Source organism: Podarcis muralis, chromosome 1 (assembly GCF_964188315.1).
Source record: "Podarcis muralis chromosome 1, rPodMur119.hap1.1, whole genome shotgun sequence".
Classification (NCBI taxonomy): Eukaryota; Metazoa; Chordata; class Lepidosauria; order Squamata; family Lacertidae; genus Podarcis; species Podarcis muralis.
The window spans coordinates 60,658,275-60,772,391 of NC_135655.1; the positions used below are offsets into that span (position 1 = coordinate 60,658,275).

At 41.0% G+C, this 114,117-nt stretch overlaps 2 protein-coding genes across 7 annotated transcripts; both read left to right on the forward strand.

The window, feature by feature from the left end:
• Nucleotides 1–14,433: 14,433 nt before the first annotated feature.
• ANO5 (anoctamin 5) lies at nucleotides 14,434–80,312 on the forward strand. Of its 6 annotated transcripts, none has more exons than XM_028729094.2 (22): nucleotides 14,434–14,827; nucleotides 32,725–32,795; nucleotides 35,522–35,569; nucleotides 44,009–44,053; nucleotides 46,559–46,672; nucleotides 51,386–51,454; nucleotides 53,018–53,302; nucleotides 53,577–53,690; nucleotides 55,132–55,247; nucleotides 56,762–56,896; nucleotides 57,281–57,386; nucleotides 57,478–57,538; nucleotides 58,680–58,831; nucleotides 61,470–61,547; nucleotides 65,761–65,983; nucleotides 66,949–67,118; nucleotides 68,509–68,606; nucleotides 69,252–69,382; nucleotides 71,628–71,833; nucleotides 74,887–75,068; nucleotides 76,984–77,089; nucleotides 77,787–80,312. In XM_028729094.2, exons 1-22 carry the CDS (start codon nucleotides 14,770–14,772, stop codon nucleotides 78,009–78,011), a joined length of 2,793 nt encoding a protein of 930 aa, XP_028584927.2. In that variant the 5' UTR covers nucleotides 14,434–14,769; the 3' UTR covers nucleotides 78,012–80,312. The 6 variants fall into 6 exon arrangements, with proteins under 6 accessions (XP_028584927.2, XP_028584947.2, XP_028584955.2 ...); XM_028729105.2 differs by lacking the exon at nucleotides 61,470–61,547 and adding an exon at nucleotides 62,045–62,119 and having other exon boundaries at nucleotides 14,438–14,827; XM_028729114.2 differs by lacking the exon at nucleotides 44,009–44,053 and having other exon boundaries at nucleotides 14,435–14,827.
• An 11,906-nt stretch (nucleotides 80,313–92,218) lies between these two features.
• Nucleotides 92,219–103,203, forward strand: LOC114597067 (P2Y purinoceptor 1-like). The gene is made up of 2 exons (XM_028729161.2): nucleotides 92,219–93,084; nucleotides 100,119–103,203. Exons 1-2 carry the CDS (start codon nucleotides 93,064–93,066, stop codon nucleotides 101,097–101,099), a joined length of 1,002 nt encoding a protein of 333 aa, XP_028584994.2. The 5' UTR covers nucleotides 92,219–93,063; the 3' UTR covers nucleotides 101,100–103,203.
• Nucleotides 103,204–114,117: the final 10,914 nt, after the last annotated feature.

The window sequence follows — 114,117 nt, forward strand, 5'->3', positions numbered from 1 at the left end:
CTGTCTCTCTTCCAGAAAAGGTCCTCCATTAGGGCAACCATAGCCAGTTTTGTCCCAAAACCAGGTACGAACCCAGACTGGATCAAGATTTTGTCAGCCTGTCCTTGTATGTTATACTTTGCAAATCATTCACCATCTTGGCTTCTCTCTTTTAAAACTTTCCCAACATTTACTGTGGTCTAATTTGCATGCTGAACGCATTTCCCTTCCAGAGAAATGAAATACTATGATTTTCTGGAAATGTCAAAATATAAGATGAGTAAATTGAGTTCTTGCATGGAAAATGATTGTCTTTGGGGAATAAGGCTCAGGTGCATGCTGCAAGATCAATGAATGGAGACAAATTGAAGGAAGATGCCTTTCACAGCAGATTGGATCTCGTGTTACAGGTTATTGCATTGAATATCTTCCTTTCCTCATCTCTTGCAATAGCCTGCTCAAAGCACTTATGGTCATTGAGGCCATATATGTTAATGCATATTCGGCAACCCCACAACAATATGACCTGCAAGCCACACTCCCTTCTCTGCTCACATTCAGATATGTTCTCTTAATCTCCACTCCATGGCACAGCATGTATAACTGTTCTATTTCTTATGTTGTATGTTATCATTAATGCTTTTTATGCCCTTATTAAGCCCAAATTACAGCAGTGCAGTGCAGTTTTAGTGTTTGTGCATTGTGGGTTCCTCCTCTACTTTTTAGTACTATTATAAAAACCCACTCTGGAGCCCACTAGATAATTTCCAACCAATCTCAAATGTTTCATTTGGGCAAGATGCTGAAGCACACCAACTCTACTTGGGGGAGTGGGTCATGAATGAAATGGATTAACTAGACCCATTCCAGGCCTGTTTTGGAAACTGGGACGTTTTCTTTGGTCATTATGGTGAATGGCCTACACTAGCAATTGGATAAGGAGAATGTCCATATTAATTCTGCTGAGCATCTCAGCAGCATTCATCCTCCTGGGTTGGTTGGGTGCACCATTTTTTATTATTCTGTTTTTTTCTGGGATGCCATTGTTAGGTCTGAGCCAAAGGCAGCTGAGATGAACAAGGAGTCAGGATCCTCCTGAGCCCAGTGGTAAACAGAATTTCCCTCTCTCCCAAACTTACCTCTAAGTTTGGACATACTAGACAGCTCCCTGAACCCTAAACCAGAATGATCACTGTCCTTGTGCATTAGCTGATGTGAAGGTGGAGTGATCCTACTTAGTGCTGTGTCCCCACTTTGTGCCCCTAGTTGAAGGTCACTCTGGGAGATGCACAAAACAGCTTCAGTCAAGCCCAGCTATTCGGTCAATCCCTACCATGATCTGTATGACATCAGGTGTAGGTCAGGTGGGCATAGCTTGCCCAAAACAACCTCACAGGACAACTAAGAAAGCCTGTCAGGCCAAGTTTGGCCAGAAGTTCCCCAGCCCTGCTTTAGAGCCCTAAGTAGCTTGAGTCAAAGATCTCTAAGGAACCATTTCTTCCCATACCTTCCTTATTTGTTGTTACACCCAGATTTGGGGGTATTTTTGTAACCTTCCTCTCTTATTAGTTTTCACTGCCTGCCACAAGAGGACAGTGGCCATTTTGGGTGCTGCGGTCTCGTGTGATTTCACACTGTAGTGCCCGCCAGGCACTGTGCCCAAAAACATGCATTTTGGGGCACTGTGCAATAATGCGCAATAATGTTTTTTCAGGGGGAGCTCAGTGCACAAAAGTGCATGACATCACACCACCCAAAACGGCCACTGTCCTCTCACAAGAAAAAAATGAGATGTCCTGTTTTTTCCATGACACTTGCTGGTTATGAAACCTTATTCCAGTAGGCATTTAATCAGCTGGACTGAGTATTTTTATGTGATGAACCATCAGTCCTAATATTATTATCTGTTCCACCTGCCACTGTTTTATTGGGTTTATATTACTATTGTTATTTGATTTTGATTTTTTATTTTTTGTTTGTTTGTTTAAGATGTCATCTTTGATACAAATACACTGGAAGAGAGAGTGCCCATTAAAAATATATATATTAGTAATACATAGACCATGCTACACCTGCTGTCTTTGAAAGCAAGTTAAGAATTAACACCTAGTCAAGTCTGCTGGCTTACAACAGGAAGGGTTTGTTTTGGTGTACAGAAAATATTGATTATTAAAATCTTTCTCTGGAGTTATTTCAGCCCAATTATGAATGTTATAACCCGGTCCCTTTGGAGTCTGTTCTTATCCAGGCTGAAAAAATGGTATGGCAGACTGTATGAATGCACAAAAGTATAAATATTTTAGGCCAGAAATAATACATCTCTTGTAAATATAGAGTAATCATCACCACAACCAAATATAGAGTAATCACCACCAACAACAACAAAAGAAAATTTAGAAAATCCTGCATTGTACTGAATAGTAAAGTAGTCTTAAGTGTAGGATATTTGTGTTTCAGAATAGGAGGGGGTCAATTTCCTGTAACTAGCATTTCACAACATCTTTTAGCTAAGGAATAAAAGCGCAAGTAAGAGAGCTGTTTGCAGTAAGAGCTGCACCATGTAATTTCTAGCCGCTCTGCAAGCGATCAATCATTCTTTCAATAAACTTGAACTTAGGCACTAGCTCCTTGATTTCAGAATGCTTCATGCTTTTTGATACCCATGTAATGAGTAAAGGTTTCTTTAATACAGCTGCCCAATTGAAAAGGCTCAGTCATCTGCAGGTAGGTCTCTGAACGTGCTGGTTCGATTTGTTTTGTATCATAAAGGGTGCCCTTCTCTCCCGCTTGTTTGCAAGATGCCTTTCGTGAAAGATTTGCTGCCTATCTCTTTCATTCACCAACATTACAGTGTTTAATGAATGAATGGATGAAATTCCGTAGCATCGCACGGCGGAGCACTTGGTGACAACTTGCTCTTCTGCCTGCTCAATGGTCTCAGACGTGAGTTCTCATAGGAAGTGAATGTTCCATTATTTGTGGAATGGGAAAGTACGCTTCCTGCCTGGTTCAATTTTTGGTTTGGGAACCACAGAAATGCCAACTGCAAAATAACTGGCCGAAATGTATTCTGATTATTATTTATTGAATTTATATACCACCCTATACCTGAATGTCTCAAGGTGGTTCACAGAATCTCACTAGAGCAGAAACAGTCAAAAACATGGCTACATTTTACACACAAACATAGAAGATAGCAGTATAGGTACATTAGGGGGGAGGAGAATCCAAAGCCCACATACTGTATTGGCCCAAATATGAGCCACACCCAAATATAAGCTGCACCTTTAAAATTCAGGGGGGGGGGGGAGACAATACCTAAATATAAGCTGCTCCCTTAAAATTCCGCAGGCACTCACACCCGCACTGGCGGATGAACGGGGTGCAGGACGGGGGAGCGTACCGCCCTTGGCACCATCTGGGAGGGGGTACCATTGTGGCCACACACACCCCCGGTCACGTACCGTGCAACCCCCCACCGTGCTGGGCGCCACACCCCCACGGGCAACATGTTATGCCCCTGGGAAGCATGCCACGGCCCCACCTGCTCTCTGCCCCCGGTGCCAGAGCATGCAGCTTTGCCACTGCACACCCGTTCCATTTTACCATATGTCTGTTACAGCAGCGATATCATACAAGCCCATTTTTGTAAGGTCGCAAATTAAAGCTGCACTTTAACTTTTCACATTCAGAATTTGGAAGAAAAGTGAGGCTTATATTCAGGCCAATGCGGTAGTTTCCTACTTTCTCTTCCCCTCTCCTTTAGCCATCTGTTTTGTTCAATATCCTGCTTGATGAATATTTCTGGAGAACTCAAAAGTTTGCTCACAACTTTGTGGCACTTGGGTTGATTCTAATAAAGGTATTACAAGGTGATGGCTTGAGAACAAAAGCACATAAGCAGAATTTTGCTGGATTGGGCCAAAAGCCTATCTAGTGTTGATCACAAGATTAGTTTTGTGTCATGATTCAATGCTCTGAGAAACGGCCTGCCACAGTCTATGGTGCTCTTTGGGCTGTCTGATTTGGCTCAGGGTCTTTGCTTTTCTTTCTCTCCTCCCTCCATTTCACTATTGGGAAATTTTACAAATTACTATAACTTTTCTTTCTTTGACAGAAATGGGTGATATTTACAGGCATACTAGCCCCTCCAGGGTGGATAAAGCACACCAGATTACAGGCAAATAGGACTTTTGTGCTGGACACCTTTAGAGTACTTTTTGTGGGGTTCTTTTTTAAAAGGAAACATCTACAACTATTTTCCTCTCATTGCCACTCCTTTTCACTATTGGGTGATCAAAAAACAGCTACAACACTTTTATTTTAGCAGAAGTGGATTAAATTTGCAGGCATACTAGACTGAATATACTAGACATACTAGACTGTCAATCAAGAAAGAGCTCCCTCTCATCCCTCTTGATCTTGCTCCATTATTTATGATAGGCACTTAAGTTTCATTTTTGTAAAGCTTCTCTCCGTCCCCCGACTTGGCACCTTCTTTTCACAATAAGTTTACAGGCTTAGTTTTTTTCTTTCTTTTCTTTTCTTTTTTCTCTGGATCACTAAGGAATCAGGATGCAATTCATGAGTCTCTGATTACACCCATGCAGCCTTGTACAGATCCTCCTTCACTTTGGACATGTCCCAATCACATCTCAGCTTGGGATCTGGAATCTGTTCAAACATAATGCACACCCCAAGTGTCTACTCTAGTATCCTGCTACCCACAGTGGCCAACCAGGCTAACACTTCTCTGCTGTTGTTCCCCAACAACTGGTATTCAGATGTGTGCACTTCTGATCATGGAGGTTGTATATAGCCATTGTTACTCATAACTATGAAAGCTTTATCCTCTTATCCCCTTCTGAATGTGTATGTTAACCTTTTAAAGCAGTTCAAGCTAGTGGCTGGCAAACTATGTGCTGTGTGAAGCAATAGCTCCTTTCATCTGTCCCAAATCTCCCAAGATTCAGCTTTTGTTGGATGATTCTGGGTTCTAGAATTATGAGACAGTGAGTTCTGTCTATCCACTTTTCCCACATCATGGATAATTCCATAAAAATCTGCCATGTCCTTTCTTGGATTCTGGCTATATTTGTTGTTTGGGTTACAAGAAAAGCAGAAGGATTGTACAACTAACAGTCCAAAATTAACATTCAGTGCATCCAGCTGGCTAGTTGTCTTCAACCTTCCCACCCAAATGAATTAGAAAAGAACATATCAAGGTCATTAACTGAGTTAACAAATGCATAACATTGAGCTGTTAACTCAGTTTTAATCCATACAATTAGCGAGGCTGTTAATTAATATGCAGCTCTCTAAATTCATATGTGCTGTTTTTAAATTAATCTGAAACTTAATGAATGGTGAACAAGAAAAAATCATTTATTTCAGTTGTGACTGAGATGTCAATACATTTATTTAGTCTGCACTGCTATTCATTTACAGCATCTCAGTCTGAGCTATTTGGACTTCCTTGTAAACTAAATAATTAGAGGTCATATGTCACCCTGCTGTCTGTTTTGTGACATGCACTATTTTATGTGACCCAACCACTTTTCCCCCCTTCCAAATTATTCCAGCAATTTAGGAGGAGATCACGGCTTTTACTGTATGGGCTGTCAGAAAATAAGTGTTGGCAACATTGCCCCTTAGTTTTAGTTCTTAGTGTAAAAGAACTTGCTGTCATACTACTACTCCAGTCTTTAACTATCATAAATTGGAGAGGCATATTGCTCAAAGTAAGCAGTCAGATACAGGGACAATATGGGGTCATGTTCACATAAAGCAAGATGAAATGAAGGGCATGTAAACACTGATAATATGCATTTAGTGTTGGAAATAAGTGCCTTTTGGGGGTGCAGTACACATTATTGCAGTGGCTGGATGCGTAAAAACTGACTCCCTTTGGAAATGAAGCATTGTCCAGACCCATTAGATATTATTCAAAACTTTACTTGCAATATTTTCTTTAAAACAGAACATGAACATCAGCTGATACATCCAAACAGTAGCATAAGATATATAGCAGTCCAAGGCATAGGCTCAACATCTTACAAAATCTGAAATAATTCCAACAGACCTCAAAGCAGAAGTCTGTCTCTCCCCAGGGCCTGTATTCCAGCCTACATCCTGCCTTAGGCAGTTTACCTAGAGAGTTTCATGTACATCCTAGCCCTCACAGTCTGAGAACAAAGAACTCCAGCCACCTTGCTTCCAAGATGGTGAATTTGCAATTCAATACTTCTCAGGTGATCTAAGCATAAACACTCATGTGTTAGCTAGCAGAAAACAACAATAATTAATAGAAATCAGCTCAGTAAAGGCTTGGAGAGCCCTTTTTGCTTTTAATTTAGTTTCAGTAGAGTCTTCCAGTTAAAGCCTTTCATCAATACACAGGCATTCCCATTTCATTGTCAGTTAAACAAATTAGACTTAACACACACGACTTCATCCCTGCCCCCATGCTATTTGTCAGTTTAAAGCACTTTCTGCTGGAATGGTTATAATCCACTTTTTTCTTTTCACACACTTGCTGCCTACATGGATACACAGAGAGGGGATTTTCAGGTCACCTCTTTTTGGGGCAGAAATACTATTTCTACACTTTAAAGGCGTGTTTATGAAACAAACACAATGTTGATGCAGTCAATAGTCACTTTTGCTTCATCTTCAGAACAATAATTAAACAACTAAGGTTTGATTTGGTTGACAATTGATAGCAGAGACCACTCAATAAATCCACAGAAAACCTTGTGTTAAAATTCCAGCTCCAGCATAGTCTTAGCTGTAGAGTCTTCCTTGGCACTGAACAAATTGCTCCCCAGCATCAATTTTTCATGTGAAAATGGGTTTTGTGACCAAATTCTGTGAAGCTGAATAAAAAACAGTGGTTATCAGCCCTGAGCTCTACAGGGTGACCTCAGGGTGTAAAGCCTGCAGGGGTATAAATCTAAATAAAAGCCTTAACTTCCATCTGATCTATCCATGAATTTATTGCAAATCAGCGCACGGCAACAAACTGAAGTAAAATATAAATGCTTAAAGTATCCATTTTGCCCAGGAGAGGGCACCATGCATCAAAAAACCCCTGTAAATTCTAATCAGAGAAGATTTGGAGAGCATGTAACTCTTTTTACTGACTCTAAGCCTTGGCTGTCTCCCTGGAGAAGCTAGACTGGCTCTCTCCGCCTACCAGCAGGTGAAGACGTTGTTCTAACATGCTTTTGGGAATTGACTGCTTTTAATGAAAGTTCAGGTGCCATGCTGTTTTTATTGTAATTAGTGGTATGTTTTAAACAGATTTATGTATATGATTTTAATTCAATTAATGTTTCATTTTTTTAATGATTGTTTCTTCTATGCTTTTAGAAATTCTTGTTTTTATCTGTAAGCCAAAAGGCAAGTTAATTATCATCATCATCATCGTCATCACTATCATTATCATCATTATTCTGTTCACTGACAAAGTCAATAAAGATAAAGGAAAAAATAATAATTGTGGCAGCATTTGACTACATTCCTTTGCATTTTGGATATATCTAGCTTGTTGGAAGCAGATCTGCACACCTTTTTCAGAAAATACTTTAGGGGAAAACACTGGAATTGTACATGTCTGAGATCTACCTTACCTGTCCTGCCCTACCCAGGAGCAGCAGCTGCAGGTTTTAACGAGTGAATGCAGGGAAACTATTATTACAGAGTTTGTTGCAATACATACAGACACCACCCACTTTCCCCCCTCCCAATTCCCCAATTCAAAAAATAAATGCAAAATGCTGAACAAAAAATAGATATTTATTATAGAAGGAGACTCACTGTTGCTCTCTGCTTAGTTGGCCTTAACTGAATGGGTGGGGGCAACCCTTTGAAATACATTGCTGTGCATACATGGGTAGGTGCATAGGAGCAACGAAGTAAAATATTTGAGGGGACCAGGCCCTCATTCAAATGGTGTGTGCGCACTGCATCATGTGATCGGTTACCTGGGCCCCACAATATTTTATTCAAGTTGGCACCCCCGGGTGGGTGGGTGCACACACACACACACACACACACCTGTAGTTCTCTTCAGCTTCCTTGAGGTTGTATCCTGAGCCACTCTGAAATTAGGACAGTCTAATCATATATGTCAGTAAACCACAAACGTCTCAGTAACCCACTTGGCTAGAAAATATACCAGACATTCTTTGGATTCTAGATTTCTGCAGAGTAACTGTTCAGCTTCCTTGCACAACATATTGGGTGGAGTCACGAGTGGTCTGTAATTAGTAAATAAGATACAGCCATTGGCATTCTTGTCTTGCTTTTTGTGAAGTCCTAACTTTCTAATTAGACCCTCTATCAACAAAACACACACAAACATACTGTATATTTAATACCCAGAATAGATTCAAAATCACAGGCATCATTTGGTGTCGGACCCCCTTTTTTGGTGTCATTCAGTATAATCCAGGATAATATTTCAACTACTGGAAGCTTTTAGCCATTCCTAATTTGCCTCTAGCCAAGGCGTGAGCACCTTTGCATATGGTAGACATCATCCCTCCAGCAATGCCTCTTTGTTGTCTATGCAAACAAGAAACAAATCTGACCCTATTGAAGCTATGCTGATGTGAACAGCCAGGAGGGAAACAGCTGCGATATGCACCCCAAAAACAAAAACAAACAAAAAACTAAAAATTCACTGTGAACACACCCTAAGAGATAAGGAGATCCTTGCCATTTTTCTTGCTGTTGCTGTTTGGGGAATAATAAATTATTGACAATCACACATGAAAACAAAGATCACCACAGCCAATCACAAACAAACAACCACACCCTAGGTCAACCCCAACCTCTCTCACCACCAAAGGAACACAAGTGAACAGCACAAGCAACGTTGATACCAAACCCTACATACATTAAGCATAATAGAAACATCGCCACCCGAACCCAATTATTGACAATCTATTACAGGGGTCGACAATGTGCGGCCCATGGGCCAGATGTGGCCCACAAAGACCGCTTTACTGGCCCCCGAGCCGCACTCAAACTGAGCTGTCCACTTGGTGAGTCCCCCATGCGCTGCGCTAGACCGGCGCAGCGTGGCGCGGGGACTTATCAAGCAGTGCTGGAAATTATGTCTGCACACATGCAGCTATCGGAAATCGCGTCTGCGTGTGTCCAGACGCTGAAAATTGCTTCTGCGCAGGCACGATTTTTGGCGTCTGGGCATGCACAGAAGCAAATTCCGGCACTGCAGACATGCGTGATTTCCAGTGTCGCACTGCGCTGGTCCGGCCCACGGATGATCTCTATGGGAGTGATCCAGCCCATGGCTGGTAAACCTTCCTGACCCCTGATCTATTATAATTCACCTAGAGGTCTACCAGCAAGTCCAACTACTTTCCACCCCCATGGCATACAGAACCTTCAAAATTAGATTCACATACCTTACATTGGTTGTAAGTGGATAGCTGCATGTTAAAGATGCATGGGAAATAACCGGAACACTCAATACAATCAAAATTAACTTGTTGCAACTCTGACTGGGCTGTAGGACTTGGATATCTACTTATCACTTACCTTTGCAGTGCAGAGGGACTTCAGCCAATGCTAGTCCCTGCCTATCCTCGTTGGCACTGCTAATGGAGATGTGCAACATTCTTAGCACGTCTCAGCTGGCAACCCAGCAAAAACAGTACCTGCCTTTTCAAGGTCATTCATTTCAAGTTATATACTAGATAATGAGGAAAGTAAGAGCCTGTATTTTTCAGAGACTCGCATAATGCCACACCAGTGTTAAGCTTAGTGATACATTTTACCAGTTCTTCATATGTATCCATTGTTTCCCTTCCGCATCACTGTCACAATCGGTAATAAAAATGCTCAATCAGCAGCTCAGGCAGCTGGAAAAGATGCATCTGGGGGTGGGGCATGGATATTCCAGAGCATTTTGTTTTATATGAAGGTAAAATTGAGTTGGTACCCTTTATCCTGCCTTTATGCCAAGTTTTAAATCCAAATGGAGTTGCTTGGTTGCTTTCCTGATACGAGGCATCATTTGTGTTATATGTTCTTATGAATTTTCATACAAACTTATGACTTTTGGTGTGACGATCATACCTTATAAGAAGGAATTAAATGGAGGGAAGGCTAGCCATAATGAGTTTAATGGTGTGTGTGTGTGTGTGTGTGTGTTCAGTAACTCTAGACTAGAGCACTGGAAGAGGGGCACAAAAGGATAACAGACATTGCTACTGTATGCTGCTTGTGAGGTTGATAGATGCATCTGGTTGGATTCTACTAGAAGCACAGTGATGGTCGCTAGGCAGACCTCGGTTTGATCTGGGAAGGCATGTAAAGTAAAGGTAAAGGGACCCCTGATCATTAGGTCCGGTCGTGGCCAACTGTGGGGCTGCAGAGCTCATCACGCTTTATTGGCTGAGGGAGCCGGCGTACAGCTTCCGGGTCATGTGGCCAGCATGACTAAGCTGCTTCTAGCGAACCAGAGCAGTGCATAGAAACACCGTTTACCTTTCCGCCGGAGCGGTACCTATTTATTTACTTACAGTTTGACATGCTTTCGAACTGCTAGGTTGGCAGGAGCAGGGACCGAGCAACGGGAGCTCACCCCGTTGCAGGGATTGTATATATTGCACACTACTATATATTACACACTAATCATGAACAAAGTTCACAAGCAATAGGCTGTTAAAAAATTCCTACTGACACTAATTAAACTGAAATGCCTTGGCTGTAGACATTCAACATTTTATTCTAAGAAAGAATCAGCCACAATGTGGGGAAATTTTTGTCTCAGAAGATCAGCCAAGTGACTTGATCTTTATCTTCTCTAAGCTTTTCCTGAAGTTGTCATGTGCTCTTATGTGCTCGTTGGAACCAGTACTGAGAAAAAGGCTACACAATTTTCTCATAACTCTAACAGACGGTTCCAGAGTTATAAATGATCTTTCACACTTGTACAGCACATATAATGGTCCACAGTGTTTTATTACTTCACTTGATAATGGGTAACATTTTGAGAGTCCAGACGTATTTCAGCCTCTTTTGAACTGAAGCTGACAAGCAACCTTGTGTGCCTGCCTGTTGACTCACTTTTCTTTTTGTTTCAGGTAACTATATTTGATACCTATCTAGGAAACATAAACAAGACCTGCCACAACAAGGCCTATTCACTTATAAATCATATCAGCTGATCCTCAGACCTTTAAACCCTTTGCTTGCCAAGGGAATACCAAGTGCACTAGTATACAGGCAACTTTCAACTTATGCAAGGGTTACATTCCAGGGGTGGTGCATAAAACCAAAAACATATATAGTCAAAACACACATGGTTCAATGGCAAGTGGGATGGCCAAAGTCTTTTTTCTTGAATGCCCACCCCCTTTCCACCCCCACTTTTTTTTTGCCAAGCACATAAAGCTGAATGTGCTTTATGCACACCAGTTGCAAGTTACATATAAAAATATATACTAGTAATATATTCTAGTAATAATTAATTTGATGATGATGATGATGATGAACCTCACCCATCTGGCTGAGTTTCTCCAGCCACTCTGGGTGGCTTATAATACTAATAACTCAAAAATATAGATTGTTGTTGTTTAGTCGTTTAGTCGTGTCTGACTCTTCGTGACCCCATGGACCAGAGCACGCCAGGCACTCCTGTCTTCCACTGCCTCCCGCAGTTTGGCCAAACTCATGTTAGTAGCTTCGAGAACACTAGTAATTAATGAAAACATAAAGATATCTGATTGGTAGCAGGAGAGTTTTGCTTGCTTTAATCCTTATTATCTGAAGAGCAGTCAGAAATTATATAGGCTGAATCTTAAAAGATGTGGCATCTGCTTAACATGGTTTCCAAGGCCACAATTATTTCAAAGCCCAGGACATATCATACTATGCTTCCGAGATATATATTTTTTATGACTGGGTCAATGAAAGAATTCATGAGTGCTTAACTAGACTAATTCAGATCTATTAACTGGACCCTTCACAAAAATATTTTTAAATTGTTGTTGTTGTTGTTTAGTCATTTAGTCGTGTCTGACTCTTCGAACCCCATGGACCAGAGCACACCAGGCACTCCTGTCTTACACTGCCTCCCGCAGTTTGGTCAAACTCATGTTCGTAGATTCGAGAACACTGTGAAACCATCTCGTCGTCTGTCATCCCCTTCTCCTTGTGCCCTCCATCTTTCCCAACATCAGGGTCTTTTCCAGGGAGTCTTCTCTTCTCGTGAGGTGGCCAAAGTATTGGAGCCTCAGCTTCAGGATCTGTCCTTCCAGTGAGCACTCAGGGCTGATTTCCTTAAGAATGGATAGGTTTGATCTTCTTGCAGTCCATGGGACTCTCAAGAGTCTCCTCCAGCACCATAATTCAAAAGCATCAATTCTTCAGCGGTCAGCCTTCTTTATGGTCCAACTCTCACTTCCATACATCACTACTGGGAAAACCATCGCTTTAACTATACGGACCTTTGTCGGCAAGGTGATGTCTCTGCTTTTTAAGATGCTGTCTAGGTTTGTCATTGCTTTTCTCCCAAGAAGCAGGTATCTTAATTTCGTGACTGCTGTCACCATCTGCACTGATCATGGAGCCCAAGAAAGTTGTTGTTGTTGTTGTTGTTGTTGTTGTTAATTACCGTATGTTTTGCTCTATAAGACTCACTTTTTCCCTCCTAAAAAGTAAGGGGAAATGTGTGTGCGTCTTATGGAGCCAATGCAGGCTGCGCAGCTATCCCAGAAGCCAGAACAGCAAGAGGGATTACTGCTTTCACTACGCAGCGATCTCTCTTACTGTTCTGGCTTCTGAGATTCAGAATATATTTTTTTCTTGTTTTTCTCTTCCAAAAACTAAGTGCATCTTGTGGTCTGGTGCGTCTTATAGAGCAAAAAATATGGTAAATTAATATACTGCTCTTCATCCATAGATCTCAGGATGGTTCACAACATAAAAGCACAATATAAAAAACCACACACACAATACATAATGAAAATATAGACAAAAATAAACCAATAATTCACCCTCCCACAACACATTTGAAAGGGCATTGGATGTCAATCAGCCCAAGGCCTGGGTGAAGAGGAATATTTTTGCCTGGCACCTAAAGATGTATAATGAAGGCATCAGATGAACTTCCCTAGGGAGAGAATTCTACAAATGGGGAGACACAGCAGAAAAGGCCCATTCTCAAGTTGCCAGCCTCCAAACCTCTAATGGAGGAGATACACAAAGAAGGGCCTCAGAGGATGATTTCAGGGTCCAGATAGGTTCATATGGAGAGAGGTGGTCCTATAAAATGGAACAGGTATGTGAACAAGTGAGTAATTTTATAGGTGATTTAATACATTATAAATCATTTTGTAGACTACTTGTGACAATCCAACATACACATGTGTTGCTGCTACATACATGTGCTGATAGTACCAAGGCCCATCATACATACATAACAATTGTTGGCATCTGTCTGTCTTGGGATACACTGGAGGAGTGTACATTTGGGGGGTGAGGTCAAACTGTTGGACGGTTGCAGTGTCTGCTGTAGAGACCAATGTGGGGAAGACATTAATAGAAATTTACTATATGTCAAGTGGACTTCACTGGAATTTATTTGACTTAAGAAATTACTGTGATAGTACTTCCTCTCCCCTTCTTATTCATGATTAGATCATTTTATTGTTTGAAACCATGCACAAATTATTCTGGCTCTCTTGTTAAACGCATCCAAAACTTTTATTACTGAACTAGCTTGCTATATAATTGTATCCCCATAAAACTTATAAAAGTGTTGAACCAGTGATGGAAATGCAGCTTCAGGGTGGAGGCAAATTCTGAGGGGAGGGGGAATGTAAAGAGGGGGGAAAGGAGATATTACTACTACTATTATTAAATTATTATGGTCCTCCAACCTCTGCCTAAAACCCTCCAGGGAAGAAGACTCCAGCACCTCTCCTGGGAGTCCCTTCCACTGCCAACCTGCTCCTACTGTCAGAAAGTTATTCCTGGTGTTTAGTCGGAATCTCCTTTCTTGTAACTTGCATCCATTGGTTTGGGTCCTACCCCCCGGAGCAGGAGAAAACAAGCTTGCTCCATCTGGCCTTTGAGATATTTGATGATGGCCGTAAAAATAAAAATATAATAACACTCAAGTGGAAGTGAAAAATATTCGCCTTTGTGAGAGAGGAGGGGGTGGAGGACGGGTGACTATACTCTTGAGAATGCCTCTTTCCTAATGCAGCACGTGGGTGTGAGCTTGCTCAGAGAGAGAGAAGAGAACAGCCAGAAGCATCAGCACCGAAAGACTCAACAGGAAAAGGGTGTGGAGCTCGAGAGAGTGAGAGAGCGCAAGGAGCAAAGCCTCGGCGCCTGCCACCCCCCTCCCCCGTGACGCAATCCGCAGGAGTAACCCGAGTCCGAACCTCGGCAGCGCGCGCAGACCCCGACTCGCGCATTCTCGCCCCCTCCCTTTCCTCCCCTGCTCAGCTTCCAGGGCCGCACGAGGCGCCTCCCCTTGAAGCAATTTAACCTCCCTCCCACCCGCTCCTTGAGCTCTGCTGGCGAACACTAATTAGGTCGTCCGCTGCCCCTCTGGGATTCCAGGGCGAAGAGATAAGCGGTGGGCGGGCGAGGGTGGAGAGAGCGCGCGAGAGAGGAAAGGCGGGGGGCGGCGCGCTCGCGCTCTGCCCGCCCGCCTTCCCCACCCCCCCTTCTTCCCACACACTGGCTCTCTCTAGCGGGCAAGGCTGCTTGGCTAGCCTGCGCGCCCGCCTCTCCCGAGCAGCCATGAACCGAGTGGGCAAGAAGGATGAGACCCTCATCGAGATGGGTCTGGCCAATGACGGTGAGTAAAGCCACCGGGAGGGAAGCGGGGCGCGCGCGCGCGGGGCGGGGGGGGGTCTTGATCGCTCGCCAGTTTGCCGGGGGAAAACTTCCCTTTCTCCACTCCGGCTCCTGAGGCGGCGCTTGGGCCAGTGCCTGGGAATCCCGGGGCTTCCCTTGCCCCGCTCGCGCTCCCTGTCCGGTGCTGAAGGCGCAGCTTCTCCCCAAGAGACCGACAAAACCGGGCCGGGTGCCGCTGGGAGGTGGAGGATCCCGGCCTGGTTCTTGGCGGGCGGGCGGGCGGGGCTGGCCGCGGCTGTTCATTCCGCCGCCCGATGTTTGGCTGAAATGCGTCGCCTCAGGCTCACTTTTTCCATGTGGGCACCTGCGGTGTGGGGAGGAAGGGTGAGCCCGGAGAAAAAGGCGCGCCTCGGGTGGGCGAGAAGGAGCCAGGCTAGCGGAATTCCCAGGCGGCCGTGCAAGGAGGGAGGGCGGCTCCCTCCTTTCCTCAAAGGGAAGCGGCTCCACAGTCCACTCCGGCTCCAGAGGCCTCTTCAAGCCGTTCCCAGGGGTTGAAGCAAACCGAAAGGCTCTGTCGCCAGTAGATTTCTACGGGAGGGTCCTTCCTTCAGCAGATCGTAGGACGGCCACATTATACGCCTATGTCATCCAAAGCTTTGACCAGAAACATGGGAAGGTGCGGTGTTTTGCATCTGGCACCGTTGGGGAAAGGTGAGAGAGTGAGGCCTTGTTGAGATCATGGGGCTCCCAAGACTGTTCCAACTGCCAATTCACCAGACTGCATCAGAGATAATGAAGCTAAGGCTGATGGCCATTATTGAACTTTCCCCTTCTTTAAAAAAAAAAAGGTGGAACGTCCAACCAGCCCATGCCAAGGCCGTCATATCATTTTCTGAAAGCTGTTATTATTTCACCAGAAGCTGCTAACCTTTTTGGACCAGCAGACACAATTCAAAGTTCTGTGGGTGCCATTCGTTTCCGTGCGCTGCTCTGGTTCGCCAGAAGCGGCTTAGTCATGCTGGCCACATGACCCGGAAGCTGTATGCCGGCTCCCTCGGCCAATAAAGCGAGATGAGTGCCACAACCCTAGAGTTGGCCACGACTGGACCTAATGGTCAGGGGTCCCTTTACCTTTACCTTTATGGGTGCCATTCTCAAAGTGGCTGCCATAGGGAGTATGGCATAACACAAAATAATAGCTGCTCCCTTCCCTCCATTCTTGCTGTGGGCAGTCATATATGTCCTGTTGGCCCTGATTGTGCAGATCACACCCACCCACTGAACACACTCGTGCTAAGAACAGGGAGCATGCCCCTGTACCAGGAAAAATATACAAGCTGGCCACACCACAGCACACACGTACACTCACTACACACATATAGACCACAGACACACACGCATAACTCTCTCTATCTCTCTCACACCCATTTCCCCCTCTGTCTGCCCAAGTGTATGTCTCTCAGTCACACAGAGAGCATAGTTGAAAACCCTCACACACACATTCAGAAAAGGCCCTTCATGAGTGAAGGAAGTGCCTACCATTGCAAAAATAAAATACCACCACCTCACAAAAATACCATAGGGCCACCAACTAGTTTGGTGATTCCTGTTCTAAACAATAAATAAATAAATAAATAAAGGTGGCCCATAAGGAAAAAATAACATTCTATCTTAAGGCAATACTTTGATTAAGGAAGCCAAAATATCCCAAAATAGTGTGCAAGCTTTGGAGTTGAAAGCTTGCACACTGGTTTTGGCATTTGGGTTAGCCTAACACTGGTATTGCCCTAATGTGGATTATACTGTTTGTTAGCTTTCTAAATTAACTTCTTTTCCTGCAGCATTTTGAGCATTGCATTGTAATTCAAAAGAAACGGCTCTGCTCTGTGAAATTGAGAGCCTCATCAAAACATAATTTGGTTCTCACAAGGCCACCTTTGTTAAACATAACAACTAACCTGTGAAAAGTAGACCTGTAAAGGAGAAGAAATAGAGGCAAAGAACATTTTCATACATGACCCTAAAAGCCCCTTTGACATGGTTGACCCAGCATGAGAAAGAAACCTGCTTCATTACGAAGCCATAGACGAAGTCAGGAGTTGGCTTCCCAATGGTGCAACAACAGAGGATGTATGAGCAAATTTTCTTTCACCGATACTAAACTTTGGGCCTTATTATTACAAAAGTTTTAAACACAAGTTAGAGTCTGGATGTTTCTCCCCTTCTACATGCTGTAAAACTACTCCCAGTAGTGACTGGTGTGGTGTAGCTTGGAGGCACCCCCCTGACACCAGTGCTTGGATGGACAGGGCAGGGTAGTGATGAGGCTGGGTGTTTGTGGCTGCTGATGGAGGCTGTAAAACAGCCCAACCTTGATATCGCCCTGCCCTGCCCAGGTAAGCTGCAGTGATGCTAGAGCTGGAGGGGAAGTTTTAGCTCCACTCTACCAGATGCTATTGATTATTTCCCTGGTAGTTCTTGCTTTCATTATATGCAAATTGGAAATTATGTCACTGCCTTTGAACTGATACTTGCAGGACTTTCATCTCAAGGTGAAATGGAATGGATACTATAGCTAAGCTAGACATGGCACTGGGGAATGGATGCAGGTCCTTCCCAAGACTAGAGGGCACCTCTGCCTCCTCCCCAAACAACTCTGGTGGCTTCAGGAGGGAAATGAAAATACTAGCACCTCCTGCAGGTACTTCTTTAGTGCTTTGCTATTGAGCTCTGGACTGGTTGCTGCCACCTGTTCCTTCCTTGGCTTCAGCCTCCCCCAATCCTCATATGCTTGCCTGGCTGGGCTCCAGTGACAATGGAGGGTGGCATCATTCAGCAAAGCAACACAGAACAATGCTGCTGCAGGTACCATCTTTGTTACCCCAGAGTGGTGACAAAGAAGAGAATAGGACAGTATGCCTGGCAGATCCTTCTGTAGGCTAGGCTAAAAGATGGAAATAACAAAATTGGCTGGGGTGAGGAAGGAAAGAAACTGAGTGTGGAAGTGGAAAGCCATGTTGTTTTGTTGTTGGTTGGTGGCAGCTATGGCAACCGGGTCATAGCAGTAGAGAAGTGAATAATGTATTTTTGTATGTGTGAAGTTCTGGTGTGTGTATGTGTATACTACTAGTCAACTAAAAAACTGACAGTAAAATCTGGGGGGGGGGGGACCCTTCATCCCTTCTTTCAAGATCCTTAGTTTTCATTCCCTTTTATAAGATAGATCAAGTGAACCAATATAGTGTGAAAGTCAGAGTGTGGTGTTATCACCATGCTGGAAAACATTAGTTTGTAAATTAAATACTGCCTAAAATAGACTTACTAAGCACTTTCATAATGACTTCCAAGTAGGAGTACCGGTATTTTTCTCGTAGGTGTCTGAGATGAAGTTATTGCTATGACTAAGCTAAAGTGAATATTTACAAAGTGCATAGTTGATGCCATTCCCAAAGCAGTTACTAAGCCAGGAAAAAATCCATTGCATCAATTTTTGCCTAGCATCTTACCTCCATCATTACTTAATCATTAAAGGAACCCATTATTAAAGTATAATGCAAGCTAGAAATTTACTGATGTTCACTGGTTCCATTCCCACCACCAACACACTGAACTTTCTGTCTCAGTGGGCTTTGACTTGAAAGTTTTTTAAAGCATTCCATGGCATCCCAGACTGTGTTTGGGATAGGTGTCATCTTTGAATAAAACTGAAGTCAGAGTTCTAGGAGCTCTGGCATCCTGTCTTTTGTAATAGCCAGCATACTTCATGTGTGATTTTTCTGTTGTGTACACATACACACAACACTTGCACATACACATTCACATAATCACTTACATGCAGGTGTGTTCTCTCAGTCATGCACTGCACAGAAGTATAAGTTCCCCTCTGTTAGGTAGTGAAAGAATGAAGCAGACAAGGCACTCTTGTGGAAACTGAGACCATGAGTGGTATTCAATTAAACAGTTCCACTAGAGCAATGACTTTTAGTTGTGCAAAAGAGCTTATTCTCTCCCTGTGCAACCCCTAATTTTTTTCTGGGGGCTCCCACAATCTTCTAGAACAGATTTATGGGACATGCACAGGATGCATGAGGAGAGGAGAAGGCAAAGGGGTTCAAATTCTCAGTCATGTGTCTTTGTGCTAGTGGAACACATCAGTTGACTATGCTAATTTCCAGGAAAAGCCTGGAAAGGCAGACCTCAACCGCATACCTTAAAAACTGATATAGGATGAGCCTGAAAGCAGTTGAAAAGAGCAAAGTAATAAGGGCCTCAAGGAGGTTTTCAGCAAAGTGAGCAAATGATGCCTCTATTCCCTAGCTACTCTTCCCCCACTTCTAGCCTTCATTCTACTGTCGACTTCCTAGGTCCAAAGTCACCCCCTTCCCTAACTTATTCATCCATTGCCTCTTGCCTTGCCTCCAAAGATGCCCTGGAATGCTGTTTTACCTGCTTCTTATATCTCTTTAAGGCTAGGAGATATGGCTATACTTCAATAGTTTTCTGATTCCTTCAAGGCCCAGAAATGCAGCTATAAAAGTTCCACAGAAGTCATATTCCGAGTCAGAGACCATTGAAGGGTCAGGATAAACAATCACAAAATAGGTCTCATGGTTCTGCATCGTGAAAGCAGTGTTTGAAATTAGCCAGGTGCCAGGCTCACTTTGCACCTGGTTTTTGACCACTTGCAACCAAGTTAAGATGCCTGGGTGCCAGGATGGTGTCTGACATCTCCACCATCTGGAGGTGCATGCCTGGGGATCATTGGATCTGGTTTGTTTTCACGTACTAATACCCCATCCTGTAGAATTCTATCAGTTATATTTCATCTGCACAATCAGAATGAATTTCTGGAACCAAAATGCTTTTTCTGTGCAGCCTAAGCCGATTCAGTCACCTTTAAGAAAAAAAAGGTGGTCGGAAAAGGCCAATATATTCATGGACTGGACCTGGATCAAGTGACTTTTCTTCTTTAAGTTCTCAAAGTTCTTAACCTAGCTCAAGGTTGTCATCTCATCTAGCCAGATAGTCAATCATAGTCAGTCCATCATTTGAAAAATAAGATTTTAGAGCTCTTTTACCCAAGAATGCCAATTAGACATTCCATTTTGGTGACTGTAACCTTGGTTTAAGGAGCCACTTGGCACCTAGCTTATATATCTGAGTTTCTTACACTGCGTGTTGCTATCACTTCCTGTCCCATTTATTTGCATCAAAGGCAACATACAGCTATGCTAACCAAAAAGTCTTATAGCATGAAGGGAGTCCTCTGTTTTCATTTTTAGCTGTATACACAATAAATTTGTACCAATCAGTTGCAAAAGAATCTTTATGCTTTGAACCTTGTAACATTTTTATTTTATTAGTCACTTTTTCCATTAGTGCTTTTTATCGTACTTTATTGTAACAGTTTGTCAAAGAAGCACCATCTGATTTTTTCCAGTATCTTTTTATTATCAGCCTGGCTGCTAGTAAAAGATGACTTATTAGGGGTTGGAAATGTAAGTTAATGTTGTCTCCCATAGCAAAAAATTGAGCAGGGTTAGCTCTGGACATTTCAATGTGTTTTGTCCAATAACTGCTTTTATTTCAACAAATACTTCCTCACAGAACTGAACCATTCTCACCCCCGCTCCACACACCCCATAATATGTTGATTCAAGCATAATGCTCTGCAGCCTCTCCAGCAGCCTGGTGAATGTCAGGAAGTAATATGAGCCAAATGTATAGGTGTGAGATGGCATTTTTACAATGTTTTAAGTGCTGCCTCTTCTGTTGAGGCCAAGGCAGATTTCAAAACAAATTTCCCCCATGTTGAGGTCCAGTCATCTCTACTGATAGTAATCTGTCAGCTTCCCACATCTGCCTTAGACCATCAGCTATATCTGTATCTATTAAGATTAGCATGCTATACAGTCTAGACACGCTCAACCCTGTTCTGTCAATTTGGGGAGAGTCCAACAATAGCACAAAAGGGGCAAGGTCTCTCAATGCCTGTTCTTTGATGTGGATTTGGCACATGAAATTTCCAATTTGGTACCATGTCAACCAACCCTATATATTATTATGATGTCATCATCCAGAGGGCATTATGAAAAGGGGGTGGGGACAGGAACCTGGAACAGACAAGTTTCCACTGACTACTATTCCTTCAAATAAACAGTACTGCTTCCATGTTATTCAAAATACATGTTTGTTCTGCTGTAGAAAAATACTGAGTTTTAGAACTGAGTCACTCTGTCAGTATTCTAGTCTGAAGGAAATGTATTTGCATCTGGATTAGTTTTGTGAAAACGGGGACATATTTAAGGCACTGGCATTATATATATTGAAGTCTGTTTAAGCCTGCCCATACAAATTTGAGAATGAGGTCTTTAGTTCATGGACACAATGTTGTTTTAAAATCATTAGTTCTAAAGTAGCAACTTCCTACAGGGAAAGGGGAGGGAAACTTTTGTTGCTAGTTCTGACCAAATATAGCCTTGCTGTGGCGCTGACTCACATCAAGTAGAAGTGCACATTCACTGTTAAGCCTTTTGAGCAAGGTTTTCAGTTGCAGTGAATGAAACTGAGTCAGGGACATCTTAGCCTTATGGTACAGATGATTTTAGGATTAGTGCAGATATTAGATCAAAAACTTGGTAGTTGTGCTCTTTGCCTGCTGTTTTGAAAGCTAGTGCAAGGACATAGTGAGGACACAAATAATCTGAGTGATTTTGTTCTAAAGAAGAAGAAGAGCTTGGATTTGATATCCCGCCTTTCACTCCCTTTAAGGAGTCTCAAAGCGGCTAACATTCTCCTTTCCCTTCCTCCCCCACAACAAACACTGTGAGGTGAGTGGGGCTGAGAGACTTCAAAGAAGTGTGACTGGCCCAAGGTCACCCAGCAGCTGCATGTGGAGGAGCGGAGACACGAACCCGGTGTACCCGGTTACTAGTGTAACCATCCCAAACACTATTTATATTTATCTGTATAATTGTTTTCTTGCCAAATGCAAGTTTGGAAACATGCATTTGTCCAGAAATTCTTTAACTCAGTCAGCTCTTAGTTTTGTTTTGTCTCCTTCATATGGTTCTCAAGTTTCTGATTTCTTCTTCTTCATTTTATTGAGCAGCTTAAAATTTAATTTTTTGCATTTTCAATTTTACAAACAGAATAAAAAAAAAACCTACAAACATAAAATCCCCTTTGACTTACCTCCCCACCTTCATGGATCTTCATATAATAATTTCCCCCTCTGCATCTCTTCCGTAGCTCTATTTTTATAAATCCTTTATCACTCCATAGTTCGAATTTTTACTACAAGTTTTCTGTCAATCCTACCAACGTGTGTAATTGTTTACAGTATTTTTTTAAAATAAATAATAAACTTCCCCCATTCTTTATTAAAGTCAGTCTCTTCCTGGTTTCTAATTCTTCCTGTGTTTTGCCATCTCAGCATAATTCATCAGTTTTATCTACCACTCTTCCTTGGTCAGAGTTCTGCCATCTTTCCATCTCTGGGCTAACATCATCCATGCAGCCATGGTTGCATGTATGAATAATTTTGTCTGGTCCTTCAGGATCTCTGGACCTAAAATACCTAAAAGAAGAGCTTCTGGGTTTTTTTTACAAAACATTATTTTCAGCATTTTTTCCAATTCGTTATTTATCATTTCCCAGAAGTCTATTATCATCTTACATGACCACCACATGTGATAAAACGTGCCCTCTTTCTCTTTACATATCCAGCATGTTTTAGACTTTGATTTATACATTTTAGCTAATTTACTAGGAGTTAAGTACCAATGATACATCATTTTCATATACGGTAGTTTTCTTTCAAACAGGCTGTCAATTTTAATCCTATTGTCCATAATCTCTCCCATGCTGCTAATCCATTATTATAACCAAAATCCTTCATCTAGTGATTCATAACTGATTTGACTTGTTCATCTTTTGTTTGCCAGTCTAATAAAAGTTTATACATTTTAGAAATTAATTTAGTTTTATTTTCTAACAATTCTGTTTTGAACTGGGAGGTTTTGTTTTTATCCATCTTAAACACTTCATTGTTGGTGATATTGCAACCAATCGATTACTAATTCTCTTATGCCTTATGGGGCTTATTTGGGGGGTGCATGCCACCTTCGTGCTTTCCCCAAGGCTCTCCTGACGAGCTCCCCATTCATGGAGAAAACAGCTCACCGTCCACTGCCATTCCACGGTAATCCAGAAGTCCAAGTTTCTGGTTTATTGTTTATCAAACTAATGTTCTTGCAGATGAGCCAGAGTAATTACAATTTCAGTTGCAATTATGACATACCTATATTGGCACCACCATATACCGGTAGGTTTTGAAATTATCCATGATAATATTGTGAGCTATGAAGGCTCTGGCTGTGCTCTTGTTGAGCAATATTGAAGCAATATTTTTAAAATTCATGGATGAGCTCCAACCCTTAAGCAATAATAAAAAAGCACTCTCATCTCACAAGCATACTTGGGGGAATCTAAAGAGATGCAGAAGTACAATTCCCCTCCCCCCTCTCCATATAGCTATAGATATAGATAGACCATAAGGAGAAACTACTCCTCCCACCCTCAAACCCAGTGAGGACAGAGCATTCCCAATAGCCATGGAACACTGAGTCATTGAAAAATAAAATGGCTGTGGGAGGGGGGAATAGAATCAGCCTGACTCTCTGAAAGTGGCCTGTAAAGAGGAGGGTGTGGCCTCAGCTTCAAAGGCTTCAAATTTTCACTCATCAGCTGACATGCATGCAGGAGAGAGAGAGCAGGCTTAGGAGTGCAGAGGGGGAAAGGAGGCAAAGAATGGAAGGTAGGCATAAGCCATAGCCATAATTACTAATGTTTTATAGATTTTATTTTTGTACAAGTTCAGAGTGTTTCACATATAAACTGTTTCCACACTGGGCTTTTACTGTGAAATAGTCAACTGTTTTCATTCATTTTTACAGAGCATTAGCTTGGTATTGTCAACAAAATGCCCTGCTCCTATATTTCCCCTGCTTAGCTTCCTTCCCTCCCCCCATGTTCAGAAATTATGCCTCCTTTAACACTGTATTGAATTTCCCTAGGGATAGATGGTTTATGGTGCAACTGTTGGAGCCAGCTGTGGTCTTTCGTAGCTTGCTGTAGCCATTTCCTTTCATATGCTTCGTCTCTTTTCTAACAATCATTTCTATCGTTTTCACCATCCCCTTTCCAAATAATATTGCCTTCATATCTATTTCTTTTACCCAGCCCCAAATTGCAGCAGAAGGCATATACTTATTGCGAGTGCAGCAAATGGGGCGGGAGCATTTGACTTTTCACCTACACTGTGGTCCATGTAACATTCCCAGAATTTTGGGACTGGGGAAAGGGGAACTACCCACATGGATGCAGAATATTTCTTGGATTCCATAAGTCTGGAAACAGAGTTGCTATTTCATTTGCAGCTTTAAGTAGACCAGGAATGATTGGGTGCTGCTGATTGTCCACATCTGGAAGCACTGATAGTATCTCTGGGGCTAACTGTTATTTATATACTAATGCATATAACAGCCCTGTAGCCATATGTAGGGGCAGAAAGGAAGCATTGATGGATGCTTTCCTTCTACCTCAGAAATGGATGCTTTCCTTCTACCTCAGAAATAGCTTGTTTTAATGGGGGAAACTGTTGTTCACTACAGTGGTACCTTGGGTTACAGACGCTTCAGGTTACAGACTCTGCTAACCCAGAAATAGTACCTCTGGTTAAAAAAATTGCTTCAGGATGAGAACAGAAATCACTCAGCAGCAGCAGTGGGAGGCCCCATTAGCTAAAGTGGTGCTTCAGGTTAAGAACAGTTTCAGGTTAAGAACGGACCTCCGGAATGAATGAAGTTCTTAACCCAAGGTACCACTGTATTTGGAATAGAGAAATGGCAAGCAGAAAAGAGTAAGATGCATTCCAATTACTTCTCTAGTTTTTTCTTTTCTTTTTTAACAAAGGGCCATGGCTGTGTGTGTGTGTTTGAACCTGGGTCCCCCCAGTCCTAGACCAATACTTTAACCATATTTAAAAAAATGTTCAAATCAGCTATAATGTAAAGAATAAAATTCTAATCCAAAAATCAACAATAAACATACAGTCAAACCTCACTTGTTGAATGTAATCCGTTCCGGAAGCCCGTTCGGCTTCTGAAATGTTCGACAGCCAAGGCATGGCTTCTGGTGGTTGCAAGAGCTTCTTGCACTCAAGCGGAAGTCATGTTGGACGTTTGGCTTATGAAAAATGTTCGAAAACCAGAGCATTTACTTCTGGGTTTTCAGCATTCAGGAGCTGAAATGTTCAAAAACGGAACTGTTCAACAACCGAGGTTTGACTGTACCACTGTAAACTTAACAAACGGGTAAAAAATCATCCAAGTCCCTTGGGATAGCATGGAACCGAAAGCCAAAGTTTTTAAAGCTTTTATTAAAATAATGTGGAGCAGGTCAGTCCCTCCTCATGACTTGAAGTCATTTTACAGCTCTACTTGGAGCAACATATTCATATGGTATTCATATCTCACACACTGAAAAAATCCGGAGCCGGGTCTGATTAGACGAAGAGAGTTCTCAAGGGTGTTAGGGTGTCAGGATTGTTTGCCTGTAACGTGTAGCTAACCCCCCAATACTCCTCCTAACAACACTGAGAGATAGGATAGCATGTGTATTCCCAGACCAGTACTTAGGAAAATGTATTTTCAGTTTGTTGAGCATCTCTCGTGAAATAATTAACGTTCTCTTGGGATGATGACTAAACAAGGATGACCTTGTTTTTTTATGCATATGATGTCTCTAGCTCACAGCCACAAATCTCCACATGTACATGTTGAAGATGTCAAATAAAGAAACAGTTAACAACTTTCCTATCAAGTGACCAAGACGAAGGAATGACCCAGTTAGGGATCTGATTAGCTATTGCACACGGCTTTTAAATTGTCCCAAAAGAAGGGACTATTCCTACCCTGTTTTGTCATCATTTGTTACAGAACATAAAAACAAAAACAAACTCTCAGTTTTGAAACAAGAATATTAACTCTGGAGTTTGAAAAGACAGAGGTCATTTGTCAATTTTTTTGGCTGTTCCACTTTCATTGATACTATAACAGCTGCTTAAACATTGTGACAGACATTGTTTAAATACGTTTGTCACTTAGGCATAGGCTGTATATGAAGAACATATCACTCTGATGACAATAGATGTCAACACCAGACGTATTTAACATTTGTAAGTATACCCTACTGTACACAGTATTCAACAATACAATTGTCATTATACACTACTTCAGCATAATCATAGCACTTCATATACATTATCTCACTAACTTTTACAACTATCCTGTAGTTTAGGTCAGAAATACTGTAACCATATTTGTGATTAGGGACTGAATTTGAGAGATAAAACCTTGTGCAAGGCCTGCTAGTGAATTTATAGCAGAGGGGAGATTTGAATTGGTTTATATCATAGAGTGCTAGCCATTATTTTACAAACTGATGTCATTCATGATCTTGGAAACTATAGCAAGACCTGCTCTCACAATTCACTTGCAAATGACAAGGAATTAAAGTGCTTTTACATTTTCATTCAATATTTTACTAGAAGTGGTGCATGCTGCAGAGTTGCTGTAAGGGGAAACAAGGTCAAGGCTGTAAAGCACACTTAAAATAATAAACAATTCAGTATTACTTATTTACTGTATATGAAATACTTGTTATCTATAATAGTGAAAGTAACTAATGCAAAGACATAATGCAAGGTGGTGAAGACATAGTTGCAAGAGATGCTACTACAATAAATACTGGATTGAACCTTCCTTTACCCTTTGAGGACTTAAACTTTCACTGAAATCTGAAAGGGACAGTCTGGCTGTCTGGCCTGGAATTTGTGTATACTCTTACACTTTGCAGCCTTTGAAATACTACCTTCTTTGGCTTTCTTATACATATTTAGAGTTATTGGCTGAAAACAGATACAGTTGAATAAATTAATTCCCACTAGTCTCAGATTGCCATTTTATGGATTGTATCCAGTTGTATTACTCCACTTGCAAAAAGCTTTTTGATCCAATGGATACATCCATTAGTGTAAAGAGGAGGAATGGTTTTTGGTAATTCCTTTTTCCTCTGACGCCCTATGTACCCAGCCAATCTGCTAAAGAAGTGTGATGGACCTTTGCAACAAAGTGGTAGGTTGTGCAAAGAAATGCAGTACATAGCAAAGTGGGAATCACACTCTCCAGAAGCCACAATACTTTAGGTGTGGTCCAGTTTTATAGCTTGACATTCCAAGTGATGATATAGCTTCTCTCAACAGGATTCTTGTGATACCTAGGGATTTTTAGAACGACCAAGAATGTGGCAAGATGGCAAATGCCCCTGCGGCATGGAAACGCTTGGTGGGGCACATGCTAACAAGCAGCTCTGCTAAATTTAACTTCTTTGGGCCTCTAATTTTTCCATAGCTTTACTTTGAAATTACACAGTGAAATGTGGTTTGCTATTCAAAGACTTCTTCTTAACTATAAGTTAGGATATGTGAAAGACCAGACTTAGCATCTTTGGAGCAAGCCTGACATGTATTGTGCTGACAATTACAAACTGAAAATGGATACTTAGAAGAAGAAAAAGACCTTTGCAAGGCCACAGTAAAGCCAGCAGCCAGCTCTTACTTTATTTTGAGTGTAACCCAAAACTATAATATGAGTGAAAGATTAAACATTTGCTACAAGGATCTATGGATTTACACTTTTGAAAGTTTCAAAACTGTATTGCATTAGATACAGTAACTCATTATCTTATTTTTATTCCGCTTGGTCCCCAAGATTATCTCAGATAGAATTTTCAAATTCATTTTGTTTATTTTATTTTGTTTTGTTTAATTTTTTTATTGGTTTTTACACAGCATAACATCCTTTTAAACATCATTTCAAAGTTTTTGGCTATCACAGCCTAAGACTTCCTTCAACCTTGACTGATGGTTTTCTAAAGCCTTTCTAATTACACAATTTGTTACTATAATTATTGCTATAAACTCAAATTTCCAATACATCTATTCTTAATTCTTTTCACAATAATTTATAAATTACTCCTTACAAAACTTCTTTTAACCCTACAAGCGATCTCAATTGATTACAATTGCTTTCCAAATATATCAAAAACTTATTCCAGTCCTTTAGGAAAGTCTGGTCCTGAATTTCCCCTGTTAGTCTCGCCATCTCTATTGCCACTCTTCTTTAGTTGGTATTTCTTCTCGTTTCTATCTTTGGGCTAATAGTATCCTTGCTACAGTTATCACATAAAACATTTTTTGTATCATTCTTATGAATTTCTGTATCCACCATACCCAACAGAAGGGCTTCTGGTTTTTTTAACAAATGTGTATTTCAACATTTTTTAATCTCATTATAAATCATTTCCTAGAAGTCCTTCACTTTCTTGCATTCTCACCACATATGGTAAAAGGTACCCTCTTTTTCTTTACATTTCTAGCATTTATTATCTGTTTGATACATTTTAGCTAATTTCGCTGGTGTTATATACCACCATTTTGTTTAAAGTAGCTTGCATATATCAAGAATTTTGAAACACACAAAAATTTAAATTGTGCAGAAGAAGAGGCATCAGCAAAAATCACCTCCCCTCTTCTTGCATTAGTGGATACCTCTGTTGCTTCAGCAGTGCTTCTGTGTGCACAAGACTCCACACAGTATGTTGAACTAGGAGAGGATATTAAGAGATTTGCTCTGAATCAGGAAGTTGAAAACCAAATGAGGAACAGGAACAAATATCAAGCAAAGAGATACAGTGACTAAATCAGAAATTGGGGAAACCGAGGGCACTTAAACCATATCCACATGACAGAACTTCTTCTGGGATGATCTATTTGAAAGCCTCTCACCTCATGTTTTGGCCTGAGGAAAGACTTTAATTATGCAAGTCTTTGTCACTAACAAGGGGAACCAAAGTACAAACCAAACCAAAGTTGGGCTCAAATGTGGCTCAGCAAACAAGTTTTCATTCTAAAGAAGGATGTGGTTATTTCCACAAAGAAACAAATTTTACGTGATTTATTTATTTCTTCTGTCCTTCAGAGTAGTAGTAGTGTCATGGAATTCCATGGCTTATTTGTGTGTCTTGAGGTAGATTCACACCATACCTTTAGAGCGCATGACTTTCCTGAAGAATCTTGGGAACTGTGGTTTCCCCTTTACAGAGCTACAACTTTCAGTGCTCTTAACAAACTACAATTTCCATGATCCTTTGGGGGAAGCCATATGCTTTAAATGAATGTTTAATTCACTTTACATGTATGGTATGGATCTGCCCTGGTTTAGCATTGTGAGAATGAGCCTTTGCAAACCTGAGTCATGCATGAACTTCCTCCCATCTCCTCTGGTGTGGCCTACAAGGAGGAGACTGTAAAATCCCACTTCTGGTTCACCATAGTTATATTCTGTTGTCGGAACCCTAACTGTAATCTTGAATATAGTATGGTTATACAAAACAAGCCAACCTCATAAACTGTGGCTTGTTTCATTTCATCATTGTTGAAATTAACTACCATTTCTCCAGGTTTGCGTGAGACAGAAATCTACAATCAATTCAAAATGGAAACAGAAGCTTCTGAACACTTCTCTGAAGCTATGAGAGAGGAGAGGTACAGTAGTACCTAGGTTGTTGAACTTAATCTGTTCCGGGAGTCTTCCGATTGGCTGCAGGAGCTTCCTGCCTCAATTGGAAGCTGCAGAAGTCACATCAAGACATTTGGCTTCCAAAAAATGTTCGCAAACCGGAACACTCACTTCCAGGTTTGCAGGGTTCGTGAGCTGATTTGTTCAGGAGCCAAGCTATTTGACAACCAAGGTACCACTGTACTCAGATTCGTCCAGTTTAGAGTGTTCATTACACTCAAAGGCAGGGAGGTCTGTAGGTACAGAACAACATGTTCAGAGCAACAGAATGATACAAGTCTCTTGGTAGAGCTGGTTTGAATCAGATTTATTATGTGTTCTCTCCAGGCAGTTTTAATTCCTTTGCCACAAAGTAGATTTCATTCTGCTTTAGGAACACAAATCATTTCTTTAAGGATTTGTTCTGCAACAGATATTGCACAATGGAAACTCAATTCCTTTGTGCTATGTCTGTTCCTTGCGTTTTGACATTGCATAGGCACCTTTGCTGTACACGTTTCAGTGCCTGCTTAAAACATTTTTGTTCAGGCAAGCCTATCCAGACATGTTGACATGTTTAATATAAACTGTTTTTGTTGATAATTACAATATTTCTTGTAAACCACATAGCAGTTTCACTATAGCCAAGTGAAATGTAAAGTTTATTAAATAAAGTGAATATGTGCTAGAGAGAGTGCTTGCTGGTTAGTGTATGTACCTCAATATGTTTCAGACACATTTCAAAGGAAATTTGAGTTTCCCCCTCCTTTCTATCTAATGAGATGTAGTTGTAAGTCAAGAAGATATTAAGTTTCTTCTTTAGCCAAATTTAATATTTTTTTAGTGTTTCACAGACTGACTTCACAGAATTGCCTTCCATATAAATGGGCTTAAGACAAGCCTAAGCATGAGTTCACACATGCATATTTGGTAGTTGGTGACGGAAGCATCAAGTGTAGGTTGCATGTGAGAATTAGAATCAGTTCCATGTGATGGTACTTCAAAGGCAGTTTACACAATGACTCAACAAGGTATGCAAATAACATTGCATGTTCAACATACAACTTTCAATTTACATATACTACTAGATTCATGAATACAAGCTTAACATAGTGGAATAAAAAAATTCAAAGCTGCCATTCTAAGCACACTTGGGGGGTGGATTATGGTGAAATAATTTGGGCTCATAAATGAATGGTCTATGATCCAAAGCTGTTTGGACTCTCCACTGTGCACATAAAGCTCTTCTTTATGTAAAATTTATGGAAATTTTGAAGCCATGGAAAACAACCAGTTTTGCAAAAGGAGGAAGTTCCAAAGAACAGGTCTGAGTTTCTCCATTGATTTCAGTAGAAATAGAATTTCTTCGTTAAACTGAGCAGGAAACTCCTAGTAGGTGGGGGTCTTGATGCATATTTTAAAGCTTTCATGACCATATGAAATAGGTAAATTGCGGTCAGTGTTTCATACTGGTATGCAAGAAGTTCATTGAATACCAGACATAGATGTTTCAGTTTTCTTTCTCACTGGCAAGCAGTTAAATGAACAGCAGCAAGGTATAAGGTTGTAAAATATTCTCATGTATATTATCACTTTTGAAAGATTATTTACCTCATGTAAATTATATAATCTGATATCAGGGCATCAGCTGGCACCATTAAAATCCATTTGTTAGACATTGTATGCTTGCAGGTAAAATAAACAGCTCCTATTGAGCTCAGGGACGCGGGTGGCGCTGTGGGTAAAAGCCTCAGCGCCTAGGGCTTGCCGATCAAAAGGTCGGCGGTTCGAATCCCCGCGGCGGGGTGCGCTCCCGTTGCTCGGTCCCAGCGCCTGCCAACCTAGCAGTTCGAAAGCACCCCCAGGTGCAAGTAGGGACCGCTTACTGGCGGGAAGGTAAACGGCGTTTCCGTGTGCTGCGCTGGCTCGCCAGATGCAGCTTGTCACGCTGGCCACGTGACCCGGAAGTGTCTGCGGACAGCGCTGGCCCCTGGCCTCTTAAGTGAGATGGGCGCACAACCCCAGAGTCTGTCAAGACTGGCCCGTACGGGCAGGGATACCTTTACCTTTACCTTTATTGAGCTCAGGACAAATTGTGAACAGAGAAAAGCCCATTTACAAGAAAGTTCTTCATGTGAAATCCTGCATTGCTGTTAGTTATTAGGAAGCATGTTGTTCTGTGGCTTTTCTTCATGTAGTGATTCAGAGGTAGAAACTCTATGTAGGGTAAAAGTGTGGCCAAAATACAGGATAATCTTTGAAGGTTCATACTTCTTTCAGTGTACAAAAGACAAGATCCCATTGCTTGGAGAAGCACAAAAAAAGTATTCTTCATTGAATCTTTAACAATGAAAGGCCAGTTGCATTTTCAGGAAATGGTTACAGAACAAGCACAACAATGTATTTAGAGATGGTTGACATGTTAGTCTGTTGCAGCAAAAACAGCAAAATAAATAAATACTGTGGCACCTCAAAGACTGACCCATTTATTATGGCATAAACTTTCGTGGATTATGTGGAGTGTCGAACAGAGTTGCTGGTACACATAGGTGCCAATTTTATAGGGCTGAGGTGCCTGCAGGCCCCCCCCCCATGTCTTTTGGGATGGGGCTGAGCTCCCCCCATCTTGAAGGGATGGAGGAGGCCAAGCCCTTCCTCGCCCACCTTCCCCCGCCCTCTCCCCCACTCTCCTACCTTTGTCCTAACTTTTGCCTCAATTCAGTATGTTTGCACAGATGTGAGGAAGGGCTGTAGCTTTAGCAGAACACATGCCTTATGTGTGGAAGGTCCCTGACATCTCCAGGCAGGGGTGGAGAGCCATCACAAATCAGTTAGCTGACCAATAACTCAGTAGAAGGCAGCTTCCTATGATGCGAAACACGCTTGTCCTCCCTTTGCTGTACATGATGCTCTACTTATTGTGGATGATCGTGGCCTCTCAGGATGTAGCTACTAAAATATGAAATCAGTATCCCAGAATTGCAAGCATGGCTACACTGCCAGAATTGTCTGTGTTGTTATGTGACTGCCAAGGGCACCTATTGGTTTGTACATGTGAACAGAAAGAGTAAGCCTCATTAAACTCAGAAAGCCTTAGCTCTGAGTAAACATATATAAGATTGGGCTCTAAATATTTATTTTAACTTCAAACATGTTTCTTTTTTGGGAGGAAGCATACATTTGAGGTAAATATGAATTTTCCCCCTGTATTCTTTAGGTGAAGAAAGTAATGGACCTTTATTTGAAAATTTATCAAACACAGATTCAGAACTGCCTTGCAACTCTGAGGTAAGGTTTAACTGTGGGCACAGTTCATTTTATAAAATGTGATTTTTGATACTGAAAGGGAAGTAATGCTGTGGATAAGTGAAAACCTCATTAGATTGCCATTAATCTCTCAGGGAAGGCATACACCTTAATATTTAGAAATTGGCTTCTAAGGAATCAATTATAGAATTCTCAGGGGAAAGCGGAAGACAAAAAGAGTGGAATGCAGGGCCTTGCCAGTCTACAGAAGACAAGCAAAATGGAGCCCGGAAAGTTTGTCCACCCTAAATTCCATTGCGCAGCAGATTTGTGCAAGTGCCCCCTAATCTAGGACACTGCATATAGAAGCCTAGTTGCATGTGTGAATTGGTTAGATGATTAAGCTGATGAATGCTACATGAAATCAAATAATGTTATGTGATTTTGATATGAGAAAACCATCTATGCCTTGTGTTTGTATTCCCATGTGATATAATAATAAAAGTATTAATTCACAGTTCTCATCATAGTTAATGCTAGCCATTTCTTTGCATAGCTGGACAAATAGTCTAACCTAGTTCAAGGCAGCTTCCTATATCTTAATGTAAAGTGTTTTTTTAACAACCCAACTTAAACTGTATTTATTTTATATATATTTAGCGCTGTATTTATTTATTTATTTATTACTTTAGGCTGATTATTAGAAAGTCTTGATTTGATATTGGTAACCCACTTGTTGTATACTTTGGATACTGTATGTATTTGCTCTTGTAAATATATATTCTCTTCATTACTTTAGTGAAATTGTTCAGGTTGCGAATCGCATACCTATCATAAGTTTAATGAGTTTAAACACGTGGTAGTATTTGAGGGCATATACCGGTACTATGTGGGAAGAACAATACTTTATTCCCATACACCAGGAGAAGAGCTGTGCTTTCACTACACTGGTACAACATTTGCCATATTCTAGACTCACCATCCCAGAAAAACACTCTGCTCCAAAATAGAGTAACAGCAACCGCCACACCCCATTGTCCATAGCAGTGGAGTGAGGCAGATTTGAGGTTGAGGTTGCAGAGATGTCCCCATGTTAACCAGATGTAGGAGGAGTCAATCTCTGTTCTCTCACAAAATACACACCTGCCAGATATAATGATGTCGCAGCATCTTCCAGTGTGTGAACCACCGTTGAACAAGCACGAAGAGGCCAGTGTATGCATCCCTGGACATAGAAGTTTATTTTCCTTTGTACCATAAACTGTGCACAGGTACTGTTTCTTTTTAAACATAATAGCCACATATTGACAGCAATAATGCCCAATGCCATAGGGCATGGAGCTGGAAAATGAGATACAAGTTCAAGACACACTGTAGAGGAATGGGGAGGGCAATATGATTCTGCTCACTTTTGCAATTATATTTCAAGGCAAATGTATTTTTGCTTTATTGGGTAAAGCCTGTGTGTAAATCTGATACTAAAATTGTATTTTTTGGCTTCTGGTTGCAAAGCAAATGTAAATTCAGTAGCTGCATCGAGGCTACACATATGATAAATATGGTAGCTTAATAATAAAAGGGCAGATATTTGCAACTTCAAGTAAGTTTTTTCAGCATTTTAAATTCTGATTTCTTTACAATAATTTACATGCAATGCATAGTATACAAGATGAGTTATGGATAAGCCATTACCAAAATGTTTTATGAGTATGCATTTTGAGTAATATTTATTGTGATGAATGTTAGCCTAAAATTAGTTCTGCTTGGCTGCCATACTTTCACATAATAAATACCTTATCCACTTTGCTTGCTGCAACAGTTACTGCCCAATATATTCTGTTGTACATCTTTATCTAATTTAAATACAAAGGTGATCACTTCTTTGAATTTTTGTGCTAGATGCTCAGTGACAAACTTGAATCCAGTTTAATTTGTGGATGAATATCACCATCTGGCTTTTATTGTCTAATACTATAACTTACTCATGCACTCATATGCACTGGACTGAAATTAACCTAGAAAAATTTGCACATCTTGTTTCATATTCCCTACCTGTATTTGAAACTAACGCATCAAACATTTGTCTTTATATATCTTCATGCATCACCACTATACACCCCGCTCGACTGCCAGTTTAAACTCATGTTTTGAGATCACTGTTGGAAAACCTTGTCCTAAGCATTTGTTTGTTATTGCATAAAATGTTAGATTATTTTTCATACCAAATTTACTCACTTCTTGAGCTATACAGCAAACTTCTAATTTACATAGTAAATTTGATTGTATTCAAGAGACCGCTAGATTATAGAAATTTCCAAAAGCTTTTAGCGACCAACAGGAAATTTATTATGATAAAAATGTAAAGAAAGCTTCCTTTCCCCACCATTTCCAAATGTGGTATGAAACTCTTATCAAAACCATAGCCTTTTTCTATTTTTATTTTTTTTACAGCAGAATAACCAAAAGATTATTAGATAGAAACTTTTATTCCTGTTCGCAAACAGGAAGGTAATAACCATGTAAAACATAAATTACTGTGGTTTAAGTTTCCTCACTTTATTTCCTCACAGGAAATAAAGCTGACAGGCGGCTATGGCAGTCTATTGTTTCCTTGAGAATTAAACTGGAAATTACTCACTGCAGCTTTAAAAACACATACAAACCCTGCAAGGCTTCATGGTTACTGCTGGGTTTTTTTGTTTTAAGCACCCTGCAGCTTTTGCATCCACACTAATCCCATTATATTTTTCTCATGATGCCACTGGCAGGGCCTAAGTACCACTGAGACTACATTACTCATCTCTGATCTTCAAGGGGTAAGCAGCAATCAGTGGCAGTGGTTATGCATCCCTGCATGAATAGTGTTGTCTCTTACTGTATGTCAAAATGCAACAACAGCAAAAAAAAAAAAAATATTTTCCAGTTTTCTTGAGATATTTTGGATATCCCTTCAACAATGAGTGAAATAGACTCTCCAGAACAGTGTGGAAGGTAAAATGGGAGACTGCATGAGAAATCAGCAACAATGACCCCCCCCCTTCTCTTATATTAGTAAACACCTCTACAAGAACAAAAGCCATTCTGCAAATGCAATGGTGACCCTTGATTTTCTTCCTTTGAGTTACAGTATCAAGATTTCAGAAATAAGGGTAATGTCTGTTTCTGGAATGACTCTTTAGAATAAGCGATTACCCTTTAGATATGGAGTCTCTGTCCATCCAAAAATTAAACAATTCTTGTCTCTTTAATTGCCTAGTGTTCTCAGTTTGCTGGCATTCATTTTAATCATTAAAATGGACAGTGGTATCAAGGACAGAGAGTACACCAAATATGAAGTGACAAATCTGCATAAAATTTCCACACAATGCTGAAAACTGGAAAGTGTTTTTTTATTTATTTATTTCTTGGGTTTGCTGTGGAATGAGTTGCTATTATGTGTTTGGATCTTTTCTGCTGTTTTAACAGGACTTTGGGTTTATTTTCTACCACCTTGCTCATTCATCTGTCAGTGGGAGTCTGCATGCCCCTTCTGAATAAATGGACTTTCAACACCCCCTCGTCTTATACTGAAGCAATGTGGGGAGTGGGGAGTCCCTAATGGATCAGCTTGAAAAATGAAGTCCAAGAAAGTGTAATGCTTTGCTTTATTAATTACTGTAACAATATGCAGCTAGTGAAAGCAGGATAAAAATGGTATCTGTTAACATTCTTAACATGGCTTTTAATCCAATGAATTTTGAATGGAGTTGAGGCAGTCTGCCTTTCAGGTACACCTAGATTTCCTTAGCTTCACGGATGAAATTATATGAGGTGGCCGCTGACTTCTTACTATTCTTGTGTATTGGTGTTACTAATACTGGTGTTGCTTTTCCATTTATTTATCCGGTTTGTGGTGCCCGATGGATGGATCTTTATCATTATTTACTGTACTGGTCCTTGTATTCTGAGCCAAGAGAAAGTTATAACTCTGTATTTACATTTATTTATTTGATGTGCTTAAGTGAAGTAGGTCTATTTTAGTTTTTTTTCTTACCTAATAACTTCCATGAATGTTTGTCTTTTTTATGGTTTTAATCAGTGCTTTTTTCCCTAGTGGGACGCTGGGGTACGCATACCCCTAAACATTTTGTGAATCTAAGTTTGGCCTCATTGAAGGGCAGTATTTCAATATGTATAGGAAAATGAGAGTACCCCTAAACTATGTTTTTTTTAAATAAAATATTTATTAAAAGTTTTAGACATTTATAGTCACCAAACACATATAAAACCATCACCATAATATAATAAACAAAGAAAAACACAAAAGAATAAAAGAACAATAAAATCAAGAGGTTCATAACCATATTTTCTTTGCTTTTGGACTTCCTCGCATCTCTCGTTCCTGCGTTCCCAATTTCTAGAGTTATAAACAGCAAATTATCACCTTGTTTCAAATCTTGTTTTGTGATTTTCCAATATTATGTCTCTAACTTTAACTATTTTTACCATAAGCTTAAATACTTAATTAAGACATAATATTAATTCGAAATTTATCTTCTTCTCAAATTTCACTTATTCTCATATTCCCTTTGGCTAGTTTGCTGATGCCCTGTTGTTCACATTCCTGCATCCTTCTTAACACTCATACAGTTTACAATGTTTTTGTAAATAGTCTTTGAATTTCTTCCAATCCTCTTCCGCTGCTTCTTCTCCCAGGTCACGGATTCTGCCAGTCATTTCTGCCAGTTCCATATAGTCTATCAGTTGCGTCTGCCATTCTTCCAGCGTGGGCAAATCTTGAGTTTTCCAATGCTTAGCGATAAGTATCCTTGCTGCTGTTGTTGCATACATAAAGAATGTTCGGTCCTTCTTTAACACCCTCTGGCCAACAATGCCCAAAAGGAAGGCCTCTGGTTTCTTAGGGAAGGTATACTTAAATACCTTTTTCAACTCATTATATATCATTTCCCAGAAAGCCTTGACCCTAGGGCAGGTCCACCAGAGGTGAAAGAACGTTCCTTCAGTTTCTTTACATTTCCAACATTTATTGTCAGGCAAATGATATATTTTTGCGAGCTTGACTGGGGTCATGTACCACCTATATATCATTTTCATAATATTTTCTTTTAAGGCATTACATGCCGTGAACTTCACACCGGTGGTCCATAACCTTTCCCAGTCAGCAAACATGATATTCTAAACTATGTTTTTAAAAAAAACAAAACCCACAGGTTTTAATTAATATGTTATATAATATTTTGTACAATTAAGCAATATAAAGTTTGTAATTGTGAAATATAACTCCAACACCGTGTGTTGTGAATTTGAAGATTTGAAAAAATATCTCCGCGACTTTTTATGACCATATATTCTTCCTTGGTATTTCTGGTCAGTTGATTGCTCACACTTCCATCCCAAAATCACGTTAGCAGACTTTGGTGATATCTTGGTTATCTTACAATACAGTGCATATGCATCATGAACATCATCTCCTTTTTGTGCACCGACTTTATTTCTGAAGTGATTTGTTGTACTGTACATGTGCAGATTGCCAAACTGTGGTCTGTGGACCCTAGTGCTCCATGAGCTTTATCTAGGTGATCCACAGCATGTCTGCATCAAACACTCATATTTATTTTCAATTGTCTTTTATTGCTTCTTTTTATGTATTTTATTGTATTACAATTTGAAATTTATGGCATGCAACCTGCAATGCAATAAAATACATGATAAGAAATAAATGAAGCAATAAAAAAGCAATTAAAAATCATCCAGCATCTAGCACAGTGCATCACGATTGCTACAACAGGCAGAAAAATCAATAAATGGTCTGCCAAGACTTCAGTAATTTTTAAGTTGTCCACAGGGGGAAGGGTTTGGGAACCAGTGGCATATGCAGCAAATAATTCTTACAGTATTCATCTGATATAATAAATGTATAAGTAAGTATTATTAAAAAAAAGAAACACCAAGAACTCTTCTGTTAATATAATTTGGTGGTGGAGGCTGCAACCAAAATTTGCTTTTCTTAGCTATGTTACTGGTGGCTGACCTCTTCTTTGTTTTGGAGTTAGCAGCTCCCTTTAGGGAATGAAGTGCTAAAAGCTTGTACACAACCTACTAAGCTGTTAGGGTACAGACAACTTGGATCTTGCTTTGACTTTTTAAATAAGAGGGCACTGAAACTGGTTTTAATCATATTGTGGTAAAAGCCTCAGGACAGAAATAAAATGTGAGGCTTTTATCTGTTCTTAGCTTTATGAACTGGAGGGCATATCCATTCTTCCAATTTTGCTTTGGAGCATGTAACTAGAAGCATGGGAAACTGCCTCAGAGAAAACTCTCGCCCCTGCATGGAATGCCTCCTTTTCCTTCGAAAAATAATTCTGATAGCAATAACTGCAGTGCCCACTACATAGCTCTGAAAGTTCTCCTTTACTGCTATGTGGACAGAAAGGGACGCAGGTGGCACTATGGTCTAAACCACTGAGCCTCTTGGGCTTGCCAATCAGATGGTCAGCAGTTCAAATCCCTACGATGGGGTGAATACTGTTAGGATATTTCCGTTCCACCTTAAGAGAGAGCAGGCTTGTGAGTCACAGAGTCTGCGTATTTCCTGTTGAGGATGCTTTGTTAGCTGGCACTGCTTCACCAAAGGCTAAAGGCACGTCTGCTGACCAGAAGCAGGGGGGCAAGCTGCAAAAGCCCACGCCAGTGGAAGACAAGGCTATGTCTGCTGGCACAGCTTCACCAAAGGCTAAAGGCACGTCTGATGGCCAGGAGCAGCAGGGGGGCAAGCTGCAAAAGCCCAAGCCAGTGGAAAACAAGGGTTTGCTTGCTGTGAAGGCTGCTCCAACAGCCAAAGGCAGCTTTGTTGTTGATTCGGGCTGTACCCGCCACATCTCGAAGGATCGGCACCTCTTTATCTCCTTCAAGCCTCAGGAAGGAGAGATCCACCTGGCTGATGGAAGGACGTTGCAAATTGCAGGAGAAGGGACTGTGAAACTTGCAAGTTTGCATACAACCATCAGTAATGTTCTGTATGTTCCTGGAGCTGCAAGCAATTTGTTGAGCGTCCCGCAGCTTACTGGACGTGGTTTTCAGATTTCCTTCAAGAGGAGCGTCTGTGTCATCAGTAAAGGCAAAGAGGACTATTTGCATGCAAAGTTTATGGATGGTTTGTTCCATATAACTTATGATGACACTGCTGTTGTATCTAATGCTAATTCTTGTTGTGTTGCACAAACTAACAAAGTTCTTCATGCAGGTTGCATTCATGAAGCGCATCGAAGGTTTGGTCACCTCTCTTGGAAGGCACTGGCCAAGATGCCAGAGGTGGTTGAGGGTTTGAACATCAAACCCTGTAAATATCACATGAAATGTGTATCTTGTGCTGAGAACAAGGTGAAGGTTGCTCCAAAAGGCAAAGAGTCTAGCAGGCAGGCTTCCAAGCCCTACCAGCTAGTTCACGCAGACCTGGTTGGGCCACTTACGCCCTCTTTAGGAGGAGCAAGGTTCTTCATGGTTCTAATTGATTCTTTTTCTAGGTACATTCATGTGTTTTTGCTCGAACAGAAATCGCAAGCGTTTCCGAAGTTTAAGGCATTCTGTGCTTGGTTGGAGAATGCTCACGGTAAACGTATTTCCTGTCTTTTTACCGATCGGGGCGGGGAATTCACTTCTCAGCAGTTTGAAGCTTTCCTGACTGAGAAGGGAATCCAGCATGACATGTCAACCCCCAGATCGCCATGGATGAATGGGCTTGCGGAGAGAGCAAATCAAACATTGCTGCAAGGAATGAAAACCTTGTTGCATGATGCCAATCTCCCTGATAAGTTTTGGGGGGAGGCTTTGGGGAATCTGGTTTACTCCGTTAATCGCAGATTGTCATCACCCATTGGTTGTACCCCCTATGAGAAGATGTTTGGCAAGAAACCCAACACCAAACACATGAGAATTTTTGGTTCTGACATGTGGGTACGCACCCCACAAACCAACAAGCTTGGGAAGCGTGGGGCACATGGTTTGTTCATGGGGTACGAAAAAGGTGCATACAGGGTATGGATGACTGACTCTAAATCCATAAAGTTCACAAGGAGTGTTGAGTACAATCCTAAGTGGGGGGAAAATGTGGGAATTTTCCAGAGTTACCCAGAGGAGGATGAAGGTGATGTCAAGCAAGCAGCTAAAGCTGAGGAAGCTGCTGAGGATGAGGATGATGATGATGATGATGATGATGATCAGAGTTCGGATTCCAGTTCATTGGGCGGCGCTGCTGCTGATGTCAGTGAGAGTGATGACACAGCAGACTACAAGAGTGCAAAGGCCTCAGTCAGACCATCTGATGCGTCTGACAATGAACTGGAAGAACCACTGTTCACCATTGGTCATTTTTCTCCTAAGAAAGAGGAGATGAGTCCAGAAGACTTGCGTCTAGTACGTAGGTCTGAAAGGGCGACCAAAGGCAGACCTCCTAAGAGATTTGCTGATGAGTTTGCTAAGACTGCAACTGCTGTTCTTAGTAGCTCAGAGAAGGTGTGGGAACCTTCAAGCTTCAAAGAGGTTCAGGAGTTAACCTCTAAAAATGCTGAGCCTTGGCTTAATGCCATGAAGGCTGAAGTTGATTCCTTGAACAGGAACCAAACTTGGGAGCTGGTACCGGTAGTCCCAGGTATGAGACTGGTTGGCAGCAAATGGGTCTTCAAGGCCAAGACAGACCAGAATGGCAAGGTTGTCAGACACAAAGCCAGATTGGTTGCCAGAGGTTTTTCACAGGTACCAGGACAGGATTACCACGAGACCTACTCACCCACGGTCAAATATGAGAGCATTCGGCTGATGCTCAAAATCGCTGCGGAGGAGAAACTGCATGTTTCCCACCACGACATTAATACAGCTTTTTTGTACGGGATTTTGAACGAAGAGCTGTTTATGCTTCCACCTGACGGGATGCAGATACAGAAGGGAATGGTCTGTAAACTGCGGAAATCCTTATATGGTCTCAAGCAGAGTGCTAGGTGTTGGAACACAAAACTCACTGAAACATTGCTTTCTCTAGGTTTTCACCAGGGCAAAGCTGATCCATGTGTGTTTGTCAAGGAGGAGGGGCAAAACAAACTGTATTGTTTATGTTTTGTTGATGATCTTCTGATGTTTTGGAAGAATCAGGCTTTCTATCAAAGCACCCTAGCTCAGCTGAAGGAGCACTTTGACATGAAGGATCTTGGTGAGGTATCCAACTATCTTTCTCTGCAAGTGGAGAAGGACCAAGCAGGTAATTTTCTGGTACACCAAACACAGAAAATTGCTGATGTATTAACCAGGTTGAATTTGGTTGATGCAAACCCAGCAGACACACCGATGGTGACAGGTTACCAGGTAGATAGTACTGCTGAAGCGTTTTCTGACGCAACGCTGTACAGATGCGTTCTAGGCAAGCTGAATTTCATTGCCAGATGTTCAAGACCTGACATAGCTGTAAGCTGTAATCTGCTTAGCAGACATGCCAACAATCCTACGGTTCAGGATTGGAAAGCTCTGAAGCGCATAGCCCGCTATTTGAAAGGGACTATGCACTACAGGCTGAGGTTCACCAGTCAGAAGACTGGAGGTCTTGAAATCTTTGCAGATGCAAGTTTTGGAAGTGACACCACAGATGGTACAAGCACTTCTGGAGTATGCTACATGTACAACCACTGCCTGTTTGACTGGTTGTGCAAGAAGCAAACAACAGTGAGCCTAAGTTCCTGTGAAGCAGAACTCAATGCTCTGTCATTTTCACTCATGGATTGTGAATGGTTGATGCAACTGTTTAAGGACATCGGGGTTTCTGTGAAATGTCCTATACAAGTGTATCAAGACAATAGATCGTGTTTGGCTTTGCTGAACTCCGAGAGTTGCAAGCAAAGAACCAAGTACTTGCAGATTAAGCTACATCGTGCAAGAGAGTGTATTCAAAAGGGACTGATTCGGGTGTCCTACATGGCAGGAAATGAAATTCCTGCTGATCTGTTGTCTAAGGTTGTTAACAGAGAACAACATAAGGTTTATGTACAAAGGTTGCAATTGAGTGAACCACAGGTACTACAGGTTACACGGAAAGGGGGAGGATGTTAGGATATTTCCGTTCCACCTTAAGAGAGAGCAGGCTTGTGAGTCACAGAGTCTGCGTATTTCCTGTTGAGGATGTTTATGTTTGCTGTTTCCTTTCGATTTCAGTCGGTCGGAGACACTGACACAGAACGGTCATGTTTTCCTTTGTTCTGTTCAACGCTAAATAAAGTCTGTAAATTATGCTCTCTTCTACGGTGCAAGCTTTCTGGCTGTGGTTCTGCTGATAAAGAACAGTGTGCACAAGCCTGGAATGTGGCAATCTATTTCTGAGGCTTCGTGTCGCTAACTGCTGGATCTGCCTGGCTACGGGAGATCGATGGAAGTCCGGCAGCCGGCTTGGGGCCATGATGGACTATATCTCCCTGGCAGTTTCCCGTTGCTCTATCCCAGCTTCTGCCAAGCTAGTAGTTTGAAAGCATGCCAGTGAAAATAGATAAATAGGTACCACTGCGGCGGGAAGGTAAATGGCGTTTCCATGTGCTCTAGTTTCCATCAAGGTGTTCCGTTGTGCCAGGAATGGTTTAGTCATGCTGGCCACATGACCTGGAAAGCTGTCTGTGGACAAACGCCTGCTCCTTCGGCCTGAAAGCGAGATGAGCACCACAACCCCATAGTCGTCTTTGACTGGACTTAACCATCCAGGGGTCCTTTACCTTTTTTTCTTTTTTATGTATGTGGACAGACTAGTCATACAATGGGCAAGTTCAATTCCCTTTCATCACATATATTTCAGTGTGGACACATAAATGCAACTTGGGATGTCTGCAGGTATAGCTATAGCTTCCTGGCATCAAATTACCTTGATGGTAAACTTCCAGCTCTTGCTATAACAGGAATTGAATGCAAAATGCTCAGTCTGTATTTGTCCATGGGTGTCTCTTGGAGCACATTGTTTTCTTGTTGTGAATGTGTCATAGAGAATTTAAGAACCAGATCTCCAAAAATGATATCTTGAATGTATGATATACATATTAGAACTTAAGGTCTATGTAAGCATATATTGTCTTTGAAATAAGTATTCTTTATTATGGCAGGTTTTATTACTGCAGCCATAACTTTCTGATCTGGAAAAATGAGTCTTGTTCCTGACTTTACGCAATTGTAGATTTAGGTTTTTTAAAAAATAGTGTGGTGACATGCTAATTCCCTGTTGGTTGTTCCAGAAGGCTGGAAGGAGATACAATCTGTTCCTGAAGCAACGTCTCAGGGTAAACCATAGAGAGCTGATACTGCTAATCGCTTGGATGGCTGCAGTGATAACAAGCTTCACTATGTGATGTCTCTGGTTAATTGGGAATTAAATTTGTAGCCTCAATAGTCTTTAAATAAAGAATAGTTGTTTGCATAATATAAACAAGAACAGAATTTAGACCAGAAAACCCCCCAATAATGATCAGTGATTTTTAGCTTGTTTCTTAAAACAAAACAAACCCACAGCCACCCTAACATAATTTCATGTTAAACTTGATGACAGCATCAAAGCTCTGCCTACATGACTGCAAACCTTATCCAATTATTTGGCAATTGGACATTATATGATATTTAATTTCTGATGGGGTTTCTTCAGCATTGAAAAACTTTGTATTAGGGTGAACTTGATATTACTAGAGACTCATTCTAATCATTGCAAGGTACTGAGTACCAACTGCAAGGTACTGAATACAAACCTAATTGTAGATTAAATTAAGCTCTGTTTTGCATGCATCTGTTGGGAGAAACTGCAATTGCTGTATTGGACCAAATTTCCTTCAAACACCCAACCACTGTGCATTAGATGAACATTTGCATAGCAGCTGTTGTGATTTATGAGTCTGCTTTCCGCACAGAAATAAAGTGCTCAGGGATATCCCATAAGATAAAATGGAACAAAAAGCACAATTAAGAGTCAGTTCAACAGTGTGATAAAAGCAACATATGACATTGTAGCAAAATTATGAAAAGGTGCAAATGACACTTGAAACTCTGTGTCTCTCTCACACACCCAAAATTCAACTAGCAGAATAAATAATAATATGGGCTTCGTAGTGGAATGAAAATGAAGAGCTACCTTGCATAATTGTGAGAATGAATAAAACCAGTGCTGCAAAGCATTTGGCATTGCATATAGCCTAAATTTCTATATGCGGTTGCTGCTGATACTACTGATGGCACCAAGTCTAGTGGAATTCAGAAAGGTAAACTTAGGATTTTATTGTTTGTTGCATTTGTTCTCCACCTATCCATAAAAAAATTACAAAGGCAGATAGCACTAAAGTCCACAAAATCAATTGGCTTGACTGCACACACCATAAACAATAATACAGTAAAATCAGATAAGAAATCCAAACAGCGGAAGCCAGTTAAAAACATAATTCAGTTTAAAACACAGAGCAGCCCAGCAGAATGACTCAGAAGGCCAATGTCTGGTTAAATAAAAATATTTTTTTGCCTGCCTGCAATGCCATCCAAGGTCCCTACTGAAATTTAGCCTAACTCATAAGGGACTTGACATGGTGCAAAAAAAAATAATCTCAAATTTACTCTGATAATGAGATAGCTTTAAGAAGGCCTTGCAGTAAAGGAAGCCTCTAGCTTAAGGCACCCACTGCTGCCCAGGGTATATAATCGCCAATTTCTCGCCAACTGTTTCCCCTCACTATTTCCTTGCACAGTAAATTTGGGAAGGGGAGGGAGACACAGTACTGGAGGGTTGGCAATAGAAGGCTACTGACAGGGAGTTTTCCTTGACTTAGTCTTTCCAAGTTTTGTTGGAGAATTCATGGGCAAGCCCTGAGACTTCACTAATGAAATTCAGAATAGTCAAGCCAATTATGAAGCAAATCAGAAGGAAACTTACTTTACAGCTATGTGATTAATAGTAATCGTCTAAGTGCATAAAATAAAATTAAAACTAGCTGAAAAAGACACCACTCCCAGATTTATGGAGTCTTTATGGAAGCAAGTACCTCTATAACATTACTTATGTACCAAATTTGTTCCCACATTTGTTACTGCAGAATCCAAAGTCAACTAGATTTTGTTGCTAAGCGTCTGTTGCCTTCTTAAATATTTATTTAAAAAACAATGGCAGATTTTCTTTACTTTCAGAACCACTGCTGTGCTTCCTGCTTTCACATATTGCAAGTGTGTTGTTTTAACAGCAGTGTTATTATTTTACAGTACAAAATTATGCTAGGACTAAAATAACCTTTTCAGTGTTTGCAGTTGCTTCTAAAAGCAGACATTTAGACAAAATGTAAAAAGAATTTAAAGATTGTTGTCTTTTGTCATTGTATGTTGCATTTAACACGTCTGGTGTATGGCAGGTGAATAACATTTATGTGCAATGGGCTTCAGAGGTTCTTTTTCATATATTTCATTCAGTCAAATGTGTGACTTGAAAACATCTGTGATGTATGGGAGTGTGTGAACTTGTTCATGTATGGAGAGGGGTCAGTAGTGTGAGTGACTGTCTGGAAATTAATGATTAATAGAAGAGGGCAAATGCGAGGAAATGTAAAGGGGAAGAGTGTGTGTGTGTGTGCGCGCGCGCGAGACACACACACACACATTACATCCATAAATGAAGCATTTCCCTCAAGTTATTTCATAAATCTCATACTTCTTTTGGAAATAGGAGACTGAGTGCTTGAAACAAACTGGAAGATGTGTGGTTTTCTGCCATGTTTATAAGCAGACACAAATATTAATAGTGTACATTATATTCTATATAGATTGATAAACGCCATCAAAGCAAGGACTCTGTTTTCTTCAGGGATGGTGTCCGGCGAATAGACTTCGTACTTGCATATGTAGATGATCCAAAAATAGAAGGAGAGAAAAAAGTGGTAAGTTTCTTTTATGACATTTTCTGAAGGAGCAACTTAGGAAACAAATGGTTGCTTCCTGTTTTTGCTTCTTGTATGATCAGAAAATACCAGCTCCAAGCAATTTACTGAGGCATGATGTAGTTCTGTCTGAATTTCTGTTCTAAGTTGGCATCTACTTCTTCAGAAGTGTCAGGATGCCATTCTAAGTGTAGCATTCTTCACTGTTAATGATTCTGCTCTCTATATTTAATATTATCTGTGTAAAGTTCTGTTAATGCCTGTATATATCTTCTAAATAGTCATAATATAGCTTTTAAAGTATAGATGTGCTGAGTGGTGCCAGTTGAACTGCAGCAATCATGTGGTTATCCTAAAAGGAAGGGTGGGGAGCAGCAGCTTATTTTCTCTAATGATGATAGCAGCATTTTGACTGCAGGTCTGAGCACTATTTTGTGTAATTGGACAGTTCATAGAATCATAGTTTGTGTTGCCCTTCAAATATTCAGTGAAACAACAACAGACATAGGGAATGACTCAAGATTAAGATTGTTTGCAGTTCCTCCTGATGTTGGAGATTGCAGTCATGTCAAGCACATGTGCTTCCCTTAATTGTATGAAATTAGCCAACTGGTCCTTCATTCCACAAATGGGAATGCTGTAGTGTTCTTGGTCTATCCCTCTTTCCCTTGCTGGTAGAAAAGTGTCTGGGAGGGATTCAACTGATGAATCCTATCAGCAGAAACTCTGTGCAAGGACATCCACACCCTTTTCCGTGTGCCCCCTGAAATTGGTTCTGGGGGATTTTGGGAGAAACACTGAAACAGCATGTGTGGGGAGAAGAGGGGGAATTGTTTTGTTTGGCAAGCCAAAATGCTTGACCTGACAGAAGGATTGCCTCACTGCAATGTTGGATTCCTCAGTGTGGTGTAGTGGTTAAGAGCGATAGACTCGTAATCTGGGGAACCGGGTTCGCGTCTCCGCTCCTCCACATGCAGCTGCATGTGACCTTGGGCTAGTCACACTTCTCTGAAGTCTCTCAGCCCCACTCACCTCACAGAGTGTTTGTTGTGGGGGAGGAAGGGAAAGAGAATGTTAGCCGCTTTGAGACTCCTTCGGGTAGTGATAAAGCGGGATATCAAATCCAAACTCTTCTTCTTCTCCTCACTGTAGGAGAGGAATGTATGCTTAGACACTGACTTTTTGCAAGAAAACTCAAGGTCATGGAGCCCTAAAACTGTTAGGAAAAAATTAAATAGACCTCCATCTCAATGTGACTTGCCTTTATAATCAAAACAATTTATTTCCAAATGTATTGGAAACATATGTTGTTGCATAGCTTACATAAGATACTATATATTTTCAGGGGTCCAGTACACTAATCATAAACAACAGCATTTCAGCAAATGTTTTTTGTTTACCCATCTAGTGACTCGCTATGCTGCCAGAGTAGTTTGAGAACCAGGCTGTAAGCAATTTAGATTTCCTTATCCACAAAAGCATAGAAATAATCTTATCTTCTAAGATGGGGTGGGAACTTTGTCCTCGGTACTTTGTACCACATCTTGTTCCATATATAGCTGTTATACACAACAGCAGGGATAGCCAATGTGGAGCTCTCCAGATGCTTAGACTACAGTTTCTATCATCCCTGACCCTTGGCCATGCAGTTATCAGCAACATCTATAGGGGACAACACTGGCTACCTCTGCACTACAGAGAAAGCAGAGACAGCTTTGCCTATTGCTAATCAATCACTTGGCAATGAATAGAGGGAATTGTACACTAAATTGGTTTCCTGGTCAGGGTTTCTTTTCTGGTGGTGTAACCCTACATGATTTTCTTGGGACAACAGTACTTCAGAGATCCCAGCTACCATCCTGTACTGATAATATTATTGTCCCTTGGAGACCAGGGGGTTATATCCAACTACGTTCTAATTATTGAAATTAATGGGCCTAAATTAGTCTTGTCCATTAATTTCAGTGAGTTTAAACTGAGTTGGCTATAACCCTGGCTTATGTAGAATCAAGTGAGCAATGTATGAATCCCACAATGTGACTAATCGCTGTTGCTAAACATACAAGTCTGTATGGTCTTAGGCAATAATGCAGAAGACTTGCAGGCCCCAGTGACTGAATAACTGGATCATTCACTGAATCATTTGGCAGTTTCCTGGAGTTTGCTTACATGACCTTAAGTCTCATTGTAATATGCAGCGCTAGAAAGTTTTTGGCTTTTTAGGTTGCCTTTGCTTTTTTATATTGACTTGTTCTGCATGTTTTCTGATGGCAGTTTGAAGATTAGACTGTGAGTAATTTGGATGCCCTTATCCAGTGTAGCATATCACTAATGCCACAGACTGAGCACTGTCATATTTCTGTTCTTGTGCATTTTGATGATAACTGTTCTATTATAGGATGGTTGGGTGTGTTTATAAAGCACTGCATATGTCATATTATTTTTGCATCTCAATTGTTCCATGGCTTTCAGAATGCAATGTAAAGAGATGAGATAATACATGGCATGTTATCCTTAAGTTTGCTAATTAGAACCTTTACTGCACAGGATTACCCGGTTAAAAAAAAATACATAGATAACATACACATAACATGTGACCCTTAGAAAAGAGATCATCCTGTGGTCTCACCTCTGGTAGGAACCATTTGTACATGAGGCCTATGCACCCAAGATAGTTTGCAGATCCATAGTTAAATCTTTCAGTTGCATTCAGACAGCAAGACTGGGCTTTTGCAACACTGCTCAAGTTTCACTGTCTTCTTCCTTGGGGAGTTGTTTATTGTGTTCCTTTCTTTTTGAGACTGTGTGAGGCCTTCCTTTCTGAAGAATGGAGAGTTTAGTACAGCATCAAGGCCATTGCTGATAGCGGACTAGTCCTAAAAAAAATAATAATTATGGAGAGACTGCTTTCCTGTCCCAGTTTGTGTCGACCCCAGCTTGACTTCTTGTTGGTTTAAAAAGCCCAAACCATGGAACTGTAGCAAGTGATTTTCTTTTTGCTGCGTTAAAAACTCTCAGACTGAAGATCATCTGGAATATTTGTGAGGGTTACTCTATGGAAATAAACTAGAAGGTTGACTAATATTAATAGAGATATTAGTTTTAACATCTGCCCACTGCCTGAATATATTCAGTCCAATTATATGTCATCGGGAGAAGCAAAGCTGGAGGCGTTGTCAGACTTAAAGGTTTACTTAGCAACGTCTCCCGTTTAAGCAGTGAACTCTAACCATGGATTTTTTTTTATTTTGCTATTATAATGGATTTGGGCTTGATGCTTTGTTAAGGATTGGGGGGGAAATGCATGCAGTGTCATACTGCACAGTAACTGCTAGGAAATCTCATGCATTGCTCTTTCTACAGCACAGTGACTTGGCAATGTTCTGTGGGCTAAGAATAGAAGCATTCTTGGGAAAACATCTGAGAGCTGCACAGTCTGGAAGTCTGTATGCTTGCTTTGTTTTGCAGACATATGCTAGTGGAGCACTTAATTTTTCATACAAAGAAAACTTTTAAAAATCATTTCCATTTTCAGCAGAACCTTAAAATGTATCAATGAGGAGCTGAAATGCTGTCTAATAGAAAGAATTGGTTCAATGCTGCATGCCAACACACTCTAGTGCATGCCTAAGCATATTTATTTGGAATTTATTGGGAATTTATCCACTGTTGCACATATCATTTTCACTTATTGTTTGTCCACCTAGTAGATTTTCCTGGTGCTAGTCTTGTTGATTTTACTAAAGAACCAAAATGGTAGTAATCATTTGCCTAAAATAAAAGGCCCTGTTCTGTTTGTCTCCCCCCTCCCCCCATGTGGACTGTGCCATCTTGTAGGCAGTAATCACAAATGCAAAACATTCTTTACAATGTAGGACATCTGAGAGATGTGAAAGGGAGACTACTGATGATGTCTTCCAAAAAGTCGTAACAAAGCGAAAGCCTTGCATGAGAACCCCTGAATTATAATACATACACTGTAAACATGTTATCACTTTGCTGATTATCTGAAGGTTAGGAGCAAACAGCACTGTTATCTGAAAGTGAACTTCTTTTTACATTGATAGCACAACTTTTCTCTTAGATAACATGTATTATCTGTTCATTATATTAAACTTCTTTCAGAATCATTAACTTTAATCACTGGACTTTGGTGCCTATTTTTTATCTTCATAAAACTGTACCATGGGAAATTGAAGTCTGCCTTCAACTGTTACCCTGAGGGTGAACTTGGGATGGGTCTACAATATAAAACAGGAAGTCTGTTAAGGAAACTGTTCAAGTCATTCTAAATAGGTGCTGATAAATATTATTTTTGTTTGTTTAGTTACTGCCTTTTACACGTGTTGGTGTGATTTATAGTCCTACCATAAAACAGAAAACAATGCAAAATGGTCACCTAAGGCAGGGACATTTTCATCTAGCTAGAAAAAAATCACTTTAAATGATATGCCTTTTCTGCTGCTGGATGTCCAGGGAGCAGCCATGGCCAGTTGACAGTTTGGCTAGTAAGCTGGCTATGATCTCTCTTCTTTTTCACCCAAGATGTGGTTACTGTCACCAAGAGAATGGTAATATCATTTTTAGACTATTGCACTGTGCTTTGTATTGGGCTGCCCTTGAGAACATTTCTTTAACACATAACAGGTATTTATCGATTTAAATGCACCTACTATTTTAATAAGAAGTAAAGAGCTTTTTGTTTTCCTTCAGGAACGGAGACGAGAATTTGAGAACAATCTAGAGAAGGCTGGCCTGGAACTAGAAACTGAAGACAAGAAGGTAACGAAGCATTATTATGCCTTCTTACTTCTTGAACATATGCTTAAACTAGATGGGGGATGAAGAACTCTGCTTGGAAATTGCTAGGAAATAGAATGTCTAATGAATTGTGGCGTCTTTCACCTCCCTGCCAGCAGCATGTTTAAGATTTGTTTGTTAACAGCATGCTAGATGCTGATCAGAAAATAATAGTGATGTATTCAATTCCTGGAGAAGTTCTGTGACCTTTAGGTGTCATCCAAAACCCTGCAGTGCCTAACAACATGGAGAGGTGCTACAGTGGTATCCCTGCTCCTCTGCCTGGCAAGCCCAAGACATACCTGGGATCAGGAGATGCACAGTCCAGCTGCAACAACAATGCTTCTATAGGAGAAGTCTCAGCGAGTAGTTTCAAGGCTGAGGATTTTCACTTTCTTAACTCAAAGTATGGCAATTGCTCTGATTATGAGTTCTTCTGATTCCAGGTGTGCCTAGGGTTTGTTTGGGCCCATTATCCTTTGTTGTGCGGGGGTACGGGGAGATGAGAAGGGTCACCCCATTGAAATAGAGCCTCTTTGTTGATAAGCTGTAATCCTTCGGCTATCATCAGTGGGAGGTTTGTTAAAGGCCTACAATAAAGGAAAAAGAAGGGCTAGAAGAGCATTAAGTTGTACATGCAGAAAATCTTCAGGCATGTGGTCTAAATAAAGGTTTTGTATTGAGACAGAATACGGACCACTTCTGATGAGCACAACTAACTTCTCTTGGTCTTGATTATCTTCCCATTTTGCCTGTAGATGATTAGTCATGATTGACTCCCACTGGGTTTAATAGAACAAGTTAGCACTATTGGTTTCAGCGAGATTTAAATGTAACTTAACATTTTATACATCATAGTCCAAAAGAAATACTATCAAATACCTAGAAGAGTAATGAGATGAACAGCAAACAGGGTGGCTTGACATAGAATAGAAGCACATGCTTTCTAAACTGCACTTTCTCATTATGTTCAAAATATGCCTTTTAGGGCTTGTTTCTGGTCTGAAGTTTAAAAAATATTTTAAAGGTTTATTTTGCATGTTTATATTTTATGGTATTTTGTTTTTTAAGAAATGTATATTGCCCAGAAACACTTGTAATGGTGGATTAAAAATGGTGGTAAAGGCTAAATAAATATTTATGCTAGAGTCCAATGTAGCACTAAGTCTCTCATTTCATCAGAGGAATGATTTCTCGAAGGGTAATGAAATGTTCTCCCTTTCTCTTCACTCTGCACCCCCCCAAAAAAAATCTGTTCCAGGGGTTCCCTCACCTTCTGGAGCAGATTTAGTGAGGGCATAGGATGCTCATAGTGGAGGGTGCAAAAAAGGAGAGAAAGTCTTATTACCCATGTGGAAATCTTTGCACTGGCAGGTCACAGGAGTTCAGTACCACCCAAAGTATTCTTGTTTTTGCTTACCATGTGGATGCAGTGGCCCTAGCTCCCATAGATGATATCTGTATTTAATGTGAAGCTTCTTTATAGATGTATCAATATGAAAGTATTGCCTGTTTTAACCTCAAACCTTATCATTTCCTTCGTAGGAATCTGACAATGGCAAAACTTACTTTGTGAAGATTCATGCGCCATGGGAGGTTCTGATCACATATGCTGAAGTGCTGAGCATAAAAATGCCCATCAAAGAAAATGATATCCCTTGTACTACGGAAAACCCTTTGGATTGGATATCTTGGCCATTTAGACTGCCTGAAATTGTGATGCACCCAGAACCAGATTACTTCACAGCCCCATTCAGCAAAGAAAGGCAGGAACTCTACCTCATTGAAGATGAGAATACATTTTTCTCCCCGTCTGTCAGGAACAGAATTGTGAGTATTTCTGACACATCAGCACACATGAGATGCAATTCAACGTTCTGGAGCCTTATATTGAAGTATTTTAGTCTGTAAAGGTAATGGGTTAATAAATTAGTTTAAAGGTCAAATATAATTTTATTTGACTAACATATCTATTTTTGGAGTGTGGAAAATATTTTGTATCCACGCACTGCAGTGAAGAACAGTTGCGAAGGAAAATTAGATTACCTGATAATCATAGTATAGTCATTTTAACCTGTGGGGTTGGTTTCTCTCTCCCTCTTAGGTTTTCTATATTTTAACAAGGTGTCCATATGGAACAGAAGAAGGGAAAAAGAAGTTTGGAATCAAACGGCTCTTGAATAATGGCACCTACACTGCTGCTTATCCTCTTCATGATGTAGGTATTATTTTTTTTTTTTTTGTCATTCATTCATTCATTCATTCATCCATTCATTTCAGAGTACTTCCCTGTTTTCCAAACCTCAGTTTATCTGTTTTTAAGTAACACCTCCTGGGGAAGACATAGTATGTGTGATTCTCTGTAATTGTGACTACTGCTATGGGAAACTGCTTACAACATAACATAACGTAACATAACACCTGTGCAAGCCTCGGGAAAAGAGTGAGGAGGGGAAGAAGGTTAATTACAACTGTGCTGTCAAACTGGGATGGTTATTGTACGGTTAAAGTTTAGTGTCAAAGCGCCCTCTGGCGGCATATGACAAGTGCTTCACTGGAGCCCATTTTTGGATTTTCTTTTTAGCAGTTTATATATGAATGGGGCGCATAATTGTTTTTAGAAACTCTGTTAGGAAATTGTGGCCTTTTATGTAGTCATAAAAATACTTGCACGGTGCCGGTTCATGTGATATAACACTGACAGCAATATATACAATGCAACAATATATGCAATGGAATATAAAATAGTGCAAAATGATCATTTTAATTCCTGATTGCTCAAAAAAAATTAAGCAGTTGCATGGACCTGCCTGCATAACAAGGTAGAGATTCCTTCAAGCGAAACCTCAGAATCAAAAGCAAGGGTGTCTGCTGAATCTTTGCTAGAAGACTGTTTTCACTGCTTGCAACCAGCCTGGCATCTGGTAGAGGCCAGTCGGGCCTCTGTAAGATGGGCCTGGCTCCTGATGATCTCAGTGATCAAGATGGGATATAGGGTTTCCTGAATACAAGTTGATCAGCACTTTGTATATTAACACAACAGAATTGAAAATTGGGCTTGCATATTGCAAGACTCCTGAACTTCTATGCCTAAATAGTTTGAGAATTTGAAAAATAATTAGTGCCTTAATTGCTGGGAGAGTAAGCAGAACATGTTCCTGGCACTAGAATCACTGCAACTTGCCAGGGCGGGGTGGGGAAGGCAGGCAGCAGGAAGGTCTGTGCTCTGATGACACGCTGGCAGGAGGACTACATCTGCACAATCCCAGTTTCTTTGTTGCACTGCCCCTTCCCTTCTCCCTCCTGGTAAGCCACAGGGGTGCCAGCGTAGTTAGTTCCCTGCCATCCACTCCTGCATGTTGTTGCCCCACAGTCAGTTAAGTTTTAAAGTATGTATTATTTAGACCTGGCAGAGATGCAGTTCCCAAGTTTCAGATTAAGTGTGCTTGTTCTTAAGGAATGCCCACGTTGTTGGTCTTAATACTATAAATAGCTATTTGTTGCCACCCGCCCCCAGCCTGTCATATACATAGAATTATACCAATTTCTACATATATTATCCTGGTACATATTTAGGGGGAACCAGTGTAGTAGAATACATGCTGCTGTTTACTGATCTGTTTTATTTCTGCTTTATTTCATTGTCCACGCTGACACAGTGCCAGTACTGGAAGAGGGCGAATGACCCGAAGTGTGAAAATGAAAGGTACACCCTCTACAGAGAATGGGCAAGGTTTCCTCGTTTTTTCAAAGAACAGCCCTTGGATCTTATCAGGTGAGCAATTGGGTACTTTTGTCTTAATGGAAGCACCAGCTTTTGCATTGCCTTGCAATATATATCTACTTTAATTTGTAGATTATTCCATAGTTCAAGGAAATTGTAAAATGGCCTTAGGGGTCCACAATCTAATGACCTCCTGCTTGGACTGCTGCAGTGTGATCTACATGGGGCTGACCTTGAAATTGGTCAGGCAGCTGCAGCTAATGCAGAATGCTAGATTGTTGAGTGTGGCATCCTGATAGGACCATGTTCCGTCAATCCTGAAAGTGCTGCACTGGCTGCCAGTGAGCTCTTCGGCCCAATTCAAGGTATTAGTACCAGTGCCCTAAAAGGCTTGGGGGCCATGTGCCTAAAAGAGCACCTTTCCCAAGGCCCACTATCTCAGGCACTACAATTCACAGGAGAGACCCTGTTGTTGGTGCTGCCACGTCACACTGCCCTGTTGTTGCTGACCCATGACAGGACCTTCTCATTGGCCATTCTCCATTTGTGGGATGTCCTCCGTGGTGGAGTGGGGTGTCTCCCTCATTATCAACACTCTAGAGGAATCTTAAAACATCCCTGCTCAACCAGGCATTTAATGGCTGAAAAAAATGGTTTCCAGCAACCTTGAAACTGAAGACATATAACTGTTTTTAGTTGTTGTTTTTTAATTAAAAAAAACCCCACTACTGTGTTATTTTGGTGCCTTGTTTGCTGCCTTGGGCTCCTTTGGGAGGGTAACCAATGGGATACAATTTCAAATAATGGAAATTGAGATATATAGCTAGATAGCTGGGAGACCTGTATGTACCAAGATCATCATTGGAACGTTCAAAAACAGAAAGAATGAAAAATGTTTTGCATGAGATTTTTGACCTGTCCCAGTACAGGTGTCAATATTGTTTCTCTTTCATCACACCGTAAAGCCCTCTTTTCTGGTTGCAGTGAGTGTGCTCCTATGCTAGAAGATGATTTGTTCCCCAAGTAACGCCCCCCCCCCCAATGCTTAATTTTGTCTGAGGCAAGGGTACAATGTCAATATATAGCTGTAAAAGGATGTACTTTGAACTGTTAGATTCCTTTTCTCTGGTGTTCAGCTTCTATATGCATATTCCCAACTGGCTGTTTGACCAATTATGCTAAACAACATTCTGTGGATGTTAAAGGTGCTGTCACTGGCCGTGTTCATATCATCACTTCCATGGCTTCATGCCAGGGTCTAAGGCAGCTTTAAAATCAAAATGAGGGGAGGGAGAATCATATCTGGTTGCTGGGCAACACATGAGCAAAAACTAGCTATCTATGTAATTAGGGCACAAATAAGAACAAGAAATTCTGAGAATTGTTTTACAATCAACTCAGTGGCATTCCTTTGAATTTTGCCTGGAAACTTGTCATCCAAATCTAGCCCTGTATCTTTATTTGCAATTAGTCTTCTGAGCTTTTCTCCCCTTTCCTCCACTTTTTTAAGATGCTGATTGTTTCTTGCATTCCCTTACTTTCCATTCCACATTACTTTCCCACAGGAAGTATTATGGGGAGAGGATTGGAATCTACTTTGCCTGGCTGGGGTTCTACACTGAGATGCTGTTCTTTGCTGCTATCGTTGGATTAATCTGTTTCCTGTATGGTGCATTCACAATGAATGAAAATATGAGTAGGTAAGAGTAATTAACATGGTCTTGCTGGTTAGATTGAATCATGACCAGTTGACTGATGACAGCTGTCCTGTCCACTTCAATGCTAATTGTTGTGGATCAATTTTGTCTTTGAAAAGCTTGAGTCCCCTTGCCTTCTGTAACAGTGTTCAGTGATCCTGTGAGCCACTGTACAGAGACATTAGCTTAAACGTATGATCCAGATGTAGAACTATGTGCCGCTTCATTATTGTGAGTGTGGCCCTGCTGAATATTGCACACTGAAAGAGAGGGAACTGGTTCTCTATATTCCTTTCGTAAAGTCAAATATCAGCATCTGCACAAAAACACAATTTATCTGCCTATTGCTTAATTAAATACAACATATCTTTTATCTGTCCCCTTCAGCCAAGAAATATGTGACTCCGAAATTGGGGGAAAGATTATCATGTGCCCACTATGTGATCAAAAATGTGATTACTGGAGATTGAACTCCACGTGTGAGTCTTCAGAGGTCTGTAGCCGTTGCTGCAATTTTTGTTTTTAAAAAACAGCTTTCCCATGGTTGTTTTCATTCAAATTGTTAATTTGTGTTTTTATTCCAGTACTCCCATTTGTTTGATAATGTGGCGACCCTCTTTTTTGCAATCTTTATGGGCATCTGGGGTGAGTATATTTGTTAGTGCTACTTAAATAACACTCAAGCCACGTGGGTCAGCTTTAGCTTTGTCTCTTACTGCATGCAAGTCAATGGCACATTTGACAACAAGACTATGACTTGGTCCTGTGAGTGAATGTTCACTCACGGGATGCTCCTACTGGTAGAAAGGGAAAGACGGAGAGCTCACGACTCCCTCATGAATCCCTCTGTACACTTAAAGTAAAAGGTAAAGGTACATGATCCCTGGATGGTTAAGTCTAGTCAAAGGTGACTATGGGGTGTGGCGCTCATCTCACTTCAGGCCGAGGGAGCCGGCATTTGTCCACAGCTTTCTGGGTCATGTGGCCAACATGACTAAACCGCTTCTGGCACAATGGAAAACTTTCCATCTGTAGTGGTACCTATTTATCTGCTTGCACTGGTATGCTTTCAAACTGCTAGGTTGGCAGAAGCTGGGACAGAGCAATGGGAGCTCACCCCGTCATGCAGATTCAAACTGCTGACCTTCCAATCAGCAAGCCCAAGAGGCTCAGTAGTTTAGACCACAGCGCCACATGCCCCCCCCCCAAGTGTTCAGCTCTGAACTATGTGGGAGGTGACATGAGGGAATTGCAGGGGAAAGGGGGGGGGGGAATTGGCAGATATTATCTTTGCTGGATTGGAGTTGCTTTTATTCTTGGATGAGCAACTCTAGATCTCAACCTCTGTAAGTATAGTATGAATGCTATAAATATCATTCTGTAATGATATATGTAAATGTGCAATAATTCACTGGGTTTGATCCAGAGAAAGTTAAGCATGTTTTAGATAACTTGGGTCCTATTGGTTTCAATGGAACTGAACAGCGCTTCCATATTCTTAAGCACACCAAATCCCATGGAGTGGTACAACCCTCAATGTGCAAAAATATGCAGACAGTAATGAATCTGACTAACTTTGTCACAGCTCCAGAAATTCCATCAAAATGAGAAATGGCTTCTCCAGGGAATCTGCAGTAGTTTTTTATGTAACTGATGTACTGTATAGACATCAAATCCATTACAAAGATAATAGAGAAAGTATCATCTGGGAATGTTGGTTTTGCTCAGTTGCTACTAGACATTTCTTATTCTTATTTTTGTTTGCACCATACTCTATTCATTGCAGTCACACTTTTCTTGGAGTTCTGGAAGCGTCGGCAAGCTCGACTTGAATATGAATGGGATCTAGTTGATTTTGAGGAGGAACAGCAACAACTCCAACTGAGGCCAGAGTATGAAGCAAAATGTACTCAAAAGAGGAAGAATCCAGTAACGCAGGTAACCTGAGCATTAGAAGACAAAAATCACATGGAGGTTGGGGGATACATAAGATCCAGTTACCCGGGTGGCTCTGTGGTCTAAACCACTGAGCCTAGGGCTTGCCGATCAGAAGGTCGGCAGTTCGAATCCCCGCGACAGGGTGAGCTCCTGCTGCTTAGTCCCAGCTCCTGCCAACCTAGCAGTTCGAAAGCACGTCAAAGTGCAAGTAGATAAATAGGTACCGCTACAGCGGGAAGGTAAAAGACGTTTCCGTGCGCTGCTCTGGTTCACCAGAAGTGGCTTAGTCATGCTGGCCACATGACCTGGAAGCTGCACACCGGCTCCCTAGGCCAGTAAAGCAAGATGAGTGCCGCAACCCCAGAGTCTTTCATGACTGGACCTAATGGTCAGGGGTCCCTTTACCTTTTATGCCATCTCTTAAGTGCTTAAGAAGGAATTATGCCAGAACATTACACAAGCATGTTGTTCTGACAGGGTGCAGAAAGTTATAATTCTGTAAATGTTTCAAAACAAGGTGACAAATCAACTGCCGGTGCTTAGGGTTAATATCTGGGATCCAATGACAGATATAAAATGGATTTGAAAAGAATCAGGCTTTCTCCAAATGCTGTTATCCACAGTCACTTACGGACTCATTGTTAAAACTGTGTTTGTGGAAGACAATCTTACTCGGCTACAAGTGATCGCCAAAGAAGAAGAAGATATATCATTCCAGTAAGGAAAGGCAGGCGCTCAAGAGGGCAAATTTAAGTGATTTGTTCTTCTCTAGGAATTGGTTCAACCATTGAGGAAAAAAGCTTATGTTGCTCTCCTTGAGACTATATTGGTTCAGAATGCAGCTTAACAGTTGCATGTTTGAATGCTATCCCATAGCCCCAAAAATGCTGAACATGGAAAGCTTCTACCTAGCCTTTTCCCTGAAACAGTAGTTCTCTAAGTATAGGTAGTTTTTGATGTAGAGGCATTCAAATATGCAGTTTTCACACCTGCATTCTTGAGCAACACAGTCCTAGGGCCCTACAGCATGTGCTTCTTCTGAGTGTTTGAATTGCTGATAAGCTTTTGTCTGCATGCCGTGAGTTTCTGGGCAGCTAAACCAAAGGGGAAAAATAACAGACAAAATGGCTGCAATTCTACTTCAGATGCAGTAAATGTCTGTTTCACTAAGCCTGATCCTTATGATGGAACTCTGGTGCTTTAAGGAACAATTCTCTGGTGTTAATGTGATTACATTGGATGTAAGTAATATTAATGTATCTATTTATTTGTTAAATTCTATCCTGCCTTTCCGTCAAAGCTGCTCAACTGCAGGAAAATAGAAAGTAAAATAAAATAAAATAAAGAAAGGGAAATAAAACATATCAGTTAGAATCAGCAAGTTGATGATTTTGCAGTATCTTTACAATGGATTGGCAAAATGTTTTGGGACAAAATGAAGGTATCCTCTGAGCGCAGCTACAAGTTAGAGGAATCCTGATTTATATTACATATTATTATCTATCCTAGCTTAGATATTTCCTTTTGTACACGAAGCTCGTGAAGAATGAAAAGTCTAAATATGTTGACATTCTTAAATATGTGTTTGATCATTACAAGTCATTTGCTTTAATTCCTAATTACATTTTTTTTAAAAAAAAAGAATGCTGAAACCTTGTTCCCTCTCCTTTAAATCCTCTATTATCTATTTGTCAAGGTTCTAGGTTACAGAAATTTGTAAACATCCTGTCAGCAGTCCAGATATGAAAGAAATCAATGGTTAACCAAATTATAGCTGAATGCTCTTGCTGTGTGACATTAGACAATGAAAATTTAAAGGACCTGAGGCTCTAAAGATTATATCTGCAGATTGAAAAGAACACTGATAAAGCAAATTTGCTAAACTATGTGATTAGATTAAAATTTTCTTCAACTGTACAACTACATTTCATTGTTACTTACACTAATTTGAGACTTTTTGCTGGTCACCAGTCATTTTGCACTTCCATAGGCTTATATCAGAATTGTGCCCTCTTTATTAACCCGCAGGTCTAGCAACATTGTAATCAATCTTAAAGCATTAAGCTAGGTCACAGTGGGTTATGATCTGCTCTCATGGAGATTATTACTTATGATGGTACTGAACTTCAAAATGGAGGAGGAGTGTGTGCGGTTGAACAACACTTTTCTGGAGGACATCTTAAGCCAATTTTGAACTGAGCTCAGACATTTCCAGAGGCGATGCCAGGTTTGAAATGTGCTCAGTTCTCTGTTGTCATCCCTTCCACCTATTTGCTCTCCTCCTTCTGGCTTTCACAGGTGAGAGGCAGCAAAGGGCTTACAGCAGCATAGGCCTTAGCCTTAAGGCCTGGACATAACCATTTACCTTTGTTATAAATTGCTTCCATTCTTCCCTTTGTGTTGTGCAACAATCAAGCCAGGAAGTCTCCAATTAACCATAGTTTCTCACTGCATTTAAACTGATGGTGGTGACCCTATTTTCCTGGCTTGGATGAAATGAGAAACTCTGGTTAATTGGATGCTTCCTGGTTAGATAGCTGCAGACATGAGTAGCACTAGTATCAGGTGATGGTGGTACAGTGAAATCTTTTCCGTTCTTTAATTACTGCTTTTTAAATTGTCTGGTCTGCTATTCTAGGAATTAGAATTGGTTAAGAGGAAGAGCATACATGACTATGGGAAACTGAGCTTGTTGTACTTTGGAATTTTGTTTTGGGTAAGACAGGGCTGCGTGAACTCAGCAGCTTAGAGTGGCAACTAATGAAAGAGCCATTTCTTCAAGTGGGAAAGCAATGAAAAGACCTGAGAGAATGGAGGACAACGCTTAACAGCAATAGCTAGTCCAGTCCAAACATACATATTTTTTTCCTGTCATGTAATTTGGGCATATTGGAAACTGAACTGCATTCACTCCCTTCTGTTCAGAAGATCACAGAGAAGGAAAACAAAAATGGCCTTCTGGCCGTCTTGTAAATTTGGCAAAGCCTTAAAAGCACAGGATGACTGGCTTCTCATCTACATATGGACTCCTCCATTTCTGTCTTTCTCCCATAAGATGAAATGTGCTACATCATGCATTCCTTGGGAGTGTAAAAACTATTTTCTTGGGGTGTGTTTGCTTTCTCACAGTGGTTGAGGTTGCTTTCTGCAGTGTTCAGTGTAAGAATATGTCTGCGGGAGGTGAAATGTGCTGTGCTTGCTTGACTGTTTCAGGAGTTGGAGCCTTACTTGCCTTTAACTAGCCAGGCTATACGATTCTGCATCTCGGGAACGACAGTGTTGTTCTGGGTGAGCATCCTTTTGAATCATCACTGTAATGCGTAACAAGCAACGCATCACTTTTTAAGCTTGAATTTTAACATGCCTTAATGCTTTTGCTGTCGGTATCTTTCTCTCTGTGCTTCTGGCTACAAGGGGTTGTAACTAACATTCTGCTTTTTTAGTGTCATGCAAAGTACACACTGAATCGTATAGCATACAATCCATAACTCTCTCTTCTGCCAAATCAATCCATTTGACTTTATTTAGGTGTCCATTATTCATGATGATGAATATAGTGACCTAGGTTACAGTTTTATACCCAGATACCTGGGAATAACTTCTGTTGAATTCAGTGGAACCTATTTTTAAGATGACATCTATGAGATGCCACTGGCTGTGTTGTTATTATTATTGTATTTATTTATACCCCACCTTTTCTCCTGATGGGATTCAGGGCAGCATGCAGATAAAAACAAGAATCACTAAAAACATAGAAAAACAATAATTAAAAAACAATTAAACACTGATAGAATTAAACCATATATGCGTATTAAATATGTTTACAACAAGCAAATAGTTACAGTAAAAATGGTATGTCACCAGCCCTTTCATTAAAAGCAGTTCCCAAAAGCCTGTTGGAACAAGACAGTTTTTACCATCTGATGAAAGAAGAACAAGCAGGGAGCCAGTCTAGCTTCTCCTGGGAGGGAGTTTTAGAGTCTGGGAGCAGCTACTGAGAAGGCCCTTTACTGTGTCCCCACCAACCGTGCATATGAGTGTGGCATGACCAAGAGAAGGACCTTTCCTGAAGATTTCAAAACCTGAGCAGGTTTGTATGAGGGAATACATTATTTCAGGTAGCTTGGACCTAAGCCATGTAGCGTCTAAAGGTCATAACCACCACTTTGAATTGTGCCTAGAAACAGACTGGTAGACAGTGGAGCTGTTCCACTGCTCCCTAAAGGGTTATGCTCCCTATAATTATCTCTGGTCAATAATCTGATCATATCTCTTTGAGCCAGTTGATGTTTCTGAGCACTTTTCAAAGGCAGCCCCATCTAGAGCGCTTTACAGTAATCCAAATAGGAGGTAACTAAGGCATGTGTCACTGTGGCCAATTGAGATATCTCAAGAATGGGTGCAGTTGGCACAGTGCAAATGCACTCCTGGCCACTGTGGAAACCTGGGCATTCATGCTCAGTCTGGAGTCCAGGAGCACATCCAGACTGTGTCTTCGTGGGAAGTGTTACCTCATCAAGCACAGGCTGAATCCCTATTCCGTGTTCTGCCTTCTGACTGACCAAGAGCGCTTCTGTCTTGTCTAGATTAAGTTCCAATTTGTTCACCCTCATCCAGTCCATTACAGATGACACACGCTGGTTTGCATCTGAGACTGCTTCCTTGGATTTTGGTGGAAAGGAGAAATAGAGCTGGGTCATCAGCATACTGGTGACAATGAACCCCAAAACTCCAGACAACCTTTCTCAGTGGTTTCATGTAAATGTTAAATAGCACACGGGACAGAAGAGAACACTGAGGGACTCTGCAGACCAGTGTCCAAGGTGTCAAACAGGAGTCCCTCCAGGAAAGAGCAGAGCCATTGTAAAATAGTACCTCCAAGTCCCATCCCTGCAAGGTGGTCCAGAGGAATACCATGTTTGATGGACTGAAAGCTGTCAAGATGTCTAGCAGAGCCAACAGGGATACACTGTCCTTGCACAGTTCCTTGCACAGAGCCTCTGTCCCATAACCAGGCCTGAAACCAGATCTAGATAATCAGTCTCTGCAGTTATCTGTAGACCAATGGAATTTTGCCCTATTTTGAATTGTTCAAATGCTTGATTATAAAATTTCCCTATAACCTGTAGTCATATATTATTGACCAAAACACTCTAGAGAAATTGGGTTCTGGATTGCATCATTTACGTCTGAATCAATTCAACTTTCTCTATTTCAATACAGAAAAAAATTGAGAGATCTTTAGTATGTGGATAATGTGTTATAAACACAAATGTTTATAATGCTACCATATCTATGCAATGAAATTGTAACATGGTATTGGTGGATTTTGAAACAGCATGCCACTAGTGTGCTTTGCATGATTTTGCTGGGTATAGTAACAGACAAGCTAAGCAGAAAAAGACAATATTACTGCTCTGTTGGGACTATACCACTTTAGACTGAAGACATGACTACATTTATCCTACTTATTTCTAAATTTCCCTTCATCTAGCGGTTTCCAGGGCAATGTACAATAAGCATAAACAATTACTTATACGAAACACAAACACAATTAAAAACAACCAACCTTGAAAACAAATAGGCAGGAAAAGCTACAAAAAGCAAAAGCAAACATAGCCCTTTGAAATGCTTGGCCAAATACAAGAGGCACCAGAAATATTACAATGTCAGCAAAAGGCTTACCAACATTGAAGAGGGTGTTCCAGAGTTGAAGTACCACTGCAGGAAAGGACCCAAACCATTTCAGACTTTACAAGTACATATCACCATCTTGAATACTGGTCCCAGTTGTGACCATGTAGCCGAGACAATTCTTTCTGAATCAGAATACTGTGAATCAACGGTGCTGAGCCAGTTAAAATTGTGTCAGCTGAGTTCTTCACTAATTGAAGCTTCTATATAGTCTTAAAGGGCAGCCCTGTGTATAACACTGAGGGGTTGCCCCATGTATAATGTGTCTAATCCATCCAGGATATTACCAGAGGTTCTGGCCAGGAACAGATGCAGCTGGAGAACCAGGCAAAAATGTTAAAAGACAAGGCCGCTTAGGCATCAGGTGGCAATGTTAAATCAAGGAGTACACTCAAGTTCCATGTGTGCTACTTTAGGGGGAGTTCGGTGCCATCCAGAACACACTGAACATCTGTCTCTCAGACCCAAGAAACACCTGCTCACAGTCCGTCTGTCTTGTCAGGATTCAGCTTCAGTCTTGACCCTCATCTGTCCATTTCCAAATCCAGGCATTGGCTGAGCCACACTTGACTCACATGACATAGAGAAATAGATCTAGGTTAGATTACCTTACCAAGCAGTTTGAGAAAGAGCATGGGGGCATAAAACAGAGCCATGTAGGACTCTATGACACAAGTGCCATGGTGGTTGAGCAGAAGCTCCCCACTGCAGCTTTCTGAAACTGACCCTGGAGGTAGAAGCAGAACTATCACAGCATCGCATCCATTACACACAACTGTTGGTAGCAAATATCAACTGAAAGACACAAAAATAACAGTGCATCAGGTGGATAGGGTCTGGCTTGGCTCTCACCCTGATGTACTTGGGTTTTACTTGCAAGAAGAATACATTGGATGAGCATCAGATCAGCCTTCAGATAGACACACACATATCCTCCCTCTTACAGTCTGAAGTGATACAGTCCTGATGGGGCCATACTACACTATTATTCTCAATGTGTAGTTTGGCCCTTAGAGTCCTATATGGCACAGTTAGGGAACTGGTGGTCCTCCAGATGTTGCTGAACTACAACTCCCATCATGTCCATTGGATATTATGGGTGGGGCTGATGGGACTTGGGAGTCCATCAACAGCTGTAGGGACATGGCTTCCCCATGCTTGCTATATAGTAAAAAGCATTAAAGGCTGTTTCTGATATGATGTCATTGTCCTTAACCCTCTGTGGTTTCTCTCAGATCTTTTTGATCATAGCTAGTATGATAGCTGTGATAGTTTACCGCCTTGCCGTCTATGCTGCTTTTGCCAGCATCATGGAGAATGCACAAACCTTGCAGCCTATTCAAGGTATCCTGACACCACAACTGGCAACATCGGTCACTGCTTCATGCCTGAATTTTGTCATCATTATGATACTGAATTTCTTGTATGAGAGGATAGCCATCTGGATCACAGATATGGGTAGGTATGTTGCATAAAGACAGAACTGTCAGGGATATGTTTCTGTCCCTGTGGTGGAAATGCTGAGTTTATTGGCAACCAGAAGCTGAATATTTATACAATTTTTCCATCTGGCCAAGTTGGCTAGCATTCATGGGAAACTGTTTTTGAGACCTCCCTCTGTATCATATAGCTTTGTTCCTAGATTATCCACAGCTGCATCCTAGTTCTGTGATTTTATGAGGAAGAGCTTGTACACTATTGCAGCTGGCTTGACCATGCTAATAACTACTTATTAGGAGTGTAACATCACTGTAGGGAACTCATGGAAGAGCGTTTCTCCCCTTTCATAATAATATACCATCCACAACTGACATTTTTCTTGACTCACCTCTCCAGATTTTACATTTTTCATACGAGTAGGCTGCTTATGTGAGCATTTATTACAATTTGCAAACCTTAGGATTAAGATTTGGACCACGAATTCCATTTGTGTCATTAACTACCACACTAGAGTGATGTTTGTTGTTCAGATCAATTTATCAGTGAATAATGGGATAATGAAGCATTTAGAATAATCCTAAAATAAGTGCTTCCTGAGTTAAGATGATGGTCCCCAATTATAGCTGTCAAATGGAAATGTTTTAATCTGCATTCATTTTTCCACAGTAGAAATAATAATTATAATGTGTTTTAAATTTGGAAGAATTTAATTGTTCACCTGTAGGAATAATTCTGCAGTAGTCCTGCCACTTGCATAGAGAGGCTATAGACTCGACTCACTGTTCTATACTTGCTGCCCTCTGCTGGCATAAAAATGCAGTGAATGGTCTTGCAGTATTCTTTTGAAAACCCTGTTCTTACTCATACCTAATAGTTCTGCAGTGCTTCAGCCAAATTCAAAATTGTCAGTGTTTGCTGTAGCCTTGTTTGCTGTTCATGGTGCAGAAAAGAAAAAATCCTTGTTTATTTTGTTGACCTTGTAGAGATCCCAAGAACTCACCTTGAATACGAGAACAGACTCACCATGAAGATGTTCCTGTTTCAATTTGTCAACTATTATTCTTCATGTTTCTATGTGGCTTTCTTCAAAGGGAAATTTGTGGGGTACCCAGGTCACTACACATACATGTTTGATCGCTGGAGAAATGAAGAGGTATGGGGTCATTTTTTAGTGAATTGAGGAAGTAATTGCCAACTACCCTCATTTTTGTAAAGACAGGCCACTAAAACAGCACAATATTCTGAATAAAAAGCCAGGAAAATGTCACAAATATACATAAGATGCAGTAGAAGATGCCTGTCTGTGTTTGTCAGTGTATGTTTTGGAATGTGCTATCTGCAAACAAAGGTCCTTGCATTATATAACTCAAGAGTAAACTGCTGAAACAGACTGGCTCTCTGAGAACAATAGTCATGGCTCTCACTCTGGCATTAAGACTTTGTCTCTCTCTTTCTTCCCAAATCATAAATTTATATAGTATTAAGGGATTTTGTGATGGGGCTGACAGTGCCACCTGCAGACTAAGCCACTCTAATGACAGGGTGGGGTAGGAGAAAGAGCTTCTGGGTTTGATTGGCTGAAATCTATTGTTCCCTATCAGTGAAACTGCCCCTACAAAATGTGATGGATAAATTTTCAGGGGGCTTCCTCAGAAGTTGACCTTAAGGTAAATAGTGGGATATACCTTCTCTGCGTAAGAATCCTCTGTACAGCTAACCAGGTCTGAGGCAAAGGAAGCAAGTCAGCCTAGGTCCCTTCCTCTGAGTCTCTGGCTGCCGTTAGTTGAGGTGTTCAGATCTTAGAAAGGGACAGAGAAGTAAGAGAGAGACCATGGGAGGGAGGGCAGAAGAAGGCAGGAGCCAAGAACTTGAGAAAAAGGACTGCTGCCCTAGAGAATCCATGGAACTTAGAAAATGAAGGTTGGAACAATTTACTTCCCTGGGTTGAGTTGTCCAGAGGAATGTGGGCAAGAAGAGAAGGCAAAAATGAGGAACCTGACAGAAGTAAAATTGGGAGGCTGGGCACGGAAGACAGCTTCACGTGCCCAGGAACAGAAATGAGGGGTCGCCTGTTGATTTGAAACAGCCAGTCAGATGTTTGGCTGCTGGCTTTTTAATATTAAAAATAGGTGCTTTACATCAATACTTGGTATACACAGAATTCAACCTCTCACCCCTGACCCAGCTCTCTAACCAATTCTCATTGCCTTAGTTTTCCTAAAACAAAAGATGGCAAGCCCAGCACTGGAAAGCTTCTTTTTTGGTCCTGCTGTTCTCTTTTTCTGGCAGAAACTTTCTGCTGGCTTTTGGTGTCAACTTGGGGGTAAGGCTGAGGAGTATAGTGAATGCTGTAGTCAGTTTAATTTCTCGGCATAATCAAGAACAGTTGCTCTGTAGGTAAGCAGTTTTAGGGTTAAACCCATGTGGTTTTGCTTTCTTTACTACTTAGTAAAGAGTTCCTGTCTTCTACTTTAACGCTGTGGTTTTCAAGGGAAAGACCAATTACGTGTTGCTTCTTCCTCTCCCCACCCTTGTTTCATTAGTGTGATCCTGCAGGATGCCTGATAGAGCTGACAACACAGCTTACCATTATCATGGCTGGCAAACAGATATGGGGCAACATCCAAGAGGCTATTGTACCGTAAGTGATGCCTTCATGTTGAGTAAGTTTCGTTTTTAAGAGATAGGAATAGGTTGCGTTATGCATCTCAACAGTGAGCGCAGTAAACACATAAAGGCATAACGATATTAATTTTGGTTGCAGAAACTTCTTACTGCAGGATGAGAGAATATTATTTAAAATGTAGGCAATGGTTATGGAACTGGAAAGAGGGAGCATTCCTAGGCACCAGAATCAGTGCTATAGGAGGGAGTGTCTGAAGAGAGAAGCCTGGTCTGCACACACATGGTCTCTCTTTGATTTGGAGCACTGTGAGATCAGGGTTGCAAATCATGGCACTTTGATACACACAAAGAGCTAAGCTCCTCTTTTCAGACTTTCACCCCAGTGTGCGAACAGTAGGGGTGATGATGGTAGGTGATTTGACTGCAGAGATGCATTGTGTGTGTGTGGGGGGGGTGATTTAAAACACCCAAATAGGACCACAGTGGCCCTGTAATCTGGACTTTTCCTACCCTGTATTAAACCCTGGGTAGTCTTCTTTATGGGAGAGATACTTTGAAAACACTTTTGGTGTCATACCATATGGGACATGATTCTGACTTCGGTGCTGTACCTTTTATGCAACCTGCCCCATCTTGTGTTTTCTGTTACCCCAACCCACAGCTGGATCCGGAATTGGTGGGGCCGTCGGAAAGCCAGTAGCAGTCCTGAGAATTTATACAGTCGATGGGAGCAGGACCATGATCTGCAGAACTTTGGAGCCTTGGGCCTATTCTATGAGTACTTGGAAATGGGTAAGCACAAGGAATGGTTATAAAACACCTCTGTATAGAGCTTTTTCAGCTTCTGACAGCTGCTTTTCTTCCATGCAGTTGAATGGAGCTAATACATATTCCTCAGCTGATGTCTCTTGGCTGAAAGACTATGTGAACTAATAGTACTACATATACACCTGTAGATGCATTTGCAGTGGTTGTCCCCTAGGAATAGGGACCTGTCAAACCTTTTCATTGTAAAGCACATTATATATAGATGGCACTATATAAACAATAACAACTTCTGGCTGCCGAGCTGTGAAGTATTGGAAAAGAATCAACTTCTTGGGTACAAAATGGAGAATATCCATTTTTTAAAAAATTCTAAAATTTTGCTGCAGTGCTGTGCCTCACAACAATAATTATGCTGCTTTTAGTGAGCATTCAGCACAGACTTCATGTGGCTTACACCCCTGCCTTATCTGAACACAGCAGTATCTGCAGTTTGACCCATGTTGTACAGTGAAAGACACAAACTTTCTGCTGTCACAATGTGCTACCACATAAACAGAGCATAACTACAGAGAGCAGAAGATAAGAAGCCAACAGCTGTTGTGATTTCACAGAGCAGCCAACAGATGGCATATGGTAGCTAGCAAGAAAATCTGTTCTAAAATAGTGCTGTTATGGCTGCTACATTGTGTTTTGTGTGCTAGCCTTTAAGAAACTAAAAGCAGACATGCTGATTTGAGTTGGTATTCATTGCGGTAATGAATAAAGTATGTTTTGGGTTTTCTCTTTATCTGAAAGCACCATAGAGCGAAATATTTTTTAATTTGTTGTGGACCATACAGGCGTCTCCCCACTTTCGCATGTTCTAAATAGAATCATACCAGGAAATGGCGGGAGAGAACTGGAGAGTCCTCATAACTCATAAGGAGACCCTCACTGAGCCCAAAGAGGACATCAGTGAGGGCAGAGGAAGCCCCAAAAAGATTTGAGACACAGCGGGGTTTTGTGTAGGCTGCTCAGCCTCCCCACGCATCTTCCAGCCTTCAGCTGGCCCCAGAGCTTCAAACACTAGTTGAAGAGAGAGTTGTATTGAGAGAGAGCATGAGAGGGAGCTAGAAAGCATGGAAAAACGAGCATTTTGAGGCTTTTTAGAGGGTGCTTCCCACTTTATGCAATTTCACTTATGTGCATGGCGGCCCAGAACGTAACCCCTGTGTAAGTGGAGGGGGGACACCAAATGCTCACTTTGACAGCCATGGAGAGGCAGTGACTTGCAAGGAAATAAAGTCTCAATGAAGCAGTAGTGGCCAGTGTGGTGGCTTAGGTAGGGCACCACTGTCCTCCCAGCACCAAACTAGGCACTGTGTAGGCACATAATGGCAACAGCAGTGGGTTGGGTCCGCTACATAGCACCATTCTCCTAGCCTCTCTCCGTCCTGTAAGTGCCAGCAACATACTGTGTTTGGAAGCTGGGAGAGCATTGATGGCTGCCACACCAGCCACTACTGCCATGAAGGCTTTCAGGCCAGGGATGGGGCTGGAACACAGCTAAAGTCATACAAGCTCTTGGTTTATCATTTAGCATGATTACTGTGCCAACAGTATGCATGGCGCTTACAGAGACCCTGCCTTGAGGAGCTTACAATCTAAAATTCAGTCAAGGGAAATCAAGCAAGAAAAGGGAAGAAATTGGAGGTGGGGAGAAAGGCTATGCCGTTGCTTCGATCATACATGCTTAAGTTTGACTGCAGACTATGGTAGGTCATGAGAACTAAGGAGTGGGGAACATGTGTTCTTCCAGGTGTTGTTGGACTCCAGCTCCCATAAACCCCAGTCGGTGTGGCCTATGGTCAGGTATGATGGGAGCTGTAGTCCAGCAACATCTGGAAGGTTGTTGGCTCCCTGCCTCTGAGTGAAAGACTTGAAGGGAGAGGTAGAATTTCCTTTTCTGTGTTTAGGGTATTTTCTTCTTCAGGGAAAGATTTTCAGTCTTATTCTGGAATTGATCTCTTCATCTTCAGTCTCTGTATTATTTTTCTTAATAAATAACTACATTTTTTTTTTGAATTAAGTCCTTAAATGTAAAAACAGGCTTACTTTTTCCCCAGGAATACTTGCTACCTTTGTTTTGATTCACACCATGTACTTGCATCCACAGCTGCACACAAATATTCTGATATGTATGTTTACTATTCACAATTAATTCAAATGCAAATTCTCTAAGGTTTCATTCAGATGTTTTCCTTTATTTTCCTCTCTTCTTTTCATCTAGTTATCCAGTTTGGATTTATCACTTTATTTGTGGCCTCTTTTCCTTTGGCTCCACTACTTGCTCTGATGAACAATATCCTGGAAATTCGAGTTGATTCTTGGAAGCTTACAACGCAGTTTAGAAGGCCAGTGGCAGCCAAAGCCCATAGCATAGGAGTCTGGCAAGAAATTCTGAATGGGATGGCTATCTTGTCTGTTGTCACAAATGTAAGTAATGTGTGTGTGTGTTTACAAAAATATGTGCATTGTCTCTTTTTTCAAGTTGTGTTTTCTATAGATCAGTTTCATTTGTTGCTGAGAGTAGGTGGGTTCTGAGCTCTTCGTAATATGAGTGGGCGTTATTATCTTGGAAGATGTTCAGTAGGGCCAGTTCTGGGGTGACTTCTAATACTTGTTTAGTTGTTTTGCATATTTCTTGTATGACTGGTGTCCAGAAGAGTTGGATTTTTGGACATTCCCACTACATGCGGAGGTATGTGCCTGTGGAAGTACAGCCTCTCCAGCATTTTGTGAGGGCATATCAGTGCTAGTTTTTGTGGTATTAGGTACCATCTGTAAGTGAGTTTCATAGTGAGTTCTTTCCTTTTCACTGAGATGGATTTAAAGGGAGGTTTAGACCACATTCTAGTGCATTGGATAGGGTTAATTTCATAGCCTATGTCATCCTCCCATTGTTTTTTTGATTATGTTGAGGGGGTTTGTGGGATTTTGGAGCAGTATTTTGTATATTGTGGACACCAACCCCATGCCATGTCCCTTTGTTGTTAAGAGGAGGTTTTCAAAGCTTATAAAGGGTCTAGTTGCTGCTGATTTTACTACTGGATTGTTTAAGATGGTATGTAATTGGGTGTCACCCAGAGCAATTGGGTGTCCCCTAGTTTGTCTTGTATTTCTTGTGTTGATGTCAGTTTGTTATTTTTGTATAAGCCTTTGGCTTGCCAGGTTATTATCTGGAAGTTTTGTGCTGCATGGTGGAATAGTGGGTGGTGGGTTAGTGGGGGTTGGGGTTGCAAGAAGAAGAAGAACAAGAGTGTGGATTTGATATCCCGCTTTATCACTACCCTAAGGAGTCTCAAAGCGGCTAACAATCTCTTTCCCTTCCTCCCCAACAACAAACACTCTGAGGTAAGTGAGGCTGAGAGACTTCAGAGAAGTATGACCAGCCCAAGGTCACCCAGCAGCTGCATGTGGAGTTGCGGGGACACGAACCCGGTTCACCAGATTACGAGTCCACCACTCTTAACCACTATACCACACTGGCTCACTGGTTGGGGTTGCTTCCTCTTTCCATGCTTTAAGCATGGTCTGTATGAACCTGTTTAGTGTTGTGGGGATTTTACTTAGCTTGTTTAGGATGAATGGGTATGCTGTGGTGGGGGTATTTTCAATTATATCTCTCTCCAGGTGTACCCATTGTTTTGTCTCGTCTTCTAGAACGTATGGGATTATGTGGCGCACTTGGTTGGCAATGTAGTATAGTTCTATGTTGGGGATTCGCCATCCTCCTCCTGAGGAGGGGAGATGTAGGTATTTGAGGTTTATTCTTGCTTTTTTGTGTGATAAGATAAATGAAGGTAATTTTTTCTCCCATTTGCGGAGTTGGGTTGGGGGAATCCAGATTGGGAGGGTTTGGTATAGGTAGGTTAATTTTGGGAGGGTGATCATTTTGATTATGGCTGTTTTGTCTGAGAGGGTGAAGTTGGTGTTCCATTTCTTCAAGTCTTCATTGATTTGTCGCCACAAGGGGTTGTAATTGTAGAGGTATAGTTTGTTGAGGTTTCTGGTTATTTGTACCCCTAGGTATCTGAACTTGGTTCAGCAGAATTTTATTTTGGTGATGTTGGTGAATTCTTTTTGGCTATGAGGGGGTGTTGAAACACATGGCCTCAGATTTTGCAGTGTTTAATTGTAGGCCCGACACCATTGCAAATGTGTCGAGTTCTTTGGTTAGGGTGGTTGCTATGTTTATGGGGTCTGGTGTTGTGACCATCAGGTCTTCTGCAAAGTGCCCTAATTTATAGGTTCTGTCTTTTATTTCCACTCCCTTGATGTCTGTTGCTGCTCGGATTTGGTTTGCTAGAGGTTCCAGAGCCAAAATTAATAGGAAGGGGGACAGTGGGCATCCTTGTTTTGTGCCTCTTTGAATTGCTATTGTATTAGAGTCCATACAGCTGGTCCTGCATTTTGCTGAGGCTTGGGTGTACGTAAAAAATTTTAAGCCGATTGGAAGGTGTATGGTAGTACACATTGTTTTAAAGCTCATGTCTTACTTCAGGGATCCTGGGAACTGAAGCTCTAAGAAGTTGCTAATTGGTGCACTCCAACATAATCACTTTTTTTTCTAAGGGAAATTATAATATGTAAAGCACAGGACCCCAATTCAGCTAAAGTTAGTTCCATTAAAATTAGTGGAATAAATTGTTGGTTTTCGTCCTGACCTTCGCAGAAGTGTGAATGGCAAAGCATCCATAGTGGTGCCTGCATTGTGGACCATGCTTTGTCAGGTTAGATTTCAGGGCAGCACTAAACATAAAAGATCAATGTAATGAAATACAAAAACAAAGATAAAAGCAGCAGATGAAAGCTTTAAAATGAACTATTAAATGATTGCTCAATTAAATCAATTAAAATGTGCTATTGCCTGGCATTTAAATGATTGCACCTTCCTCTTTGGGAAGGATGCTTTATAACCACTGCCAAGAAAGCCCTCTCCTCTGAAGGTATTGTCATACTCCAGATGGAAGAGGTACATGGAAGAGAGCCTTGGCAGAGGATCATAGAGCAGTGGCAGATCAATAATGGTTCCAGTTAAGTTTACTAGTTGTACATCCAGGTTTCCTTCAGCATCAGAGGCTTTGAATGCTAGGTGCTGTGGAATAGGAACAGGCAAGTGCTCTTGTCTTACTTGTGGGCTTCACATATCCATCTGATAGACCACTGTGGGAAATGGGATGCTGGACTAGGTTGGGTTTTTGTCTAATAAATCACTATTGTTATTATGTTCTTACATATATCAATAAATAGAGACTTTTCAATCCCTGTTTCCATGGAGCTCGAAGTGGCATACCTGGTTTTCTTCTTCTCCTATATCCTCACAACATTCTTGTGACGTAGCTTAGGCTGAGAAAGAATGGCTTAAGGTCACCTGGTGACCTTTGACTCTGTGCGTGGATTAGTATTCAAAGGTAGATACATTGTTCATTTCTTTGCATTTCTTGTGAATTAAACATTTTACATATAATCCAACTTCTTTCCTGCAGGCATTTATTGTTGCCTTCACATCCGATATGATCCCTCGATTGGTATATTATTATGCCTACTCTATGGATCCTTCTTCACCCATGTCTGGATACATTAATGACAGTCTCTCCATATTTCAAACCTCAGATTTTCCTGATAAAAACAGGCCTGACATAAACCCAGAAAACTTTTCCACTTGCAGGTTAGTTGCAATTAACCCCTTTTACGTGTTCGTTTGTGTGTGTTTTTTTTGCAGTAGATTTCTGTAATAAATAAGTTAAGTAAAGGTAAAAGGGTAAAGGTACCCCTGCCCGTACGGGCCAGTCTTGACAGACTCTGGAGTTGTGCGCCCATCTCACTCAAGAGGCCGGGGGCCAGCGCTGTCCGAAGACACTTCGGGTCACGTGGCCAGCGTGACAAAGCTGCATCTGGCGGGCCAGCGCAGCACACGGAACGCCGTTTACCTTCCCGCTGGTAAGCGGTCCCTATTTATCTACTTGCACCCGAAGGTGCTTTCGAACTGCTAGGTTGGCAGGCGCTGGGACCAAACGACGGGAGCGCACCCCGCCGCGGGGATTCGAACCGCCGACCTTTCGATCGGCAAGCCCTAGGTGCTGAGGCTTTAACCCACAGCGCCACCCGCGTCCCCTAATAAATAAGTTATATTGGTCTTAATCATTAAATTCTTCTCCTTACTGTTGCCTTCTATAAGATGAAATGAGGGGCCCTTTAGCCATCAGAATAAAGCATTTGCTTTATTATAGGAGTTTTAGGGAATGTAATTTGATGTCATCTTGAAGGCAAGATGTAATTGTGGCAATATTACCAGTACGGTAGTAGGAAAAAAAGAACAAATGTAGTCCAAAGGACAGAAGTAAGGAAGTGCAAAGACTACAACCTTTCATTGCCTTATTCTCACTTTTAAATTTAAAGTAATTTCACTCTAGAAGTAGATGTGATGCTGATCATGGTGTCTCTGCAACCCCATATTGGCAACCCCCCTGCCACCTTTCTCAGTAACATGTTATGTGGGTCAGGAAAAGCTAAAAATAAAAATAAAATGATGTAATGTCACCTGCTTCTCTAACATGTCACTAGGGGAAGAGGGGGCCCACAACACAGAACTACAGTTTTCAATAGTAGCTCTGTGATTGTCTCACCTGGAGAGGTGACCTAAAATAAAATGCATATATCAGAGTTCAGAGAAAGGTGAGTTGTATCACATGGAGACTTTTTACAGTCTCCTTTAAAAGAAGACTCATATGTAATTGGCTAGGAATGGATTCAACATTTTGTTTTATCCAGTGCTACCTCTATGACATTCCTGATAACCCTATTCCCTGTTGAGTACACCTCTTGGAATGGGGCTACTATAACACACAAGATTCCACGTGGTTTTTCACTACAAGGTGCCTACAGAATCATTTCTAGCATTAGCCTTCTTTGCATGTTTCTCATGCAAAGGGGCATCATGGCTGTAAAAGACCACACATTTAGCTTTACCCTGGAGCTCATGTAATTCCTCCTGGCCCCCAATGTCCTTACAGATACCTTCTGGAAGAGGGAGCCTTTTTTGTCAATGGAAGGTGTTGCTCAAGGGGGGCCAGGAGGACTCACATGCAGCTCTCTTTATATCTGTGCTATCCATTTGCGTGAGTTGCATGTGAAGAGGACTTTTCCTGTTGGCTATAAATGAGCCATGGAAATCTACGGAGGAAGTGTAGGACATGTTCCCATTAAAGCCCAAGGCTTCTGTTTGTACCATTTAAGCTTTAGTGCTTTGTTTGAACAACTTTCCTACATCACGTCTTGTTTTATGTTTCTGTTCCCTGATTTATGCTCTTCCATGATCCACCTATCCAAACATCACCTTATGATATCTGAAAGCTTTGCTAGCATGTGCTCTACAGTTTGCTTTTGCTATGAATGAGCAAACGAGGGACACTGAACCAGTTACAAGAGCCATGTCCTGAAAAGAAATAAATAAAGCAAAACATTAAGATCAGGATCAAAAGGCTTCTTAAGTGACAGGTGTATTTGAATGTAAATGCCACTGAGCTTGTAATCTGTCTGCCTTTGAATGTGGCCCTTCACCTTTACATGTTTGTATTCAACAGGTACAGGGACTATCGATATCCACCAGACCATGAGAGGAAATATGCACACACAATGCAGTTCTGGCACATCCTGGCTGCCAAGATGGCTTTTATCATTATTATGGAGGTAAGTTGTTCCCTTGCCTCTTGTAATCGATTCAGTGTAGAGTGTCAGTGTAGAGTTACTGCAGTTTTGATGAGGGTAAAAAAATTATCTTGTTGTGATTCATGGAATTGTAGCTTTAAAAGAAAGGTAACAACAAAACACAAAGGATTTACAAGTTGCAAACGAAAATCCAGAATTGAATACCATTTGCACATATGCAGATTATAAAAGAGTTGCAGAATTTTTCAAGCTTTACTGCAAACAACCCTCTGTTGTTTTGCCTCCCAAAAGTTTGTGCTATTTATCTAAATGCATCCCAAGCTGATGAAATTAGTGTGCATGGCATGATGTTGTTGATTCCCCCCCCCCCCAAAAAAAACCCCTCTTTGTAGCCGCAACTTTAAGGTGTAGGACAGGCTTCCTCAACCTCGGCCCTCCAGGTGTTTTTGGCCTACAACTCCCATGATCCCTAGCTAGCAGGACCAGTGGTCGGGGATGATGAAAATTGTAGTCTCAAAACATCTGGAGGGCCGAGGTTGAGGAAGCCTGGTGTAGGAAGATATCATCACTTTGTAAAACCATCTTTCTCAGACCTCAAGCCTAGAAAGTCTGCATTGCAAATGTTTAGGACGGAATAACAACTGTATGATGAAATGCCTTGCCTCCATAGTTCTTTGCATACATCCTCCTATTTTTGCATTGTTCCCCTGCCTTGCAGCATGTTGTTTTCATTGTCAAATTCTTTGTGGCTTGGATGATTCCTGATGTCCCAGCTGAGGTGAAAGCCAAAATAAAGCGTGAGAAGTACTTAACTCAGAAAATCTTGCATGAGTATGAACTCAATAAACTCAAGCAGAAGCTGTGTGAAAACAGGACCACCGCCAGCATGGAAAAGGAAGTCATTGCCACCGAAGGGAGAGTGGAGTTATCAGAAGTCATGTAACCTGAGGAACAGCTGACTGTGAAATTCCAGCCTGTGAAAATTGGTTGTCCAATCTGAGATGAGCAGCTCAATACATGTGAAAGCTTCTCTTTTGGTTCTAACAATTTTACTGAAGCAAGTGGAGAGAATCAACATGGATTGCCTGTTGGCCAATCAACAAGCTACGTACCTTTGCTGCTGTGGAACCTTGAAAAATGAATCTGCTCATGACACTGCTGAGATGCCTTGCCTTTCTAAGACTGTATGTTTCTCATAACTAGAATTGTCTTAAGTGTGTTATAGCGAAAAGCTCATTCTGTTCCACATTTGCAGTCACAGTTCTTGCCAAGTGTGACAATGGCCTCCTGAATGAGGCTCAGGAAGTTCCTCCCTTACCCAGCCTATATTTAATTAGTATCATTATTAGTTGATAAGGCCAAGAGTTTGGTGTGTTGTCCTTCAGTTGTTGTACTGCAAACTGATGGTGCTAGAGCCTAAACGGAATTCTGTATCTTTTCATCATGCTCTTCAAGTGATATTAAAGCACTCCACAGACTCCGGTGGGGATGCTGTGGCTGTGGATTTCATGCATCATCTTGGTAGGACTAACCAAGCTTCAAGGCCCCTTCCAACCTATGACTCTATAGTTCAATCCTATTTTTGTTTGCCTGTTCTCAGAATTGGGGAAACTGGGATCTGAACTGCCAATATCTTAGTCATAGTTAACCTTGTTAAGGCAGAAGGGGCTTAGTGCAGCAAGTAAACAAATGTTCGGGGAGCCTTTACTGTAAGATGCTAACATCAGACAAACAAAAAACTAAATTGGATGCCTTACTTAGAGAAGTACTAATCTGTATTTGTCTGATAGGTAGCATTGGCTATTCAAAAGCATGTACTTTTCACACATTGGCCTTGATCATGCATTACTTTGGAACATTACTTGGAAAATCTTTCACATATCACGTGTGCATTTCTGCCGCACAAACCTGTACCTTTCGGTACCTTTTGAGGTGGGTTGTTTTGTAGGTTATTTTTAAGGCACAGATAACATAATTTTAGATTTAACAGTTCAGTAACTATAGTGACCTAACAAAAATTAAAACCCACAGTTACATCAGCCATATTTTCTCCAAAATAGTAAGGGAAGTTTAAGGAATTACACCTCAGTGTTCCTAAAATAAAATAAAATAAAATAATTTTCTATTCTTACATGATTAGTGAGGGTTAGAAAGATGACCAGATTCTTCCTAAAATTAGTATGATATTGAATTGGAAATATACTTTATCAAGACCAGAACCACTGAGGTAATCTGGAGTTTTACCTGTGATTGTAGTAGTATTATTTGGGATCTGAAGTCATTATTTCTGAAATTTTTAAAAATGATTTCATGTTTTCAAAACCCCTGAGTAAATTATCTACAGGGATAAATTGTAAACAAAGCCATTTGTTGTGAATATGCCTTAATACTAGATCTCTGTGTTTGTACAGAATATCTATTCATAATATTTAATGAATGAAAGGTTATGTACATTAATGTAGCCAAATCCGCAATGCTTAGAAATAATGGTTTTTTTAAATGTTGCTAAGAAGAGAAACAGTTCCTTTTTTGTGTGTCTTGAGATAGTTTTGCAAATTTATAAAGTTTATTTAGTGTAAACTGTGCATGTAGACTTAACTAGAAGGTGTTACAGGCAGTGTTTTGTTATATAATTTTAAGTTCTTACAAGTATTTTTGAAGTTTTGCTACATTTTTATACTCGAGTTTGCCCCACACTGCATAGTGCCTTATTTACATGCACTTGTGAAGGAAAAAAAGATGTGAAAATGCTAGTAGTGTAAATTATGTAGCATAATGTATCTTATCAGTGAATTCACAGGTATTATGAAAGTATCAACTTTCAAACTCAGTCTTGTGCATTAGTAGCTGGTCAGGAGCAAGTTTTGCAGACTTCCAAGGTGTTTTGCTCAATGCAATACGAACCTTGAGAAAGAAACACTTGCTGAATTCTGAATTCACTAAACATGAAGCATGTTGGACATAACGTACTTGCACTTTGAAGCTTATGCTTGACTGTTAAGTATTGGAACAAGTATCCCAGGCTGTGTCTAGCATGTGAGCTAAAGATTATGCTGTTTTATACGTTTGTGTGCTTCGGTTTCATTTCTTATGGCAAAAGAGAAAATTATCTACTTTGAAACACTATGGTAAAAGATCCCAATCATTGAAGGAACAGTACTCATATCCTTGGCAAAGAAAAGTGCTAGATTAATGGGCAAAATGCCCAGATTAGATTCATAGTATCTGTCTCGAAAAAACAAAACAAGAAAAGAATGGTGCTTATAGCAAATAAGAAACTTATATAGATATTGGGTAACAAACAAGAAAGTTCTGCAGATACTAGGGGTGTGCAATGGCTCCAGGAAGAGAACAATGAGAATTGCAGGGTTTGGGGGTTTCCTCCTTTTTTCATTGACACATGATATCAGTAACTTCCCCCAAATCAGATAGGGCCCTCTCCTGGGGTTCTGTTGCTCTGTTTCTTTGCTTTTCTGTGCTGTATAATTCAATGTTTGCATTTATAATAGCATGGTTTGCATAACACAGTAAGCCAAAACTATGCAGACCCCCAGAGAGGAACTTGCAGCCACTTTGCTCCTCAATTGTCTTCTTTGCTCAGCCAGAAAGAAAGGCTGTTGTGAAGCTGCAAATGTTAAAATAATGTTCAGGTAAGAATATGCACCACTTGGCTATCACTTAATTGTTTTATGGTAAGAAAGAGACAAACTCCCATTTCCCTGCGCCCATCCATTAGAGCATTATGGAGGAAAGTGAAGTCCTTTAATTCTCCCACAATAAAAGTCCCTGGACCTCTTTGTCTGCAATTTGGCAGATTTAATCTCTCTGATGAAGCTCCTGGGCGTGTAAATTTCATCCATTTTGGCCAAAGGTGGGAGGAAGGTTTTTAGATTCATTTTAGATTCCCCATTATAGTAAATGGGGAGCACACAGCTTCATTTTATACAGAGCAGCTCTGAACCGAAAGAAACAGATTGAAGCAAACAGAATGACTTAGAAGCAGAATGTAAGTTTTAAAAATGCACAGATACAAAGCAAATCTTAGAGCCTATGCACACCCCATATTTAATGGGCTGTTCCAGCAGAGAGGTCTGCAGGAAAAACCAAGGTGCCAAGGGTGCTGTCTGAAGAATGTAAGTTGTTAGCCCAATTTCTATTTATTGAACCTAATTTCAAAGGTTTCCATGCTCAGAGACAGGGTTTCGGTCACCATTGCCCTACTACCCATGCTCTGCTTTGTGCATATATTATAAGGGCCTGTGCATAACCTATGGGGTTTTGAAGAGAGTTTGGGGAGCAGTGTGACAAAAAGTATTCAGCACCAGACTGAATTTAGCACCCTCCTCAAATTTTGAATCAAAACCTTTCTGACATCTTGAAACGGTCTGGCTTACAATTTTGGTTTCTTTCTATTTGTGATGTGCTCAGTCTGCTAAGATACTGTCACCCCCCCCCCCCCCGAAGTGATGCACAGTTAAGACAAATAATATTATATAGTGTATATTAGATATGCCAAAGATACATTGCAGTCACCAAAAAAAATCTACATATTTAGCCAAAAACACTTTCTCATCGTTTGAGCATAAACACTCTGCTGCTTATTTATAAGTGTTCTTGTAAATATAAATGGGGGATTTGTGATAGTTTCTTATTTAAAATATGTTTGTGTTAGTATATAATGAACTGCAGTGGTTGTGAAACAGGCAGCAAACAGTGCAAATCAAGTCCAACAAATCACAGTTCTGCTTGACAAAAAATGCCATCCGTGTCAAACTTAAATGTATTAACAAATTAAATGTGTGTTTTTTTAGCTTGCCACACTAGTTATTTTAAATTGTGTAGAATCAATATTTTTTTAAAAAAATGAACACTCAGCTGTAGAGTGACTTGGCACAGATGTAAATAAAATAAGTGGCTGTAGTTGCACAGTACCTTGGGTTGCGTTTTGTCAAGTCCAGTTGAGATGAAGATTGCACAAACAGCTTTGTCTGCTGTTATTATGCATTCTACCCATAATTATTGCAGCCAGAGCAATGAGAGGGGTTAAATTTTTAAGAAGTGGCATGTTTACTTATGTAACTCTGACCTGTCATTTGAGGAGGCTGTGGGGCAAGCCCTGAATGTGTGCAAGGATATCAACAGAACAGAACTTCTGGCAACTTCTGGTACACAGGCGACCAGCCATCTTTACAACTGCATTGAGTCTATGATTTTGTAGTCCCTGGCAGGGAGCAAAAACACAAGATATTTTAAGCCCCTGGTGGGCAACTGTACCCATGGAAGGTTTTATTTGTAAATCTGGAACATTGGGATGGCATCCTCTGTTCTGTATTTATATGTAATTCCCTTTTAACCAATTCCAAGTATTGTTTTAGTATTCTTGGATTAAATTCCAGACATTTTAATTTCTAGGCTATGGCAAAAATATGTAGATAAAGCCTTTTTGTGCTTAGCTCAATCTGTAAGGAAACCTCATTTGGCTCAGTGGGACTTATTCTTAAAAATATGCACAGGACTGCAGCTTTAAGTGCCCATGCATGATACATTTTGAGTCACAGTTTGTTAAACTTGTACAAACTGAGCTCTCACTCAAGGAGAATTATATCAGTTGTTGTCTGGGTGGCAGCAGTGCTTTCTAGCAACCTTTTCAATAGATACTTTTATACTAGTCCACTGAAAGAGCCAAGTTACCAAGTACTGCTGCGGTGTTATATTTTCAGTTAATTCATATGCAAGCACTGGACCCTTGTGCCTTGTAACAACACTTACTAAGGAATGGTGTTGTGCATGTTTGCCTATATGCCCCTGCTTCTGACAGAGAACTGTAAGTGGTCTAGCAATACCCCGTCTGAGTTTTTGAATTGTGCATAACACTCCTGTCTTAGAGTTTTTGAATTGTGCATCATGTATTGTGCATCTGCTTACCTGTGTAATTTTTTTAAAAAAAACTTTTCCGTATCCCTGTCTTATCATTGTGTGAGCGCTAGTCTTCTGTTGCATATGGATTATATGCCGTCTTGTGTATACTGGTGGATGAATCCAATGATCATATTTGTAAATTGTTGGTTTATGCATACTGAATCATGGTATATAAATGTCCTGTGATGCCTTTAAGGACTACAAACTTTTATTTTTGCTTTTAAAGTAGAAGTTGTGATTTTAAAAATTGCTTTAAATTTTCTTGTGACAACAAATATTCAAGTTTCTTTCCCGATTCTGTGCTGTGCAGTTCTGTAAGTCCCTTTGATTTCAATAAAAAAAATCTCTCTTTTAAGAAATGCATACAGAATTGCAGCCTTGAGCCCCACTCCAGATATCACTGGGTTGAATTCAAGCTTGAGTGTAAGAGCATCGGCCTGCCTGCATCCTCTGAATAGTTGGTGCTTTCCGGAGGAGGTTAGAAAGGTGAAAAATTTGAGATTCAGTTCTCCCACACTCCTAAACAAGTAATTGGTATTGAACTTGCTTCATTTTTGTCTTACGCAGTACAGTTCCAAATCACTAACCACAACTTTGTAGAGAGTGTTCTGCTTAATGCAGTATCCTTTTGTGGACAATGGTCCCATTCCAAACAGACACATCTGCAAACACTGAATCAAGCAGTCAGTTATGCTATAATACATACCAACCTTAACTTAGCAGAGCAGAGACCTAACTCTGTTTTTTTACCCAGCAAGGCTCTGGTAGTGCAATAGGCATATCAGCATGCCTCCCATAACAAGTCATGAATGAAGAGTACCACATCCTTTCACTCTTATTGTTTGTGATGAGAGGATTTTCAGTGCTGGTGGTTGACTGTGATCAGGGACCCCCCCCCCCCTACTTTGCTTATTACAAAGAATTAGTCTGTTCTAAGTGAACCTTTACTAGATGGTTTTTATTGGGCTTTCAGTGCAATTTGTTGATGTTGCCAATTTTAAGCTAAATTTGGGGATCTGGGATGTTTGCCTGGTAGTCTAAGCTTATTCAAATTGTGTCTCATAAACTGATATCTATGGTTAGACTGTTGATCATCAAGCTGATATGTGCAATACTGGGATCTTTAAAAAAAATCAGCTAATTGATGATGGTGTTTAAAAGGTGTCTGCAAATAGTGTGTTGCTTGTTTTGTAAATACATTGTTACATGTATTCAACTGATTCTGTGAAAAGTTGACTGTTAATAAAAGGTTTTGTTTACATCCATAGTTCTGTGTAGTTTACCCTATGGGGCTGTGTTGCATGCAAGACCATTTTTACTGCTGTGGGGATTGGAATGTTGGGAGACAGAAGTTAGGCACTGCAATGCCTTGTCTCAAAGGGTAGATGAAACTGAATTCCACACCAGTCCAGAAATGGGGAAACTGTCTTCATCAAAGGAAAGAAGTGTGTCCTATACAGGAACCAAAGCTGTATAAAGGCTGACAATTGACTTCTCTATATGTTATGCCAATTAATATATTTACAGCACCATGTAGGAAATAAGTTTCCCTCACCTCCTTTCCCAAAGCCTACTATGGGCACCATGCCCAGATATTCCCCTTCCATCCCAAACCTTGCCCTATAATACAGGCATTGTGGCCTCTGCAGTTCACCTTCATAACATCAAATTGCCTTACTGCTACTTGTGGTAGCACAGGGTTACCACATCACAGTGTATTCAGGTGGTTTTCTTTCATTGTTCTCTCCAGCATCACCTTCCATTAAAGAGCAGGGAAAATCCGTTAATGCCAGAGAGAACAAGGAAGGAAAATGGAGAAAGGACACTCTGTTCTACTGAGGAACCATAACTGAATGACAGTCTTGTGTCTGGAATAAAAGGCAGAGTGAGCTGGAAGGGAAATTGCCACTTGCAGCTTACCTGTAGTGCCTTTGAGAAATGGCAGATGCTGTTCTAGTATTTCAGAATCTATATGCATCAGAAAAAGAACAGAAATCAACAATGTAGCACTTTAAGGGCTGAAAACCTACAAAGAAAGTAGTATTAGGCCTGTGTGGATTTCAATTTATTGTTAAGATCATCAAGGCAAGCTTTTTTTTTTAAGCCTTCCATTTGCCCATGATTCAAGGAGTATAAAAAAATGATCTAAATGAATTGCACAACATGGATGTTACTTTAAATATATGCTAATGAAATTCAATCAAAGACTTATACAGGACCTGTAGGTGAAGTTGATGTAGTTTAAAAGATGTTGAATCAATATTAGATGAATTAAAGTAATGGTCCTTCAATTAGAGAAAGAGATTAAGTACGTTGTGCTTAACGAGAACTGCAAATCACATTTACAGCAAAACACTGAATTTTATATGGTGCAGAGGTTGATTCTGTTTTTATTCTTTAATATGCAATTCCTGGACCAGATTATCTCTATGTTGTATTTCATTTTATTGCCTTTACAAGCAAGGTTCATTGTAGAATGTCTGTAATCAGGAATTTTCACATTTTCATTTCCTGGTTTCATTTCTGTCATAAACTTTATCACTGTATACTGGCAGATTCCACAAATAAGAATTAGAAAACAAAACAAGATCATAGGTATCTTAATGCATATATGCTTGTTACCTGTTCGCTCCCACTGTTCTTTTCCGGAATCCCAGAGGCTGTCTGTCACAACTTACCTCATCCATGATAAAGAATGGTGATGACTTCTCCTAGGAATAGGTAAGGCATTTGAATTGTCTTGCCATCACAGGGGAGTTCAGGAAGTCTTATATGGTGTTTTTCTTCAAGGGACTTCACAGTTGCCCACAAAGGATTCTTAACTCTAGAAAGCCCTATCGGCCACTGTCCCTCGGCACATGCCCTCTGAGTGCTCAGGAATGCTGCTCTGAATGTGTTTGCTGTATACAGCTGCAGCAAACCTAACTGCACCACCACCACACCTTTAATAATGTTCCTGGTCCTCCGAGACAGAACTTGAGAAAGAGCAAGAAGCACTTGAAACAAAGACTATTGATTTCCTTAAACATTCCTCCCCCAAAATACTGATGCTGGAGAGTTTGGGTAAAATAAAACCCTATGATTAAAACCTCAGCATGTCAGTCACAACAAAGTTCCACCCTCTCTGCACTCTAGCGTTTTCTCTTCTGTATCCCAACCCATTTAGCTTACAGCAGACAGGTGTCTACAGCATTTTTCTAAAGTCTATCACTGAGGTGGCATGAGGCACTGAGTGGCAATCACCTCTTTGGTTCAGGGTACCTCTGATCCCTCCAAAGAACCTCTCCAAAGCACCGAGTTTTGACTTTGGGATCTATCTGAGTCTGCTACACACCTCTAGTGCTTACTACTTCCACATATGAGTGCTGCTGGTTATGTGTGTACATGAGAAAGAGGGTGAGAGACAGATGGAAGTCTGACTAAGAAAGAACAGCATCAGGTCCCTGAAGGATCTCTTGTTGCTACTTAATCCCCGTGCAATGAGTAAAATTCCAAGAAGCACTTCTCTGGTTCATGTCTCTAGAAGTATTGCACCTTTTTTCAAAGCAAGGTTACTGTCTCTTATAAAAATTAACAAGCTCATAAAGCATTTCTTCACTAAATAGTTGGGTATGTTTGGCTTACGGTATTTTGAGTACCTAGCAGCACAGTGGTACCTCTGGTTACGTACTTAATTCTTTCCATAACCTGAAACTGTTCTTAACCTGAGGTACCACTTTAGCTAATGGGGCCTCCCCCTGCTCCGCATGATTTCTGTTCTCATCCTGAAGCAAAGTTCTTAACCCGAGGTACTATTTCTGGGTTAGTGGAGTCTGTAACCTGAAGCATCTGTAACCCGAAGCACCACTGTAATATTGTGAGATCCCTAGAACTCTGCCATTATGGCCTTTTCTAAATGGATAGAGTACAGCCATATACCCCTTGCTATTGGCAACAGAGCCTTGGGTTAAACATCCTCAAAATAAGATTTTTTTCTTTAAAAAAATAAATTCCCACTTAGCTCTCATTGCATTAGCCTTTGCCGATGAATCACTCTGCTGTGCTGAGCTACACCAAGCAGGGAGAATGTTCTGGGAGGATAGTCTTTAAATAAGAACTGACTGTTTTTACGCAGTTCTGTTGGAAATGAATTAAGAGTACCCCATTAGGGTAGCATTAACAAGGAAAACATGATGAACAAGAGATAGCCCTGTGCTGTGTTTCCACCGTTTTAGGCTTTTATCAGTAGCCTTTGAATAAACATTTGATATTGGCCCATTAGGGAAAAGATCAATAAACACTGTAGTGCTTTAGCTACCCAGTGTTGGTTTCAAGTGTTGCTATCTGCATTGCAGGCTCTCTGTGTATAGCATTAGCTAAGAAGATCAGAGAATAAGAACAATGAACATAGTATTCCTGTGCTATGTAAACCTTTCAGTGTTATAAAAATGGGCAGGTGTGTGTTTACAGCGGGGGGCGGATCTTGGGGTATGTCCTTCACATTTTTAAAAATCTGCTTAATAATACTCAGCTATTTTTTCCAGGATCAAGCCCACTGGAAGCAACAGATGGATTTATTTCCAGATGTGAAAGATAAAACCTGAGCATATGCTGCACTTTGCCCTCAAATCTGCAGTTTACTGCAGCAAGCAGATTTGAAGCCAATAGCAGCCAGGGAAAGGTGATTTTCAGCTGGAAATTCTCATGGGAACACAAACTACCTTGTGGTCTCACTGTTTTATTTTTATTTTTCCAAGAGGTTTTATTTTTCCAAAGTGGCTGATTTTTGAAAGCATTAAGAGCATCACATATGGTTTGTTTCATGGGACCATGTCCATAGTCTTCACATAGCTGAGAAAGAAGCAGAACTGTGGTTTGTTTCCTGGAATAAAGATTTTACTTCACTGGCCTCAAGTGATTTACTGTTTGTGCTGCTGACCTATGCCTAAAATTCATGGAGCCTCCTGCTGTACTGCTGTTCTTCCTTGCAGTTCTTACCTGTTCACTGCAGACCTTGTCCCCCATCTCTCTTTCTCTCTGATGTGATGGAGCAAAAAAACAAGTGAATAAACAATGGCAACAATGAGGAGGAGGAGGAGGCAATGAGCCCCCTCAGAAAGGGAGGCCCACTGAGATCATTTACCCAAGGACCCCCAAAATTTAGAACTGGCACTGCCAAATGTTTTATTTGGTCAATAGGCAGGAGAACATTTGGAGGAGTGATTTTGATTGGAAAGGTAGTCCAAGGGGAAAGTTACTGCTCTTAGTTGATTTGTAACCTCCCACCCTCCACCTTAGGGATGCAGGTGGCGCTGTGGGTTAAACCACAGAGCCTAGGACTTGCCAATCAGAAGGTTGGCAGTTCAAATCCCCGTGACGGGGTGAGCTCCCATTGCTCGGTCCCTGCTCCTGCCAACCTAGCAGTTCGAAAGCACGTCAAAGTGCAAGTAGATAAATAGGTACCACTCTGGTGGGAAGGTAAACAGTGTTTCTGTGCGCTGCTGTGGTTCGCCAGAAGCGGCTTTGTCATGCTGGCCACATGACCCGGAAGCTGTATGCCGGCTCCCTCGGCCAATAAAGCGAGATGAGCGCCGCAACCCCAGAGTCGGTCACAACTGGACCTAATGGTCAGGGGTCCCTTTACCTTTACCCTCCACCTTGCTGGTCTTAGTTGATTTGTAGCTCCACATGCCTAGATTTCAGGGCGGGGGGGGGGGGACATTGACAGTTTGGCCCTCAGAAAGCTTCAGGAACAACGAGCTATGGGGATCTCGGATGGCAATTTCTCAATATCACCGAGCTCAGAAGCCTTTGAGGAAGGCCATGATAAGTATAGGGATAGTGGTCGAAATAAAATTGTAGTGGAAGATATGGCATCTGACTCTAAATAGAGTCAGCGCCATTGGGTCAAGGCGAGTAAGAAGGTGACATAGTGGATAAAGAACCAGATTTGCATCTTTTCTTGCAATGGCCAAACAGATGGTTTCTGAGAAGCCTGCAAGCAGGACCTGAGCTCTGAAAAACACTCCCCGGTTGTGAGTCCTAGCAACTGGCACTCAAAATCATACGGCCTCTGATAGGCGAGATAGAACATGACCATTGATAGCCTTATCCTCCATGAATTTGTCTACACTTATTTTGAAGCCCTCCAAGCTGTTGGCCACCGCTACTTCTTGTTGGAGAAAATTCCATAGTTTACATGCTGTGTGAAGAAGGCCTTTCTTGTCAGGGCAGGACTTTGGGGCAGATGGCCAGGGCTCCTCTCAGGAGCATGAGCAGGAGGGCCCCTAAATGCAGCAAGGCTGTCCTACCACATTTTGAAGTAAATGAAGTAATGCACATCATTATTTAAAGGGGGGAAGGGAACTGAACGATCTGAAGTTTACAGCATGTTATTCTTTGAAGGAGAATTATTTGAAAATGATTTACAGATGGTATTTAACTCTGAGGTTCACCAGAAGCGGCTTAGTCATGCTGGCCACATGACCCGGAAGCTGTACGCCGGCTCCCTCGGCCAATAAAGTGAGATGAGTGCCGCAACCCCAGAGTCGGCCATGACTGGACTTAATGGTCAGGGGTCCCTTTACCTTTAGACTTGCTAAGATGTATAAGACTGAATCAGATAAGTGTTGGAGATGCAATGAGGTTGAGGGTACGTTCTTTCATATGTGGTGGGTGGGTAAAAGGGTAAAAGAGTATTGGGAAATAATTTATAATGAATTGAAAAAAATGTTGAAAAGTACTTGCCTTTTTGTCCTTTTTGTTGAGGATAATTCAGATGGAAATTCCAATGTGTCAAAAAAGGCTATTTATGGGTTAGCGGAGTCTGTAACCTGAAGCATATGTAACCCGATGTACCACTGTACTGTGGCCCATGTTTTGTTAGCCCCAAAATGGAAAACGAGCGAGGTCCCAACTAAAGAAAAATGGCAGTTTAAACTGATGGAATATGTGCAGTTTGCTGATCTAACATATAGAATAAGAGAACAAGAAGAACATACGTTTAAAGACGATTGGGAAATGTATATATGGGAGCAAACTCTTCACTTGAAAACGTTTGGAGCTTTAAGATAAATTCAACAGTGTAAACAAGTTTTGATATACGTATTCATGGAATACTGAATAGTTTAGTTTATGTAAAATATGCAGGGATTTATGATATGCAAACTGAACCATGGAAAGAGAAGAAGGGAAGTCACTGACATTTTAAGGTTGTTTAATGGATATTTTAAATTGTAAAATAGAAGATTTAATAAAAATTACATGCACACACACACACACACACACACACACACACACACAAATGGGGATATAGGACTATTAAGTCCCATTACTTACCAGTACCATTGATTGTGGGGGGTGGGAGAGAGGACTCAATACAGAGTTATAATTTTTGGTTGCATCATGCACAGGCACAAAGGCATTTATCCTAAACAACCCATAAGGCAAAAGGATTTTTTATTATTTACCGCACTGTATCAAGCATGGCATGGAGAACTGTGTATCACAAATTTCCATGAAATGAACATGCATGTGGAGGAGTGGTGGAAATCACTAATTCCTTTCACCTCATTTAGTTCAGCTGTGTAGGCAGGCAGCTGTCATGCAACTGAATTAAAACAAAACAAAACACCCCACTTGTTGGAACTTTCAATAGAACAAGGAAACTGGTACTGTGTGCTTTCCCTCACTGCACAATATATTCTTTCAGAGGCACATGTTTTGTTGTTGCCCGTTCATGAGTAAAACAGCAGATTTGTTATCCTATGTGGACACAACCTAGTCTGCCAACATCACTTGGAAATTATTAAAAGCCGTCATGCTTTTCAAACAAAACACCCACTTTTGGTCTCGGTGTTCCACCTTACACAAGTTCCCCTTTTGCAAAAACCATTAGCGCACGCTGGTCCCCCTGTGATGCCACTATGACGAGATATGTTCATGGGCAATGTGAAAAAGCAGGGGAAGAGGGAAAGCAAACCAAAAGTGATGTAGTTCTTTGTGTAATGGTTGGGTCTCTCCCACAGAAGCGAGGCAACTCCGGCAGCAATTAACTTAGGTTTATTGCTCAAAACACACAAATCACTCTGGAGCTCAGTCACTCAGCTTCTGCTTCCAAATTAGCTGTTGCCGAGTCTGAGTTCCGCCCCTTCCTCTTCCCACTTTTAAAAGCCCCACTTACACTTCCTTTCCTGTTCATGCCTCTCATTAATTCTTGCGAGCCTACGCGTCTTGAGATAGGCTATTTTCGGTGGCCCTCCCTCTGAGTCCAAGCTTAAACTGTCAGTCTGTGTCTTCTCCCTGGAACCTCCCCCCTTCCTTCCCCTTGTTCTCAGAACTCAGGCATCTACTGCAACTTGGCTGCTCCTCCCTTGTTCCGCATTCCTGCCTAATTACCTCCTCCTGTCTCTCCAAGCTCTCCCCCTCTGTCAGCAATGGGACGCAGCTGACATCTTGTGACATTCAGGCCAGCAGTGTTCCATGTCAGCAAGGGAAGAATTACGTAATCAGACACAGGAACTTGAATATTCAGTAACTAGTGGAAGTCAGTATCCCTGTAATAGCGACTAAGAGAGAGAGATTGGGACTATGTGCTGAAGATGTATTTGGGAGACCACAGTATATTTCTTTGCAGTCTATGTATTTCACTTTCAGTGGGACTCCTGTTGGGGGCAGCTCAGGTTGTACCTGTATAACAGCAGGGACTTGTCTCCATAGGAGTGAATGGCAACTTTCTATGGTACCCACATAGGAACACTATTAGAGCCAGGAGCAATCCTGCCTCTGTTCCTCAATCACAGCAAAGAGGCACGAGGTTGGTTTGGTCCTCACCTGTATCCCAGGTTGAACGCCATTTACTTGGTCTCATAAACTCTGTGAGAGCCTCTGAGAACAAAACTGCCTCTCTGCATAGCTCCATTCTCGGTTTAGTACAATTATGGTACAGTACAATACCAAGAGGGACGCGGGTGGCACTGTCGGTTAAACCACAGAGTCTAGGGCTTGCTGATCAGAAGGTCGGCAGTTCGAATCCCCACGACGGGGTGAGCGCCCGTTGCTCCGTCCCTGCTCCTGCCAACCTAGCAGTTTGAAAGCACGTCAAAGTGCAAGTAGATAAATAGGTACCACTGCGGCGGGAAGGTAAACGGCGTTTCCGTGCGCTGCTCTGGATCACCAGGTGCGGCTTAGTCATGCTGCCCACATAACCCAGAAGCTGTACGCTGGCTCCCTTGGCCAGTAAAGCGAGATGAGTGCCGCAACCCCAGAGTCGGCCATGACTGGACCTAATGGTCAGGGGTACCTTTACCTTACAATACCAAGACGGTGATGAAGAGATGGAATCCAGGAGTCAGTGGATGTAGCGATTCAAATTTTGGACTAAGACTTGAAAGACCCAGATTCAAATCCCTGCTCAGCCATGAAATTAACTGGATAACCTTGGGCCAGTCATTATCTCTCAGACTGACCTACCTCCCAGAGTTGTGATGATGAAAAATGGGGGAACCATGTATTGGAGCTCCTTGGAAGGCAGGAGATAAATGAAATGAATAAAAAAAGATGATTTATTTTTTTTAAAGTCCCATTCCAAATATAAATAACACATAATGGAATCCTATATTATTATGCTAAATATACCTGTTCTTTCAAAAGAGCTAATATAAATAAATAAAAAATAAAAAAAACTAGTATTGGCTACTGTAATATATGAGAAAGTAGCCAACCATATAAGTATTTAAAAGGAGAACCAGAATGTGCAACTGGTTTATTGTTTTAAAATGCTCCCTTCCCACCTCTTCTTTATTCCTTTGATATTTTTTCTGCATCAGTCAAGAAACTGAAGAAATCCAGAGAAGTCCCAACTCCCCAGTATATGAGATTCGCTACCTTTGGGAAAGCAAAACAGCTTTAAATTTGCACACCACATAATCAAATACTCCCCTCCTGTCTCTCGTCTACTCCTACCCAGGCATAGAGCTATAACAGCAGCAACATCCCTTGCACACCTGTCATTTCAGGAAGTTGGCCAATCATTCTGGTAAATGAATAATTAACGGCACAGAGAGCATTATGAAATCAGCATAATACATGTAAGGATTATGGAACAGACATCTAGCCAGGTAAGACTATTTTTAGTGTAGTTGTTTTGCTGGACTTGGTGTTGTAGTTCTTAGAATAACAGAGATTTCTGAGACTTACGTTATTGATTATAACTATGGTATGTTTGATCATAATTTCTAGCCCAGGGAGAACTATCAGCGATGAGAAATTTATAAACACTGTCATTTTTCATACTGTTTTCCATGCTGGGGATTGATGCTGCTTATTTCACAGACTGGAACTCCTTGATCTTCCAGCTTCACATTCAATTTCCTAGACATTAGCCGATTTACACTTACTTGCATGTACATCGCTTCATTACTCTTGATTACTCAACACTTGATAACTAGTAGTTGGATGTGTAAATATCACTGAATTATTATTTTTTTAATGTGACTTACTGAGTAATATGACAAAGAATCTTGTGGCATCTGAAAGATTAGCATAATTGTTGTAGCATAAACTTTCATGGACTCAAGACTGTCAGCTGCATCTTAAGTCTATGAAAGCCGTAGTAGATTTGTTAATCTTTAATTTTTTTTTATAATATTTTTTATTGCGTTTCTTTTCATAATTTTGTACATTCCAAACCATACAGAATAAATCAAATACAAGAAATAATTTTTTGATTTTTTTTAACAGAAGAAAACATTGTACTTCCCCGCACCTTCCAGATCTGCATTCTTTGCAATGACAATATCAGCAATTTGTTACCTTATTTCAAACCTTGTTACCACTTTCAATTATTATGTAACCGTTATTCAATAAATTATATCTCAAATTTGATACCTTTAAAATAAACATAATATGGTTGATTCACTTTGTCTTCTTTTCTCTTTTATCACTTATTTTACCATTTACTTAATCATATTTGCTAAAGCATAACATTTCCAATAACATGCACTATCTTAGGATTCATACAACTTATAATATTTTTGCAAATAGTCTTTAAATTTTTTCCAGTCCGCCTCAACCGATTCTTCCTCCAAGTCTCGGATTCTGCCGGTCATTTCAGCTAATTCCATGTAGTCCATCAACTGCGTCTGCCATTCTTCCAGCGTGGGTAAATCTTGTGTCTTCCAGTTCTTTGCGATGAGAATTCTTGCTGCTGTTGTAGCATACATAAACAACGTTCTGTCTTTCTTTAGCACTTTCTGGTCCACCATGCCCAGCAGGAAAGCCTCTGGTTTCTTAGGGAAGGTATACCTAAATACCTTTTTCAATTCATTATAAATCATTTCCCAGAAAGCCTTCACTTTTGGGCAGGTCCACCAGAGATGATAAAATGTACCTTCTGCCTCCTTACATTTCCAACATTTATTATCAGACAGGTGATAAATCTTAGCTAGCTTGACTGGGGTCATGTACCACCGGTATATCATTTTCATAATGTTTTCTTTCAGGGCGGTACATGCCGTAAATTTTATTCCGGTGTTCCATAACCTTTCCCAGTCTTCAAACATAATGTTATGTCCAACATCCTGTGCCCATTTTATCATGGCAGATTTAACTGTCTCATCCTGTGTATTCCATTTAAGCAGCAAGTTATACATTCTTGATAATATCTTAGTTTTTGGTTCTAACAATTCTGTCTCCAAATTCGATTTCTCCACTTGGAACCCAACTTTTTTATCCATTTTAAAAACCTCTTGAATTTGAGCATAGTGTAACCAGTCTCGCACCTTATTTTTTAATTTGTCCTGGCTCTGCAGCTTCCAATTGTCTCCAGTTTTTTCAATTATTTCCCAATACTTCGGCCAATAAGCCTCCATATTGGGCCTTTTTCTGGCCTTGGCCTCCATCGGTGATAGCCACCTCGGGGTTTTGCTCTCTAATAAGTCTTTATATTTCATCCAGACTGCAAAAATTGCTTTTCTGACAATATGGTTCTTGAACAGTTTATGAACTTTAACCTTGTCATACCACAAATATGCATGCCAACCAAAAGCATTATCAAAACCTTCCAGATCTAGGACATCAGTGTTTTCTAGCACAAACCAATCCTTCAACCAGCAGAAGGCTGCAGCTTCATAATATAACCTCAAGTCCGGCAGGGCAAACCCTCCTCTTTCTTTCGAGTCAGTTAATATTTTAAACTTTATTCGAGGCTTTTTGCCCTGCCAGACAAACTTAGATATATCCTTCTGCCATTTTCCAAAACATTCCACTCTGTCCACGATCTGTAGGGTTTGGAACAAAAATAACATTTTCGGCAATACATTCATCTTTATAGCTGCGATTCTGCCCAACAAGGAAAGTTTCAATCTTGACCAAATTTCTAAATCCTTTTTAATTTCCAACCAACATTTTTCATAGTTATCTTTAAATAAATTCAAGTTTTTGGAAGACAAGTGGATCCCTAGGTATTTCACTTTTTTAACCACATTTAGTTCTGTTTCTCTCTGGAACCCCTCTGTTTCTGTAGATGTCAAATTTTTGGTCAAAACCTTTGTTTTTTGTTTGTTTAACTTAAATCCCGCCACCCGACCAAACTCTGCTATAAGTTCTAAAACTCTCTTTGTACTGGGTTCTGGCTCCTGTAATGTCAAAACTAAGTCATCTGCAAAAGCTTTCAATTTATATTGTTTCACTCCGACCTCTATCCCTTGTACCAACCGGTCCTCCCTAATCATGTTCAGTAGCACCTCCAGGACTGAAATAAATAAAAGAGGGGATAGAGGGCACCCTTGTCGTGTCCCTTTTTCAATTTTAAATTCCTCCGTCACCACATTGTTCACTATTAATTTAGCTTTCTGTTCTGAATAAATAGCATCTATTCCATTTTCAAACCCCCGTCCCACTCCCATCCCTTCCAAGTTTTTCTTCATAAACATCCAAGATATGTTGTCAAAAGCTTTCTCCGCATCAATAAAAATTAACACCGCCCTTGTGTTCCTATTGGTTTGCAGAAGTTCCAAAATGTCAATGATGTTTCTGGTATTCTCATATAAATGTCTACCAGGGAGAAAGCCTGCTTGGTCTTTGTGAATTACTTCATTTAAGACCTTTTTAAGTCTACTTGCCAAAATGTCTGCAAATATTTTGTAATCCACATTCAGGAGTGAGATGGGACGGTAGTTCTTAAGCTGAGTCTTTTCAGATTCTGTCTTAGGTATCAATGTGATGAAAGCTTCTTTCCACGTTTCTGGTGCCCTCTTCCCGTCCATAATCTGGTTGCATACCTCCATCAGAGGTTGTATCAAGTAGTCCTTCAAAGTCTTATAGTATTTGGAGGTAAGCCCATCCGGGCCTGGAGATTTGCCTAGTTGCATACTCTGAATGGCACCTTCGATTTCCTGTAAAGTTATTTTAGAGTTCAAGATTGATCTTTTATCTTGAGTTATTTTAGATAATCCATTTGACTTTAGAAATTGTTCTATCTCAAATTCTTTCTGAGGCCCCTGTGCATACAGTTCTTTAAAATATCTGTGGAAGCATTTCCTAATTTCCTCTGGTTTCTGGATCATTCTTCCTTCAATCTCTAGATTTGTAACTGTATTTAACTTTTGCCTTTTTTTCAGCTGCCAAGCTAGCAGCTTTCCACATTTATTTGCTGATTCAAACGATCTTTGCTTCATCTGTTTAATTTTCCATTCAATTTCTTGATTTATTAATTTAGAATATTGTGCTTGATGGAATTTGATTTCTCTCAGCACCTCCTTTGACTTTGGGTTGGTTCTCAATTTTTTCTCTCCCTGATGTATCTTCTCCAATATTTTCTCCTTCTTTCCATTCCAGAGCTTTTTCTTGATTGAGTTTTGCTGTATGAGAAACCCTCTCATGACCGCTTTGCCAGCGTCCCAGATCGTTCTTTTTTCTACTGTAGTGTTCAAATTTATCTCAAAGTAGTCCTTTAACGTTTTTTGGGCCTTTTTGACGATCTCTTGATCTCTTAAAAGAGTGTCATTCATCCTCCATCTGAAGGAACCGGTTTGAGTAAGTCTGAATTCTAGTTTCAAGGCGTTATGGTCGGAGCATGTTTTTGGGCAGATTTCCACCTTTCTGGTCTTGGGTGCCAGCCCTCTAGACGTCCAAATTTGGTCGATCCGTGTCCAGGACAGGTGGGCCTCAGAGAAAAAAGTTCCTTCTTTACCTAGGGGGTTCTTTGTCCTCCATATGTCAATCAAATCCAAGTTGTCAATCAGTTCAAAAAAGGTTTTAGGCAGTCTTCCATCTGATGTTAGATTTTGATTTTGAGACTTATCCATATGTGTAGACACCACTCCATTCATGTCTCCCATCATTATGATGTTGTTATAGTCCAAATAGTCCAGCATAGTCTCATGCAGCTTCTTAAAAAATTCTGATTTCCCGTCATTTGGCGCATATATTCCCAATATCAAAAATTTTTCTCCTTGTGTCTGAATTTCAATCGCCAAAATTCTTCCTTGCTCGTCTTTAAATACAAATTTTGGTGCCAGGCTCTCCTTGGCATATATCACCACACCTCTTTTCTTGACCTTGTCAGATGAAATAAATTCTTGGCCTAGTCTTTTATTGACTAGAACTTTCCTGTGGAGCCTGGTCACATGGGTTTCTTGTAAGCAAATAATGTCCAATTGTTCTTTCTTCAATATGTGAAATATTTTCCTTCTTTTTTCCGGGGAGTTTCCGCCATTTATATTCCAACTAAGTAGCTGCAGGGACATCCTGTACTATTTTGTTGCACCTAGAGTGGTGTTTCTTCTTTGTCCTCTGGTTCCGAGGGTGTAGGGCCTGGTCCGCCTCCAGGCGGTGTCCCAGATTGTGGTAGAGGCCAATGTGCTGCTGCTTCTTTTTGGAGATCTTCTCCGTGGTCATACAGGAACTTTTGTAAGTCCTCTGGTGTTCTTATTTTTACCTTCTTCTGCTTGTAAGTAAAAGATAGTCCTTGTGGAAACTCCCACCTGTAGCGAATTGTGTTAAGTCTCAGCAATCTTGCCAGTTCTGAATAGGTGGTTCTCAGGTCCAATAACTGTTTTGGTATGTCTCTGTAAATTTGCACCCTTTTATCCTGTATCTCCAGTGCGTTTGCAAAGTGTAGGCCTAATATTTTGTCTCTCTCTTCCCTTGATCTCAAAATTATCAGGCAATCTCTGGATCTGTCCTTCCTTACCAATCTTCCCAGTCGAAAAGCTGAAGTTATTTTAAAATCGCTTTCTTCCTTTATGTTCCAGAATTTTGAAATTTCTGTTGTCAAAAATCCAATCAAATCTTCTTGTTCAATTTCTGGAATAGCTCTTAATCTGAGGTTCTTCTCCCGATTTTTCAATTCCACCAAAGAAAGATAGGCTTGCTGTTCACCAATTTGTTTATGCAAAGGCCTGACTTCTCCTTTAACCTCCTCGACCTCTTTTTTTGCTGCCGTTGCAATTTGAATAGCCTCCCCAGCTAAGTTACGATTTTCAGCTGTAGCTCCTTGCAATTTTTCAATTGCTTGTGTGTGCTGGGAAACCTGATCAGTCAATTTCTGGATTGAGGATGTAGCTTGGTCTATTTTTAGTGATTGGTTATCAACCTTTTGATTTAGGGCTGCCAGTTGCTCCAAAATTTGTTTCAAAACTCCCTCAGATCCTCCTGCTGCCATATCTTCCTCTGCAGGATTTTTAGGCTTTTCGACTTCTGCCTTTTGTAGGCCCAGCACTGCTGGGACCGAAGATCTGCGTCCCTGAGTCAGAGTTGTTTGTAAAAGCTGTGCCTGCTTTTTTTCCTTCTCTTTTTCCTTCTCTTTGGCTTCCTTGGCTTTAGCTGCTCTTGTCTTTCCTGTACCACTCATCAGTCAATGTTCAAGGTCAAATTTTTATTGTCCCATGGGAAAGACAGATTCAGTTCCAAAACAATCCAGTAAGAGAGAGTAAACATACAAAGCTGTTCCCAGGCCTTTATAATCCCAAAGTCCTCTAGGGGGAGTACCACCAAAAATCAGAGAGAAGAAGGCAACTTTTCCGCCATTAAAGTCCCTGTTATATTAAAACACACAATAGTCCCAGAAAGAATAGTAGAAAAAAGTCCTGCAGAGTACTTTTGACTTTTAACAAAGTTTCAGAAAGGTGCGTGCCACTTGTATCAACTCCAACTTGTTTAAGCTCAAAAGTAACACTTTCATCTGATAAAAGTTTAGTAACAGTTCCGCAGTTAAAACAATTTCCCCTCCGGCAGCCCAGCAATTCGGAGATTAACTTTCAATAGTCCTTAACCGAGGGGGGTCTCTCCAAATTTCCTCTTAAAAATTTACTCACAAGTAGTCTGTCTTTCCTTTTCTGCATTCACTTCTGAGAGTGCATGAAAGGCTCTCTTTAAAACTTCCCTTTTCCGCTGCTTTACGCTTGGCAGATCTTTTGCTTTGATCTTGTAAGCAGTACCGGAAGGCGGACTTCCTTTTTATCGTCTCCCGGTTTCAGCCAATTTAAAAGCAATTTGTTCTCTGAATTTAATGTCTTTACTCATGGCTTTGTTGTCCCAGCCAGATCTTTAAAGGAAGAAAGGTCGGCGCTCATCTATGACAGCCGCGCGGCTTCGCTTCCGCAGAAAGAGCGATGAACTCACAGCACCGCTACCCCTCCTTCGCTCCGGAGCCCCTTACGGGGTCCCTTCTACGATTTCGGGGTCGCTCCAGGTGCCCGCCGAGTCCCACGGCCACGGGCTCACTCTACCCGTGGTTTTTCTTAATGGGTCGTCGCTGTGCCGTGGCGAAACGACCCTTTCCTGCGGAGCCCCTCTTCAGAGATCGAAGAGGACCGCCATCACCGTTTCGCGCCGCCTCCGGAAGCGATTTGTTAATCTTTAAGGTGCCACGAGATTCTTGGTTGCTTTTGCTGTCAGAGACTTAGCACAGCTACCCCTCTGGAATTAAGTAATACAAAATTTTGATCTGTGAAAACTCATTCACACATGCAAATTGGCAACTGGTGGTACATTCAACAACTGATGAAAATGAGTGCCTAATACAGTGCTTGCTTAAATGTTTTTAAGTCCCTAGTAAGGTAGTTAGGACTGTAGCCATTTTCCTCTTACAATACTGAGAGATTCTTCTGAGCAAAATGGGAGTCATTTTCCCCATGTTTACTTTTGGCAGAAACCAGAAGCAGACTTTTGTGGAAGTACTGACACCCTCTTAGACACCATCCAAAGGACTCTAATCCCTGGAACCTTCCTTTTCATCCTGGTTGCGGGATTGCTGCTCAACGTCCCCATCATTTGGATCCTTGCTTTCCGCATGAAGCGCTGGAACAGGAGCACCGTTTTCCTCTGCAACTTGGTGTTTGCTGATATCATGTGGATCTTAACCCTTCCCTTCCTGATCTACTATCACCTAAACCAGCTGCACTGGACCTTTGGAGAGAGCTTCTGCAAGATTATACGGACTGCCTATCACCTGTGCTATTACTGCAGCATCCATTTTGTCACCTGCCTGGGCATGGACAGGTACTTGGCCATTGTCCACCCTCTGAAGTCCCTGTGGGTATTAAACAAACAACACTCCCTGCTGATTTCTTCTTCCATCTGGACAGTTACAGGACTGGTTAGCCTGCCAGTTGTTTATGTTGCAGGCACCCAGGCATGCCCAAACAACAAAACAATTTGCTCCCTCTATGTATTTTCCAGCTCTACCTATATAACCCTCCCCCTGTCTGTGAGCTGCTCAGTTGCAGGGTGCTTACTTCCTTTCGCTGCTATTTGTTACTGCTATTGCAGCAGCGTTAGGAAACTCCAAGATACTGGCCTCCAGCGCTTTCAGAAAAGGGAGAAACTCACCAAGCTCATGTATTCAGCCTTGGTCGTTTTTGCTCTTCTCTACTTCCCCTACCACGTCTCACGAAACACTTGCATCTTACTGAGAGCTGTACGGCCTTCTGCAACCCAGTCTATTCAGCATGCCGACACCTTGTTCCTTGTGGAGATGGCTATCTGCAGCCTGAACACCTGCGTCAACCCTCTCTTCTGTTTCCTGGCTGGGGGAGACTTTCGAGAGGAGATCTGCAAATTAGCATCCTCCTTCTGTATCATCAAACGCTGGAGAAATCGACAGCAAGTGGCATGTGTTTATCCCATATAGATCTTCTCCAAAACAAGGGTCTCTTTGACTGAAACAAATCACTTGCAATGAGCGACTGAGTGACCATCAATTACTCTGAGTGTGTGCATGATAGCTAGCAATAAAAGTAGCAACAAAAATCTAAAACTCTCTCCATCAATAAGGACCTGCAGCTCAAAATCCTGAACACTCAAAGTAAATTGGAAATCTAGTCAGTTCCAAAGCTCATTTTTTCAGTATAAACACTGCAAAGTATTTATTATTCAAAACTGGTGGTAGCTTTAATTATTTCTGTACTGTACAACTAAAAATTCAATACCTGTGCTGGTGATAGAGAAATAATCTACTGTTAGTTTCCTAAAATGACCTTGTGGCTGGGTTCACAAAGTCTAATTGGGAGTAGAGAAATAAGAGGGTGGGGGAATGTTGGCTAAACACCCTTTGACCACCTCACATGTAAGGTAAGTGCATCAGAAGGCCTACCATCCACCCATGATAATTTCACTGAAATTATCTTTCCCATTTGATAATTTTTGGATGCAAGTTAATGGATGGAGAATTCGAGAATTTTTTGACAAACCGCTAGTTCTGACCCACCAGTTATTTTCAGGCAAGAGAGCTCCAGTGCTCACATGACACTCCCCCCTCACCTTCAAAGACTTCTCCATTTGCTTAGAAAAGCCATGTGTGCAGAGGAATCACCTTCCTTGATCAAATTTCTGCTTAAAGTTTAGAAAATTCAAGGTGCTCTAAGGTAACCTGCAGTACGTTATGAAGACAGCACATATACTATGTTTCATTATGGGTGATGCATTCCATTTTATGCCCCTCATTACAGGAACAACTAATGCAGCTTGGTGAATGCAGTTAGATGTTGCTCAGTCTCAAGCCTTTGCAGATGGCTTGGTATTAACATTAGAGGAACCACTAACCAGTGCCAAAGAGGTTATTGAGGAGATAGAACAATTTGGGCAAGTAGCAGGTTTTAAATTGAATAAAAAGAAGACTAAAATGTTAGCCAAAAATATGAAACAAGATTTGGTAGATATGTTGCAGCAACAGATCGGTATAGAAGTGGTTTAAAAAGTCAGATATTTAGGAATATGGTTAACATCAAAGAATATAGACTTATTTCAAAATAATTGTACACCGGTGTGGAATGGAATTAAAAGAGATCTGGAAGTATGGGAGAGGATGAAATTGTCATTTTGGGGAAGGATTTCTGTGATTAAAATGAATGTGCTACCAAAGATTTTATTTTTATTTCAATCAATTCCAATAATCAAGGGGGCAGCAATTTTAAAGGAAATGGCAGAAGACAATATCAAGATATATCTGGCAGGGGAAGAAATCAAGAATTCAATATAAGTTGTTAACAGATGTTAAAGAAAGAGGGGGCTTCACCCTGCCAGACTTGAAGTTGTATTATGAAGCGGCATGCCTCTGTTGGTTAAAGGAATGGATGTTGTTAGAAGATACAGAGTTGCTGGATTTGGAGGGTTATGATAATAGTTTTGGTTGGCACGCATATTTATGGTATAATAAATAAAAAGTCCATAAAGGATTTGGTAACCATATATTCCAAAGATCTCTATTTGAAACATGGGATAAGTATAAAAACCTATTAGAACGTAAAACACCATGGTGGTTATTCCCATTAGAAGCTTTGAGTGTGAAATAGCTTTCTAATTTTATCATCAAAACCATTTTCTTTTAAGTCTTAGAAACAATGACTGTAAAATATTGTCTGAACTGTATAAACTACTTTGGAATGGCATTTGAAAGATGAAGAAGTAAAGTTGGTTATGATACATTGGGCCAAAGATTTTGGATATAATATACAGTTAGAAGATTGGGAGAGATTGTGGAAAGAAGGAATAAAATTTACAGCATGTAATGCCCAAAAGAAAATGTGATGAAAATGATGTGTAGATGGTATATTACACCAGTGAAGTTAGCTAAAATGTATAAGAGAAATAATAAATGTTGGAAATGTAAAGAAAAAGAAGGAACCTTTTACCACATGTGGTGGGAATGTAAAAAAGTAAAAAGCTTCTGGGAAATGATATATAATGAGATGAAAAAATGTTGAAATATACATTTTTTTAAACTAGAAGCATTTTTACTTGGTGTCAGGGGTTCAGGAGCAGAGGGACAGGAAAGGGAGGAATTAGAGACCGAGGGAGAGGAATCCGAGGGAGAGGTCAGCGATGATAGCCGTCCGAGGTCTCTAAGTCTCTCCAGCGAATCAGAGGATTCACAGAAAGGGGCTCCCGTGATCAGAGCTAGGGGGTTGCCAGAGGGAACACCTCAGGAAGGAGGGGCCAGAGGGGACTCAGAGAGCAGCAGCTGGAAATCGGGACCAGCTTCCCCACCGGAGAGCAGTAGAGGGGAGGAGCCCCAGGCATCGGCAGCAGGCAGCTTTCCGTCAGCGGAAGGACATGAGTCAGGGTTAGCCACGCCTGCATCAGAGAGCGAGGAAACGGTCAAAAGGAAGGTCAGGGGGAGCGCGCGCGCGCCAAGTTCAAATGTACAAGAGGGTGGCGCAATGAGCAGCCCGGAGAGGGAGCCGGGTCCCAAAGCCCGCCGAAGAGAGGGGGAGGAGTCCGAGGGGTCCGCATCCGAGGCGTCCAGGAAGGAAGGCACCCCGGGGGGTAGTAGGACCCAGAGGCGGAAGGAGAAACGCAGAAGGTGGAGTAAGGCTAGAGTCTTAAACTGGTGTACAGGGGGCGGAGACTCAGACGAGGCTTCGCTGGTCTAGGGTCTAGACGTAGAGACGCACGCTAGGGTTTGAAAATGGGAACTAAACTTCAATAAAGACTTTTGTACAGTTCTGCTGGCTAGCGTTGGTCTTCTGTGAGCTGGGACCTGGAGGCAGTCTCTGACACTTGGTATTGTAAGTGATGATATTAATAGACAGGACAAAAAACTGTTTTTATATGCAACAACAGCAGCAATTGTATTGTTGGCACAGAAATGGAAACAAGAAGAATTACCGACGAAAGAAGAAAGGCAGACAAAATTAATGGACTATGCAGAATTAGACAAGATGACGGAAGGATTAGAAACCTGAGGGACAAGATATTCTCAGAAGACTGGAATAAATACGTCAACTACGTATTTGAAAAGCAACTGTAATCAACAGATTGCGCTAGTAGGACTACAAGAAGTTTTGTAAGAAGGAATATATGAAATATTGTAAGGAAGGTTATGATGAGAGAGTCAATAGATAAGATAATTAATAGCAATAGTGAAATTAAGAAATGTAAATTAAGTGGAAATTGGAAAATTTTCAGATGTGGTTGACAGAAGTCCAAAAAAATTGTATAAAATGTAACTTATGTTGAATGACTGTTGAAAATGATATATTAAAACACACACACACACACACATATATATGTTGCTCAGTCTTACTTTTCAAACTGCAATATGGATTTTAATTACCTGGGTATTGCCATAAGTCAGAACTAACTTTCACGAGGTCAATGACAACAAACGTTGTAAACAAGAGGGATGTTTGTCAATTAAAAATATTTTGCTTTTTATAAAAACCCCAAACAAGAATTTGTTTCCTGCATGTCATTCCCCTGTTTGGAAATGAGAGAAGATGGATTTAGGAGCGTTCATTTAACACGGCAGAAAAAGAGATGAAATAGAATGTAAAGCTTCTTCAGCATGTTTCAGATTTGAGAGTAGTGGAAGCAAGGAGATTTCAGTGAAGTAGTGTTAGGAGGAATGATGGGGCAAAGTTTCCCATGAGGTTTCATACCTGTACTTGGACTTATTCACAATTAAAGGGGGGGCAGATATAGAGGAGGAACAGCCACCATGTTGCTTTCCAGACACTGTTGGACAAGGACTTCACCATCCCTGATCATTGCCCTTGCTGGTAGAGGCAGCTGATAGGAGTTGAAAGTCCAACAACCTCCCAAGGACCACAGGTTCTCCATCCTTGGCTTAAGCAAAGCAGAGCAGTGCCTTTGGTATGCACACCTAGTACTTAGATGACCCTGAGAAGCAACTGAAGTGGGCAACCTCTGCCCTTCCTAAATGAGGACTTTCTATAGTCCTAACAACCTCTGCTTGTAAATTTGTTAGGAATAATCTCATGTGGTTTGAAACACTGAACAGGAGTAATGAGCCCCTGCTACCTTCCCTAAATAAAGCCTTTTACTAATCTGACCCAATGGCCAAAGAGTTGAAGACATGGACTGTAGGATGAAAGACTTCTGCTGTGGAACCATTTTGTCTATGTGCTGCTTAGTGATCCTTACAAGGTCATCCTGCATAAGGGCTGAGAAGTCACCCATTCTCTGTTTTGTATCTCATTTCTCAAGGTGCAGTAGGAATGAAGCCAGGCAGGTGCGGGGTGGGTGGGGGGGACACCTTTATGTATCACTGACCAAAAATAATACCTTTGTTATCAAGAAGGAAGACTATTCTGTGCTACTAAGTCTCAAACAAGCAAGAATGAAACCCTTCTCAATAGGTTCAGTGACCCCATCCCACCTGCCAGGGCTTGTTCTTCTCAGATTTTCAGAAGAGTTGCTAAGGCCTTTTTATTCCACAGGCTTCTTGGGGTTCTGGGTTAAATTATTTTTAGCTCTCCCTACTGCTGTTGCATTTAAATTCTTCTTTTTTTAAAAAAAAAGTCTTGCCACTTGTCCTAGTCTTAGCACTCTTTTAAAAAACGCATTTGTTTTACGATTTACATTTTAATACAGTTGTGCAGCGAGCCTCCGTGCTTGAACTAGTGTGTCAAAAGGCTAATTGTGCATTTAAAATAAATTGCCGAAACACTGACACACACCCAGGGGGGAGCCACTGGGAGGGAGAGTGTGGACAAACATTCCTTATCAACCAGATCTCCTCCTTTCCCTTCAGAACAGGTTACAACATGCCAGAAGCAGGGTCTTCTGGTGAGGTGTGGGGTGGGGTGGGGTGAGGAGAAACTCATGGGAGGCCACATGGCATCTATTTTCTCAGCACTCACTACAAAGATGGTCCTGTGCCTATCCTATCCATTTTTACAGAACAAGTCCATTACACAAGGCTGGAGGCAGGGAGGGTTTGAATGAGCAGAGCTGTCCCTCTGCCTACCTTGCCCAGCTAAGCTGTCATCCTGCTGGCTGCCAAATGCCTGGACCGCTGGGAGTGCCATGAATGGTCCTCAGAAGGGCATTCTGGAGATGGGGATAAAGTGAAGCTAAGCCAAGTCTCATATCCCAAGGCAGTATCACAGTCGTGATGCAGCGGCATGAGGCCTGATTGCTGCGCCAGTTCCAGGCTGGTACAGCAATCTTCGTCTCCCTCCCTTCCAGGGGCTACAGATGTGGTAGTGGTGCCTCCACTCTGTGAAGGCCTGCCAGCAGGGAGCAAAGGTTTGGATTGTGTCTTTTGCATATACTTCAGCCATTTAAATTTTCAAGTAAGCCAAATCAATATACCATCCTTCCAAAAATTACTCTAGCTAGGTCTATGAATCTTTGTGTGCAAGGGACCCAGCAACCACTACAGTTGTTTTACAAGCATTGTGTATGTCCTAGATCTAAACGCTTTCCTTTCAACTGAAACCTGCTACAGTAATTGAGACCAATGTATCAAATGCTGCAATCCAATACAGAGTTTAGTTATGCTGATACTCATTCGAAACAATGTTCTTAAAGGTGCCAATTCTGTGCTAAACTAAAGCTCACTTGTTACGGTCAAGGAACTAGATTGTTTTCACTTGTCAATACTACAGGCCTTCATTGACTACTACAAACTTGCTCTGGGCTGTTTCTGACCAATAGCTGATAAAATCCTCATGGCCAACTTATAAAGAAGTAAATTCTTCCAAAACACACCACATCTGTTCATGCAGGCATTTGGTTAACTTACTTATGGAGGGCAATAGCTTGCTCACATTGATGTTTTGGTTTATTGCATTTGTTGATGGGTTGTACTGTTATATTGGATTTTTTATATCACTTTTAATTCTTTGTTATGTTTGGTTGTCATATTAAGTACCTCACCCTGGGATTTCTTTTAATTATGCATGGTCTAGAAATATTATGCATACATATCAGCTGTAGAGTTGACTCACTGTTTTTGTACCATTCCCTGCTCATTTTCAGTCACTCTTCCAAGAATGATGCCCAAAAGCCTAAATACATCTACCAATAACCGTCATGTCCCACTGAAATCCAAGGACTGACTCATGTGTAGATTTGTTAGTAAAATAACCACTACTTCTAGAAGAGCATTCAAACTTATGGAGGTATTTGCAGTTAAGCCCAGCAATTGTATAAATCACTCCCTCCTTCCCCAGAGAGTAAAGTTACTCTTGCCAAATGTGTCTGAGATTATAAACATTTAAATGTGAATATTAACATTTGCTAGATTTTGGGCATGAACTGTTACACAATCATGCAGATCCAGGTGTTTTGAACTAAAGCTTTCATCAGCCTCAGCCAGAACAATTCTGATGGGAGTTGTAGCCCAAAACATATGGAGGGCACCAGGTTGGAGAAGGTTGGTAAAGCCTGCTTCTGAATATTTTCTCAGAGCAGTTTAGACAAAGGCAATGCTTCCTCCATTTGCAGACCAAATGAAAGCATGTATATCTGTTGGCAGACCCCCTCAACATACATAGTGACTGCATGTGTCACTACAGATGCAGAGGTCAGGGCACGTAGTACAGTTCTTTTAAACCTGAATGAGGGGGAGTTAAATTCCACTAGGTATCTTTTAGTCATACCAGGATCAGCTGGGGGGAAATACCAAAAAAGGGGGAGGGGGAGAAGAAGTTGATCTTTGGATAACAAGTGGCTGATTTATAGGAACAGGAAGAACCAGCTGAGCAAAAGTTAGCATGGCAAGAAAAGGTGAGTAATAGTGTTTGGTCTCCTGGGACTCAAGGCTTGGCAGCTGATGTGAAGGTAAGAGCATATGATTTATGGCATGCATTGACAATGTGACCAGCAAAGTGCAGAAGGCTATTAATAATTGTTGTCATAAATACTCCACAAGCAGGAAGTAGACTGCAATGCTGTGAAAATCGGTGTATGGAAGCAGAACAAAAAAAGTGGATCTGATGGGTGGAAATGTTAAGCAGGAGAATGCTCCAAGGACTTACATTCTCATAAACATACATTGCCTTCCTCCTATCATCTCAGTATGGAAGAAGTTCCACACCCAGAGAAAGAAATCACCTGTTTTCTCCTCTGATTCCACCCCCAGTGACCACTTTTTATAACGAAAACCTGAAAATACTTGCAACATTACATACAAGTCAGATGAATTAGTCACCATGTGTTCCCCCTTTAAAATGCCACCAAAGATTGGACAATAATGCAGATGGTCACAAATGGAGTGGCTCTCTGAACTAGCCATCTAAATGAATCTAGCAGACACAATATTATTCCCCCCCCCCATCTCGTAAGCAGTGCGTACTGGTATAAGAAGAAATAGGATAAATGTTGCACTTTGGTGTAATAGCATCTGATAAAGTATCTTCTCAGATTTGGATGCGTGGTTTGGTTTCATTAGGGTTCTTTTGTTTCTTCTAAGATTAAAAAAAAAAGGTAGGAAGAACTATGATATTAGAAGAATCCAGAGAAGAAGCATAATTTTAGAAGAAACCAAAGGATGCCAATGAAAAATGTCAGCCTTCAACCTATTTCAAAGCCAGGTATCTGCTGTACCGCAGCTGAGGACTAGCAAAAACTGAACACCCTGATCTCGTGTGCTGTTGTACAATGCATGGCTACTGGCACACTCATTAGTGATGACCTAAAATAAAGTGAAATCTTTCCTCTGCCCACATTTAACAATGTGTTGTTCAAAGGTTCTCCTTGGGGAGATAAAAGAAATGCTCTAGGTAGCTATATTACAAAGCAGCAGCCATAGCCATTATCTTGCACTGGCTCTGTCCAGTCCTTTTAAAATTGTTAGTTCTTGTTACTTTATGTCTTGTGGAGACAAAATAGCACTGGATCATTTCTGTTCCTTCATATATATCAATCCCTTTTGCTAGAGAAAAATGTGCACTAGTGCTGACCCATTTAAGGGTTCACACAAAAAATACACAAAAGGGGGGGAGAGAGAATGAATTCATTGTTTAGGGAGAAGATGAATCAAAATACTTCTGCTTGATGTAATACTAAGGTTAAAGACAAAGAACAGAACAGAAAAATGCTTTCTGAGTGATTATCAGTTATACTTCATTATGACCTATTTCCCCCATATAAATTCTGGAGTTATTTTAAGTTTGGGAGTGTCTGACATGGCAGGGGTGGTGTATCCTGAGAAATTCTAGATTTATGGAGAGTTTTCATTTGCAGAAAGCATAAGCTTGCAGGCAAAGCCATTTTTTAATTTTTATCTATTGTTCAGGAACTAGCATTCATTTGTTGTCATTCTATTATAATATAATATTGATTAAGCTAACTCACTCAGCTTAAACAATGTACCTGGAATCTGAAGATATTCAAGCGTAAGGATCTCATTACCGGTAGCATATAGCAAGGGTGGCCAATGGTCTGTTGTAGGAGCCTGCAATCCAGCTCAATGTATTAGCAGCCTGTTGAAATGCATGACTAAGGGCAGATAACTGAGCCAGGAAAGGAGCTTGCCCAGCAGTACAAGTACGATACAGATGGACAAAGATACAAACCGTTCCCCATCAGTTATCGTCACCCCCTGCTTAATTTATGTGTAGCAACCTACGGTCAAATCTCAGGACGAGGCTCAGATCACAACTCTCAAGCTCATTAGGCCAAGATGGTAAACAGCAGCTCTGCTTAGGAACCTGAAGATAAACGCTGCTCCTATATAAAACTAATTACAAAGGCTTCCTGAAGAGGCCTCATAAGCCCCCAGCTTCTTCTGAATTTACCTCTACAGGGGAGTGGAGAAAACCTGAGAAATGACTGAGGTGCGATCATATCCATGAAAGACCCCTTTCCCCAGCCAGCCACATAAGGTCAGAAAGGTGGGGGATGAGAAGCATTCGTGATTGAGTCCATTGGAAAGGTAGTGCTCATTTATCCTCCAGAAATGTCCCACTTTCTGTCAGGCTGTGACATGTTTATGTGGCATTGCAACTTCTCCCTCCCCCTTCCTCTTTTTCTAATCACTCTTTTTCTTTTAAGAGCATTGAGAATTTGAGTAAGTGAAACTTTCCTCTCTCTCTCTCTCTCTCTCTCTCTCTCTCTCTCTCTCTCACACACACACACACACACACACACACGAGAGAGAGAGAGAGAGAGAGAGAGAGAGAGAGAGAGAATCAATTTCAGTATATTGGGCTGCTAACAGAACCAGTGATCACTCTAAAACATAGCCATTCACCATCCTAACCTAGATGAAAATTGCTTCCTGACCAATAATTGCTTCCAGAGTTTATTCCTAAAGTCATAGAAATGCCCTCATTCAGAAATCCTCAAAGCAGTGGGACATCAATGAAGTAAGCATACACACTCCCAGACATCTCATAGTACATGAAATCCACACTCTTGCTAGGAATGGATATTTTGCCTCAATGATCCTGCAGTCAGAATCCATCATGGATAGGCAGAGCATTCAGCTGAAAAGTGATGCCACCCATATGACAAGCTGCAGTGCTTTTCAGCATCATGCTTGGCTCTCCATTGTCATATCAGAATGCAGTAACGGGGGGGGGGGGGCTTTCTTGGTAACTGCAGTCCTGTTGGCTGCTGCTCAGGCAGATTTGTCTGCTTCCAGCCAATGCCTGAAAACATCGTGATTTGATATTGCATGATGGCCTTATCCAAAGCCGCAGCTGCAGCAGAGACCAATCAGGTTCTCCTTCCACTAAATCTGTATCCCTGGAAAATGGCACCATACGATGTAAAGACATAATCAGTTTATGAAAGCATCATATACCTTTTCTCATGAAAACGCAAAATGTACAATAGAGTTTAGCTACAATATTGTACATTATCTTAATGCATCAAAAAACGGGGATGGAATATAAAACCTGAAATATTAACTGATCTACTGCAAACATCCCATACATATCTACATAAGTTCAGTGGGGCTTAATCCCAGGGTATAGACTGCAGCCAAAGAAAACTATTACAACTGTTTATTTTATAGCATATATGATCTAATTTCTAATTTCCCTTTTATATATTGCATTAAAGATTTCCAGCTTTTCAGAATTACTTTATATTTTTGTGGAGTCCTTATGAGTGCTGTAAACTCTAATAATTTCTCTTTGTTCCCACATTTTCTTTATTAACTCTGTTTTACTTGGTCTTCAGCTACTTTTCCAGAATTGGGTGAAGGTATTCTTGTTAATGTAACAATGTATAAAACCCATATCTGTTTTCCTAATGGGGCAAATTCAGTGTCATAGATGTTTCAATTATGTTGCCAGTAGGTGGCCAAGTTGTTTCTTTCTGTTCCTGGCACACCACAATGAAACAGGAGATAAAGTAATGAGTAATTCAGCTACTTAATTTGACTGTCCTAGCTGCCACAATCACACAAAGACAATTAAAGACAATTAGTAAAGACAATTAAATGTTTTCTGGTTGTGCTATTTGTTTATGAATGAATATGAAAGATATTCAAATAACATACTCTTTTCTCTTCCCCTGCCATCTAAAGTTAGATTGTAAGCTACCTGGACTCTGCAAAGCAGCATGCACACTGATGGTGTACTGCACAGAAATAAAATAGTAATGCTTGCAAGATATTGTTCACATTTGTTAGGTACATGGTGTTGAACTCCAGTTCCCATCATCCTTGGCCAGCATGGCCAATGTCAGGAATGATGGGAGCTGGAGCTCAACAATATATGGAGGGCACCAGGTTGGCTACCCCTGTGTTGGAACTATAACGTTTAGTCAATCAACCAGTTAGAGTAATGCATTAAGAATCTTTTTAATCACTCAAATGAATACCTTTTGAGCAGCAAATTTTTTAAAATTAAATATTTTTTGATAAAACTATTAGCATGCAATCCTATCCCTGAAATCCTCCAGCTGAGTCATAATTGAAAGTGGTGCTGTTGTTGCTTTGCCAGTGGACAGTGAGCTTCGATGGAAGAATGAGATGTCTTGGGATGCTTGTGGAAGGCTCTGCCAGCTGGAAGGATTCACTGACCAAATCCTGGCACTGAAGCAGCCAAGAATGGGTTGTATGTTGGACATGCCACAGGGGAGGTGTATCCCTACACCGATTCCTTAGTCCATTGCACACCCACAGTGGCAGGAGGACAGAACCTGCTAGGAGTAAATCCCAGGAAGGCAAAATGGAGGGTTACTTCTGTGTGTTGTCCCGCCACCGCCCCCCTTGAGCTGGGTATTTACACAGAGAGCGAGTCCCAATGCCTCGCAGGCTTAAGTGTGAGCTGAGGAGCATCAGGACTTTGCTGAACTGCTCAACTGTGGGGTGGAAGAGGCTTCCCACCCTCCAGCTGGACAGATCAGATGCCTCAGAAGGCATCTGCCCCCAGCGGAGGAAGCCCCAATGTTTCTCCAGCTTGCATGTGAGCAGGAGAAGCATCGGGGCTCCCTATAGCTGAGAGGGGGTGTGGGAGCACTTTAACGGAGCCCCAACCCCACCACAGGCAGCTGTGTGCTCCTCAGTGGAGCAGTTTAATGAAGCAGAGGAAGGAACAAGCTGTATCAGGGCCTGCCAATGCAGCTTGTTTCTCCCTCTGCGCCAGTAAGAAGGCAGAGTGGGATGGTGGCTTCACTCTGCAGTGGTGAAACCACTGCTCCTGAGTCCCTCTGCTACCAACGCCAGCCGGAAGGAGTCAAGTGCGATATACTGCAGAGTGAAGCTGCCATTGCAGTCTGCCCCTCATACTTGTGCTGGCCAATAAGGCAAGATGAGTCGTTTGCAACTGGACCTAACCGTCAGGGGTCACTTTACCTTTACCGTCTTAGATTACAAGTAAGGAATAGCATGTTTAAATAAATAGCCTCAGATAAATAGCCTTCTTCATATAGAACACTTGCAGGTTAGGGATACAGTTGTGGGTTTTTTATTATTCAGTTGTAGTGGACCAATGGAGACAACCTTTTCCTATTGTCTGGGGATAGGCAATTTGTGGTAATATCACAAATTTTATGGTATGTTTTTTTTAGTATACCTATAATCATTTGCTTATTAGGGACCACCACACATCCCCCCCCCAAAAAATGCTTCTGATTTATCAAAATGTTCAAACGTAGGGGGTCTGTGGCTTCTCTTTTGAAAAATATGAGGGCCTCAGTAATTAGCTAATTGGGAACCACTGCTTTAGATTATTGAAGGCCAGAGGATTTCTGGCAATATGACTCTGTGACCCAAAAAACTGCAGATGACAAAAGCTACTTAGAAGAGGCATTTTCAGCTCTCTGTCACTCAAAGGAGAATGTATCTTCTATACCTTTGGCTAATGTGATGTGTTCGTGTATTTTTATTTAGAACAGTTGTTCTATTAATGCACACATGCATGCAGATTAGAAAAGTAATAATCATCTAATTAAAAATACAGATTTATTTAATCTGGTGATAGCATTAGAATTTAGATAAAAGCTACAAAATTGGGCACTTTCCCTTTCAGCACCAAGAAATTCCTTTTTCCTAAAATAAACTCTGAAGTGACATGAATCAAGGTAACATACACAAGTCTGGGAAAAAATAAAGACAAACAAAACTTTTTACTTAGAAATGGTAATATGTAAAATATCATAATTTTATTAGACATATTTTCTGCTCACGTATTAATGCAGCATTTTACAAAGCAGGAGGAACTGATTATGAATGGCCAGTGAAACTGAACACCACAGGAGTAATTAATGGAAGTCTTGTCGAACACCATTGTCCTTCCACCAGAGGGCATCCTTAGTAAAAACATTTTAATCACAGCAACATCAGTGTATTTAGAGCACAGCAACAGGGGCACATTTTTATCAAGTAATTAAGTGTGTTGGTACCATATATTTTTTATGAATCAAGTGATCAAGGTCCAAATTCAAAATGTGCACATTTCTAGGTAGATGTTTTGCCTTTTATAAAACTATACTATTGCCATCAA

Coding starts and splice junctions, on each gene's coding strand:
- LOC114597067 (XM_028729161.2), top strand. CDS start 93,064: ATGGAACAGACATCTAGCCAG. Junction 93,085..100,118: donor TGGAACAGACATCTAGCCAG/GTAAGACTATTT, acceptor TACTTTTGGCAG/AAACCAGAAGCAGACTTTTG.
- ANO5 (XM_028729094.2), top strand. CDS start 14,770: ATGAACCGAGTGGGCAAGAAGGATGAGACCCTCATCGAGATGGGTCTG. Junction 58,832..61,469: donor GGAAGAATCCAGTAACGCAG/GTAACCTGAGCA, acceptor CTGCTATTCTAG/GAATTAGAATTGGTTAAGAG. Junction 65,984..66,948: donor CATCTGGATCACAGATATGG/GTAGGTATGTTG, acceptor TTGACCTTGTAG/AGATCCCAAGAACTCACCTT.